This window comes from Sminthopsis crassicaudata, chromosome 3 (assembly GCF_048593235.1).
Source record: "Sminthopsis crassicaudata isolate SCR6 chromosome 3, ASM4859323v1, whole genome shotgun sequence".
In the NCBI taxonomy this organism is placed as follows: domain Eukaryota; kingdom Metazoa; phylum Chordata; class Mammalia; order Dasyuromorphia; family Dasyuridae; genus Sminthopsis; species Sminthopsis crassicaudata.
This window is the reverse complement of record NC_133619.1, coordinates 642,070,898-642,215,076: the sequence shown is the minus strand read 5'-3', so window position 1 is coordinate 642,215,076 and position 144,179 is coordinate 642,070,898. Positions and strand designations below refer to the sequence as shown.

Here is a 144,179-nt window from a genome sequence, read left to right as displayed (position 1 = left end):
TTACCATCTGGTATCTGTACCAGAAACTTATCTAGGAAGGTTGGCTTCTTTTACAGAAAACATATTGTCACCATGTGTTTTCTTCACACTAACTGTTTAGGATTCTACTCATTTTCTCCATCACCTATGGGGCCCAAGGCAATAACTACCTACTTTTAGTCAGTGGATGAAACCAACTGTTTGCAAGCCATAAATGGAGTAAATATGAATAGTAAAGGAGATGTAACTTTAAAGTCAATTTCCTGACAATCAGTTTCATAAGTGAATTTTTAATAGGGTTCTCAAAAATGGGCTACTCTGTTACTTAGCCTGCCAAGAAATAGAAAAGCCCATCCAGAACCTATAGTACCTTTCACCCAAGTATAACTCATTACTGAAAATAAGTATTAGGTCTCTAAATTCTGAAACAGTTGAAAATTATTTCTTAATATAACTCCTAATCAGGCTTTTTATTCATTCCTTGATTTTAGCCACATGGAAAATTTTGAAGTTTGGTTCTGTGGCTCCATGAAATTGTTCCATTTACTCTAATGGATTTCACTATGATGTCAGCTGAGAATGAACAAGTCCTCCAGCAAAAGTTCCATCCACCTTCTACTACTTGCTCACCATCTTTGCAAAGTAGCTTCTTCCAAACCCTGCTGTTCTATTTTTTGTCCTAGTTTTCAAAGTGCCAGCTTTGTTGGGCCAAAACTCCATGCTTCTGTGCTGAAATTAAGGCTTAACAAAGTAACTTGGCACTGGTATGAGTTTTCTAGATTTGGAGATGGGTATGGATGGATTTAAATTCTGGTTCTTTTTCTATCTACCTATTTGAAATTGGGTGAGTTAATTCTCCCTTTTCTCTCTTGTAAATAGAGGGACTTGGAATTGAAATTAGTCTGTTCCTTCTTCTACGCAACAATCCTTTATATATCTAAAAGCAGGCACAACATTTCTTCTGTGGATGGGATTTCATGGAGGACAGTTATCAGTGTCTCTTCCAATGCACCAAAGATTGCTGCTCTGGTCAAGATGGCCAATTTAATCTAACGACTTTAACTGTATTTGCTTAAGATAGGATAGATCTTAGTACCTCTTCTGCTCCTGTTTAGGAGCTAAGAAACAAACTGCTAAACAGAAGATCTCCTTGTTCTTTTAATTTCCATACTACTTTTAATAAATCCCTTTTAGCCTCCATTTAATATTTCTATGTTTTGGAAGTTTAAAGGCTTCTCTTTCGTATATCATCACATCATTCAAGTTAGACCAATTACCTTTGTCTATGGATACCCCTTCTCATTGCTCTAATAAAGATACAGTTCTTAAGAGTTACGATATCATCTTCCCATGTAGGGATATAAGCAGTTTGACTTTTGTATAATATTTTTTTTCCTTTCCTGTTTTTTAATGCTTCTTTTTAGTTTTGTATTTGAAGATAATTTTTTCAGCTCTAGTCTTTTCATCAGAAATGATTGAAAATCCCCTATTTCATTGAATATCCATCTTTCCCCCTGAAAGATTATGCTTAATTTTACTGGATAGTTGATTCCTGGTTCTCATCCAAATTTGTTTGCCTTCTGAAATATCATATTCTATTCTCATTGATTCTTTAATGCAAAAGATGCCAGATTTTATGTAATCCTGACTGTGACTTCTTGATTTTAAATTGTTTCTTTCTAACTTCTTGTAGTATTTTCTCCTTGACTTGATAATTCATAAATTTGGTTACAATTTCCCATGGAGTTTCCATTTTGAGATCTCTTTTAGGAGATGATCAATTAGTGGATTCTTTCAATTCCTATTTTACCTTCTTGTTCTAGTATACCAGAGCAGTTTTTGATCATGATTTTCAGGCAATCCAATAATTCATATCCATGAATCTATTTTGATTTTTTTTCCTATGAAAATTTATTTTTTTAAAGAAAGTATCATTTAATGGCTAAAGCAAATGGCTTTTTTTCAATCCTTATCCTTCTTGACCTCTCTGCAGGTTTTGATACAGTCAATCATTAACCAACAGTTTTTTGCATAGTTCTAGTCACTGTGTAACATCTCCTTCTCCTTAATATTCTTTTCTCTCTAGATGGCCATGATACTGTGAAAGCATAGATTTCTCCTACTGCTTGCTTTTTCTCAGTCTCCTTTGCTGATTCTTCATCTGGTCATTCCCATAAGCCATTTATATTTACTAAGGTTCTGACCTGGGCCTTCTTCCCTTCTGCTTAGTGATCCTTTAATTTCTATGCATATGATTCTCAGATCTTTTTATTTAGGCCTAATCTCTCTCTTGATCTCATCTCACATATTCAACTATCTCAGCTTTGATGTCTCTTAGTCTCAATAAATTTAATATATCTCTAGCAGAACTTATTATATTCTCTCTCCCTATCCCCAGGTCTCATCACTATGAAGATTTATATTATTGTTAATGGCACTACCATCCTCCCAGTCATATAGGTTTATCAGCTAGGTGATGTCCTATTTGGGGAATCTTCATTTATGTTACTGTATTCAAAAATAATATTTGTTCCTCCTTCTTCTCAGTAAGTTGGTCAAAAGTTTTTAAAAAGTTAGAATCACATGAATTCAATATATTGATATGAGATTACCACCTTTCCATCTGAGAAAATGGGTCAGTTACCTTAGAGCACTTGTATGAAAAAATAGAATAATACACAACAAAAATATTCACATAGACAAGTTTACTTTCTAAACAATGCAATTAGAAAAATCTTTATATCTTTTCATCAAATTTAATTGGCAACTTTATTTTGGAATAATCATCTTCAGAGTGCCAATATTTCATGCATTAATTACTTTTAAAAATGATTTTCTCTTTAATTCATGGCATTTCCACAACATAATAGAATAAAAAAGATGATTACACATAAACTTATAAACCAATTATTCACAGCTGCTATTCCTTTCAAATATACAACAAAATTATCATGTAAATTTCTTTTTAATTTTTTTTCCTCTCTCCATCCCCAACCTATGGATGGATATGATTAGCATCTTTATTCATTGTCCTTGATTGCTAATTTGAATATTTATAGTAGAAAAAATAACTTATTTGCTCAAAATGCTCCTTAAAATTATATTGCTATGTTTATATTGGTTCTATTCTCTTCATTATTTTGTGTACGTCTTTCCATATTTTTCTAAAATCATTGAGCTCATCCTTTCTTATAACACAATAGTATCCCACTCCAGTTACATGCCACAAGTTGTTTAGTCATTCCCCAATTTATGGGCATCCCTACAATTTCCAGTTCTTTGACATCCTAAACAGAGCTGGTATAAATATTTTAGAAAATATATGATCTTTTCCTTTCTCCATTATCATCTCTGGAAATAGACAAAGTAATGTTATTAAAGTTTCCTACCTTTATAGTACTACTTCAATGTATTGTCTCCAATGCCAATTTATTAAAATTTTATTTTAAAAATTTATATGCTAAAGTATTTTGTGTATATTGGATCAATATTGATATTGCTTCATTGTCTATTGTATCCATTATCAAAATATAGTTAGTCTTTTTATTTATCTATTTTAGTCATAACTTTGTTTGGGATCATAATTGCTATCCTTGCCTTAATTTTTTTTTTGTTTTTTTGCATCAGCTAAAACATAATAAATTGGGTATGTTATATTCTTTTTGAGCCAATTTGGATAAGAGCAAGGTTCAATCCTTATCTCCTCATTCTTTATATCTATTATAGCATCTTTTTCTTGCCTGTTTTGTGTGGCAATTTACCCCTTTCTACAACTTCTTTCCCTTCCTCCCACTACATTCTTTTCTCACTCCTTATTTTTCTGGGTAACTCTTTACCTTCAATTAACACTTGTGTCCTCTCTCTAATACACTTCTTCCAACTGCACTAATACTGACAAATTTGCTGAGTTACAAATATCATTTTCCCATGTAGGAATGAAAATAGTTTAACCTTATTAATACCCTTGTGATTTTCCTTTCCTGTATACCTTTTTATGTTTCTCTAGAGTTTTATATGTGAAAGTCAGATTTTCTGTTCAGCTCTAGTCTTTTCACTAAGAATGCTTGAAAGTCCTTTTTTTTAATTGAATCCCCATATTTCATCCTGAAGGATTATTCTTATGCTGAATAGGTGGTTTTGGGTTGTAATCCTAGCTCTTTTGCTCTCTTGAATATCATATCCAGGCCTTCCAATCCTTTAATGTAGAAGTTGCTAAATCTTGTGATATCCTGATTATAGCTCCATGATACTTGAATTCTTTCTGACTGCTTGCAATATTTCCTCCTTGACATGGGAACACAGGAATTTGGCTATAATCTTCTTGAGAGTTTGCATTTTGGGATCTTCTAGAAGGTAATTGGTAAATTCAATGTCTATCTTGCTCTCTGATTCTAGAAGATCAGGTCATTTTTCTTTGATGATATCTTGAAAGATGATTTTTAGACTATTTTATGATCATGACTTTCAGGTAGTTCAGGAATTTTTAAATCACCTCTTCTGGATCTATTCTTCAGACCACTTTTTTTTTTCCAATGAGATAGTTCATATGCCTTTTTCTATTTTTCATCCTTTTAGTTTAGTTTAGCTTGTTTTTTTAATTTTGTTCCTTGATTTTTCACAAAATTAGTAGCTTCCATTTGCTCAATTCTAATTTTTAATTATTGTTTTTGTAAATAATAGCGGTTTATTTTCAAACTATTTGCAAACACAGTTTTAACATTTGCCTTTGCAAAATTTTGTATTCCAAAAATTTTATCCTTTCCTTTTTCCTACCCCCTTCCCTAGACAACAAGTAATCCAATATATGTTAAACATGTGCATTTATTCTATACACATTTCCACAATTATCAGGCTGTGCCAGAAAAATCAGATTAAAAAGGAAAAAAATGAGAAAGAAAACAAAAAACAAGCAAACAAGAAGACAGGTGAAAATACTATGTTTCCATCTATGTTCAGTCCTTATGCCTTTTTTTCTGGATGCAGTTGGCTCTCTTCATAAATCTATTGGAATTGACCTGAATCATCTCATTGTTGGAAAGAACCACCTCCATCAGATCAGTTCTAATTTTTAAGGAATTATTTTCTTCATCAAGCCTTTGTATCTGTTCTTCCATTTATCTAATTCTACTTTTAAAAGTAGAATGTTTTCTTCAGTGGATTTTCCCCCTTTGGTTAATTCCACTCTTTAAGCAGTTTTTCTTCAGTGAATTTTTGTGCCCCTCTTTTTATTTAGCCAATTCTACTTTTTAATGTATCATGCTTTTTGTACCCCCTTTATCATTTGGCCTAATCGATATTTAAGATGTTATTTTATTTAGTATTTTTGTCTCCTTTACTATATTGCTGTTTTGCTTTCCATTATTTTGTTGCAGTATTCTAATTTCTCTTTCCAATTTTTTCTACTTCTTTTTCTTAGTTTTCAAAATCCTTTTTGAGTTCTTTCATGGCTTGAGACTAAGTCATATTTTTCTTGAATCTTTGGATCAATGAGCTTTGATTTTGTTATCTTCTGAGTGTATGTTTTGATTTTTCTTGTCATCATAGTAACTTTATGGTCAGGATCCTTTTTTGTTATTTGCTTATTTTACCAGTTCATTTTCATTTACTTGACTTTAAAGTTTTTGTTAAAGTAGAGCTCTTCTTCTAAGGTGAAGATTACCCTGGCCCAAGCTTCAGGGATTTTGTGCAGCTCTTTTCAGAGATAACTCTATGGAGCTATACGTTTTCAGTTCTTCCAAGGAGATATGATATAAGGAAATGTACATTTACTATTCTCCTGGTCTGTTGCCTGGGTATTTTGTGACTGACCACAAGTACTCTTTTCTGCACAGGAACTTTGAGAAAGGTCCCTGCTCTACTGTGGTTATAACCACTGAGGTGCTAGTTGTCCTCCATGCTTTGGAAATGGCAGCCAGAACTGTGACCCAGATCTGAGTAAAGGCAAAGAAACAGGGTCCTGCCTTAGTGCTACAAAGAGACACACCCCCTTCCATAATCTCCTTCTGACTAGTTTTTTTGATCACCTTACCATCTGTGGCCTGAGAGCTCTGGAAGCTTCTGCTGCTGGTGATTCAGTGGTCCTATGACCCATTCCTGTTTTTCTGTAGCCATAGCAGTGCTTGTGTGGCCTGTACTGGACTGTGCAGTTATTGGCATCTATGTCCTGAGAATCATGGAAATCAAAACTTCTGTCTCAGTTTTAATGACCCTGAGATTTAATGATTTGTTTCTGGTTTGCTAGGGTCAGGACTGTGCTGGTGGGGCCTGCACTGGTCTGTGGTCCATTTTCATCCTGGTGTGACAGACCTTTCCTGCTGACCTTCTAAGTTGTCTTGGGCTGGAAAATTGTTTTACCCTTTCTTTTTGTGGGTTCTACTGCTCTAGAATTAGTTTAGAGTCATTGTTTAAAGGTATTTGGAGGAGCTTGGAAGAGAGCTTACTTTTATTTCATCATCTTGGGTTTAGCTCCCAACTTAGGAGTTTTGGAACTTGGCTATGACATTCCTACAAGTTTTTTTTCCCCAGGATTTCTTACTGATGTTGATGGGTAGATTCTTTCTAATTCTAATTTTTCCTCTTCTTCTACAACTTCAGAGTATTTTTTTGAATAATTTCTTGTAATATTCTATTCAGATTCCATTTTTGGTCATAACTTTCAGATAATTTAACAATTTTTTAATAATCTCTTTATTTGTTCTCCAAATCAGTTAATTTTTTAATGAGATGTATCAAATTCCCTGTATTTTTTATTTTTAGTTTTATCATATCTTGCTATCTTATAATGAAATTTGATTGTTTGTCTAGTTCCAATTTTTTAAGGAGTATATTTTTTTCTGTAAGATTTTGCTTCTTTTTGTTTTAATTGGTTAAACTTTTTTTTTTCAATTGTTTTCTGGATGTTTCTAATTTAATTTTTTTCTAATTTTTTCCTGTTCTCTCTTATTTGATTTTTAAATTCCTTTTTAATTCCTTTCAGTATTTCTTTTTGGACATGTGAACACTTGATGTTACTTTTTGGGGAAGAATAACCTTTTTTTTTTTTTTTAACCTCTTCTGAATATGAATAGAGATCTTCTTTTACATCAAAATAGCTATCAATGATTGGGTGCTTTTTCTTTTCCTGACTCATTTTTATCTTTAATTTAATTTAATTTTAATAACTTGATATTATTACAATCTCAGTTGTAGGTAATGTTGTCTTAGGCTTAAGGTCTTTCTTATTGTGGTTTTTTGAATTCTGTAGTGGGGCTCAACATCAGGGACTCCTCTCTTCTGTCTCTAAGCCATTGACAAGATTTCTCCAAAATATTCTTGCTCTTTGTGGTACTGTAATCACCAGGTTTGTGCTCTTCCCACTCCTTCACAGCCATAGCCGGTATCATGTCTGGTCAGCACTCTGAGGCCTTATCTCCAGAAACAGCAGTGGGTCCTTCAATCATTCCTCACACAATTTGTAAAGTAAAAATTCCTGATGTAAAATTTCTTAAGTACTAGCATGTTTCTCTCAAGTCCTCCTGTTTGTTAATTCCATTGAACCTGGGATTGTTTACACTAAATTCAGACCAAATCTTACTTCCTGGAATCTTCTCTGAGATACTCTCAATATGTCCCAGGAAAATTGCTTTATCCTTTTAATTTTTCCTACTCTAAGTCATTTCATGGTGATTTTCTATTTTTGGGTAAAATCAGGAGAGCTTCATTATTCAGACATTTTGCCAGAATGTCACTCTCTATAAGAAAATATTTATATTTGCATTTATTATCTACATTAGCAAACATACTGTAAGAGGTTAGACTGCTTATCCAGTCTCTAAAGCTAGTGTGTTTGAGGGAATTGCTATAGATACAGTCATAGAGGCTGTCAGAAAATCGTATGTGATTTCTGCAAATATTGATTGATGAGCACATATTAGAATGTCAGACAGTCTTTTCACTTGGGTAGCTATGGGGAAACACATCTTTCTCCCCAAGACTAATCTCAAAGGAGATCCTAGGATTTCCCATTGCAGCCTGAACTGGATTAAAATATGATTATAATGATCAAAATAAGTAATAATACAATAAAACAAAGATGATATTAATTTGTGTTCTTTTTTCAATTTTTTTCCCAAAGGGGTAATTGGGATTAAATGACTGGCTCAAGGTAACATAGCCAGTAAGTTTCAAGTCTCTAATGCCTCAGTTAAATTCAGGTACTCCTTGTTAGCATAATTAGTTTTTACCTATTCTTTTCTTCCTTTTTGAGGTTACAAATAAGTGTCTAGATTTTCAGTAAACCTTTTGAAATATCACTTCTTTCATAAACATATATATACTGCGTGTATATATATGTTCACATTATACATACACACACACACACACACACATATATATATATACAAACACATGCATATTTTACATATATTTATCTATTTCTCTATTTCTGCTTCTCTCATCCCTTATACCACTGGATATAAAAAGACAATACAAATAAATCCTGGATGTAGACAAATGAATTAGATGATGAAAAGTATATTAAATTAAAAGAGAATTTTAACTTTCCCTTCACATAAGCCAGGCATTATGGGGAGAATAAAAGGAAAAACAAAAAGTGGGGTTGCTCAGTAACAAGTTGAAGAGGAAGATTGCACATGTTGTAGTTGAAGAAATGTAAAGGAAGCAGGTGTTCATGCAGATAGCATGGCAGAATTATCTCATTCTAAGATGGATTGAATAGGAAAAAGGAGAAATAAATATTTAATATGGTATTATCAGGTTCATGGAGTTGGGGGACCTCATGAAAGAGGTGCTTTAGCAGGTTTTGGAACAGTGTGGAACAGGCAAGAAGCTCTTCTTTAGCCAATGCAGATTTCTTATGGGTTTCATTGGGAAGCAAGATTAATTTGTGTTGTTTACAATCATGTTATTAGTGAGAATCATGCAAGGTATTTCAGAATGATTCTTGACTCAGGAGCTGGAATTATTCTTTAAAGTTTTCTTGGTGTTCCTGTGTGGGTGCAGAAGGATCACATAGCATTTGGGGATGAAGATGCAGCCTAGTAATTCAGTGCTGGAGCTTAAGATGCAGAAGATTTCCATAGCTGCCATCATCTTCCCTTTGGTGCTCTGGTATGTGGGGAGGAAGGAGACTCAGACACTGCAGAACACCAGCATGTTGAAGGTGCAATGAACTATTGATCGAGCTATGCATCGTTACTGTGCCCATCTGAACATAGTGTAGAATTATGAAACTAAAGTGACTAAAATGTTCCTACCTTTTGATTCAAATATTCCATAGCTAGGAACACATTGAAAAAGAGATCATCAACAAAAAGACAATTCTCTATGCATTAAAATATTTATGGCAGCATCTTTTCTCATAGAACATACAGTAGATACCCAAAGGCAGGACAAATCAAGATATATAAATAAGATAGAATATAATAGTGCTGAAAGAAATTAAATATTTATGGCAGCATCTTTTCATAGAACATACAGTAGATATCCAAAGGCAGGATAAATCAAGATATATAAATAAGACAGAATATAATAGTGATAAAAAATACAAAGAAGCATAGGAAGCTTTTATGTCAACTAAGAGAACTTAAAAAAACCAAATATAACTATAGCAACATAAATGAAAAGAACCATGACCAAAAATAAAAACTGAAAGTCATGAACGATAAAAACCAAAAGTATACCAAATGATTAAATAAAAAACTCTTCCCTCAGTTTTCTTTGAAGAGATGAGGATCCATAATAATTGGTGTTTTTCATGTAGTATTAGATTTTTGTATTGCTGAAAAATTTTCATGATTTCCCCCCCTTGCTTTCCTATTTAAAAATATTCTTTGTATAAGAGAGTTCTTTTCAAGGGGGAAGAGGAAAAAATATGGGGGGGGGGAAATCTAGCAACTGTCAAAACAAAAAATAACAGGAAAATATTTTTATTAATTCAATTTCATTTTGTTTTTATTATTCACCTATCCCCCTCTTTCCTTCCCTTCTCAAACTCACCACAAAGGCAAGAAAAACAAAACTAGGGGCATAAATTTTAACTAAGGAATAGATAAAGATGGTATAAAATGTAAAAGAAATAATTATTTTTGGTGATAAAATTATAAAGTTTTTGCAGAAATAATAAAATTAACAAAAGAAGGCAATTTTTTTTTTGTATCAAATGTTGTTAAATGTGATCTCCAAATATAAAATATATGAGAACACAAGACATATACAAATAGTATAAGGGATCAAATGATATAAACAATTCCCCCCCCCCAAGAAATATTTTCAAGTTTTAAAATATTATAATAAAAATATTCCCTAAAATAGAAGAATTACAAATTAAAACAAATTTCCCATTAAGTCCTCCCCCCAAATTCATACAAATTGTCATATATGACAAAAAAATGGAACCATCAATATTGGAGGGGTTCTGGAAAGCGATATATTGATAACACTTTTTTTTTTTGGAGCTGTGAACTGGTTCAACCATTTGGAAAAACAATTTGGTAGTATGTGAGAAAATGGCTTAACTGTTCTTACCCTCTAACCAAATTATGCTATTCCTAACCAAATTCTAAAATATGTTACGATAAAAAATATTAAACACTTACTGTGCTAAGAACTAAGCACTAAATGCTAAAATAAACAAAAGAGACCCTGCACTTAAGAAGCTCACAATGTAATGGGGAGACAGCATGCAAATAACTAAATTTAAAACAACTTCTGCTATTTTCAATAGGGTTTTTAAAAGTAGGAGTAAACATGAGAATTTCAGATTGGTGTCAATTCTATTTTCCATTACATCCTAATCATATTAGGGTCAACTTGCAAAAATACTATTCTTCTAATTGCCCCATTTGGGGTCTGTACCAGACACCTATTTTAAAAATTTATTTATAATTTTTTTTCACAGTATATATGCATGAGTAATTAAAATTTTTTTTTAAATAATATTATCCCTTGTATTCATTTTTCCAAATTATCCCCTCCCTCCCTCTACTCCCTCCCCTTGATGACAGGCAATCCCATACATTTTACATGTGTTACAGTATAACCTAGATACAATATATGTGTGTAAATACCATTTTCTTGTTGCATATTAAGTATTAGATTCTGAAGGTATAAGTAACCTGGGTAGATAGACAGTAGTGCTAACAATTTACATTCACTTCCCAGTGTTCCTTCTCTGGGTGTAGTTGTTTCTGTCCATCATTGATCAACTGGAAGTGAGTTGGATCTTCTCTATGTTGAAGATATCCACTTCCATCAGAATACACCCTCATACAGTATTGTTGTTGAAGTGTATAGTGATCTTCTGGTTCTGCTCATTTCACTCAGCATCAGTTGATGTAAGTCTCTCCAGGCCTCTCTGTATTCCTCCTGCTGGTCATTTCTTACAGAGCAATAATATTCCATAACATTCATATACCGTAATTTATCCAACCATTCATCTTCCAGTTTCTAGCCACTACAAAAAGAGCTGCCATAAATAACAGGCACCTATTTTGGAAGATTGGCTTCTATCCTAAATAATATCCTGCCTGGAATCTGTACTTGCTTTCTTTACACTGACTCTTTAGGACTCTGCTCAGTTTCCTCATCAACAATGGAGCCCAAGGCAATAAAAACCTAATTTTGGTCAGTGGCTGAAACCAACTATTTATAAGTCACAAATGTAGTAAATATGGATGACAAAGGTGATGTAACTTTTAAAGGTAATCTTTTGACCATCCGATTCACAACCCATTTTTCATACAGCTCTCAAAATTGGGCTTTTATGTTATTTAGTCTGCCAAGAAATGGAAAGGCCCATGTATAGCATATAATACCATCTTAGTGTAATTCATTACTGAAGATAATGGCGTTGAAACAGCTGAAAAATATTCCATGATAAATAAAAATATTCCACTCAGTCAGGCCCTTTTTATTCATTCCTGAACATTTATTCATTCTGAGCATTGATTCTGGGGCTTCATGAAACTCTTTCATTGGCTCCAGTGGCTGAGAACTGTAATGTTCAGGCTAGCTTTCTGGAGGATTTCTGGACGGGTCTTGGTCTTTAGGTAGAGAAGTGATAAAGGCAGGAGGGCCACCATAAAGCTGGTCCAAAATGGAGTCTGGAGTCTGGAATCTGAGTCTTGAATCTTGAGTCTTCTCTCTGTCTGTGACTGATTCTTCGAGGCTTGGTACTCTACTTAGTTCACCACCAAGCTAGGCATGATCACCTATTCTTGTCTGCTTTTTGGAGGCTATATATAAATGCCTAGATTTTCAGTAAGCTTTTTGAATAATTAACTTTTTCATATACAGATACAAGTACACACACACATATATATATATACACATAGTGTACATATATATGCATACACATATATTTACATATATTTATATCTCTGTCTCTTACTCTTTTACATCCCTTATATCAATGGATACAAAGACATTATACATCAGTCATGGGTATAAGACAAATGAATTATGTGTTGCAAAGTATATATTAAGTGCAAAGATATCTTTATTCTTTTTTTCACATAGGTGAGACATTATGGGGAGAATAAAAGCAAAAACAAAAAGTGGACTTCCTCAGTAACAAAGTACAATGAAGAGGAAGATTTCACATGTTGTGATTGAAGAAATATAAAGGAAGCAGGTGTTCATGCAGATATCATGGAAGAATTCTCTAACTCAAAGATGGATTGAATTGGAAAAAGATGAAATGAATATTAAATATGGTATTATCAGGTTCATGGAGTTGGGAACCTGATGAAAGAGGTGCTTTAGCAGGTTTTGGAACAGTGTGCAACAGGCAAGAAGTTATTTTTTAGTGAATGTAGCTTTCATATGAGTTCCATTGGGATATTTTTAGAAGAAAGACTAATTTGTGTTAGTTATTTATAATCTTCAGGCTATTAGAGAGAGTCATGTAGGACATTTCAGAATGATTATTGACTCAGGAGCTAGAATTATTCTTGAAAGATTTCTTGGTGTTCCTGTGGGGCTGCAGAAGGATCACATAGCATTTGGGGATGAAGATGCAGCCGAGTAATCCAGTGCTGGAGCTTAAGATGCAGAAAATCTCCACGGCCACCATCATCTTCCCTTTGGTACTCTGGTATGTAGGGAGGAAGGAGACCCAGACGCTGCAGAACACCAGCATGCTGAAGGTGATGAACTTGGCTTCATTGAAAGTGTCAGGGAGATTTCTGGCTAGAAAAGCCACAGTGAAGCTCCCCAGGGCCAAGACTCCCATGTAACCCAGGGCAAAATAGAAGGCAATGCGGGAGCCCTCATTGCACCCCAGGATGATGTGTTCATGATCAGAGTGTGTATCTGCCTCTGGGAATGGGGGAGAGAGCAGCAGCCAGATTGCACAGAGGAGAACCTGAATCAAGGTGCAAAAGAGAACAACAGAAATGGGGGTTCTGGATCCCATCCATTTCCTGCTCCTGCTGCCTGGTCTGGTGGCTCTGAAGGCCAGAACCACAGTGATCGTTTTGGCCAAAATAGAGGACACGGCCACCGTGAACATGACTCCAAATGTTGTTTGTCGGAGAAGGCAATTCATTGCAGTTGGGTGACCAATGAAGAGCAGAGAGCAGAGGAAGCAGAAGATAAGGGAGATGAGGAGGATATAGCTGAGATCCCGGTTATTGGCTCTGACTATGGGGGTGTTTTTGTGCTTCACAAAGACCCAGAGAATCAGAGCTGTGAGGAGAGACAAGCAAGCAGCTATAGAAGCTAAAGCCATCCCCAAGGGTTCTTCATAAGCCAGGAAGGTCACCACTTTGGGGAGGCACTGATTCTTCTCCTTATTGGGATATTGATCTCCAGGGCATTTCACACATTGATCTGCATCTAAAGAGAACAATCAGAGTCTCAATATTTCAGCCTCAGCAAACCTTCCCTTTCAGTGGGCCAATAATCATTGTAAAAATAATACAAATTGCTCCATCTGATTCCATGGGGATCAGAATCTACTGACAGTGGGTAGAACACTTGGACTTGGAAGACCTGATAGCTTCAGATAGCTCTGTGACTTTGTGATGCTGGCTTAATCAATCACCTTTTTTCTACTTCAATTTCATCATTTGTAAAAAGGGAAAAAGACTTGTGCTTATCTTACAGAGCTGTTATAAGGATCAAATCCTATAATTAATGGAAAGAGTTTTGCATATCTTATAGTACTACATAGATTTTAGCAATTTTGAGTTATTTCTAATTCTTTGTGACTCCAAGATTTTCTTGGCAAGGATATCGATGTTTAGTATTTTCTCCTCCAGCTCATTTTTTCCCAATGAGAAAGTTGAGGTAAATAGGGTTAAGTCACTTGCTCAGAATCCTACAACATATAAATGTCTGGGGACAGATTGAACTCAGGAAGATGAGTCTTCCTGAATGCAGAACCCATACAGATCCCTGTTCCATCTATCAAACAGCTGCTACATAAATGCTCATGAATAATATTGAAAGAGTACTTGTTTAATTTTGAAGTATTATTCCTACTAATAACAAAAATAGTAAAAACAAACATGGCAGCTCTATGTCACAACAAAGTGAAATCAATTTATTGCTCTGTTCATTTCCTTGACTTGGACTATACTTTTTTTTTTAAGGCTCTCTGTTCTTTGTAGTTTCTTTTCAGAGGAAAATGCTTCCGTTGTTCTGGATATATTAATCTTTCTAGACCTCTTCTGGAATGTGGGTAGAGATGCCTCTTCTACAATTTTGAAGATCTTGGTGTATTTTTCTTTCCTATTGATGGTTAGCCTCTCCATGATCTGTCCACATGCACGTATTTGCTGAGAGAATGATTTGTGAGCTTTTCCAATGTGATTCTTAAGTTTCTTTGCTGAAAATGCTCAAGCAATATGAATCAAAAGATCTGGGCATGGTTTGTCTGGAGAAGAGAAGCTTCTGAAGCTGTGATGAAGCACTTATAGATGGAGGAGGGACTAGACTTTGTCTGTTTGGTGCTAGAGGATAAAGCCCAAAGCAGCCTTCGAATTAAGATGAGACAATTGAGGTTCCACATAAGGGAAAATTCTTCAATAATGAGAGTGTTCTAGAAATGCCTTGGGCTCAATTGAGAGGAATGGGCATCTTTATGTAGACTCTGGATGCCCAATTTTAGGATGTGCACCACAGTAGACCTTTTGGCCATTAAGGGCCTTCTAATGGTCAAATGTAAAGATTCTCAAGGCCCATTAACTTATAAACATGCAGCCATAATTCCCTTCAAGGAGAGGCCACATTCTACTGAGAATTTTTTTTTACTAAAAGAATAATAAAGGAGGCTCAGGAGTGTGTTTAATTCTAAGGTCTAAACTTTCTTCCTAATGTGTAATAGGCTGGTTCTATATCCGATAAAGAGAAAAATGTACTGTATTCCTTTGAGAGAGGTTGAATAGATACCCTTCCTAAACTACCACTTTCACTGACTTCCTGCTGAGGATATCACATCCTCCTAAACACTTTGCTTTCTTGATCATTGACACTGCAAGAACTTCCTTCACTGAGATCTTGTTCCTAGAGTTATTACTCTAGATAGACTATTTCATCATCATGTATTATTTTCCTTTTCCTCATATTGGCAGTAATTTGCCAAATTTCTGCCTATTTACACAAATTTGTCAGTTCAAACTATCTGCAAAGTACATTTGCATTTCCCCCTGAATCATAGTTTTGTGTTGAGTAAGACAGGGCTTAAAACAGGTCACTGTCAAGCAGAATCCAAGGAATTTTCTGAGTCAAAGAAAAAGGTGGTAAGTTTGGATAGAGTGGTGCTTTCTTGGCACCCATTGTGCAACATATGGGTACACATCAATAAAGACAGGAAATGAATTGAAAAAATGAAATAGATTGCATTCTAGTATCCTGGCTGGAGTCTTAATTGTCTTTAATAGTTGTGTTATTGTAAATATTCAGTTCATCTTTCTCTTCTCTGAAACTAGTACAGAAATACTTGCATTCAGTCATTGCTGTCTTGATGAGAAAGATTACACGAAAACTCCTATGTCAATGGAAGAACCATAGAAAATAAGCAATTGAGCCACAGAGAAACTGATCAAAAAACCCCAGTTTTGTACATCTCAAACCCACAAACTCTCCCTGATATGGCTCACCCTGGGATTTTGGTCTATTTGACCTTTCTTCTAGTTTTTTTCTTGGTCTCTCAATACCATATTCCATTAGTAACATGTTTCCATTGCCTGATTGCCATCTGGGAAACTCATTCAGCTTTTTTGGTTATCCTGCGTCTGTGTTTCTTGAGGGAGATCAAAAATGTCCTCACAGACTTACCTGTCTGATTGGAAATGTGCCCCTCTGGGCAGGGGGCACAATCAAAACAGCATCTAGGCTTTCCCTCCTGGGCTTTCATTTGTAATCCAGGACCACAGATTATGCTGCATCTGGATTGAGGAGGCTACACAAGGAGACATCATCATTAAAGAATTAATAGGGGGCAGCTAGGTGGTGCAGTGGATAGAGCACCAGCCCTGAATTCAGGAGGACCGGAGTTCAAATCTGGTCTCAGACACTTAACACTTCCTAGCTGTGTGACCCTGGGCAAGTCACTTAACCCTAGCCTCAGGAAAAAAAAAAGAATTAATAGTTTGTTAGGCCATGCCTGGTTTGTTTGTAGCAATATATACACAATCTGATTAATCTGCAAAGTCTATCAATGCTATTTTAACATGAATATACAAAAAATTACTTCAAAGCTTAGATTAGATTCCTTACAAAAGGGTAAGGAATTTCATTTCTTCCCAGTTGGAGAAGTGAAGATGCTATTAGATAGCTACAGTTTTCTTAAATAAGCAATGCAAAGAAATAGAAGAATTTTTCTTCCTTAAAATTAGGAACATCAAGGGAATGTTTCATCAAAAAATGGGCATGAGAAAAGACAAAATGTTAATGATTTAATAGAAACAGAACATAATCTGAAGAGTTGGGAAGAAGACCAAAGGAGATATTCAAGAAAACTCTTAACATTACCAATATCTACAGTGGTATGATTACTTTCCAGAAGGCAGATATGCTAGAAGAATGAAATCAAGTATGCTTTAGAAAGCATTGCTAATGAGAAGGCTAGTGGAAGTAATGGCATTCCAGTTGAACTTATTAAAAATCTAGAAGATGGTGCTATTAAAATGCTGCCCTCAATATGCCAGCTAATTTGAAAAGCTAATAGTGGCCATTGGATTGGAAAGATCAGTTTATATGCCCATTTTAAAGAAGAACAATCCCAAGGAATGTTCAAATCACCGAGAAATTGCACTCATTTCACATGCCAGTAAGATTATATTTACAATTTTTAATCTATGCTTCAATAATAAGTGCACCCAGAATTATAAGAAAAGCATGTTGTGCTGTTTTTTCAAATATTTTCAAATATTTTTCAAATAATAGAGAGCAAATTGCCCACATTCACTGGATTATGGAGAATGAAAGGAAGTTCTAGGAAAGAAAAAAACTCTGCTTCATTGAATACATATTGACCCTGTGACTCACAACAAAACTTGCAAACATTTAAAAAAGATGGGAATACCAGATCATCTCATTTACTTCTTGAGAAACATGTGGACCAAGAAATTACAGAACTGAACATGGAACTGAACTTATTGGTTTCATATCTGAAAAGGAGTATGACAGGGCTATATATTATCTATTTATCTAAGTTAAATACAGAGTGCAGCATGAGAAATTCCAGGCTGGATGAAATAACAGCTGGACTTAAGTTTTCCAAAAGAAATATCAACATATCATCAACAGTCTCAGATATGCAGATAATACCTTTCTGATGGCAGAAAGAGAAGAAAAACTAAGAAGCTTCTTGATTAAATTGAAAAACTTGTCTTGAAACTTAACAGCAACAACAACGACAACAACAAAGCTAAAATCTGGACCATTGGTCTCATTAATTCCTGGCAAATAGGGGGAGAACAAATGGAAGCAATGTGATGTTTTATATTTTTTGGCTCAAAGATCACTGCAGATGGAGATTGCAACCATGAAATTAAAAGATGCTTGCTTCTTGGAAGGGAATCTAAGGAAAATCTAGACAGGACACTAAAAAGCAGAGATATTACTTTGTCAACAAAAGAATGTATAGGTAATGATGTGGTTTATCCAGTACCAACATATGGTTGTAAGAATTGGACTATAAAGAAAGCTGAACATTGCAGGATTAGCACTTTTGAATTGTGGTGCTGGGAAAGATTTCTGAGAGTCACTGAGACAGAAAAGAAGATCAAATTGGCCAATATTTAAAAATTAATTCAGGCTATTCATTTGGAAGGTCAAATAATGAAACTGAATCCTAAATACTTTGGCCACATAGTGAGAAGATTGTACTCATTGGAAAAGATTTGCAAAAGATTAAATACATTGCTGAGATGTATAGGTAATAACATGGAAAATAATCATAGAATTAGTCCAACTTCAAATGATAGGGGAGGATTGAAGGGTCTGATGTCACAAATATTTGGATAAGAATGAATGACTGAACAACAATAATAACAACGGAACTTGGAGCTTTTCCCCCACAGCAAGAGAATTTTAAAATCTTCTGGGGGAGGGAAAAATGTTAATTAAAATTTATTACCAATGGAAACTTTTTCTAAGATTCTTTAGTACAATACATTGGAAAAGAAGTCACTTAAAAACTATTTGAGTTTTGAGATTATATACTATATACAGAAATTAGTGTGAATAGTACATATCTCTTATCTACAATTATTGAAAGCCATCATTTGAGAGACTTGGTAATAACCAAAGAAATTTATATAAAAGGGAACAACTTTTTTTTTTTAGAAATAATGATTCAAAGGGTCTGAAAGTGGAGAAACTTGAGAGACAGAGCAAGCTTGATATTAGAGCATCCTTCTTAAGAACACAGTCAAGACTGAGCTGTGGCAGAGAAAGGAAAAATCAAGAGCATCATCCTTCACTTTTTAGAATAAAAGCCCTAGACACAGGGAAATCTTGAGAAAATGTCAATTCTTCCTCCAAATTCCCATAGCCCCTGTGTATTAAAGAGAATATAAATACATATGCTGTTTGATTACCCAAATGTTTCTGGAATCTGAATTTTGCCTGAACCATGAAAAGGCCAGTGAGGCAAAATAAAGTTAAGCAAAGAACCAAAATGAAGCATGAAATTTAAAATTTTCCTAACCATGACTTCAGAGCAGTTATACTCTGAACTTATGATTTTATGTCTAAAGCCAAGGAAAAGAAATCATATGTGAAGAATGTTAATGTTTATTCTTGTATCTCTCCAAACATTCCACCCAATACTTAACAAATTCTATTTGAATGAATACAATAAAAAGACGAATAAGAGAAAAAAGAATTGTGCTTTAAAACAAAAAAGATCAATATCTCTCAAATCCCTGTAGGTAATCTAATTTTTAGCTAAATTACATTTTCTGAATTGTATACATTCAACATAAACTGTGTATGTGATTAAGCTGTTTATACTGACTTGATTAGGTATTTTGGTCGATTCCATGTTATTAAAATTTTTAGATTGGTTAAATTTCATTTTGTTGACTGTGTCTTTTGTATTTTAATTAAGTTATTTCTTGTAGAAGGCAAGGGATCCACATACCAGATGGAGTTGGTATATTTATAATTTATAATTGACATGGTATGGCATAACATGGGAAAACATTATTTCTATGAATGGGGTCTGTAGCTAGATATTAGATAATCCAGGATTTTGTTTCAGTGTCCCAAAGTATTGAGAACCCAGATGTCAATCAGGCCACTGCAACAGCACAGCAATTTTACTGGGTTTAGCAACAAGTGACCATGAATCATTAGATCTAACAGCCAGTTCCTTCTCCTTTGGATGTCATGGATCAGAGATTTTCCTGCTTCCCTCAGCTGTGTAGTATGGAAATCTCATTATTTCTTGGGTTCTTCACCCAAATTTGCATGTGTTCTGGGCTTTTTGTCTTTATCTTTGCTCAACTGGATTGGACATAAAAATGTAATTTGCACATGGTTTCGCCAAGTAATTTTTGTGGCATTTGCCCCAAGTTTGAAAATGCTGCTGACTATTTTGACAGCCTATATTCTTATGTTTATATTTTCCATAAAACCAACATTTTAATCATACTTCACCTTTCTCTGCTCTGTGGACCACACTACTGCCTTCTCTTGGATGATGAACTCTTGGCCAAGTGGAGCCTGAGGAATAAACTCTCCCACTTTCACTAGGACTTCGGTATCATTACCAAAGGTCACATAGTTGAGAATATCATAGTTTGCCACAGACTTCCTCTTCTTATCCAAGACCACCAGATTCCCAGCACTATTGTTAAATTGAATGTTCTTCAGAAAGGAATTGAGCTGAAAGTGAAGAAAATTATTTGAAAGTTCACCATTAGATCCTCTCAGGCATGTTTTCTAGTTCCTTGGCTGTTTACATTTTCTTCAGTGTCTTGGAATGAGGAGGGATTGTACACTCCTAAGATTTTTCAATTGCCACAGAATTGGGATGGATTGCTAATAAACTGGATTTTAATTCAAGTTCTCGAGACTCCATATCTATTTTGCTATTTAGCATACAATGCACTCTGCTAAATACTTTCTAAAAACCAACATTATCTCATTGGATAAGAGAAATAAGGAAGTGTTTTTAAAGTGGCAGCCGCAAAGAACTTGAGCCTATAAAGAATCTAGAGATTTTAGGAGCCAAATATGAGGGAGCAATATGTCTTAGTCTTAAGTACCTGTGTATTTGGGTGTATAGTTGGGTCATGTAATCCTAACTCAGAATACATCCAGTAGGGTAGTTTTGTTGAAACATAAATTATGTTATACTATATAGTATGAAATTAACTTGGAAAGTTCAGGAATTTTAAATTCTGAGGACTTTTAATTTTCTTTTAGAGTTTTAGGGTGCCATTTATGGCTCCTGACAAAGTGTGGGTATGTCATCATATTGGGTCAGGATGTTCTAAAGGAAGATTATCTTGTTGATCTTGGTCTTATTTGACTCATGGATCTTGGATCTTTTGGTATTTTTAGTCCTGCATTATGTATTTCATACTTATTTTGTATATGTACATAAATATGATGAATGTATATAATATGTAAACCTATATAATATATAAAGTATATTACATATAACATATGATACAAATACATAATATTTAATATAAATATGTGAGCATTTTATATTAATTTTGTATCTATGTTCACAATAAATATAAATTTATGTAGCTATATCTATATCAGATACTCATATATTTATGTCTCCTCTCTCATTTTAAAATTCTTTTTTTTTTTTTTTTTTTTTTTTTGCTGAGGCAATTGGGGTTAAGTGACTTGTCCAGGGTGACATTCACGACAGTTGCAAAACCTTTTGTTCCAATTTTTCCCTTCCTTCCCCCTCCTCCCTCCTCCAGATGGCAGATAGATCAATACATGTTAAATAGATTAAAATATATATTAGATACAGTATATGTATACATGTCCATACAGTTATTTTAAGAGCTTATATTTTAGAAAAGACAATATATAAATTCTTGTTTTGAGATTTAACATCCCATGTTAAGATTGACATTGAAAGGAACCGCCATGTAGCAAAGTAGATAGAGTATTGCCCCTGGAATCTCGAAGACTTAAATTACAATCCGGCCTCAGACATTTGACACTTACTGATGTGTAAACCTAGAAAAGTCACTCAATTTGGATTGTCTTGCAAAAAAGAATAAAAGTTTGATCTAGAGCTAGAAGGGACCTCAAAAGCTATTTCATTTAACTTTATTCACAGGTGAAGCCCAGGAAAATTAAGTAACTTATTCAGTGGCAGTGAGGGGATAAGTTTCAGAGGAATGATTTGATCCCAGTTTTTGTGACATCAGAACAAGTACCATCTCCACTCTGCTATGCTGCAGTGGAGTAACTGAGATGCCAGGATAAGAAGGGATGCCTGATTCAGATTTCCTTAGCCCCTGGTGGGGTATAGTATCTATGCTCCTACCCTTCCCTAATATCCTCATCAAAGACCCTCAGGAACAAATTCATCTGAATTATCACTCCTACACTCTATCACAGGGGTCTGAAATGAACAGAACTCTGAAATAATCAGAAATGAGGTCTAATGCCATCAATCTGCTTGTACAGGCGTTACTCATTGCAAAAGAGGTAAGCTTAGATATTAATTCCTTAATTCTCTTAATAAGGCAGTTCTCACAATCAGAAATTTGGACATCATTGCTTAGGGGGAAGGTGATCTTACCTTCCAGGGCTGAACAACCTTTTTATTTCCATCTATATTGGATTCCATTTCTGATTTCACAAAGACCATTTCATGAAGGGCCCAGGCCACAGCATACACAGCTGTGTAGACACTATAACTTTGATCAGACATTATGATGTCCAAATAGTTCAGATGTAGTGTGTCTAAAGAAGCATTCCGTGAACAGACTCCTTCATCTGCCTCTCCATATTTATATGTACATCCAAAAGCTGAGTTCCAGAAGTTTTTAAGGAAAATATCCTCTGGGTATTTGGCAGGGTGAATGGTTTTCAGAAAATGTTTGAATCCAGGAATCTTACTTGTCTGATCGGAAAATATCAGAGCCCCATGGAAATTATCAAAATAAATATAACCAGGTTTTTTGGCAATATCCCAGTGACTGGTAGTGATCCACACTCTTCTTACAAGGATATAAGGACTCTTGGTAAACGTCAGGCTCAGAAGTGAATTTGTATCTCCAGAAATGACAATCACCTTAGCAGTAGAATATAATATTCTGATGACAAAATTTTGACATAAACCAATATCCAATGACTGACCAGTGATGATCTTTTCTATAAAGGCCACACAGACATCATTTCTGGTCATTTCTTCTTGAAGGTCCCTGAGGAATTTCTCACCTTTTGAATCACCTGAGGCAACAAGACCCACCCAGTTCCATTTGAAATGCAGCATTAACCTGACCATGCCAAGGGGAAGAGAGGTGTCACTGGGGGCCATCTGATAAACAGAAGAAAACTGAAGTGGGTCACTTAGGAGTGGATCAAAGAGACCATAGCTGATCTGAATAGAAAGCAAATATGAGCCTTTTTCAGTATAATGAATTTATTATAGTAACCCATTCCACCATTTTAAGTCTGAAATTATTCTCCATCAAGAATGGATTCATCTTTATCTCTGACTGGTAAAGCCTTTCTGATCATTGAGATCTCCACCCAGAGGGCTTCGCATCTCCTTCATATATCTGCATAACACATGTTAGTGATAGTGAAACACAGGGGTTTGCAAACAGATATTTAATAAATATTTGCAAGATTCAATTGTATAATTTCAAAAACTCTGTAGGTCAAAATATACTGCTTGTTATAAGAAAAGATGAAAGGATTTATTCTGATCTCAGATCTCTGTGTTTCCTTCTTTTTCTGTGAGGATCATTTGAAAGATAAATCAAGCATTAAAATTCTCCCCAAACTTTTTGAAGTTTATATTTCAAGTTGCAGAGCCTTGTAGATCCTATTCTACCTTCCAACTAGTATAGGCTAAATTGAGCCTATGCTTTCCTACCTGTGGGAACTTATAGAGCTCTAGTAGGCTTCCCATGGAGAATGTTAGTTCAGATGTGGCTCCTCCAATGACCGCCATAGACTTCCCCTTCTCACAGCTATAATTTGGAATGATCTGTCCCTGGCCTGACAGCAACATGACGGAGCTCTCCAAGGTCCTCTCATCACTGGGATAGGCATTGTAGATGTGGAATCCCAGAGTAATGTTGGGTAATAGACTAGGATTCCTATTGATCTCTTTTACAGCAAACATGAAGGCTAGAACCTGATAATAGTTTTTGGGCAGCCACCTGTAGTGGGAGAGAGATTGTCAGGGATAAGCAATATTTCTGGTTCTACCTAATCCTGAAGTGAAATGGAAACTTTCATTAGAAGAATTTCCTTAGCCATTTGAAGATACAATTGTAGGTCCACAATGTCTGGGCACACCTACTGTTAAAATTCTATTTTATAATGACACTGTTATACTCTGAATATTTTACACTATTACTAGTAATATTCTGGACACAAGAGATTTTATCATCTTACCAGTATCTGGCCTGAGGGCATTAGGGGCCATACCAGAGACTCAAAAAGTGGAGCAATGTAGTTCATTTATGAAAAAAAGAAAAAAAAGAAAACAAATATTGTTGAAAAAACAGGACATCAGTTTCCTCTCCTGAAAACATATCTCAATATAATCCTCAAATGCATACATAACTTAGGTACAAAAATAAGATGATTAAAAATTAGATGCATATGGAATAAATTACCATTAAAGATTGTGATTGGGGGAAGAATTTATGACCAGTGAAAGGATATAGTAAAAGAAGATTAATTAGGAATTTTTTTATTACATTTTTTTAAAAAAGCTTTTATGCCCCTGCAAAACTCAATTGAGAAAAGTCTACCTAAGAATCATGATAAAAAAGAAACAAACAAACTTGGACATCATTTTTTCAAGAAATTATCAAGGAAAAATGTCTTGATATTATAGAACTGGAGGGCAAAATAGAAATTGAAAGAATCCATTGATTACTTCCTGAAAGAGATCCTAAAATGAAAATTCCCAGGAATATTATAGCCAAATTCTGAAACACTCAGCTCAAGGAGAAAATATTTCAAACACCCAGAAAGAAACAATTCAAGTACAGTAGAGCAACAGTCAGTATAACACAAAATTTAGTACCTTTACTTTAAAGGACGAGAGGATTTGGAATATAATATTCTGGAGAGAAATAGAACTGGGATTACAACCAAGAATCATCTACCCAGCAAAACTGAATATAACCTTTCAGGGGAAAAGGTGGAAATTCAAAAAATTGAGGATTTTCAGGCATTTGTGATGAAAAAAAACTGGAACTGAATATAAAGTTTGATTTTCAAATACAGGACTCACGAGAAGCATATCAAGAGAAGTGATATTATAAAGTACTTGATAATAAGGTTTATCTGTTTATATTCCTAAATGGGCAGATGATTCTTGTAACTTATTAGAACTTTCTCATCATTATGGCAGTTAGCAAGAATATACATAGGCAGAGAGCACAGCTAAGTTGAATTTTAAAAGGATAATATCTAAAAAAAAAAAAGAAATTAAGGGGTGAGAGGAATGTACTCAGAGAAAGGGAGAGAAGTGCAATGGTATTAATTATCTGACATAAAAAGGCAAGATAAAGCCATAATAATATAATATAATATAATATAATATAATATAATATAATATAATATAATATAATATAATATAATATAATATAATATAATATAATATAATATAATATAATATAATATAATATAATATAATATAATATAATATAATATAATATAATATAATATAATATAATATAATATAATATAATACAATATAATATAATACAATATAATATAATGTAATGTAATGTAATATAATATAATGTAATGTAATATAATAATAGAGCTATATTTCCCTATAAAAGGGGAAAGAGGGGAAGGAGAGGGTGAGTGAACCTTATTCTTATCAAAATTGGCTCAAAGAGGGAATAACATATGCTCTCAGCCTAGGTATAGTAATTTATCTTACCTGCAGGAAAATAAGAGGGGAGTGGAACATGGGAAGGGGAGAGGGTGATAAAAGAGAGGGCATATTGAAGGATGGAGTGGTCACTAGGCAAAACTGGAATCACTTTTTTGAGGATGGCCAGAGTGAAAGGATAGAGAGAATAGAATAAATAAGGGAAATACAGTTAGCAATAACTATTGTAAAAAGAATTTTAAAGCAAGTTTCTCTGATATGGTCTCATTTCTCAAATAGAAGCAACTGAGTCAAATTTTACAAAATATAAGAGCCATTCCCAATTGATAAATGTTCAAAAGATATGATTTTTGCTAACAAATACCACTACTAGCCATGAATCTGAAAGAGATTTTTAAAAAGAAAAGGGACTTATATGTACAAAAATAAATATAGCAGTTCTCTTCTAAGAGCAAAAAAATTATGTAGAATTTGAGGGGATGCTCACTAATTGGAAAATGGTTGAATAAATTGTGGTAAGTAATTATGATGGAATATTATTATTCTATAGAAAATGATGATCAGGATGCTTTCAAAAAAGCTGGAAAGTCTTTCCTGAACTCAAGCAAAGTGAAATGTACTTTACACAAAGAATAGCAATGTTTTAGGATGATGAGCTGTAAATGTTTTTGCTATTCTCAGCAGTACAGTGATCCATGACTACTCTGAAGAACTTATGATAAAAAATCTTGTCCCAGAGAAGGAACTGATTATGTCTGAATACAGATTGAAGCATTAAAAAACTCCAAACAAAAAAAAAAGACATTCATTTCTTATTTAGCCAATATAAGAATATGTTTTGCTTGATTATCCTTAATTACTACAAGTTTTTTTTCCCCAGTGGGAATTTGGAAGTAATAGAGAAAAATATCTCTGATAAAAAATAAAACAGAAAAAGTACTTACTGATAGTCTTTAACATTGTATTGAGGGTGAAACCAAAACATTTTCCAATATTTAAATATGTTTACTTTATGAATAAGTAAAGGAAAAAACCCTCCAACAACAAGATCTCCATCTCTGTAATATGTTGGGCTGAAAGTCCTTTCTAGGCAGCATGGAGTCCCTTGCTTCCTGCCCACAGAAAATGGCAGCTGAAAAAGCAAAAAGAAGAAAAGCATGAAGAATATTAGGGAGACTGCTGTCCACCTCCCAACCAAAGTCCCATCAGCCTTCTAGCCAAGTTTGTGATGCGCTGTGGAGGAAGCAGGACAATAGCCACTATAGCAGCTTCAGGTTTCTTGGGAAGAGAAAACTCTCCTGCAAGTTAATGGTTTCTTTCTTGAACATTTGCTCAAGTTTTGCTCTTATTCTCAGACTTGTGGATATAGACCATAATATGTACGATGGCCCATAACCAAGGCAGAGCTATTACTGGATACTCCAGAGTGAATGTATAAGCACTTGCTCTACCTAAAAGATCATGAAAAATCCATGTTATTATATGTAGATAGGATCCTATGTTTGTATTTCCCTCCCACCCCTGAGAGATGGAGCTTAGTCCATGAGGGATTCTTGCTGCTTGTAGCTCTCCACCTGTGTTCCTGTATCTGAGTGAAAAAAAAAAAAAAAAAAAAACAAACTTGTTTTTCTCATCAAGTGAGTTGGAGCCCCAGTGACCTTTCCATAGACAAGGGAATTTCATACCATATGAGATTCTGTGTAGGAAACTGCATAATTCTGGTCTGATGCATCAGAGTAGAGTCTATGAGAAGTGACAAGGTCAAAAAGTGGGAGTAACTGGGTGACCAGGATTAAGATAATCTCAGCTTCCTGTTCCTCAGACACACAATTCAGGAAGCCTTGTAGACTGTAGGGTTATTCTCTAAATAAGACATGGGTCTTATTCCAAGTATCTCTTTACGAATTCTTCCATGAACACATAGAGATTTTTCCTGTACTTATTGCCTGACAAAGACCCCTAAGTGGTGATATGAGGCTTCTCTTTTTAGGGAAACCATAACCGAAAATAAATTCGACTCCATCTGTTTTTTCTCAAAGTTCCAATGAGAAAACAAAAGTAGTCTCTCTATTTCTTCTTTTTAGCAGTGTAGGAAGATTTCCTGTCTTTCACTGACCAATTACTGGCTACCAACAACTGACAGTACATAGAAAAGCATTGTAGAGGGCTAGAACTCTGGAGAAGTATACTTGGAACAAGGTGTTAACTCTGGAATTGATGAGATGATGGCTCTCTAGTTTACATATATACTTAGTATGGTGATGTAATGGTTCTCTAAGTTCACACATAATCAGTATGATATAATTATAATAAGGTATATAAGGGCTAAGAAGGACTGGAAGAGAGACATTCTATCTTTGACCAGCCTCGTGGTGGCCCTCTTGCCTCCTGCACTAAGATCAAGACTAGGCCAGAATAGAGAATCTAGATTCTATTCTTGTCCATCTTCGTGGTATCTACCAAGGCCTGTCGGAAGGACCTCCAGAAAGCTAGCCCGAACATTACAACGCATCGTTCAGAAATCTGGGTTAAAATCTTGATTGTCTTTCTAGATTCGTGAGAGTACTTTCTGTGAACAATTCTATTTTCCCTTATAGGTAGCAGACAAACTTATAATAAAAAGTGTTAGCATATAAATAGTCCTCTCAGGATTGCAAAGGCATTTATATGTTTCATCTTATTTTATCTTGACAACAGTTTTTAAGGGTGGGTGCAATTATCTCATTGTTTTTTAACAGTCAAGGAGACTGAGGCAGACAGAAATGAAGTGACTTGCTCAGAGTCATCTACCTAGGAAATGTCTGAGTACAGATTTGAATTCAGCTCTTCTCCATTATATAGCTAACACTCAAACCATTGTATTATCTAGCTACTCAAATTATACTTATTGCACAATCATATGAAAATTCTGGAGTTTATTTGGATTTTCCTAATTTTTAACCTAGAATTTCTCTAATTCTGCTTTCTCCATTCGCTCAGCATCTTGTCACATTTAAAAGAACAGCTGCTCTGAGTCAGACTTCACTTTTTATCATTCCAGATAGATGTGCCAGACAACTCAACTATCAAGGCTGACTCAATACAAAAGCATATTTATACATTTATACCATGGACACTAAGGATTTTAGGATTATACTACATTCAGTGCTTTCTTTCCTTTTTATTTTAAAAAATCCAACTCTTTGCAGTCTGGTTTTTAATCTCATCATTCAAATGAAACTACTTTTTTTTGTCTTTAGACGTTACCCTTGATTATCTGATGGCTGAATCTAAAGGCCTTTTCTCAATCCTTATTCTAGTTCTCTCTGCAGTTTTTGACACTCAGTTTTGACAATCAATCAACATTTTAAGTATCTACATTGTGATGTCACCGTGCATCATCTCTTTCTCCTGGAGATTCTCTTCTCTCTAGATGGCCATGACACTGATTCCTCCTGCCTGCTTGCTGATTTTCAGTGTCCTTTGCTGGTCCTTCATCTGGGTCAATCCCACCAACCATGAATATTTACCAATTTTCTGATTTAAGTCTTCTTCTCTTCTGCCTTTATACTGTGTATTTAGTGATTTCATCTATTCTCATGGATATAATAAATAATTATGTTTGTGCATATGATTTTTCAGAGCTCTTTGTTCAGGCCTAAGCTCTCTTTTCTCTAGTCTCACATCTATAACTGTCTACTGGATATCTCAAATTTGATGTCTCTTAGATATCTTAAATTCAGCCCAAACTGAACTCATCTTTTCGCCAAATCTCATTTCTGTGAAGTTATGAACTGTTTGAGAATGTACAGTATTGTTATTGTTGTCACAAGTGAAGTCAGACCCTTCTTCCCAGTCAGTTGTCAGAAGTTGAAAAAATTAGAATCAAGTGAATTGAATATATTTTTATGAGATTATCACTTTCCCAGCTGAATAAGTAAGTCAGTAACCTTAGATCATATGTATGAAAGAATAAGATAATATGGAAGAAGAACACTCACATAGACAAGTTACTTCCTAAAGCATGCAGAAAGTCTTTCTATCTTTTTATCAAATTTAATTTATAACTTTCTTCTGGAATGGTCTCTTTTTTAGAATACTAATGGTTCATGCAATAATAACTCTTAACATTTTTATTTTTAATCTCTGACACAAATGAAGCATTTCCATAACAGTAGAGTAAAACAAATGCTGGCATATAGAACTGAAAATTAACTTAACTTGCTATGCTTTTCAAATATGTAATAAAATCATCAGGTAAGCATTTTTTTTCTTTTTTTCTTCTTCCCCAGACTTCAACCTAGAAATGCTTACTATTCAATAGAAAATGTTACATATATTTAAATTATTCTGTACTTAACTGTTCTGTATCAGTTCATTCTCTGGATACAAGTAACATCTTTCTTTATAGGTTCTTTATGTTAAAATTTGATTTTATAATAGACAAAGTAACTTAGTCAAAGTTATTCTTATAACTGTATCAATGTGATTGTATACCATGTTTTCTAGGTTCTACTCATTTCACTATTATTTCTTGCAAATTTTCCGTGCTTATCTAAAATCATGTGGCTCCAATTGTATAATAGTACTCTAATTGATGGACGTCACTGCAATTTATCATCTTTGTAAACATAAAAACTGCTTTAAACAATGAGAACATGGAGATTCTTTTCCTTTTCCCCTCATCCTCTTTGGAAACAGAGTAAGTACTGGCATTCAATTTCCCTAGTTTTATCATACTTCTATTTATCTTCACTTGCAATTCATTTAACATTTCTTTAAAAATTTTAAGCACATGTCTTATTTGGTGAATATAGGTTCAGTACTGATATTATTTTATTGTCTATGGTGCCTTTTATCAACATGTAATAATCTTGTTCATCTCTTTTATCTCTTTTATCCATAATTTTGCTTGGCTCATAATTGTTACTCTGGTCTCTTTTTTCCATCTGTTAACTCATAACAAATTTTACTCTAGCTCTCCATTTACCTCTCATTTTTAAATGAATTTCTCATAAACAACATACTGTTGAATTCTGAGTTTTAATCCATTCTGATATCCATTTCTGTCTTATGAGTGAGTTCAATCAATTCATATTCAGTTATAAAAAGAATGTGCATTTTGTTCATTTCCTTTATTTAATTTTTTCTCACTATTCTTCTCACCATTTCATTTCATTTTGTGAGGCAATCAAGATTTAGCTTCTTTCCCAAGGTCAGCCAGCTAGTAAGTGTCAAGAATCTGATTATCATTTCAGTATCACTTCATTCATTGTGAACTCCTTTTGAGTTTTCTTGGCAAAGCTATTGGAGTAGTTTGCCATTTGCTCCTCTGGCTTATTTTACAGGTGAGGAAACTGAGGCAAACAGGGTTAAGTAATATGTCAAGGGTCATACAAAAGTGCATGTCTGAAAACAGACTTGAATTCATATCTATCCATTGTACCAGCTAGCTAGGCACCCTTACTGATTTACTTATGCTTGCCTTCCATTTTGGTAATACAAATAAATGTCTAGATAATATGAAAATCTTTTGAATAATTAACTTTTGCATACACTTATAATATAATTATATATTTAAATATATTTATCATTTGTATCTCTATGTCTGATGATTATTTCTCTGAACCGTGGCTACCACTGGGTACAATATATATATATCAATTATGGGTATAAGACAAATAAATTATTTGATACAAAGTATATTAAAAAGAATTCTTTAATCTTCCTTTCACATAGGTTAGAGATTGTGGGGGAAATAGAAGGGAAAATCAAAAGTACCATTTCTCAGGAACTAAGATTGGAAGATTACATGTTATGTTTGAAGAAATGGAAAGGAAGCTGCTGTTCATGCTGATGTTCATCAGCTTGAACAGCTGATATCATGGAAGAATTTGTTAACTCAAAAATGAATTGAATAGGAAAAAAATGAGAGATTAGTATAAAAGATAGCAGTATAGGACCCATGAAGTTTCTTGAAAATGTTGCCCCAAATGGTTTTGGAATAGGCAAGATGCATTTATTATAGTGAATGTAGATGTCATAAAAATTGCATTGGGAATTTTGGAGCAAAATTAATTTGTGTTAATTATTTTTAATATCATACTATCAGTGAAAGACACACAGAACATTTCAGGATCATTCTTGACTCAGGAACTGGAATTATCTTTTAAAGATTTCTTGATGTTCCTGTGGGGTTGCAGAAGGATCACATAGCATTTGGGGATGAAGATGCAGCCTAGCAAGCCAGTACTGAAGCTTAAGATGCAAAAGATCTCCACGGCCACCATCATCTTCCCCTTGGTGCTCTGGTATGTAGGGAGGAAGGAGACCCAGACACTGCAGAACACCAGCATGCTGAAGGTAATGAACTTGGCTTCATTGAAAGTGTCAGGGAGATTTCTGGCTAGAAAAGCCACAGTGAAGCTCCCCAGGGCCAAGACTCCCATGTAGCCCAGGACAAAGTAGAAGGCAATAAGGGAGCCCTCATTGCACCCCAGGATGATGTGTTCATGATCAGAGTGTGCATCTGCCTCTGGGAATGGGGGAGAGAGCAGCAGCCAGATTGCACAGAGGAGAACCTGAATCAAGGTGCAAAAGAGAACAACAGAAATGGGGGTTCTGGATCCCATCCATTTCCTGCTCCTGCTGCCTAATCTGGTGGCTCTGAAGGCCAGAACCACAGTGATCGTTTTGGCCAAAACTGAGGAGACAGCCACTGTGAACAGGACTGCAAATGTTGCTTGTCGAAGGAGGCAATTTATTGTAGTTGGGTGGCCAATGAAGAGCAAAGAGCAGAGGATAAGGGAGATGAGGAGGATGTAGCTGAGATCCAGGTTATTGGCTCTGACTATGGGGGTGCTTTTGTGTCTCACAAAGACCCAGAGAACCAGAGCTGTGAGGAGAGACAAGCAAGCAGCTAGAGAAGCTTCATAGGCCAGAAAGGTCATCAACTTTGGGGAGGCACTGATTCCTCTCCTCATTGGGATATTGATCTTCAGGGCATTTCACACATTGATCTGTGTCTGAAGAGAAAAAACAGTCTTAATATTTTAGCCTTAGAAAAACTTTCTTATCAGAGGTCCAGAGATAGTTTAAAAAATAATTCAAATTGCTCAATTTGGTTCCAGAATCTAGTTGTTATGGACAGAGGACTTGGAAGGTCTGCGTTTCATTTATGATTCAGATAGTTCTGTGACTTTATGTTGCTGGTTTAGTCAATTTTCTACTTTCTCCTTAAATTTCACTGCCTGGAAAATGGGGATAATAATTGTGCCAATCTGACAGAGTGTTATGAAGATCACATGACTTAATATATGGAAAGATCTTGGCAAATCTTAAGTACTATACCAGTTTCAGAAATTTTGATTTGTCTGACTCTTCATAACCTCATTTGAAGTTTTCTTGGCAAAGAAGCTGGTGTTTGTTCTTTTCTCCTCCAGCCCAATTTTCTGATGAGGCAGCTGAACAGGGTTAAGTGAGTTTCCCAGAATAACCTGGCTAGTAACTTTCTGAGGCTAGATTAGAATCTTCCTGACTCCAACCCCTATATAGGTCTTTCATACCCTTTAACAAATAGCTGTTACATAAATTATAGCTCTTATACGAATAATAGTGTCAGAATTCTTGTGAAATATGATGTATTCTTCTTAGTAATAACAACAACAATAACAATAAATGTGACAGCTATTTGTCAAAAGCAAAGAAATCAGCTTATTGCTGAATTCATTTCCTGGAATTGGACCATAATCTTTTTAATGTTTCATCTCCTCAGCTGAGAGCTCTCTATTCTTTATAGTGTTTTCTTACAGGAAAATAACTCCATTGTTCTGAAAACATTATTCTTTCTGGAATGTGAGTGAAGATAACTTTCTTACAACTTTTTAAGATCTTGATGTGTTTCTCTTTCCTGTTGATGCTTTGGATATCAATACCATGTCTGTATATTGCTACTTAGTGACATTTTCTTCTACATTTTACCCAGAAGACCCTTAGGTTGTTTTGATAGACATCAACTCTGATTATTCTAGGAATATGAATGGAAGGTAGTGAAGATGATTTGCCTGGAGAAGAGAAGCTTCTGAATAATCATGGCAACTGGTGGGATGTCTTTATTCAAAGAAAGCACTTATAGCTGGAGGAGGGAATGGACTTGCTTTGTTTGATGCTAGAGGACAAACTCTAAAGCACTCTGGGAATTGAGAAGAGGCAAATTAGATTCCGTGTCAGGGTAAATTTTTGTCATGGGAGTGATCTAGAAATGCTCTGGGATCCCCCCCTTGGGCAACTTCATGAAGATGCTGGATATTTCTTTTTGCCTATCTGACATGGTAGATTCTATGACTGCTGAGGACCTTCCAGTTCTGAAGTACAATGATTGTCAGAGCTCATGAACTTATAAATATACTGCCATACTTCCCTTCACAAAGAAGACATGTTCTAATGAGATGTTTTTACTAAAAGAACAATGGAAGAGAGAGAGAGAGAGAGGAGGTATATTTCAGTTCTAGGATGAAAAATTTCTTCCTGTTTTATTTTAGGCATTTCCCTGCTCTACTCCTCCTATATCAGCCAAGGAGGAAAATGTCTGATATATATTGAAGAGAGGTAGAGTAAGTCTACATAAGTTATCACTTTCACTGACCTGCTGAGGAGAGAACATGCTCCCACTTTCTCTTTTTTCAAAAAATTAATTAATTAATTAATTTTTTATTTATAATTTTTTTTCACAGTATATATGCATGAGTAATTATCTAAAAATAATATTATCCCTTGTATTCATTTTTCCAAATTATCCCCTCCCTCCCTCTACTTCCTCCCCTTGATACAGGCAATCCCATATATTTTACATGTGTTACAGTATAACCTAGATACAATATATGTGTGTAAATACCATTTTCTTGTTGCACATTAAGTATTAGATTCCGAAGGTATAAGTAACCTGGGTAGATAGACAGTAGTGCTAACAATTTACATTCACTTCCCAGTGTTCCTTCTCTGGGTGTAGTTGTTTCTGTCCATCATTGATCAACTGGAAGTGAGTTGGATCTTCTTTATGTTGAAGATTTCCACTTCCATCAGAATACATCCTCATACAGTATTGTTGTTGAAGTGTACAGTGATCTTCTGGTTCTATTCATTTCACTCAGCATCAGTTGATGTAAGTCTCTCCAAGCCTCTCTGTATTCCTCCTGCTGGTCATTTCTTACAGAGCAATAATATTCCACAACCTTCATATATCATAATTTACCCACCCATTCTCCAATTGATGGACATCCATTCATCTTCCAGTTTCTAGCCACTACAAAAAGAGCTGCCACAAACATTTTGGCACATACAGGTCCCTTTCCGCTCTTTAATATTTCTTTGGGATATAAGCCCAATAGCAGCAATGCTGGATCAGGGGGTATGCACAGTTTGATAACTTTTGGGGCATAGTTCCAAATTGCTCTCCAGAATGGCTGAATTCTTTCACAACTCCACCAACAATGCATCAGTGTCCCAGTTTTCCCACATCCCCTCCAACATTCATCATTATTTGTTCCTGTCATCTTAGCCAATCTGACAGGTGTGTACCCACTTTCTCTTAATGATCAAAGTTGACTGAAAAAACTTTCTTCCCAGAGGTCTTATGCCAGGAAGTATATTCCTCAGGTTAAATCATTTGCACACCATACATTATTTTCTTTGTTTTCATTTTGGCAGTAATTTGCCTTATGTCAGCCTACTTGCAAAGCCTGTTCTGCTTAAACTATCTTCAAAATATATTTGCATTTCCCCCCAAATCATAGTTTTGTATTGAATAAGTGAAAATTGGGGCTTAAAGAGGTTATTGTCGAGCAGAATCCAAGAAATTTTCTGAGTGACAATTGGTTTGGGGTTAGGTAAATTGGAGCCCTCCTGGCAGCCATTGCACATCAAATGAGTAAAAGTCAGGGGAGACAGCTGAGGTGAATTGCAAATTGCAATGGATTGCATTTCAGTACTCTTCCTTAGCTCTGCTACCATGAATGAACACTTCATCTTTCTTTACAACTAGTAAATCAGTATTTGCATTTTGTAATTGCTGTCTTGATGGAAACTCAAAAAACTTACATCTATGGAAAAATATGTAAATATGTATTTTTATCACTCTAACTCTGAACAATTTTTGAATTACAGAGATCCTAGGCAAGAAATTCCTACTTTGGCACACTTCAAACCCACAAACACTGCTGATATTGATCATATTGGTGTTTCAGTCTCTTTGATATTTCTGACTTTTTATCTAGCCTCTTCTTGGTCTCTGGACTAACTAGTTTCCATTGCCTGGTTGTCACCTGGGAGACTCATTCAGCTTTGTTTGGTCATCCTTCCTCTGTGTTTAGTGAAGGAGAGCAAGTATTCTCACAGACTCACCTGTTTGGTCGGAAATGTGCCTGTCTGCGCAGGGGACACAGTCATAACAGCAGACAGCCTTTCCCTCTTGGGGTTTCTTCTGGAATCCAGGACCCAACTACTGCATCTTGACTGAGGAGGCTACACAGGGAAATATCCAAAGGCTTTTGAAGCAATATGGTTCATTACTTAGCACAGTTTGTTGCCTTAGCTTAGTTTGCTTATAGCAATATATACACTATTTGACTATTTGAAAAAGTCTACTAATGCTATTTTAAATCAGTAAAATAGTCATTTTGCCAAAGATTGAATTAGTTTCCTTGCAAAAAGAACTCAGATTATTAAACATCCAAGAAGTTATATTTTTTCTCACTTGCAGCAGAGAGGATGATATTATAATTAGAACAAATAACTGACATTTTCTTAAGCAATACAAAGAAATAAAACAGCAGAATATGAAAGATAAGAGATTTCTTTCAGAAAATTAGAAACATCTGGGAAAATTTCATGCAAATATAAACATGATAAAAGACAAAATATTAGTGATTTATTAGAAGCATGACATAATCTGAAAAGTTAGGAAGAATACAAAATGTAACTATCCAAGGAAGGCCTTCACATCACACAGTATCAATAGGGAGATATCCTAGATAATGAAATGAAGTGTTCCTTAGGAAGCATTGCCATTGAGAAGATTGGTAGAAGAAATGAAATTCCACTGAGCCATGTAAAAATCTTTAAAAATGACACTGTTTTTAAGTGCTACACTCCAATGCCAGCCAATCTGGAAAACCTGACAGTGGTGACTGGATTGGAAAATCAGTTTACATGTTCATTCTAAAGAGTTACGATATCAAGGATTTCCAGATTACCACTGTTTGTGAGATTAGCTAATAAACAAAATAATTTATATAAAAAGCAGTAATTTTTTTTCTGAAGTAAAGATTCTGAGGGTCTGGAAGTGGAAAGATTGGAATAATCTTAGTATTTCAATAACTTTCAGGAACCAAAGGAAAGACTGAACTTTTGCAGAGAAGGAAGAAGCCAGGAGAATCAATAACACATTTTGGAGCAGAAGCCTTCCATTGAAGGAACTCCTGAAAAATAGTCAACTTTCCATACTGCCCTATATATTAACAGACAACATAAATACACATTCAGTTTGATTACCTGCATTTTTCTAGAAACTAAATTTTACTTCAAGAATAAAGAAGGCTGCAAGGGAAAGTAAAGTTGGACAGGGCTCCTAACTGCATATTGAAGTAGTCATGAGTTCAGCACAATTGTATTTGAACTCATAAGTTTTAGTCAAACACCAACCAGAAGGAGCCACTTGTGAAAGATATTGATGTTATCTCCCCAAATATTTACCAAGTCTTTAAGTTCTTTTGAATGAATACAAGATTATTGTATCTTGTATGCATTATTTTTATGAGAGAGAAAGGGATTACTTTACAACGAGCACGATCAAGTTCTTCTACAGGGATTCTACTGATTGTTCAATTTGAGTACAACTTAGATTCCTTGAATAGTATACCTTCATTCACTATAAAACCTGTAAACAACTAATATGTTTATGCTGACTTGATCAGGTAGTGTGATTTGTTTCACTATAGTTAAAATTTATATTTGTCAAATTTCTATTGCTGACTGTGTATTTTGGGTTTTAATTAGGTCATAGTACATTCAATAAGGTTTTTTGCTGAAACATAATATGTTGAGTCAAAGAGTAAAATGAATTTGTATAAGTGGAATCAGATAATGCAGGACTTTTAATTCCAAGCTGAGCAATTTTCTTCATTTTCTCTTAGAAGTTATAGTGAGCTGATTATAATTTCTGATGAAGAGTGTGTCATCATATTAGACTAAGAGAGGGACATGTTCAGATATTCTTTATTATGATGTTGTTGATTTTCCTTTCCCCCAATTTTTGTAATTATTGAGATTTATATGATTGTGTTATATATTTAAATTTATTTCATATACCTATATAAGCACTATATTCTTATGATATCTCTCTCTATTTTATCTTTATCATTTATATATTCATAATAAAGATATGTACATACACATATAATTATATACAACTATATATAGATGCATTTACACACATATTTATGTTGCCTTCTTCCCTTGTCAGGTCCTTTAAAGAATTTTTTTTAATCTCATAATTTATATCCTATTGTGTGTCATCTTTTAACTGAGAACCATTCTAAATGCATATTTCTTGACTATTTGGCAGCTCTTTCAGTGATGAGTTGAAGACAGGATTAATAAGAATCTAATAGTTAAGATGCTTTTTTATTCAACAAACACCTATCAAGTGCATCCAAAATCATGTAAGTATCCTGTTTGTACTGGAGAATGAAGACAAAGATAAGAAAAATTCCTATTTTTAAGAACCTAATATTAGAGAAATGATGATATATAAATTCTTGTATTGAGATGCAAAATCACATATTAAGATTTACATAAAAAGAATTAACCGAGTGACAAAGTAGATAGAGCACTCCTTTGGAGTCTGGAGGACTTGAATTTAAATCTGATTCAGACACTTGACATTTTCTAATGGGACCCTAGGTAAGTCACTTTAACTCTCATTGTCTTGCAAAAAAGAAAGAAATTAGATCTAGAGTTGGAAAGGACCTCTATGGCTATTTAATTCAATTTTTAAATTTACAGATTAAACTTAAGAAAATCAAGAAATATGTTCTTGAGTCAGGATTTGAATCCAGGTTCTCTGGCTTTAGAACAAAAGCTCTGTCCATTGTACTATGTTGTAGTGGAATGTACTAAGACTGCCAGGGTAGGGAGAAATGCCTGGTTCTCACTTAGCCTATGTTGGAGGCAGGACTTTGTAGTGTTGATGGTCCTACCCTTCCCTGACACCCTCCTCATCAAAGACCCTCAGGTACCATTTAATCTGGATTCTCACTCCTGCATTCTGTCGAAGGATCTGAAATGATCCTAATTCTGAAATGATTGGAAATGAGGTGACATTCTCAGTTTGTGGTGCAGAGGACACTCACTGAAAAAAGTTAATCCTTTATACCTTTTCTGTATGTGGCATTCCCACAATAAGAGATTTAAGAATTAGTGATTAGGTAGGGACAACCTTACCTTCCATGGATGAAAACCCCCCTTGTCTCCAAATATATTAGATTCCTTTTCTGATGTCACCAAGAACATTTTATGAAGGGCCCAGGCCACAGCATACACAGCAGTGTGGACAGTGTAACTCTGGTCAGACATAGTGATGTCTAAATAGCTCAAACGTAATGTGTCCAAAGAAGCATTTGGTGAACAGACCTCTACATTTCCCCCTCCATATTCATATATACACCTAAATGCAGTGTTCCAGAAGTTTTTAAGAAAGATATCCTCTGGGTATTTGGCAGGGTGAATGGTTTTCAGAAAATGTTTGAACCCAGAAATCTTACTTGTCTGGTCTGAGAATATCAGAGCTCCATGGAAATTATTGAAATAGATGTAACTGGGTCTTTTGGCAATATCCCAGTGACTGTTGGTGATCCATATTCTTGCTACAATGACACGAGGAATCTTTCTAGTCATCAAGCTCACGAATGAATTTGTATTTCCATAAATGACAATCACCTTGGCTATTGACAATAATATGTTTATTATAAAATAGTCATAAAAGCCAATATTCAATGACAGACCAGTGATGATCTTTTCTGTAAAGGCCACACAGACATTATTTATGGCCATTTCTTCTTGAAGATCTCTCAGGAATTTTTCACTTCTTGAATCATCTGAGGCAACAAGACCCACCCAGTTCCATTTGAAATGCAACATCAATCTGATCATGCCACGTACAAGAGAGGTGTCACTGGGGGCCATCTGATAAACAGAAGGAAACTGAAGCGGGTCACTTAGGAGTGGATCAAAGAGACCATAGTTGATCTAAATAAGAATCAAATAGGAGCCTTTTTCAGTTTAATGAGTTCATGGTAAGAAAAGATTTCAATGCTCTACCATTCCACCTCTGAACCTATTTTCTTTATCCTCCCTCTATGTAGAATTAACTACTTTCTTTATATGTGGTACAATACTTCTTATCATTCAGGCCTTCACCCAGCGGTCATCTCCTTCATAATAACTACAGTATGTCCAATAGCTATGATTTTTTATTGGTCTTTTTACTTCTTTTCCTAGCATTGAATCCAGGGACTTGGAAATATTGTATATTTAATAAATATTAACAATATTCAATTGCCTAATTTCAAATTCTTGGTAGGGGAAAATATGCTGGTTGCTATAAGACATGATTAAGGGAACAAGTATGATTTCCTCAAACTTTGTTTTCTATTTCTTCATTGAGAGTCACTTGAAAGATAAATTTGCCACTAGAATTCTTCAAATTTCTTTGAGAGCTGAATATATAGTGGTAAACCCTCAAAAACTTGCCTCTGTCCTTCAACTAAGATTGGATAAATTGAAGTTATAATTTCTTACCTGTGGGAACTTATAAAGCTCCAGTAGGCTTCCTATGGAGACAGTTAAATCAGAAATGGCTCCTCTAATGACCACCACAGACTTCCCCTTCTCACAGCTGTAATTTGGAATGGTCTGTCCCTGCCCTGACAGCCACATGAGGGAACTCTCCAAGGTCCTCTCCTCATTGGGATAGGCATTGTAGATGTGGAATCCCAGAGTAATGTTGGGTAACAGATGGGAGTTCCTGTTGATCTCTTCTACAGCAAACATATTCCAGGACTTGATAATAGTGTTTGAGCAGCCACCTGCATTGGGAGGAAAATTGTCAGGGAAAAGGAATATTTCTGGCTCTCCTCTCCTCTGAATTAGAACTGAAAAATTAAGAGAATTTCTTTAGATATATGAAGGTACAATTTTAGGTCCACAATGTGTGGTCTCCGTTAGCTTTTTATTCTCTCATGTAATGACATTGTTATATTCTGGACATTTTATTAGCAATGATTAAGGGCTTTTCCCATTTTACCTGTATCTGGCTTGAAGACATTAGGAACTGTACTAGAGATTCTCTCCAACTCTCATTCAAATTTACTATCACATTTAGAACATAGAAAAGCTCTTTACCAGTTACCAGCTCACTTCCAAAAATGACCAATTTGTTTGGATTACCAAACATTTTAGAAAATCGATTCTTACATTTTTAAAAAATGGAATAAATTAAATCAAGTATAAAGATAATAAAAAATTGTGGAGGACAATGGTCATCAATTTGGTAGAAATGAGGTCATCACCTGAAAACATATCTCATTATAATCTTCAAATCTTATATAATTTAGAAACAAAAACAAATAACATCTTAAAGAAAGAGAGGCACAAGGAAGCCTTTTTTCCAGTGTTATGAATTGGAGAAAATTCATAACTAAAATATTGTTATAGATAAAGTAGGTAACAGAAATTTTTGATTAATACTTTTAAAAAAGATTTTTTAAGAGCTTCAAAATTTTTTTAAGAAATCCAATGCAAGTAAGTTTAGAAGGGAAACAGTTAAATGGAAAAAAACTCAAGATTTATTACACTTCTAATATAATTGTTTTTATTTCTAAGATGTGTAAGGGATTGTTTCATGTTGGCAAAAGGCAGTGCTATTTTTCAATTGATGAATTGTTAATTTAAAATACATTCATCAGTGTTATTTATACAAATTACCCCTAGACATATTTAAATATGCTCCAAATGGCTAATAATTAGAGTAATGGAAGAAAAATTACTAAGGATTTTGACCTCACATCCATCATATTGATAAGATCAAGTATTATGTAAAGAGAGAAGTGTGTAAAAGGATGTCAGGTAATGCTATGGCCCAGAACTCTGAACTTGAAGCAAAGGATTCTTACAAGGTACTAAGTGGAATGGATGAGACAATGGTTATCTAGTTTAGCATGGTGCTTAATAGTTCTCCAAGTTCAGTATGATTGATTTAATCTTACAACAAATAATGGTTTCCTAGTGATATAATGATTGACTTATACTCAGTGTGGAGCATATAAGCAGGGACTGAGAGCCATAGAAGACAAACGCACTAGAAGCTCTCGGGGCCAAGGAAACAGAAATTCACTTCACCTTCAGTCAGGCTCCTGGTGGCAGGCTCTCTTCCTTCATTTTCTCCACTGAAACCAAGACTCTGGAAGGCCTCTAAGAAAGCTGCCTAAACCCCAAGCAAGGAGGCAATAGAGGTTTTGGGGTAATTACTGAACAGAAAAGAAGACTGCTCCCAAAGACCTTCAGAGACCTCCAGGAAAACAGACCCAAAGAACATTACAGGGTAATAATCACACTAATGAATTGTTGATGGAGTTGTTAATTAACTTTGACATTCTGGAAAGCAGTTTGTATTTATAGCCAAAGACTGCCTGAATTATACATATCTGTTGACTAAACAATCTTTCAAAGTGTTAAATATAGAGGCAAAAGGACCTCTATGAAATGAAATCCATGCAGCATTTCTTTTTGTAGTGACAAAAATCTGGATATGATATTGTTGACCACTGATTAGGAAATAGCTTAACAGTTATATATGATGTATTGAATACTATTATGCTGTTGAACATGAAGCATATGATTTTATACAATAGAAAATTTGTAGGAACTAATATAAAATGAAGATTGAATAACAATCAAACTTTATATATATATAAATATGCTGTAATGTAAATATATAAATATACTGTTATAAATAAAAATTTATACTTCAACAGCAATATTATTTTTAAAAACATGTCCAAAAACTCTTCAAAATTCTGAAAAATGTAATGATCCATAAGCAAAGCACTGATTGTGAGAATATATGTCCATTATTATCGAAAGCTGCTGGACTGATGTGTGAAATAAGACATTCCTGTTTAATTGTCCATCATGAGAATTTTCTTGTTTGATTATGTCTAATTATTACATGGCTTTTTTCTAATAGGAAATTGTAGGTAATATAGAAAAATGAATCACTGATAATTGAAAATATTAATTAAGAGTATAATGAAATAAGTACTTACTGAGACTCTTTAATGTTGTGTTGAGGATGAATCAAAAACCTTTTCCAAAATGGAAATTTGTTCAATTTATGGAGAACTAAAGGAAAAAATCCTCCAGCTATAAGATCCCCATCTCTATAGTATGTGGGGCTGGAAGTCCCTTCTAGGTAGCAGAGGGTCCCTTTCCCCCTACTCACTGATAAGAGCAGTGAGATCATGAAGAAGAATAGCAGGAAGAACATCAGGGAGACTACTCTCCAATTCCCAACCAAGGCCAACCTGTTTTCTAGTCACGTTTGTGATGTGCGGTGGAGGAAGTAGGACAAGAGCAGATATATTAACTTCTGTTTGGGAAGGATAAACCCTCCTGCAGGTGAACCGTCTCTTAATTCAAACTTTGTTCTGCTCCTCACTCTTGTGAAGATAGAATGTAATATGACTTTGGCACATGTCAGGAACAGAGGTATTGTTAGTTAGGCCAGAGTGTATTTATGAGGATTTTCCCTGTGGGAAAAAAATCATTGAAATGTCCTTGTTTGTCTATGTGGATAGGATCCTGTATTTGTGCCCTACCAGTAGTTAGAGGGAGCTTAGTCTATCAGGGACTCTTGGGAAACTTTGTTGCTTGGGGCTATGCACCTGTGTCCCTATGTCAAAGGCAAGAACTTGTTTTTCTCAGTTCTCCTTCCCAGCTCCTCTTTTTTTGTCTCTGTTAATTGACCTCAGTGATCTCTCCAGAGGCAGGGAAATATCATACCATGTGAAAATGGATTAGGAACCTGGGTAACTTTGATCTGGTGCATTAGTCTAGAGTGTATGAGAGGTGACAAGGTCAGCATATGATAGTGACCGAACAGCCAAGATTTAGATGTCATAAACTCCTGTTCTCTATATCCTCAAATCAGGAAGTCCTGCACCCAGGGGTTATTCTCTAAATAATGATCTCTTACATAGCTCCTTTCCCAAGTATATTTTCACTCATTCTTCTAGCAGCACATAGAAATGTTTCCTGCCATTATTGATTGACAAAGACCCTGGAAAAAGATTGCAGGGTGATTTCTAACAACTTTTGCTTCAGAAGAACCCTGCTTTTATTCATGTAGTCAGTCAATACTCAGCTCCTCAACTTAATGCATGCCTCATTTTGAACCAGGTGTGTCATATCTTAATTCTGTTCCTAAAACAGATTACTCCATTTTCTTAAATGCTATAAGTTCAGTTATGTAATTAAAATGAGTTATTTAAACATATGATAGCAATCAATAAACTAAAAAAAAATTAATGTCTTACTACTGCAATGGCAGATGGATTTTCCTTAATGGAGAGGACTTTATTCTAATGAATTCATGGATCTATTCTCTCTCTCTCTCTCTCTTTTTTTCTGAGGCTGGGGTTAAGTGACTTGCCCAGGATCACACAGCTAGGAAGTGTTAAGTGTCTGAGACCAGATTTGAACTCGGGTCGTCCTGAATTCGAGGCTGGTATTATATCCACTGCGTCACCTAGCTGCCCCGATGGATCTATTCTCTAATCCTAAACTGTATATTCAGTGGTCTAAGCATCCAAAGAGAAAATCTGAATTGTTAGCTCTTTCTATTAAGAAATTTTCAGTCTGACAAAGGTCTCATTTCCAAAATATATAGAGAACTGACCCTAATTTATAAGAAACCGAACCATTCTCCAATTGATAAATGGTCAAAGGATATGAACAGACAATTCTCAGATGAAGAAATTGAAACTATATCCACTCATATGAAAGAGTGTTCCAAATCACTACTGATCAGAGAAATGCAAATTAAGACAACTCTGAGATACCACTACATACCTGTCAGATTGGCTAAGATGGCAGGAACAAATAATGATGAATGTTGGAGGGGATGTGGGAAAACTGGGACACTGATACATTGTTGGTGGAGTTGTGAAAGAATCCAGCCATTCTGGAGAGCAATTTGGAACTATGCTCAAAAAGTTATCAAACTGTGCATACCCTTTGACCCAGCAATACTACTACTGGGCTTATATCCCAAAGAAATACTAAAGAGCAGAAAGAGACCTATATATGCCAAAATGTTTGTGGCAGCTCTTTTTGTTGTAGCTAGAAACTGGAAGATGAATGCATGTCCATCAGTTGGAGAATGGTTGGGTAAATTATGGTATATGAAGGTTATGGAATATTATTGCTCTGTAAGAAATGACCAGCAGGAGGAATACAGAGAGGCTTGGAGAGACTTACATCAACTGATACTAAGTGAAATGAGCAGAACCAGAAGATCACTGCACACTTTAACAACAATACTGTATGAGGATGTATTCTGATGGAAGTGGAAATCTTCAACATAAAGAAGAGCCAACTCACTTCCAGTTGATCAATGATGGACAGAAGTAGCTACACCCAGAGAAGAAACACTGGGAAGTGAATGTAAATTGTTAGCACTAATATCTGTCTGCCCAGGTTGCATGTACCTTCGGAATCTAATGCTTATTGTGCAACAAGAAAATGGTATTTACACACATGTATTGTATCTAGGTTATATTGTAACACATGTAAAATGTATGGGATTGCCTGTCATCAGGGGGAGGGAGTGGAGGGAAGGGGGGATAATTTGGAAAAATTAATACAAGGGATAATATTATAAAAAAAAAGAACTGTTAAGTAGAAGTATGTATAGAATGATTTTACATATACACACATATTTGTGTGTAATGATAGCCATCTGAGGAGAAAGGAAGGAAAAATGAAATTTACATGATAACATATATTTAAAAGGAAGAGATTTGAAATTTCATATGCAATCATCTTTTTAAAAAATTCTATGTTATGGAAATGCTTGTTTTATTTCTTAAATTAAAAATAAATTAATTAAAAAAATTTTCAGTCTAGTGAGAAATAATGACATAAGATGAAACAGATGCTTATTTTCTTGGATCTAGGATAATTATTTCAGCCCAATGCAATTGTGGTAACAAGGCCACATTGAGTTGTTTCTCCTCCACTCTAAGTTGGTCATTCTCTTCTACTAAATTTAAGATATGCTCATAATATTCAGACTTAGGGAATAATGTCACAGCCTAATTGCAGAGGAATATTCTGTTCCTTGTAGTCAGAAATACTTTTTACAATTCCAGATGGGATAACTAATATGATAACAAAAATGATGGGTAAGAGAAAAAATTGTGCAAAGTAAAGAAAAATGTGTAGAAATATACGGAAGAAAGAAAAGGAAATTTAGAGAATTAGAAAAAAAAGCAATAAATGAAGAAGAGTACAGGAAAAGAATAAAATAATGATGATTATGATGTGATTGGTAGTGTAGAAGAGAATAAAGATTTAGAAAAAAAGCAAGAAAGATGATATTAAATTAGAACAATAGGAAGAAAACATGATAAGAAATGAAATGCCATGTTTATATTGTATTTTTTATATATTGATTTTATTCTAAACAATTTTTAACCTAACTTGTTTAACATTACTCTTATTTTAAAAGCAGAAACCAAGGCACATATGGAAGAATGAATTTGCTCACGATCTCATAGTAATTATTTCAGAACAGAATTCAAATTTGTGTCTTGTTTACAAGTTCATAATTTCCCCCAGAATTCCACATTGCCTACTAATGTCATTCAGTTATTTAGAGTATTGAAAGACATTAAATCATGATTGATTCTCGTGTCCTTAGTTGTAACTCCCATCTTTGACACATTCTGAAGACATAATCTGAGACAACTCACTTTAGCTACATTTCTGTGGGAACTATATTTTGTTCTTGAAATATCATTGAATTCCTTTTCATTCCCAATGAGAGGTGAACTTTCTTAACTGTAATCTAGTTGAGAACTTTCTAAGGGGAATGGGAACTTTAACTTCCATCTTGAGAAAATTTGATATATTCGACTGTTTTTCTGTTGTTTTGAAATTCCTACAGTGTTAAGTACTTGATGAGAGAATTCTAGTTGAAAATGTCTTCATTTTCAAGAGCAGAGCATCAATCCATTCTTATAACCAATGTCTTGTTGAAATATTTATCTAAATCTTTGAAGCATTCTTTAGCCTGGACTGAGGATACTTCCGTATTCTACCTGGTCTCTTATTCAAACTCTCCCAGCTTATTAATGTTTAATCTGAATCGTTAAACTAAGAATAGACACAGTACAATATATTTAGTCACATAAAGGTAGTGTGCAATGGGACAATCCTTATTCCTCAATTATGCCTCTCTTATTATGGCTGAGAATCACAAGAGCTTTTTGTCTGCCATATCATCCCTTTTGAACTGCAATATATTGGAAGACCTAAGACTTTCGTTCACATTGCTTATATATTTCTTACTAGTGAAGAAGAGAGAAAGACAAAACTGTTGCAACAAGTCTGTATAATCAATCAAAACAAATCCCTCTATTTGCCATTTTTATTGCATTATGGTCTGAAAAGGAAGCATTTACTATTTAGCATTTACTATTTTTGCCTTTATACATTTGATTGTGAAATTATTATGCTCTACTACATGGTCAATTTTTTTGTAGGTGCCATGTAGTATTGTGAAAAAGGTGTATTCTTTTCTATCATTATTCAATTTTTTCCAGAGATCTATCATATCTAGCTTTTTAAAAAAGGATTCTTTTACCTCTTTAGTTTCTTTCTTGTTTATTTTGTGATTTGATTTCTCTGATTCTGAGGAGGAAAGGATAAAGTCCCCCACTAATATAGTTTTGCTTTCTATTTCTCCCAGTAACCATCTCAATATCTTCTCAAGGAAATCCCATGCTCTACCACTTGGTGCATATACATTTAATATTATTACTACTTCTCTGTTTGTGGTACCCTTTTTCAAGATGTACTTTTCTTCCTTATCTCTTTTCAGTAGATCGAGTTTTAGTTTTGCTTTATCTGAGATCAGAATTGCCACTCCTGCTTTTTCTTTTCTTCAACTGAAGCACAATGAATTATATTCCAGCCTTTTATCCTTACTCTATATGTTGGATGTGTTTCTTGTAAATAAAACATTCTAAGATTCTGTTTTTTTAATCTTCTCTGTTATTTGCTTCTCCATTATAGGAGTGTTCATTTGCATTCCCATTCAGTTATGATTACTAGCTCTGTGTTTCCCTCCATGTTATTTTTCAACCTCTATATACTTTTGTTCTCTCTTTCCACCCTGTCTTCAGTAGTGTTTTTTTTTTTTTTTTTTTGACCCACCCCATGGACTATCTTATCCATTATCATTCCATCCTTCTTCACTTAGTAGTGTTTTTTTTTTTTTTTTTTTTAATCTACTCTGGCTATTATCTTATCTTCCATCACCCTCCCCTATTCTCTTGTATTTTTTCCCTAGGGTTCATGCTTTCTCTTCTATCCAGTTCTCTCATTTTCTTTCCTCTTTCTCCTCCTACTTTTTTTTTTTTTTATAATATTAGATAAATTTCTATACCCACCTGAATAATTAAAATTTTCCTCTTAAGAGTCAAAACTGATGAGATTTAGCTTCAGAAAATGCTCACCCTCCCTTCCTTTCTTCCATGGATTGTAATGTCTTTGTCTCTTCAAGTGATCTAAATTGTCCCATTATACCTTTCCTTTCCCCTTTTGCTAGTACATGCCTTTTTCCACCCCTTAATGACTGTTTTCTTTGATTTCATTACATCAGAGTCAATTCCCAAACACACTCTCGGTCTATGTGATGGCCCACCTCTGTCTGCCTCAGTGGCAGATATAGTTCTCCAGAGTTACAGATATCATTTTTCCATATAGGGGCATAAACTGATTAACCTTTAAATAACATATATATCCCTGTGTAAAGGGCTAGAACTGAATGGATGTACTTGACCTAAATGCAAAGTAATCTAGCACTTAGGGCTAATTACCAATTGGACAATTCTCTATTAATATGTTTGGAGGATAACCCTACTCAACTGGATGCTGGCTGGATAGGTGGGTGTGGTGAGAGAAGGGAGGAGAGATCTGCGGGTGGAGTAGGAGAAGGAGGATTCATTCTTTTGTCCTTGAAGAGAGAGGAAGGAGGTGTAGAGATTGCTAGATCTAATCCCCTGACTCCAAAAGACCAAGAATAAAGACTTTTGTTTATCCTGACTCTGGCTGATTCTAAGATATCCAGGGTGACAACACCCCTATTTACTTTTCTATGCTTCTCTTCAGTCTTGCATTTGTAGATTAAATTTTCTGTGTAGAAAATTGTGTTGTTTTTTTTTTCAACAGAAATGTTTGAAAGTCTCTTACTTTATTGAAGCTTCATGGCTTCCTCTGAAAGATGATACTGAGTCTCACTATTTAATTAATTCTTGGTTGTAATCCCAGGTCCTTTGCTTTCTAGAATATGGTATTCTAGGATTTCTTTATTGTCTGCTTCATTGTAGAAACACCCAGATCCTGACTGTTTCTCCCTGATATTTGAGTTGCTTTTGCCTGGTAGCTTACAGTATTTTTTAAATTTGAGATTGTAGTTCTAGAGATTCACAACAATCTTCCTTGGGGTTTTCCTTGTGGGAACTCTTTCTGAAGGTGATCAATGGTTCTATCAAGGAGAATTTCCTCTTCTGTTTCTAGAATATTGGGACTATATTATACTATTCTAAAATAGGACAATATAATATCCTTCCAATTTCTTAAATTCTATAGTATTTATGCTTAACGACTAGTTACATAATTAAAATGAGCCATTTAAGCTTCTGATAGAATTCAATAAACTAAAAATAATTAAGAACTTACTACTAAATGGCAGATAGAGTTTTCTTAATGGAGAGGAATTTTTACCAATGAATTCATGGGTTTAGTCTCTAATCCTAACCTGTATATTCAGTGGTCTAGGGAACCAAAGACAAAAATCTGAGTCATTAATTCCTTGCATTAAGGAATTTTTAGTCTACTGAGCAATAAGATATAAGAAGGAACATTTGCTTCTTTGCTTGGATCTGTGATGATTTTTTAAGACTGATGCCAATGTGGAAGGAAGGGCTCACTGAGCTGTTTTGTTTCTTTACCCACTATTCTAATTTGGGCATTTAATCCTACTTAAATTGCAGATGGGCTTATAATATGCAGTCTTAGAGTAATGTTGGAGTATAGTTGCAGTGAGGAATATTTACTCTTTGTAGCCAGAAATACCTTTTACAATTCCATATGGGATAACAAGTATGATGATAAAGATCATGGTAAGAGGATAATTTGTATAAAGTAAAAAAATGAAATGAAAAGAAGAAAGAGGAAGAAAAAAGGAAAATTTGAGAAGTAGAGATCTTATAAAATAATATTGATGAAGATATTGTATTTGATAGTGATAGAGAAGAATAAAGATTTAGAAAGAAAGGGAGGATGAGATTAATATGGGGGAAGAGGAAGAAAAAAAGATAAAATGAAATGAAATGATTTGCATTTATACAGTACTTCTTTTATATATTGGTATTGTTCCAAACAATCTTGTAACTTAACTTGTGAAGCACAAATCTCATTTTAAAGGCAGAGATTGAGGCACATATGGAAGAAAGAACTTATCCTTATTACACAATCATATGAAAACATTGGAGCTCATTTGTATTTTCCCAGTTTTTAACTTAGAATTTCTCTCATTCTGCATTCACCTTTCACTTAACAGTATGTCACATTTAAAACAATAGCTGCTCCTTTAGAACTGTGTTAGACTTACCTTGAATAATTTCTTTTCAGCACTCTATGCAGCTAGATCTATGTATCAGGCTCTCCAAGTATCAAAGCTGACAAAATCAAAAGCATATTTGTATTCCAGACAAATGAATTATCTAGAGACACTGTTATGACATATAGTCATTATACTACATTCAGTGCTTTCTTTCCTTCTCACTTTTTTTAATTCTTTGCAGTCTGGTTTTTGATCTCATTATTCAAATGAAACTAATTTTTGGTTGTTCTTGTTGAAGTTACCCACGATCACCTGATGACCAATTTTTAAAAAAAGTAAATAAAGAAAATTCACTAAAAATCAGAACTGAACAAATGGAAATGAATGACTCAATGAAACACCAAGAATCAGTCAAGGAAAACCAAAAAAAAAAAAAGAAAGAAAGAAAAAAAATAGAAAAAAACATAAAATACCTACTTGGGAAAACAACTGACCTGGAAAATGGATCTAGAAAAGATAATCTAAGGATTCTTGGACTTCCTGAAAACCATGATGAAAAAAAGCGCCTAAACACAATTTTTTTCCAGGAAATGATCAAAGAGAACTGCCCAGATGTCATAGAATTAGTAGGTAAAAACATTATTGAAAGAAATCACTGAACACCTCCTTAAAGAGACCCCAAAATTAAAACTCCAAGCAACATTGTGGCTAAATTTTAGAAGTATCGGACTGTAGTGTTCTTGTTGATTTTCTGGAGGTCTTAGAGCAGGCTTTCTTTCAGAAGATTAATCACCACAAGAATAGCCAGGAGTTAAAGTCCAAATTCTTTATTGTCTCCTTGCGTAAGGCTTAGTTTGGCTTAGTTAGCTTAGTCTCAGTGGAGGAAATGCAGGAGGACAGACCAGCCACCATGGTGATGTGAGATGAAGTGAATCTCTCTTCTTGGTTCCAAGAGCTTGAGCTCCCACCTCCAGTCCTCTGTCTTCTCTGAGTCTGACCCTGGTTCAATTTGTCCCAGTTTATATGCTTTATTATAATTAGATGATTTACATATACTGAATGTAAACCAACAATTTTATCACTAGGGAACCATTATTTATTGTAAGATTAAATCATTCATAATGAACTAGAAAACTATTAATCACCATGCTAAACTAGATAACCATTGTATTATCAATTCCACTCAGTTAGCATCTTGTAAGAATCCTTGTTTCAAGTACAGAGTTCTGGCCTATAACATTGGACCAATGAAAAAATATTACAAGCAAGATTGAATTACAATTACTGAATTACAATACATTGAATTATAATGACAAATTATAATATTGAATTACAATTCAAATATTGAGGAGTCACATTAAGGATTACTCAGAACTTAGCAGCTTCCACCATAAAGGATTGAATGGCCTGTAATCAAATATTCCAAAAAGCAAAGGAATTTGGAATGTACCCCAGAATAAACTTTTCTGCTAAAGTGAGCATTTTCTTCCAGGGAAGAAGATGGGCATTCAATGAAACAGGTAAATTCTATTTATTTCTCATGAAAAGAGCTAAACAAAAAAATGTGACCTCCAAATATAGAAGTCAAGAGAAGAATAAAAAGGTAAAAATTAAAGAACTCTTGAGAAATGTATTTCTGTTATGAGTATTCATAGAGAGCACATGTATAATTTGATTTCACTGTTATAATATTAAAAAAATAGTTGTGGAAAGGGAATATTACCACAAAAAGGCAAAAGTGAAGATAAAATTAGGGAAATTACATCTTACGAAGGGGCAAAGGAAATCTAATATATTTGAGGGAAAGAAGGGAGGGGGTGAACATTGTGTGAATCTTACTCTCATCAGATTTGGCTCAAAGAGAAAATTTTAGATGTATTTGATTTATAGAGAAAAATTTCTTACCTTACACAAAAGTGGGAGGGGAAAGGGGAAAAGGGAAGAGAAAAGAATAATTTGGGGTTAATAGGATGGCAGGAAATACAGAATTAGAAGTTTTAACTCTAAATGTGAATGGGGTGACCTCTTCCATAAAGCAGAAGTGGATAGCAGACTGGATAAAATGCCAAAATCCTACAATATATTGTTTCCAAGAAACACATTTAAAGCAGAGTGATACATACAGAGTAAAGGTAAAAGGCTGGAGCAGAATCCATTATGCCTCAGGTGATGTAAAAAAGCAGGGGTAGTCATCCTGCTCTCAGATTAAGCAAAAGCAAAAATTGATCTGATTAAAAGAAATAAGGAAGGAAACTATATCTTGCTAAAGGGTACCATAGACAATGAAGCAAAATCAATACTAAACATATATCCAAATTCCTAGAGGAGAAGTTAATAGAGCTGCTAGAAGAAACAGAAAGCAAAATTATACTAATGGGGGATCTTAACCTTGCATTCTAGATAAATCAAACCACAAAATAAATAAAAAAGAAGTTAAGGAGGTAAAGAAAATGTTAGAAAAGTTAGGTATGATGGATCTTTGGAGAAAATTAAATGGAAACAGAAGGGAGTTTATTTTTTTCTTAGCAGTTCATGGAACTTGTACAAAAACTGACCATGGTTGTTAGGAAATAAAACCCTCAAAATCAAATGCAGAAGGGCAGAAATAGTAAATGCATTTTTTTCAGATCACAATGTAATAAAAATTACATTCAATAAAAGGCCAAGGGAAAATAAACCAAAAAGTAATTGGAAACTAAATAATTTCATCCTAAAGAATGAATGGGTGAAACAGCAAATCATAGACACAATCAATAAGAGAATGACAATAATGAGGCAACATAACAAAATTTGTCAGATGCAGCCAAAGTGGTAATAAGGGGAAATCTTATATCTCTAGATACTTACTTGCATAAAATCGAAAAAGAGAAGATTAATCAATTGGTTTTACAATTTAAAAAGCTAGAAAAAGAAAAAAATACCCCCCCCAATAAAATACCAAACTTGAAATTCTAAAAATAAAAGGAGAGATTAATAAAATTGAAAGTTAAAAGAACTATTTATTTAATAAATAAAACTAAGAGTTGGTTTTATGGAAAAGCAACAAAATAGATAAACCTTTAGTAGATTTGATGAGAAAAAGGAAAGAGGAAAATCAAATTGTTAGTCTCAGAAATGAAAAAGGAGAAATTCCCGCCAATGAAGAGGAAACTAGAGCAAAAATTAGGAGTTACTTTGCCCAACTTTATGCCCAGATTAACAGAAGAGGAAATAAATTACTTAAATAGTCCTATTATTAAAAAAAAAAAAAAAAAAAAAAAAAACAAAACAGCAAGCTATAAATCAACTCTGAAAAAAAAAATTCACAGGATTTACATGTGAATTCTACCAAAAATTTAAAGAACAATTAACTCTAATACTATATAACCTATTTTAAATGATAGGGAACAAAGGACTTCTGCCAAATTCCTTCTATGACACAGACATGGTGCTTATATCTAAACCAGGTAGGATGAAAACAGAGAAAGAAAATTATAGACCGATCTTCATAATGAATGTTGATGCAAAAGTCTTAAATAAAATATTAGCAAAGAGATTATAGAATATCACCCCCAGGATAATACATGACCAAGTAGGATTTATACTAGGAATGCAGGGCTGGTTCAACATAAGGAAAACCATTAGCATAATTGACCGTATCAGTAACCAAATGAACAAAAACCATATGATTATCCCAAAAGATGCAGGAAAAGCATTTGATAAAATCCAACATCCATTCCTATTAAAAACACCTGAGAATATAGGAATAAATGGACTTTTCCTTAAAATATCCATTAGCATATATTTAAAATGATGAGAAAGCATTATATGTAATCAGCATAAACCTGAACCATTCCCAATAAGATCAGGGGTGAAACAAGTTTCCTCACTATCACTATTACTATTCAATATTGTATAGAAATGCTGCCTTTGTCAATAAAAGAAGAAAAAGATACCAAAGGAATTAGAGTAGGTAATGAGGAAAACAAATTATCACTCTTTGCAGATGATATGATTGTATATTTAGAGGACTCCAGATATTCTACTAAAAAGCTATTAGAAATAATCCACAACTTTAGCAAAGTTTCAGGATACAAAATAAATCCACATGAATTTTAATGTTCTGGTTAGCTTCTAGAGGTCTCAGGACCATCCTTGGTTTCAGCAGAATAATCACCATGAGAATAGTCAGGAATAAAGTCCAAAGTCTTTATTATCTCCTTCATAGTCTGTCTCCTTCACTTGGGGTCCAGCTAGCTTTCTGGAGGCCCTCCAGAATGGGTCTTGGTTTCAATGGAGGTAATACAGGAGGCAGGAGAGCCACCAGAACATCCTCTATCTTGAAGTCTGTCTCCAGCCTCCAGTCTTCTGTCTTCTCTGTCTATATCTGAGTCTGTCTCCCAGTCTGAACCAATCTCTCCCAAAGTGCAGGAAGTAGGAGAGCCACCACAAAGCTGATCAAAGATGGAATGTCTGTGGCTGACTTTGTCCTCAGTTTATATATTCTATTACAATTACATCTTTACAGTATACTGAATATAAACCAGTCATTATATCACGAGAGAACCACTATTTGTTGTACAATTAAATAAATCATACTGAACTAGAGAACTCACTCGCTAAACTAGATAACCATTGTCTTATTAATTCCACTGAGTTAACACCTTTTTGTAGGATTAAATCAATCATACTGAGCCTTAAGTATATTTCTCCAGATTTCCAGCCCTTTACAATAAATCATTAGCATTTTTATACATCACTAACAAAATCCAATAGCAAGAGATACAAAGAGAAATTCCATTTGAAACATGTATTAATATAAAATATTTGGAAATCTTTCTGCCAAGAGAAATTCAGGAACTATAGGAGCAAAACCACAAGACACTTTCCAAACAAAGTCAGATATAAACAATTGGAAAAATATCAAGTGTTCTTGGACAGGTCAAGCGAATATAATAAAGATGACAAATACTACTAATCTATTTATTTAGTTCTATACCAATCAGACTCCTAAAGAACTATTTTAATGACCTAGAAAAAACCCAACAAAATTCATATGGAAGAACAAAAAGTTCAGGGGAACTAATGAAAAAAAAAAAATCAAATGAAGATGGCCTAGCTGTACCAGATCTAAAACTATATTATAAAGCAGCAGTCACCAAAACCATTTTGTATTGGCTAAGAAATAGATTAGTTGATCATTGGAATAGGTTAGGTTCACAGGACAAAATAGTCAATAACTAGAGCAATCTAGTGTTTGACAAATCCAAAGATCCCAACTTCTGGGATAAGAATTATCTATTTGATAAAACCTGCTGGGAATATTTGCTAGAACTCTGTCTTCCCAGAAATCAGCCCAAATCAGGATCACCAAACGTCTTTATTCTTGATCTTTTATGGTCAAGGTCAGGGGCTTAGGCCTAGCAATCTCACACACACCTTCCTCCCTCAAATGCCAGGAGAGACTGATTCAGCGTCCGAGTCTCAATTCCTCTTCCTCCTCCTCCCACACAGGTCACTTCCCCCTCTTTGTCCCACCAATCAAGTCAGCACAGAACAGCTGGGGAGGGTCAACCTTCAAACAAGTTAATAGGGAACTGTCCAATTGGCAATTAGTCTCACTTGCTTCATTATCCAAGTGCATTGCTCAGTTCTAGCCTTCTACAAATATTGGAAAATAATATAATAGAAATGAGGCATTGACCCACATCTAACATCATATACCAAGATAAGGTTGATATAAATTCATGATCTAGATTAAAGAATAATATTATAAACAAATTAGAAGAACATAGGATAGTTTACCTTTCAGATCTGTGGAGGAGGAAGGAATTTTTGACCAAAGAAGAACTAGACATCATTACTGATCACAAAATAGATAATTTTGACATATTATGTTGGGTCTAGACTAACTCTCTGGAAGATCTTAGTAGCAGCCTAAGTCCTTGGTTTTAATGGAGAAGTGATGAGGCGAGACTCATATGGATGGTCAAACATGGAGTCTGTTTATTCCAAATTCTCTCAGTTTTATATAACCTAATACCCTTATATAACCAAAGCAATACTGGGCATGGGGACCACATAAACAACTTGCTATTGTATGTAGATGACTCTTTGTCCCTTGGTATCACTCTGCTTCAACTACAACACAGGTTGTCACCACCTCCTGACTTCTCAGGAAGACCGAAAGTGCTTCCCTGGCAGCTTTTGGAATAGGCAAGAAGTATTTATGTAGTGAATGTAGATTTCATGAGGATTTCATTGGGAATTTTGAAGCTAAATTATTTTGTGTTAATTGTTTTAAATATCATACTATCAGTGAAAGACACACAGAATATTGCAGAATGATTCTTAACTCAGGAACCAGAATTTTCTTTTAAAGATTTCTTGGTGTTCCTGTGGGGCTGCAGAAGGATCACATAGCATTTGGGGATGAAGATGCAGCCGAGTAATCCAGTGCTGGAGCTTAAGATGCAGAAAATCTCCACAGCCACCATCATCTTCCCCTTGGTGCTCTGGTATGTGGGGAGGAAGGAGACCCAGACGCTGCAGAACACCAGCATGCTGAAGGTGATGAACTTGGCTTCATTGAAAGTGTCAGGGAGATTTCTGGCTAGAAAAGCCACAGTGAAGCTCCCCAGGGCCAAGACTCCCATGTAGCCCAGGACAAAATAGAAGGCAATGAGAGAGCCCTCATTGCATCCTAGAATAGTGTGCTCATGGTCAGAGTGCATGTCTGCTTCTGGGAATGGGGGAGAGAGCAGCAGCCAGATTACACAGAGGAGAACCTGAAACAAGGTGCAAAAGATAACAACAAAAATGGGTGCTCTGGATCCCATCCATTTCCTGCTTCTGCTGCCTGGTCTGGTGGCTCTGAAGGCCAGAACCACAATGATGGTTTTGGCCAAAACTGAGGAGACAGCCACTGTGAACATGACTGCAAATGTTGCTTGTCGAAAGAGGCAATTTATTGCAGTTGGGCAGCCAATGAAGAGCAGAGAGCAGAGGAAGCAGAAGATAAGGGAGATGAGGAGGATGTAGCTGAGATCCCGGTTATTGGCTCTGACTATGGGAGTGGTTTTGTGTCTCACAAAGACCCAGAGAACCAAAGCTGTGAGGAAAGACAAGCAAACAGCTATAGAAGCCAAGGCCATTCCCAAGGGCTCTTCATAGGCCAGGAAGGTCACTATTTTGGGGAGGCACTGATTCTTCTCCTTATTGGGATATTGATCTTCAGGGCATTTCATACATTGATTTGTGTCTGAAGAGGATAAACAAAGTCTTAATATTTTATTTTCAGAAAAATTTTTACTATCAGAGGGCCAGAAATAATTTAAAAAATAATTCAAATTCCTTAATTTGGTTCCAGAATCTGGTTGTTATGGACAGAGGACTTGGAAGGTCTGAGTTTGATTTCTGCTTCAGATAGTTCTGTGACTTTATGATGTTGATTTAGTCAATTTTCTTATTTCTACTTAAATTTCACTACCTGGAAAATGGGGATAATAATTATGCCAATCTCACAGAGTGTTATGAAGATCACATAACTTAACATATGGAAAGAGTTTGTTAAATTTTAAGTACTATATTTATTTTAGTAATTTTGATTTATGTGACTCTTCATATTCCCATTTGAGGTTTTCTTGGCAAAGAAACTGGCATTTGGTCTTTTCTCTTCCAGCTTGTTTTTCTGATGAGTAAGCTGAGGTCAACAGAGGCTAGATTTGAACCCGGAAAATGAATCTTCCTGACTGCAGGCCCTGTACAAGCCTTCTGAACTATTTAGCACATAGCTACTACATAAAGTATAGCTCTTATATGAAAAATATTGTCAGAATTCTTGTGAAATATGAGGTATTATTCTTAGTAATAACAATAATAACAATAAATGTGACAGCTATTTGTCAAAAAGCAAAGAAATCAAGTCACTGCTGAGTTCATTTCCTGGAATTGGACCATAATCTTTTTAATGGTTCTTCTCCTTAGCTTAGAGCTCTCTGTTCTTTATAGTGTTTTCTCACAGGAAAATGACTCCATTTTACTGAAAACATTATTCTTTTTGGAATGCTTGTGAAGATAACTTCCTTACAACTTTTTAAGATCTTGATGTGTTTCTCTTTCCTGATGATGCTTTGGATATCAATGACATGTTTGTATACAGCTACTTATTGACATTTTCTTCTGGACTTTACCCAAATCATCTTCAGGTTGTTTTGATGTACTTCAACTCTGATTGTTCTAGGTATATAAGTGGAAGGTACTGAGGATCGTTTGCCTGGAGAAGAGAAGCTTCTGAATGAACCTGGCAGCTGTTGGGATGTCTTTATTCAAAGAAAGTACTTACAGCTGGAGGAAGGAACAGAATTGATTTGTTTGATGCGAGAGGACAAACTCTGAAGCACTCTGGGAATTGAGTAGAAGCAATTTAGGTTCTGTGTCAGGGTAAATTTTTTTGTAATGTGAGTGATCTAGAAATGCCCTGAGATCCTCTCCTGGGGTATCTCCACGTTGGATGATTACTTTTTGGGTATCTAACATGGTGGACCTTATGACTGTTGAGGGCCTTCCAATTCTGAAGTACAATGATTGTCAGAGCCCATTATAAATAAATATGCAGCCATACTTCTCTCTATAAATAAGACACGTCCTAATGAGATGTTTTTATTAAAAGAACAATGGAGGAGATAGAGTTATATTTTAGTTCTAGGAGGAAAAATTTCTTCCTGCTTTGTCTTAGGCATTTCCCTGATCTACCCCTTCTATATCAGGCAAGGAGAAAAATGTCTGCTATATATTGGAAAGAGGTAGAATAAGTCCACATAAGCTATGACTTTCACTGATCTTTTAATGAACAAAGATGATTGCAAGATCTTTCTTCCCAGAGATCTTATGCCTGGAGGTAAGTGCTCTGGGTTAAATTATTTCTACAACATACATTATTTTCCTTTACTTCATTTTAGCAGTAATTTGCCTTATTTCAGCTTACTTGCAAAGCCTTTTCTGTTTAAGCTATCTTCAAATAATATTTGCATCTTCTCCAAAATCCTGGTTTTGTATTGAGTAAGTGAAAGTTGGGGCTGAAAGAGATTAGTGTGAAGCAGATTCCAAGAAATGTTCTGAGTGACAATTGATTTTGGATTAGGTAAATTTGTGTCTTCTTGGCAGCTATTGCACATCCAATGACTAACAGTCAGGTGAGACAACTGAGGTGAACTGAAAATTATGATGGTTTGCATTTCAGTATCCTGGCTAGTATTCCACATCTCTTCCTTAGCTGTGCTGCCATGAATGGTTACTTCATATTTCTCTACAACTAGTAAATCAATATTTACATTTTGTAATTGCTGTCCTGATGAAAAAGATTTGCTGAAAACTCTAAAGTCCTACATCAACGGGAAAAACATTTCAAATATGTATTTCTATCAAACTAACCCTGAACAATTGAATTACAGAGATTCTAGGCAAGAAATTCCTGCTTTGGTGGGCCTCAAACCCACAAAAACTCCTAGTATTGATCATTTTGGGCTTTCAGTCTCTTTGATCTTTCTTACCTTTCATTTAGCCTTTTCTTGGCCTCTGGAGTAACAAGTTTCCATTGCCTGGTTGTCACCTGGGAGACTCATTCAGTTTTATTTGGTTATCCTTCATCTGTGTTTAGTGAAGGAGAACAAAAGTATTCTCACAGACTCACCTGTCTGGTTGGAAATGTGCCTGTCTGTGCAGGGGACACAGTCAAAACAGCAGAAAGCCTTTCCCTCTTGGGATTTCTTCTGGAATCCAGGACCACAACTACTGCATCTTGACTGGGGAGGCTACACAGAGAAATATCCAATGGCTTTTGAAGCAGTATGGTTCATTACTTAGCACAATTTGTTACCTAAGCTTAGTAGCAATATATACAGTATTTTACTGTTTGATAAAGTCTACTTATGCTCAACAAAATAGTCATTCTGCCAAAGACTGATTCTGTTTTTTTGTTTGTTTGTTTGTTTGCAAAAAAGACGCAGATTACTAAACATTAAAGTAGTGATATTTCTTCCTACTTACTTCCTACTTAATATTAGGATCAGAACAAATAGCTGACATTTTCTTAAGCAATACAAAGAAATAAAACAGTAGAACGGGAAAGATAGGAAATTTCTTCCAGAAAATTAGAGATATCAGGGATAGAAACATGATGTAATCTGAAGAGTTTGGAAGAATACAAAATGTAACTATTTAAGGAAGGCCTTCACATCATCAATAATCGAAGTAGTGGGGGGGGGGGAAGGTTTGTTTCAAGAGAGAGAATAAAATCAAATGTTCCTTAGGAAGCATGCCATTGAGAAGACTGGTAAAAGAAATGGAATTCCAGCTGAGCTGTTTAAAAATCTTTAAAAATAGCACTGTTGTTAAGTGCTTCACTCCAATGCCAGCCAATTTGGAAAATTTGACAGCAGTGGCTGGATTGGAAAGATCAGTTTACATGTTTATTCCAAAGTGGTACAATACCAAGGAATATTCAGATTACGGAGCCATTGCACTCTTTTCATATCCCTGAAAGTTTATATTCAAGATGTTCAAAGCTAGGTTTTTATAATAAGGGAATCAGGAAGAGTCAGCTACTTTTAGGCAGAGGAATGAGGAATGAAATTGTCCATATTCCCTTGACTGTGGAAAATGGGAGTTTCAGAAAACAAACATGCAATCTTCTCTGCCTGCTTCATTGACTATATATGGATTGTGTTACCCATAACAAGTGTGTCTAGTCCTTAAAGAGGTGAAAGTAATAAATCACCTTTCCTGTCACTTAAGCAACCTGTATGCTGGTCAAGAAATATCAGATAGAATTAAATCAGAAAAAAACAAAACAACAACAACAACAAAAAAAAAACTAATGGTTTCAAAGTGCAGATTCTATATAACCAGGTTGCATATTATCCAGAATTAACTTTTCTGGGAGAAATACCAACAATCTCAAATAATAAGACAAAACTTTATGAGGAGAAATGGAGAGAAAACTCAAGAACCCTCTTGATTTGATTGAAAAATGTTTACATTTAAAGCTAGAAGTATACAATAAAAACAACAAAATAACAGCTAAGATCTTGCTGATTGGTTGCATCACTTCCTTGTTAACAAAGGGAGAAGGAATTGAAGCAGATAGATTTGGACAGCATAGAAAAAGCAGCAAAATTCTGTACAGACAAAGCTGTGGTTTTTCTGGTAACTATGGTTTTGAGATATGGACTTTGAGGAAACTGAACACTGCATAATCAACAATTTTGAATTGTGGTGCTGGAGAAGATTTTTGACACTGCCTAAAACAGCACAGAAATGAAACCAGTCAGTACTGACAAAAATGAATCTAGGCTAAACATTTACAAAGTCAAGCAGTGAAGCTGTAGCCTAAATACTTTGTCCCCATATTGAGAAAATGGAACCCACTAGAAAAGATCCTGATGTGACAAAAGGACAAATGAATCAGAGGAAGAGATAGATAGATACTATAAAAGAAACAAAACAATAGTAGTATTCATGAGATGTTGAGGAGAAAAGACCATGGTGTGGTATATTCCATGGTGTCACAAAGAGTTGGGAAAACGTAAATGTATAAAGAAAACAATATCGAAGGCTGAAATTGCAGTTTTTTCCTCACTATACAAGAATTAAAAAATCTCCTGGGAAGGGAAATAGCAGAATTTATCACCAGAAGAGGCTTTTGCTAATAGTATTTAGGACAGTGTATTGGAGAAGTATTTAAAAAGTTAATGGAGTTATTTTCCAAATCACTCAGAAGTATCAGAAGTTGGAGACTGCAGACTTTTTTCTGAATACACCCCCATGAATTTCCTCAGGAAAAAAAAAAAATTAAAACTCGTGTGTGTGTGTGTGTGTGTGTGTGTGTGTGTGTGTGTGTGTGTATAGAGTGTAAAGATAGTGCATCATTGATTATTCCTCCCACTTAAAAGTGATCACTTTATTAAATAAGAGCCATTATGCATTTGATTGTCAGAACTGAGTGCACCTATCCATTTCTTAGAAATCTATAAAGCTACTATATTGAGACTTGCTAATTAACAAAATAATTTATATAAAAAGCAGTATTTTTTTTTTGAAGTAAAGATTCTGAGGGTCTGGATGTGGAGGGACTGAATAATCTTAGTATTTCAATAACTTTCAGGAGCAAAGTAAAGACTGAACTTTTGTAGAGAAGGAAGAAGCCAGGAGTATCAATAGCTCTATACATATTTTGGAGTAGAAGCCCTACACTGCAAGAAATCCTGAGAAAAAGTCAGCTATTTCTTCAACTTTCCATATTGCCCTATATATTAACAGATAATATAAATACACATTCTTTTTGGTTGCCTGCATCTTTCTAGGAAAGTTAATTGTACCTCAAAAATAAAGAGGGTTGTAAGGGAAAGTGAAGTTGGATAGGGACTATATCTGAAGATTGAAATATCATGAGTTCAGCACAATTATATTTGAATCTATAAGTTTTAGTCAAATGTCAACCAGAAGGAGCCACTTATGAAGGACATTGATGTTATCTTTGCATTTCCCCAAATATTTACCGAGTCCTTAAGTTCTATTTGAATGAATACAAGATTATTGTATCATGTATATTGTATTTTTATGAGGGAGAAAGGGATTGTTTTATAACAAGCAAGATCAATCTCTTCTTCAACCCTACTGGCTATTCAATTTTAGCACAATTTAGATTCCTAGAATAGTATACCCTTATCATTATAAAACCTGAAAATGATTAATCTGTTTATACTGACTTGATCAGGTATTGTGATTTGTTTCACTATAGTAAAAATTTTAGATTTGTCAAATTTCATTTTTCCCTGTGCATTTTGTTCTTTAATTGTGTCAATGTCCAGATAAGGAAAGGGATCCCTCAGCAGAGAAATTAGTTTATAAATATTTGAGAAATTTATGTCTGTATGATATCATGTTTGAAATATATGATAAAAATTAGAAAATGTTTTCCCAATAAAGGGGTCTCGAGCTGGACATGAGAAAATGTAGGATATTATACTAGAGGTCTAGGGTACTTAGAGCTGAGATGTTAATCAGGCCACTGCAACTTCATAGCAACTTTACTAGGTTTAGGAGGAAATGGTCAAAAATCATGAGATCTCATAGGAAGGTTCTGAATATTCCTACTTCTCTTTTGGAATCCATGGACAGATGCATCTCCTTCTGCCTCAGCTATACGTTGGGAAATCTCACTATTTCTTGGGCTTTTCATCCAAAGAAATCCATGTTCTAGATTTTTTTCTTTGCCCTTTTTGGACTGAATTGTGCATGGAAACTTGATTTGTAAGCTGTTTCCTCCAAACCATTTTTGTAGCATTTGCTTTTAAAAAGGCTAGTGAATATTTTTATGGTTTATATTTTTATATTTATGTCTTTCACAAAGCTAACATCTTAATTATTCTTTACCGTTCTCTGCCTTGTGGTCCATACTATTGCCTTCTCTTGGATGGTGAATTCTTCACCATCTGTAGCCTGAGGAATAAACTCTCCCACTTTGACCAGGACTTCGGTATCATTCCTAAAGGTCAAATAGTTGAGAATATCATAATTTGCCACAGACTTCCTCTTTGTATCCAAGACCACCTGTTTTCCAGCACTATTGTTGAAGTGGATGTTCTTCAGAAAGGAATGGAGCTGAAAATGAAGAAAATAAAGAGTCATTCAGGGATATTTGGTAGAATCTATATTTTCTATTATTTCCCCCAATATTTTCTAATGAGCAAAGAAAATTGAATCCTACAATTTTTGAAATGTTATGGAATTGGATAACGAACAAGGATCCAAAAGTTCTCACAGGACTAGAGCTTTATCCAAATCTCAAGATTGAAGTACAAGTTTTTAAAGCAATGGAAAAGGCCAGAAATGTCTTTTCTCTGTTCAATGAGGGTGGAGTTGGAAAGAAGACAGTAAAAGGAAGCTTGCAATAGTGGTTTATTGTAGGTGGGGTGCAACAGAGCTTACCCATATAACTGTAATGATTTATTAAGTACCCATTATTTTCAAGTCCCTATACTGAGTGCTTAAGGTCTGATATGAAAAAAATAAGCATGTGCCTTCAAGGAAACTTTGTTCCTTTGGATGATATTTCATTGAACCTGAAGAATAACTACTGTGTGATTCAAGGAAAAGGAAATATCACAATGGAATGGAAAGGTTAAATATTTATATAGCATCTATTATATGTAATACACTGTGCTAAGTATTTTTTTTTTTTATCAATGTCATCTTATAAATGAAGAAATTCAAAAAGGATTTCTGGCAAAAAGCATTTGAGCCCACAAGGAAGGTAGAGTCAAGAGGTGAGTTTGCATTATGTCTTAGGTTCAAGTGACTGGGCAAACACTACAAACTTTTGTAGTTTGGTGATGCAATTCTAACTCATAGTACATTCAGTAAGGTTTTTTGCTGAAACATAATATGTTGATTGAAATGAGTTTGTAGAAGTGGAATCAGACAATGCAGGACTTTTAATTCCAAGCTGAGCATTTTTTTCATTTTCTCTTAGAGGTTATAGTGAGCTGATTATAATTTCTGACCAAGAGTGTGATCAAGAGAGGGACATATTCAGATATTCTTTATTATGATCTTGTTGATCTTCTTTTCCCAAAAATCTTGTAATAATTGGGTTTTATATTACTGTGTTCTATATTTAAATTTATTTTATATACCTATGTAAGCACTAGGTTCCTATGTCTCTCTAAATTTTATCTTTATTATTTATATATTCATAATAAATATACATATATATAACTATATACAACTATATATAAGATGTATTTACACAGTTATATTTATGTTGCCTTTTTCCCTTGTCAGATTCTTTAGAGAAATTTTTAAAAATCTCTGTTTCTATCCTATTGTATATCATCTTTCCCTTAGAACCATTCTAAATGCTTATTTCTTGACTGATTGACAGACAGCTCTGTAAGTGAGGAGTTGGAGATAGGATTAATAAGAATCTAATAGTTAAGATGCTTTTTCATTCGACAAGCACCTATCAAGTGCCTCCCAAATCATGTAAGTATCTTGCTTATACTGGAGACTGAAGAAAAATATAAGAGAATTTTCTTTTTTTAAGAAGCTAATATTTTAGAAATGGTGTTATGTAAAGGGCTAGAACTGAGCAATGCACTTGGATAATGAAGCACGTGAGACTAATTGCCAATTGGACAGTTCCCTATTAACTTGTTTGAAGGTTGACCCTCCCCAGCTGTTCTGTGCTGACTTGATTGGTGGGACAAAGGGGGGAAGTGGCATGTGTGGGAGGAGTAGGAGGAGGAAGAAGAGGAATTGAGACTCAGACGCTGAGTCAGTCTCTCCTGGCATTTGAGGGAGGAAGGTGTGTGTGAGATTGCTAGGTTTAAGCCCCTGACTTTGACTGTAAAAGATCAAAAATAAAGACGTTTAGTGATCCTGATTCCGGCTGATTTCTGGGAAGACAGAGTTCCAGCATTTTGGTGTCCAAACGTGGGGCTGGAACCCTAGTTCCACTTAAGTCCTCCGGTGACCAGGAGATTAGTGAATATTCTAACAGAAATAAGGAATTTACCTTGTTAAGGACTAAATCAGCAATCTCTAATAGCTGAGATGGGGCAGGTGTTAGGTACAAACATTCCCTCGGCCTCAGCCGACCCAGATACAGCCCCTGCTCCTGCTCCAGCCTCCCCTAGTAGTAATCCTATAGAGGATATAATTGAGATAATTGACGAGAAGAGTTTACTTGTAACCAGCCCACAAATGGATAGTCTTTTAGACTCATTGAATCACACATCCCCTTGGTTCTTAAAGGAAGAAAAACTAAGTGTAGATAACTGGAAGCTAGTGGGACTTGAAATGAAATAATTTTACACAAAAAATGGGCCTTATTCAATTTCTGCAGAGGTATTTTATATATACAATGTGATTCAATTAGACTTAAGCTATCAAGCAAGTTATAGGAGAAGGAAAAGTTCTAAAACTGAACAGAGGAGGAAGTGTGAGGAACAAAAGATAAAAGATAAGCAAACTCAAGACCTTGTGAGAGGGCAAGGGGATATGAATGAGGAATTAGGGTGTGTTGACTCTGATTATCCTGAAGAAATTTCAACCCCTCCTACAGAGCAGATTATTGATCAGCCCACATCAACTCCACCTTCAGGGATGGAGGGAGGAGGAGTAGTGGGAGGGGCAGTGATATCATCAGCACCTCCCCCCGCCCCCCAGCAATCACCAACACGCATAACTAGATTACAAAAAGGGCTTATTGAAGCCATTCAAAATTGAAAAGAAATAGATAATGACTTCAAACTTCAAATTTTTCCCGTGATTCAACAGCATAATTCTACAGGTCAAGAAAGTAGAAGATATGCTCCTTTTAATATGGATGTCCTTAAAGACCTGAAAAAAGCTTGCACTCTCTTTGGGGCTACATCAAATTATGTTAAGATGTTAATACACAATTTGGCTTATGAAACTTTAACCCCTAGTGACTGGAAAAATCATTGCAAAGATGTGCTTAGAACCTGGACAAAACTTGTTGTGGCTTTCTGAATATAGGAGGAGTGTTTTAATATCTCTGTTTCTTCTCTCTACTATTACCTGCCCTTGAGGATTAAAGGGTATGCCCGTGGTATGTAAAATCTTATACTGTGCACAAAAGTGTGCAAAATATTTAGATGTATATGTAGGTCCATTGTCTGTTTTTATTGCTTGTGGCACACCCATAATTGCAAATGCTTGCATAAGGAATTCAGTGACCACTCAGGCTGTCTCTTTTGCTGCTGGTATTGCAAATGTGAATCCTGAAAAGGTGTCTACCACAACGTGGATAAAAGATAGATGACCAAAAGATTTATATTGGGTCACATCCATTTGCCAAATTTCATTAGGTCTCAAACCACGAGGGTTCTTCCTGGAGGGAGTGTAGGAAGGCAAGCTGTACAGGCTTTTACTATGCTCCTAGCTTCTTCTCTTGTTATTCCAAATTGTAAATATAAAGCTCAGGCAGCCTAATGATATTTAGAATGAGATTCTTGTGCTTCTTGAAATAAAGGAGTACTGGCTAACATGGTTAGAAGGCTATCTGCCTTTGAATTACCATCAAAAATAGGACCTGGAAGTTCACTATGAGAGTGGACATGCAAAATATAAATCTTACTTGGATGCTTTCTCACTCGCTCTTGAAGTTCCTTAAAGAGCTGATATATATTGGAGGCTACAAATTTTATTTGGGCTGTGGCAATTCTTTGTACTACACCTACTGAATAAGCTGAATCAGATATTATATTTATGTCTCCCACATAATAAGCAAGAGCTAGAATGACTGTATACAATTCATTCTGCTGAGTGGACTGAAAAGGAGTTCTGATTACTCTATAGTTAAGTCATGAGAGTATACAGCACAAATATTATGTTTGGATGCATCTGTAAAAATAGTTGGTCCTTTAAGAGGAACTTTAGAAACCTTTTCTTCAAGAATCCATTGCCAATTATGTAACAATCTGGTTATCTGTAATAGAGACCCGTGTGTAAAATTTGGAGCCATGGCTAATAAAATTTGCCACTCTGGGATGGTTTCACAGCACAGTTAACTTGTGCATTAGTATAAAAGGTGTATATCTTGTCAGGTCTTATTCCAGATAATTGTACTGCTCATTTAATGGCCTTTAATAAAATTCTAGCCACAAGCACTGGGTAAGGAATATTCTGGTTTTGTTCTGGTTGTGCTGGGAGGTTCAACCATCTATCACACTGTCTCCTTGATGAAGGACTGCTGTGGGTGCCTCTTTTGTAGCAAAAACTGATATTTCCAAGGGTTTTTGAGTGACTCTTTCAACCACATTGGATAAATCCAGTTCAACTTGTCTCAAAGCCTCAAAGCTCAAGAGCTTCTTTTATAAGCTGGCATGGTGAATTTAAAGCACTGTCTCCCCTTAAAATGTCATATAATGGTTGCAATTGACAGGTAGTCAAACCTAGCATGGGACGCATCCATTGGATATCTCCTATCAATTTATGAAAGTCATTTAAGGTGTTTAGCTTCTCTGTTCTTAAGGAGAGTTTTTGTACTGTAAGCACTTAGGATATACTTCATATCCTAAATATTGAAAAGGAGCATATCTTTGAATATTTTCTGAAGCTATGTGCAATTTATAATTCCTTAGTGTTTCTATGGTTTTTTGTAGACATGCTTCTAACATTTGTTCCTCAGGTGCACATCCCAATATATGATCCATGTAATGTAACAATATTATTTTTGGAAATGCTTTTCTTACTGAAGTAAGAGCAGCAGCAACATACATTTGACACATAGTAGGGCTGTTTTTCATTCCCTGTGGCAAAACTGTCCATTCATATCTTTTATAAGGCTGAGCTAAGTTAATGCTGGGCACTGAAAAGGCAGATGTTTTCATATCCTCCTTATCTAGAGGGATAGAATAGAAACAATCCTTAATGTCTATAACCCACAGAGGCCATTCTCTAGGCAACTGAGTAGGAGATGGAAGTCCAGGCTGAAGAGTTCCCATAGTTTCCATCTGTTCATTTACTCTTCTTAGATCAGTTAACATCCTCCATTTTCCAGATTTCTTTTTCACCACAAATACTGGGGAATTCCAAGGACTTAGAGAAGGTTGTAATTGTCCTTGGTCAAGTTGTTCCTGTACTATGTCTAGTAAGGCCTGAATTTTATCACTACCTAAGGGCCACTGTTCTATCCACACTGGTGTATAAGTTTTCCATTGGATAGGAACAGGTGAAAGTGGTGGCAGGCCTTCAACAGCAGCCCTGCCTAAAAACCCGAAGTCCTCATTTTTAACCCTAATTGTTGTAAAATGCCTTTTCCCCATAGATTGATAGGGATTTTTTCAACTATAAAAGGAGTAAAAACTCCTGTTTCACCTTTAAATATCCATCTTTAAGGGGTAGCACTAACTTCAGCTGCTATTGATCCTCCTACCCCAGACATGTAGGTGTCTGCCTTAGTCTTTGGCCAGTGACTGGGCCAGTTGGCACCTCTAATGACTGTGCGATTTGCACATGTGTCCACCAGTCCTTCTAATGCTATGCCATTTATATAGATGGTGAGCATAGGTCGGTCAGCTGTCACAGCTGCTGTCCAGTATATTCCTGGGTTTTTCTGCTTGGAGTCAGAACGTGGGTAACTGTTACCAGATTAATTATTAGGGATCTTTTATCAATAAACTTGATGCTGCTACTTCCCCTGGTTGATAAGTCACACATTGTCTACCTTTGTTAGTGACTGGGATATTATCTACACATTCCCCAGTTTCCTACATCAGTATATGAATGAACACTGTCTTGTAAGTACTCTCAGGAGGTGAAATGGTCAAGCCTACTGTCCCTGGAGGCAAGGGATCCATAGGTTGGAGAGGAACAGATTTCACCTCTCCAGGGGGTATCTCAGTTGTCCCAGCTGCATACAACTCTATCCTCCCTAATTGTTGTCCCTTTCTCCCATCATGTTGCTTCCTGGCTGACTGATTGTGTAATCCCTTTCTCCCCTCAGATGGCTTCCTGGCTGATTGGTCATGTCTGGGTATTGGACTTGGAGGCACTCTCTGGGTGTGGCATCGGCTGCCATCATGCCCCAAGTGTTTTTTGCCTGGGGCCCTGGAGCTGGGCCCCTCGTTCCATTTCCCTGAATCAGTCTACTCTCTGAGGCCCCATGGAGTCCTCTGTTGCATTTTGGACATGGGGTTTGGGGTCTTGTTCTCCCAGCCTGTTTTCTCACTCTGTCTCTATGCCAACATTGAGCTTTCAGATGGCCTACTTTACCGCGTTGACGAATCTCTCTGGAAGTCCCTTGCCAAAAGGGACCCTGTCTTCCTATGTTGGGATCTTGGGAAGTCTGCACAATAGCCTGGGTATAAAAGGTATTTGTGCCCACTGTGGCAGTGTCTTATGATCTCCTCTAAAGGAGCATCCTTACGTAGTCCTAGTATAATCCTTCTACAAACTTCATTGGCATTGTCTCTAGCAAGTTGCCTTACCAAAGTGTCTGTTACTTCATTTTCACCATTAGTCCGTGTGACAGCTGTCTACAAACATGCCACAAAATCAGCAAAGGGTTCATTAGGTCCTTGTACAATTTTTGTGTAGGTCTCACCCTTGTAGTTTTTACTGGGGAGAGAAGCCCATGCTTTGATAGCAGCAGCAACAATTTGCTCAAATGCTTTTATGGAGTAATTAATCTGTACTGAAGCATCTGCATAAGAACCTACAGTGTTATATAAATTCTTTTACTGAGATTCAAAATCCCATGTTAATATTTACATAAAAAGGATTAACTAGGCAGCAAATAAGATAGAGCACTCCCCTGGAGTCTGAGGACTTGGATTTAAATCTTACTTTAGACACTTGATATTTTCTAACTGTGGGACCCTGGGTAAGTCACTTTAACTCTCATTGTCTTATAAAAAAGGAAAGAAATTAGATCTAAAGCTGGAAAGACCTCTGTGACTATTTAATTCAATTTTTAAATTTACAGATTAAACTTAGGAAAATCAAGAAATATGTTCTTGAGTCAGGATTTGAATCCAGGTTCTCTGGCTTTAGAACAAAAGCTCTGTCCATTGTACTATGTTGTACTGGAATGTACTAAGACTGCCAGAGTAGGGAGAGATGCCTGGTTCTCACTAGTCCATGGTGGAGGCAGGACTTTGTAGTGTTGATGGTCCTACCCTTCCCTGACACCCTTCTCATCAAAGACCCTCAGGTACCATTTAATCTGGATTCTCATTCCTGCATTCTGTCAAAGGATCTGAAACGATCCAAATTCTGAAATGATTAGAAATGAAGGGACATTTTCAGTTTGTGGTGCAGAGGGCACTCACTGAAAAAAGTGGGAAGCTGATTTCCTAATCGTGTATATCTTTTCTGTATATAACATTCCCACAACAAGAGATTTAAGAATTAGTGATTAGGTAGGGACAACCTTACCTTCCATGGATGAAAAACCCCCTTGTCTCCAAATATATTAGATTCCTTTTCTGATGTCACCAAGAACATTTTATGAAGGGCCCAGGCCACAGCATACACAGCAGTGTGGACAGTGTAACTCTGGTCAGACATAGTGATGTCTAAATAGCTCAAACGTAATGTGTCCAAAGAAGCATTTGGTGAACAGACCTCTACATTTTCCCCTCCATGTTCATATGTACACCTAAATGCAGTGTTCCAGAAGTTTTTAAGAAAGATATCCTCTGGGTATTTGGCAGGGTGAATGGTTTTCAGAAAATGTTTGAACCCAGGAATCTTACTTGTCTGGTCTGAGAATATCAGAGCTCCATGGAAATTATTGAAATAGATGTAACTGGGTCTTTTGGCAATATCCCAGTGACTGCTGGTGATCCATATTCTTGTTACAATGATATGAGGAATGTTGCCAAACATCCAGCTCAAGAGTGAATTTGTATTTCCATAAATGACAATCACCTTGGCTGTTGACAATAATATGTTTGCTAAAAATTTCTGATAAAAGTTAATGTCCCGTGACTGACCAGTGATGATCTTTTCTGTAAAGGCCACACAGACATCATTTCTGGTCATTTCTTCTTGAAGATCTCTCAGGAATTTTTCACTTCTTGAATCATCTGAGGCAACAAGACCCACCCAGTTCCATTTGAAATGCAGCATTAATCGGACCATACCACGTATAAGATAGATGTCCGTGGGGGCCATCTGATAAACAGAAGGAAACTGAAGTGGGTCACTTACGAGTGGATCAAAGACACCATAGCTGATCTAAATAGGAATCAAACAGGAGCCTTTTTCAGTTTAATGAGTTCATGGTAAGAAAAGATTTCTCTGCTCCACCATTCTGAACCTATTTTCTTTATCCTCCCTCTATGTAGAATTAACTCCTTCATTTCTATCTGGTATAATACTTCTTATTATTCATGGCTTCAGCCAGGAGTTCTCTCCTTTATAATAACTGCTCTAGGTTCAATAGATATGTGGGGTTTTTTTTGTTTGTTTTTGTACTTCTTTCCCTAACATTGAATCCAAGGATTTGGAAATATTTAATATATATTAACAGCATTCAATTGCCTAATTTCAAAATCTTAGCAGGGCAAAACATGCTGCTTGTTACAAGACACGATGAAGGAAACAAGTCTGATTTCCTCAAAATTTTTGTTTTCTATTTCTTCTTTGAGAGGCACTTGAAAGATAAATTTGCCACTAGAATGCTCCAAAACTGTTTGGGAGCAGAATATAAATTGGTAAACTTTCAAAAACTTGCCTCTGTCCTCCAACCAAGATAGGCTAAATTGAACTTATAATTTCTTACCTGTGGGAACTTATAAAGCTCCAGTAGGCTTCCCATAGAGAACGTCATTTCAGAAGTGGCTCCTCCAATGACCCCTGCAGATTTGCCCTCCTTCTCACAACTGTAATTTGGAATGGTCTGTCCCTGCCCTGACAGCCACATGAGGGAACTCTCCAAGGCCCTCTCATCATTGGGATAGGCATTGTAGATGTGGAATCCCAGAGTAATGTTGGGTAACAGATTGGGGTTCTTGTTGATCTCTTCTACAGCAAACATTAATGCCAGGACTTGATAATAGTGTTTCGGCAGCCACCTGCAGTGGGAAGGAGATATAACCCAGCTATAAGGGTTTTCCCCCTCTTAACTTTATCTGGCTTGAAGACATTAGGGACTGTACTAGAAATTCTCTCTGATTCTCATTTAAATTTACTATCACATTTAAAACATAAAATGGCTCTCTACCAGTTACTAGCTCATCTCCAAAATTACCCATTTCTTTGGTTTGCCAAACTTTTTAGAAACTCAATTCTTAAATTAAAAAAAAAAAGGATACTCAGCATATAGAGAATTAAAAAAAATTTGTTGGGGAAAATGGTCATCAGTTTGTATATATGAGGTCTCTCACCTGAAAACATTATAATCTTCAAATCTTACATAAATTAGAAACAATAACCAATTACATCTTAAATAAAGAGAGGTACAAGAAAGACATTTTTCCCAGGGTTAGGAACTGGACAAAAATTCATGATCAAAATGGTCATGAATAAAACTCTATTTATTACACTTCTAATTTAAATGTTCTTATTTCTAAGATATATAAGTAATTTTTCCATGTTTGTAAATACCACTGCCATTTTCCAATTGATGAATTTTTAAAGGTTTTAAACACAACTATCAATACAAGGAATCTTACCTATCCCTATCTATAAAGAAAAATGCTCTAAAAGGCTAATAATTACAATAATGAAAATAAAACCCAATCTGAATCTTGACCTCACATATATCATAATGATAAGATTAACTCTTAAAGAGAGAAATTTGTATAAAAATGTTGGGTAACAATCACACTAATGTATTGTTGATAGAGGTATTAATAAACTTTGCCATTCTGGAAAGCAATTTGTATTTATGGTGAACAATTGACTGACTTTTGATTATCTCTTGAGTAAATAATCTCTCAAAATGGTGAAAATAGAGAAATATGACCTCTATGAAATGAAGTACTTCCTTTTGAAGTGACAAAAATATGGACTTGAAAGTGTTGCCTACTGATTAGGGAATAGCTGAACAATTACATATGAGTGTATTGAATACTCTGTTGTTGAAAATGAAGCAATATGATTTCATAGAATCAGTATAAAATTTGTAGGAACAAATATAGTATGAATAATGATGATTGTTCAAAAATTTAAGCTATGTATATGTATGTATGTATATTCTTTTATGTAAATGTATTGTTACAAATAACAACTTATACTTTAACAGCAATATTGTAAAAATAACATGTCTAAAGATTTCAGAACTCTGCAAAAAGTAAAGATCCACAAATGATTGTTAAGAAATGATTAGGAAGAATATACATCCATCATTACAGAAAACTGATGGACTGATGTGCAAAATAAGACACTTATTGTTGATTGTCCACTAAGAAAATATTCTTGTTTGATTATGCTTGTTATATGGCTTTTTCTTTTCTTTCTTTTTTTCTAAAGATAAATTGAAGGTGATACAGAAAAATTAATCTTTGCTAATTCAAATTATTAGTTAAAATATAAGGCAATAAGTACTTACTCATATTCCTTAGTATTGTTTTGAGGGTTCAACCAAAACATTTTCCAAAATGGAAATTTGCTCAATTTATGAAGAACTAAAGGAAAAAATCCTCCAATAACAAGATCACCATCTCTGTAGTATGTGGAACTGAAAGTCCTTTTTAGGCAGCAGAGGGTCCCTTCCTCCTTAAACTCCGAAAATGACATTTTTGAGATCAGGAAGAAGAAGAACAGGGAATACATCAGGGAGACTGCTGTCCAATTCCCAGCCAAAGTCAACCTGCCTTTTAGCCAGATTTGTGATATGTGGTGGAGAAAGCAGGGCAATAACAGATTTGTCAACTTCTGGTGCTTTAGGAAGGGAAAACTTTCCTGCAGGCAAACAGTCTCTTAGATATCTTCTCAAGCTTAATTCTGCTCCTCATTCTTGTGGAGATAGAATGTAATATGACTCTGGCACATGTCAAATATAAGCATTGCAAGTTAGATCAGAATTTATTTATGAGGATTGTCCCTGACTAAAATATCATTGATGTTCTTGTTTGTCTCTATTGATAAGATCCTGTGTTTGTATCCCTCCAGCACAGAGAGGAAGCTTAGTCCATCGGGGACTCTTGGGAACTTTGTTGCTTGAGGCTATGCACCTGTGTCCCTGTGTCTGAGTAAAAAACTTGTTTTTCTCAATCCTCCTTCCCAGTTCCTCTGTTCTCCTCACTACTAATTGGCATCAAGTGGGTTGGAGCCCCAGTGACCTCCCCAGAGGCAGAGGAATATCATGCCATGTGAGAATGTATGTCGGAACTTGGGTAATTCTGGTCTGGTGCATCAGCATAGAGTGTATGAGAGGTGACAAGGTCATATGCCTTTGTAATGATTATAGCTTTAAGATTACTGTTACTGTCAGTATTAAGTGATTGCTAATATTATTAACATTTTTATATACCAAAATAAACAGTTGAATTTAATCATTGCCTTCTAATTGGTTTTTATTAATTTCCTCTATTTCTCCTGGATCTCTTAAATCATTTTCATTGAGCTCTGGTCTTTTCTTTTAGAAATACCTCATACTCCTTTACTTAAGCAAATATCCATATTTTTTTTTTAATCAAGATTACACTTCATTTTGCTAGATAAGTAATTTTTATTTGCACCACAGGTTTTGTCCTACAAATAAAATGTTCCAAGGCCCATGGTCCTTAAGGGTAGAAGCTAGTAGGTCTTGGAAAATCCTGATTGTTTTCCCACAGTATTTAAATTGTTTTTGCTATTGTTGTCTGTTGCTGTTTTCAGTCTTTTGACTTTTACCTCTGAGTTTTGAAAATTGGTTATGACATTTTTATAAGGTTTATCTTTCATATGGTGATGGTTGGATTTATCCTTTTAGTACTTTTCCTTCTTAGAATTTCAGGAAAGTTTTTCTTAATTATTTCTAATAAAGTAGTGTCCAGATTTTTTTGTTCATAACTTTCAAGTAGTCTGAGTATTCTTATATTTGATGTATTTTCCAGATAAGTTTTTTTCTCTAATGAGGTATTTCAACTTCTCTGAATTTTTATAGATATTATAATATTTTAGGAATGTCATTGATTCCATTTGCTGATTCTAATTTTCAAGGAATTATTTTTTCCCTTAAGATTGTATTTTATCTTTCTCATTGGATAATTTTCCTTCCAGAATTTTCTTGGATGACTTTTCTTGTCTAATTTTCCTTTCTCTCTTTTGTTTTTTTAATTCCTTTTTAAATTATCCAGAGATTTTTGCCTATGTCTAGGTAGAATATTCTTTGGGTGTAGAAGTGGCGTTTTTCACCGCACTATCATTGTCTGGATATGTATCCATAGCTTCTTTCACACCAAAATTGCTATCAAAAATCAGTTTTTCTTTTTTTTTTTTGCTTACTCATTTTTATTTTTCATTTGTTTTATTTTTATCAGCTTACTATTATTATTAACAAGTTTTAATCCTTTTTTGTGGCTAATGATTCCCTAGTTCTTAGGTGTTTTTTTTTTTTTCCTGAATTCTATCTGTGGACTTATAACTCAAGGACTACTGCTTACCTGTCCCAAAGTACAGCCCTTCTTTCTCCAAAATGTTCTTGTTATCTGTGGCCCTGCCATCATTGACCCAGTACTTACTCCTTCCTTGCCCACACTCACAGCCTGGAATCACTTCTGGTTAGCAGTTCTAGGCTTAGCTCCCAGAAATAGTAGGGGGTCCTTCAAACTTTCCTCTCCTCATTTTCTTTCCATCTTTTTAAAAATGAAAATTAGTGAATATTCCTGAGCTTAAATTTCAGGAGGCCATAAATGATTTAAAAATTGAGGTGAAATTTCTCAAGGCCTAGTAGGCTTCCTTCAGGGGCTACCAGGAGGTGTTTTCACTGCAGTCAGATCAAATCTAAGCCCCAAAAGTTTTCTCTGAGATTTTCTCAAAATGTCTGATGAGGACAATTGTTAAAACCCTTTAGTTTTTGCTGTAATAAGTTCAATTTTGGCTATTTTCTTTCTGTTTATGCAGGAAATCTTAGAGAGCTAGAAATTTCTGATCTATTCTAGAATCTCAGAATGCTCCCTTTATTAAAATGAAAATTGTAAAAATAATTGTTGCTGCATAAATACTGTGCTTTCATGTTTGGAAGGAGTTATCATATTTCATTTGATATTCACAATGATTTTGATGAAAACTTTATTTTGTTGTTTGTCTTGTACAGAGGTGCCAAATAGCCAAATAGAAGCATGGCTGACAGCAAGCCCCACTGTAGATTAAATTAGATTAAAACGTAATGGGGAAATAAATTATAACATGATATTATTATAATCATATATAATATAATAATATTATACTAATAAATAAATTGTAATAAATAAATCATAATAAACAATTATAATAAATAATAATAAAATAAAATTAAGAGAATGTTAATTAACCATTCTTTTTTTTTTTTCTTTTTTTTTATGAGGCAATCAGGATTTAGCTTTTTTTTTCCCAAGGTCAGGCCGCTAGTAATTGTCAAGAGTTTCACTTTTTCTATCATTCCAATCATGGCTGATTCCTTATAAATGCCTTTGGGGTTTTCTTGATGAAGATATTGGAGTGGTTTGTAATTTCTTTCTTTGGCTTATTTTACAGGTGGAGAAACTGAGGCAAACAGAGTTAAGTGACATTCAAAGGGTCATGGTGAATGTAGGAAACCAGATTTGAATTCACACCTTACTCCAGACCTGGTATTCTATTGCTAGTCAATGTACCAGCTAGCTAGGCACCCTTAATGATTTACTTAGGCTTGCCTTCCATTTTGAGACTATAAATAAATGCCTAGACTTTGTAAGTCATTTGAATAATTAACTCTTACATGTACAGTCACATTAATATTTATATCTATCTCTCTATATGTATTTAAACATTTATCATTTGTATCTGTTCTGACTCTCTATCTCTCTGATCCTTGGATACTACTACATACAAAAAAGGCAATATACATCGATCATGATATAATACAAATAAATTATGTGATACAAAGAATTTTAAAAGAAGTCTTTAATCTTTCTTTCACATAGGCTAAAGATTATGGGGAAAATAAAGGTAAAAACAAAAAGTGGGGTTTCTCAGTAACCAAGTGTAGAAGATTACACATTTTATGGATGATGAAATGGAAGAGAAGCTGGCATTCTTGCAGATGTCATGGAAGAAGTTTTATTTTTTTTTTTTAACTCAAAGATAGTTCAAATGGGAAAAAGGAAAGATTAGTATGAAAGCTGGCATTGGGACCATGAAATTGGATGACAGTGTTGCGCTGCCTGGTTTTGGAATAGGCAAGAAGGTCTTGTTTAAGGAATATAGACTTCAAATGTCATATGAATTTCATTGGGAGTTTAGTAGCAATATTAATTTGTATTAATTATTTTCAATCTCATGTTATTAGTGAAACATAGAGAACATTTCAGGATCATTCTTGATTCAGGAACTGGAATTATCTTTTAAAGATTTCTTGGTGTTCCTGTGGGGCTGTAGAAGGATCACATAGCATTTGGGGATGAAGATGCAGCCTAGCAATCCAGTACTGGAGCTTAAGATGCAGAAGATCTCCACGGCCACCATCATCTTCCCTTTGGTGCTCTGGTAGGTGGGGAGGAAGGAGACCCAGACGCTGCAGAACACCAGCATGCTGAAGGTGATGAACTTGGCTTCATTGAAAGTGTCGGGGAGATTTCTGGCTAGAAAAGCCACAGTGAAGCTCCCCAGGGCCAAGACTCCCATGTAGCCCAGGACAAAATAGAAGGCAATGAGAGAGCCCTCATTGCACCCCAGGAGGATGTGCTCTCGGTCAGAGTGCATGTCTGCTTCTGGGAATGGGGGAGAGAGCAGCAGCCAGATTACACAGAGGAGAACCTGAAACAAGGTGCAAAAGATAACAACAAAAATGGGTGCTCTGGATCCCATCCATTTCCTGCTCCTGCTGCCTGGTCTGGTGGCTCTGAAGGCCAGAACCACAATGATGGTTTTGGCCAAAACTGAGGAGACGGCCACTGTGAACATGACTCCAAATGTTGCTTGTCGAAGGAGGCAATTTATTGCAGTTGGGCAGCCAATGAAGAGCAGAGAGCAGAAGAAACAGAAGATAAGGGAGATGAGGAGGATGTAGCTGAGATCCCGATTATTGGCTCTGACTATGGGGGTGCTTTTGTGCTTCACAAAGACCCAGAGAATCAGAGCTGTGAGAAGAGACAAGCAAGCAGCTAGAGAAGCCAAAGCCATCCCCAAGGGTTCTTCATAGGTCAGGAAGATCACCATTTTGGGGAGGCACTGATTCTTCTCCTTATTGGGATATTGATCTTCAGGGCATTTCACACATTGATCTGCATCTGAAAAGAATAAATGAAGTGTCAATATTTTAGCCTTAGAAAAACTTTCTATCAGAGGATAGTCATAGTTAAAAAAATAATATAAATTGCTCAATTTACTTGCATGGGCGTCAGAATCTGATGGTAGTGGATAAAATAGAAGACTTGGAAGACTCAAGTTTTAATTCTGCTTTAGATAGCTCTGTGACTTTGTGATGCTGGCCTAGTCAATTACCTTCTCGTTACTTCAATTTCACCATCTGTAGAATGGGGATAATTATGCAATCTTCTAGAATATAATGAAGATTACATGATTTTACATATGGAAAGAGTTGAGCAAATCTTAAAGTATATATAAATTATATGAATTTTGTTTTGTGCATGACTCTTCATAACCCCATTTGGAGTTTTCTTGTCAAAGAATATGGTTTTGTTTGGTATTTCTTTCTCAGGTCCATTTTTCTGGTGAGGAAGCTGAGGTCAATAGGATTAAGTGAATTTCTCACAGCCATATGGCTAGTATGTTTCTGAGGCTAGATTTAAACTCAGGAAGATGACATCAGGTCCTGTATAGGCCTTCTGATCCATCTTCCAAACAGCTGCCACATAATTGCTAGCTCTTATACGAATAATATTCTCAGAGTACTGGTGAAATATGAGGTATTATTCTTAGTAATGACAACAACAATAACCATAAATGTGGCAGTTATTTGTCACTAAATGAAGAAATCAAATTATTGCTGTATTCATTTCCTGGATTTGTACCATAAGCTTTTAAATGGTTCATCTCCTTAGCTTAGAAGTCTCTGTTCTTTGTATTTTCTTCTCACAGGAAAAATTACTCTATTCTTCTGAATATATGATTCTTTCTAAAATGTGTGTGAAGATAACTACAGCTTTTCAAGATCTTGGTGTGTTACTCTTTCCTGTTGACATTTTGGACATACAAGGACATGTCTTTATATGGCTATTTATTGACATATTTCCTTTTGGACTTTACCAACATGACCCTTAAGTTATTTTGATGGTCATCAACTCTGAATGCTGTAGGAATATGAATTGAAGGAATTGAGTATGGTTTGCCTGGAGAAGAGACACTTCTGAATGAACATAATAGCTGGTGGGATGTATTTGTTCAAAGCACTTATAGCTGGAGGAGGAACTTGACTTACTTTACTTACAAATCTTAAAGCAGACTAGGAATGAGAAGAGGAAATTTAAATTTGATGAGTCCTTGAACTTATAAATTTGCAGCTGTACTTCCCTTCATAGAGAAGATATGTTCTAATGAGATGTTTTTTACTAAAAGATCAATGGAAGAGGTAGAGATATATCTTAGTTTTATGCTGAAAAGTTTCTTCCTGCTGTGTTTTAGGCATATCTCTGTTCTACTCCTTCTTTATCAGGCAAGTTGAATAACTCTTCCTAAGCTAGTACTTTCATTTTCCTTTAATGATCAATGATAGTTGCATGAATTTCCTTCCCAGAGATCTTATTCCTGGAGACATTGCTCTAGGTTAAATTATTTCTACATCATGAATTATTTTCCTTTTCTTCATATTGGTAATAATTTGTCATATTTTGGCCTACTTGAAAAAAGTTTTTAGCTGAAGCTATCTTTCAAATATATCTGGATCTTCACCAGAATCATAGTTTTGCATTGAGTAAGTGGAAATTGGGCTTAAAAAGATAATCGTCAAGAGAGATCCAAGAAATTTTCTGATTTGGTTTTGGGTTATGTAGATTTGTGCCTTCTTAGCCCCCATTATGCATCAAATGGGTAAAAATCAGGACAGTTGAAATGAATTTAAAATTGCAATAGATTGCATTTCAGTACCCTGGCTAGTGTCCTCTCTTTCTTAATTAGCTATACTCCTATGAATAGTCCCTTCATCTTTCTTTAAAACTGTTTCAGCAGTATTTGCATTTTGTAATTGATGTCTTGATGAGAAAGACTTGCTGGAAATTCTCAATCCCTACATCAATGGGAGACAACTTAGTAAATAAATATTTCTATCAAACTAATTCTGAGCAATTGAATTACTCAGATATTGGGCAAGAAATTTCTACTTTGGTGGACTTGAAATCCAGAAGCACTCATGATATTAATCATTTTGGGTTTTCTGTCTCTTTGACCTTTCTGATACTTCTTCTAGGCTTTTCTTGGTCTCGACACTATATTCCATAGATAACAAGTTTCCATTGCCTTGTTGTCACCTGGAAGACTCATTCAGCTTTGTTTGATCACCTTTGCCTGTGTTTGCTGAAGGAAAACAAAACTGTTTTCACAGACTTACCTATCTTGGAGGAAATGTGCCCCTCTGTGCAGGGGACACAGTCAAAACAGCAGACAGGCTTTCCCTCTTGGGATTTCTTCTGGAATCCAGGACCACAACTACTGCACCTTGACTGAGGAAATAAATATCCAAAGGCCTTTGAAACAATATTGTTCATAACTTACCAAAATTTATTACTTTTGCTTAGTTTGTTTGTAATTGTATTGCAGAGTCTATCAATGGTATTTTCCATCAGTAAAATAGTTATGCTGCCAAAGATTGGATCAGTTTCCTTTCAAAAGAGACCAGATGTTAAGCATCCAAAAATTGTATTTCTTTCTACTTGCAGAAAACAGGATGATATTAGGATCAGAACAAATAGCTGAAATTTTCTTAAGTTAGTAATACAAAGAAATAAAACAGTAGAATGGAAAAGGTAAGAGATGTCTTCCAGAAAATTAGAGATATTAGAAAATGTCATGCAAATAGAAACATGATAAAAGACAAAATGTTAGTGATTTCTTGAAAGCATAACATAATCTGAAGAGTTGAAAAGAATACAAAGCATAATTATCCAAAGGAAGTTCTTCACATCACCAATAACCAGTGTGGATAGCCTCAAGAAGGAGATATCCTGGAGAAGGAAATCAAGTGTTCCTTAGGAAGCATTGCCAATGAGAAGGCTGGTAGGAAAAAAAATGGAATTCCAGCTGAACTATTAAAAAATCTGAAAAATAGAATCATTTAAATACTGCACTGAAATAGCAGCCAGTTTGGGAAACCTGACACTGATAACTGGATTAGAAATCACCTTACGTGTGAATTCTAAATAAGTACAATACCAAGGAACATTCAAATTACTGAGCAATCACACTCATTATATATATCTGCAAGGTTATATTCAAGATTTTAAAGCTAGCATTCTATAATAAGTGAATCAAGAAGAGGAGGCTGGTTTTCAGATAGGTAGAGGAACTAGAGATGAAATTATCAATATTGACTGGATTATGGAAAAAGGAAGGTAGTTCCAAAAATAACAAAAAAACCCTCTATATCTGCTTCATTGATTACACATTGATTGTGTGACCCATAACAAATATGTCAAGTCTTTAATGAGGTTGGAATAACAGATCATCTTATTTGTCTCTGGAGGAATCTGTATGTAAGCCAAGAAATAACGGATGGGATTAAAGCTGGAAAAATTTAGTGGTTTTGAAATGGACATTAAGTATGTCTAGGTTGTATATTATCTGAAATTAAGTTTTCTGGGAGAAATACCAACAATCTCAGATATTAAGACTCTTTTTTTGAGGACAAAGCAGGGAAGAAGAATCAAGAAACCTTCTTGAGAGAGTGAAAAAAGTTTACAATTGAAGCTAGAAATTTACAACAAAAACAAGAACAAAGCAACATTTTTACTCTTGTTGACTGGTCCCATCACTTCCTTGTTAATAGTGGGGGAAGAAATGGAAGTAGATAAATCTAAACATCATATTAAAAATGGCAAAAATCTGTACAGGTAAAAATTATGGTTTTTCAAGTAGAAATGCATGATTTTGAGATTTAGACTATGAGGAAAGGTTAACATAGCATAATCAACAATTTTGAATTGTGATGCTGGAAATTATTGACAATCCATAAAACAACACAAATATGAAACCAATTAATACTTAAAAAATGATTCCAGGCTATTATTTGGAAGACCAAATAATGAAGCAATAGCCTAAATAATTTGGCCCCATACTGGAAACTGGAAAATACACCAACGTGGCAAAGAGTTAAAGACAAAAAGAAAACAAAATTACAGAGAAAGAGATGGATAGGTATTACCACAGAAATTAAACAACTGTACTAACTTCATCAGATGGTGAGAAGAGAACTGCATGGTGGCAATATTCCATGGTGTCCCATGGATATAAATAAGTGGATGAACACCAATAATATCAGTATGGAATTGTAGGTTTTCCACCACATAAGAATTTTAAGATCTCCTGGGGAGGAAACATTAATTAGCAAATTTGTTACCAACAGACATTTTTGCTAAGACCATTTAGTACAATGTATTGAAGAAGTATTTTAAAAAGATAATGGAATCACTTTCCAAGTGACTTAAAATGTATCAGGAGTTGGAGACTACAAACTTTTCTGAATACCTTTCAGTGGATTTCCTCAGTACAATAAACATTTGTGTGTGTGTGTGTGTGTGTGAAGTGTAAAGGTAGTGCTTCATTGCTTATTTCTCCCACTTAATAGTGATCACTTTTATTAAGCAAGAGCATTATGCATTTGATTCTATCCTATCCATTTCCTAGAATTATTTAAAACCATTATATGAGAGACTTGCTAATAACCAAATGAATTTATATAAAAAGTAGTAATTTTTTCTGAAGTAAAGCTAAATTCTCCAATAACTCTCTCAGGAGCAAACAAAACAAAACAAAACAAAACAAACAAAAAAACAAAAAACAAACAAACAAACAAAAACAAAAAACAAAAAACAAAAAACAAAAAAACAAACTATTGCAGAGAAGGGAGAAGCCAGGAGGATCAATAACTCTATTTTTAATTTTTTTATTTTTGCTGAGGCAATTGGGATTAAGTGACTCATCTAGGGTTACACAGCTAGGAAGTGTTAAGTGTCTGAGACCAGATTTGAACTTAGGTCCTCCTGACTTCAGGTCTGGTACTCTATCCACTGTATCACCTAACTGCCCCCAATAACTCTATTTTAGAAAATTTTTAGAAAAGAAACCCTACACTGAAGGAAATCGTAAGAAAAATTCAGTTATTTCTTCAACTTCCTTCCTGTACCTCATCTATTAACAGTATAAATACATATTGTGTTTGGTTACCACATGATTCTAAGAAACTAAAATTTGCCTCAACTATAAAGAGAGCAATGAACAAAAGTCGTTAGACAGGGAGAATAATTGCATTTGTAATTTGTAATTTTCCTACCTATAGTTCAGAGCAATTGTATCTGAACACATAACTTTTAGTCAAATGCCAAGAAGGAGCCACATGTGAAGGATATTGATTCTATCTTTTTATCTCCCCATTTACCCAGTCCTGAAATTATACTTGAATGTATATAAGAATAAATGTATTAGAGAGAAAGGAATTGTTTTATAACAAGAAAGATCTATTCAATTTTTGCAGAATTTAGGTTCCTTGAATAGTTTAGCCTTATACCCATAATTTGTACTGACTTGATCAGGTATTGTGGTTCATTTCATTATATTAAATTTTTAGATTTCTCAAATTCCCTTTATTGAGTCTATATTTTGTCTTTTAATTTTGTCATTACTCATATAAGGAAGGGGATCCCCTTAGCAGAGCAATTAGTATATTTATAAATGTGTGACATGATTGACAAAAATGGGGGAAAAAACGTTATTATTAATGGGGTCTTGAGTTAGACATGAGAAAATCTAGGATTTGATTCAAGAGTTGCAGTGTATTTAGAGCCCAGATGTCAATCAGGCCACTGCAAGCTTCATGCAATTTTATTGGGTTTAGCAGCAAATGGTCAAAAAATTTTTCCCATTTCTCCTTTGGATTCCATGGACTAGATGATTCTCCTACCACCTCAGCTATACAGTTGGAAAATCTCATGATTTCTTGGGCTCTTTATCTAAAGATTTCTCCCCCCCCCCGCCCCAGGCTGGGGTTAAGTGACTTGCCCAGGGTCACACAGCTAGGAAGTGTTTTAAGTGTCTGAGATCACATTTGAACTCAGGTCCTCTTGAATTCAGGGCTGGTGCTCTATCCACTGCGCCACCTAGCTGCCTCATAAAGATATTTTGATGTTTTTTTCTTTGCCTTTTCTTGACTGAATTGTGTATAAAATTTGATTTGTAAGTTGTTTTCTCCAAATAGCTTTTGTGGCATTTGCCTCATTTAAAAATGCAAGTGACTAGTGTAATGCCTATATTCTTATGTTTCTATCTTTGAAAAGCCAGCATTTTAATTATTATTCACCTTTTTCTGCCTTATGGCCCATACTACTGCCTTCTCTTGGATGGTGAATTCTTCACCATCTGTAGCCTGAGGAATAAACTCTCCCACTTTGACCAGGACTTCGGTATCATTCCTAAAGGTCACATAGTTGAGAATATCATAGTTTGCCACAGACTTCCTCTTTGTATCCAAGACCACCTGTTTTCCAGCACTATTGTTGAAGTGGATGTTCTTCAGAAAGGAATGGAGCTGAAAGTGAAGAAAATTAATTGGAAGTTCGTTACTCGAGTCTCCCAGGAATATTTGATAGAGTCCCCAGTATCTTCTAATAAGCAAGGATAGTACAATCCTAAGATTTTTCAAGTGTCACAGAACTGGGATGGACTGCTAATAAATTGGATAAGAGAACCGGAATGCCAAATGTTCTTATCTGTCTAGAAATTGAGCCAAATCTCAAGACTGAAGCAAAAAAAATGTCAATCCCATGGAAAAGACCAGGAAGGTCTTTTCTGTTTTTGATGAGAGTGAAATTTTGGAAAGAAGATAGAAAAAGAGTGCTTGCAATATAGATTTAGAGTACGTGGGATGCTACAGTTCTCACTGCTACAGTTAATCAGACTGCTTCTAATGTAATTCATCAAGCATTTGATGAATTTAAAACTTTAATTAATACCCACTATTTTCAAGTCCTTATACTTGATGCTTTAAGGTATAATATGAAAATCACAACTATGTGCCTTCAAGGAGTCTACATTCTTTTGGATGATATATCAGCAAACTAGAAGAACAAATATTGTATGTTTTATGGAGAAAGTAAATATTACCAAATTAGAATTGAAAGGGTAAATATTTATATAGCACCTACTATGTGCAATATATTTTTTTAACCAATATTATCTTATTTGACGAGGGAATTCAAACAAAATTTCTTAAGTGATAGCAAAAAAATCTAAGCCTATAAGGAAGTTAGAGATTCTAGGAGCCAGAAGTGAGGTAGTAGTATGTCTCAGACTTAAGTGACTGTGCAAAAGTTTGTAGTTCGTTGATGTAATTCTAACTCATAGTACATCCAGTGAGGTAGTTTTGCTGAAACATATAATATATTTAAGAGTCAAAGAGTGAAATAAGCTTGGAAAAGTGAAATCAGAGAAGTAAAGGATTTTAATTCCAAACTGAGCATTTTTTCATTTTCTATTAGAGGCGATAGTGAGAGGAATTATGTTTTTTGAGTGTGTTATCATATTATGCCAAGAGACATGATCATGTATTTTTAGGATGTTATTTTGTTGGTCTTCCTTTCTCCAAAGTCTTGTAATGTATTTATATTTTTGTATTATATATTTAAATTTATTTTACATACCTATATAACTACTGTGTACCTGTAATCTTTCTATACATTACCTTCATTATTTACATATTCATAATACACACAATAATTTTATACAACTATATATAAATATAGATGTATTTACACACATATGTTTATGTTGCCTTTAAAGGAAAGTTTTTTAAATTCTGTGTTCATATCCTATTGTATCTCATTTTTCACTTAGAACCATTCTGAATGCATATTTCTTGATTGCTTGTCAGTTCTGTAAAGGATGATTTGCAGAAAGGAGAAACAAGAAATGAATAGGCCAATTAAAATGCTTTTCCATTCAACAAGTACCCATCAATGCCTCCTAAATAGTATAGATATTTTGCTAGTACTGGAGACTAAAGACAAAGATAAGAGAAATCCCTATTTTAAAGAAGCTAATTGTTTAGAAAAGTGATGTATAAATTTTTGTATTGAGATTTAACACCCCATATTAAGGTGTAAGATAAAGGATTAGTCAGAGAGCAAAATAGATGGAGCCCTGCCCTGGAGTCTGGAGGAACTGAATGTAAATCTGGCTTCATACACTTGACACTTCCTAGCTGTGAGATCCTAGGTAAGTCACTTAACTGTCATTGTCTTGTAAAAAGAAAAGAAATTATATCTAAAGTTAAAAGGAACCTCACTAGATACTTAATTCACCTTAATTTGTTAACAGATAAATCCTAGGAAAATCAAGTACTATGTTCTAGAGCCAGGATTTGAATCCAGACTCTAGAACATAGTATTTGATTTTCCAGGATTTGAATCCAGGTTTTTTTGACTTTAGCACAAGAGCTCTCTCCATTGTACTATGGTATAGTGGAGCAGCTAAGACATCCAGGGTAAGAAGAAATGCTTGGTCCTGATTTCACCCAAGGAACCTCTAGGGTTGATGATCTTACTCTTTCCTGATATCCTCCTCATCAAAGACCCCCAGGAACCACTTGATCTGGATTCTCACTTCTGCATCTTTTACAAGGATCTGAAATGATCCTATTTCTGAAATGACTAGAATTGACATTCTAAGTTTGTTGTGCAGGGGTTACTCAATGAAAAAAGTGGAAGCTGAGTTACTAATCCCTTATCTCTCTTCTGGATATGGCAGTTCTCACAATCAGAGATTTAGGTATTGGTGCTTATAAAGGGGACCTTACCTTCCAGGGGTGAAAAACCCTCTTGTCTCCATCTATATCGGATTCCTTTTCTGATTTCACCAAGAACATTTTATGAAGGGCCCAGGCCACAGCATACACAGCAGTGTAGACAGTGTAACTCTGGTCAGACATAGTGATGTCTAAATAGCTCAAACGTAATGTGTCCAAAGAAGCATTTGGTGAACAGACCTCTACATTTTCCTCTCCATGTTTATATGTACACCCAAATGCTGTTTCCCAGAAATTTTTAAGAAAGATATCCTCTGGGTATTGGGTTGGATGAATGGTTTTCAGGAAATGTTTGAACCCAGGAATCTTACTTGTCTTGTCTGAAAATATCAGAGCTCCATGGAAATTATTGAAATAGATGTAACTGGGTCTTTTGGCAATATCCCAGTGACTGCTGGTGATCCATATTCTTGTTAAAAAGACATAAGCATTCTTGGTAAACATCCAGCTCAAGAGTGAATTTGTATTTCCATAAATGACAATCACCTTGGCTGTTGACTTTAATATGTGCATTATAAATTTTTCATAAAAGTTAATATCCCGTGACTGACCAGTGATGATCTTTTCTGTAAAGGCCACACAGACATCATTTCTGGTCATTTCTTCTTGAAGATCTCTCAGGAATTTTTCACTTCTTGAATCATCTGAGGCAACAAGACCCACCCAGTTCCATTTGAAATGCAGCATTAATCGGACCATACCACGTATAAGATAGATGTCCGTGGGGGCCATCTGATAAACAGAAGGAAACTGAAGTGGGTCACTTAGGAGTGGATCAAAGACACCATAGGTGATCTAAATAGGAATCAAACATGAGTCTTATTCAATTTAATGAATTAATGATAAATGAAAGATTCTCCCATTCCACCATTCCACATCTGAAACTGCTCTCTTCATCCCCTTCTCCTTCATTTCTGATACAGTACTTCTTGTGATCTAGGCCTTCACAGAGGGGTCATCTCCTTCATAATAACTGCTGTAGCTGCAACAGATATGTGTTTTTCCTCTTTTTACTTCTTTGTTTCCCTAGCATTGAATAAGGGACTTGCAAATAGTAGATACTTAATCAATATTAGCAGCCTTCAATTGCATAATCTCAAAATCTTGGTAGGTCAAAATATGCTGCTTGCTACAAGACATGATAAAGGGAACAAGCCTGATTTCCTCAAACTCTGTGATTTCTTTTATTTCTCTGATAATCACTTGAAAGTGAAATTAGACACTAGAAATCTTCAGAGCTCTTTAGTAGTTGAATATCAAGTGGCAGACCCTCAAAAACTTGCCTCTGCCCTCCAACCAGCATAGGCTAAATTGAACTTATAATTTCTTACCTGTGGGGACTTATAGAGTTCCAGTAGGCTTCCCATGGAGATAGTTAAATCAGCAGTGGCTCCTCCAATAACCACCACAGACTTCCCCTTCTCACAGCTGTAATTTGGAATGGTCTGTCCTTGGCCTGAAAGCCACATGAGGGAACTCTCCAAGGTCCTCTCATCATTGTGATAAGCATTGTAGATGTGGAATCCCAGAGTAATGTTGGGTAACAGATTGGGGTCCTTGTTGATTTCTTCTATAGCAAACATTAATGCCAGGACTTGGTAATAGTGTTTGATCAGCCACCTGTAGTGGGAGGGAGATTGTCAGGGAAAAAGAATATTTCTGGATCTACTTTCCTCTGAATTAGAACTGAAAAATTTAGAAGAATTTACTCATCCTATGAAATTATAATTTTATTCTCTTTTGTAATGACATTGTTATATTCTGAATACTTTACTCTGTTACTAGTAATAACCCAGATACAAGAGTTTTTTACCCTCTTCCCTTATCTGACCTGATAGCAACACAGATTGTACTATCCCTATTCAATTTTAGTGTTATATTTAGAACATCAGAGCAGCTCTCTATCAGTTATCAATTCATCTCCAAAAATCACAACCAATTTCTTTACCAAATTCTTTACCAAATGAATTCTTAAATTTTTTTAAAAAGTGGAGCAAATTAAGACAAGTATAAAAAATAAGGTAAAAATTGGTGGGGAAAATGGCCATTAATTTGGTAGATAAGATATCTCCCACCTGAATACGTATCTCAATATAATCTTCAAATCTTACTTAACTTAAAAATAAAAACAAATAATATTTAAAAAATTGGAGGCACAATGAAGAAATTATTTTTCAGGATTATGATTGGAGAAGGATTCATGATCAAAAAGTTATAAAGTATGTAACAGAAAATTTTGATTACATATATCTATATCTATATCAATAGCTATCTATCTATACATATACATATATACGCATATATATGTATACATATGTATATATTTACTGAAGCTATTGGGGTTGTGACTTGCCTAGGATTACACAGTTAGGAAGTGTTAAGTATCTGATCCAGATTTTAACTCAGGTCTTCCTGACTTCAGGGCTGGCTCTCTATCCACTGCATCACCTAGCGGCCCATATAATTTTTTTTTATAAAAAGCTTTTTTTTCCCCTCCACAAAAACCCGATGCAAGTAAATTTAGTCAGTCTTTTAAAAAATTACAATACTAATTTAAATGTTCTTATATCCAAGATACATTAAGAATTGTTTCACATTTGTAAAAAACAATGCCATTTTCTAATTGACAGATTTTTAAAGAATTTAAATATAGTTATCAATGTAAGAAATTCAGACTATCTCTAGACATATGAAAAGATGCTCCAAATGGTTAATAATAGTCACAACAATAAAACCAACTTTGAATCATGATCTCACATTCACCATATTTACAAAATTTACTGTTAAATAGAGAAATGTTATAAGAATATAGTGTAATAGTCCCATTAATGTACTATTGATGGGACTATTAATTCATTTAGACTTTTTGGAAAGCAATTTGTATCTATGGCTCAAAATTGACTGAATTGTAGGTATTTTTGATCAATCTTTCAAAGTGTTTAAAAATAGAGAAAAATATGAAGTGAAATATATTTAATATTTCTTTTTGTTGTGGCAAAAATCTGGACATGAAAGTGTTGCCCACTGATTAGGAAATGGCTGAATAATTACATATGAATATATTGAATACTATTATGCTCTTGAAAATTAAGCAGTATGACTTTATAAAATCAACAGAAAACTTGTAGGAACTAATATAGTATGAAGAATGAATATAAATTTATATATATGTACTGTTTTATATTTACACACACACACATATATACTGTTAAATAAATATATAAATTTGCTGTCATAAATACCAATTTATACAATTATTTACAATTTATTTATGCAATTTTCTTGCTTGATTCTGCTTAATTGTTACATATTTTTCTTTTCATTTTTGTAAGATGATATAAAAATGAATCATTAATAATTGAAAATATTAATTAAAAGCATAATGGAATAAGTACTTACTGACAGTCTTCAGCATTGTGTTGAGGATGAATGAAAAATCTTTTCCAATATGGAAGTTTGTTCAATTTATGGAGAACTAAAGGAAAAAATCCTCCAATAACAAGATCCCCATCTCGGTAGTATGTGGGGCTAAAAGTTCTTTCCAGACAGCAGAGGGTCCCTTTCTCCCTACTCAAAGAGAATGGCAGTTGTGAGATCAGGAAGAATAGGAGGGAGAACATCAAGGAGACTGCTGTTCAGCTCCCAGCCAAGGCCAACCTGTCTTCTAGCCAAGTTTGTGATGGACTATGAAGGAAGCAGGGCAACAACAGCTGTAGCAGTTTCAGGTGCCTCAGGATGGGAAAACACTCCTACAGGTGAATGTCACTTGAACAGCTTCTCAAGCTTAATTCTGCTTCTCACTCTTGTGGAAACAGAATGAAATATGACTTTGGCACATGACAGAGATGGAGGCATTGCTAGTTAGACCAGAGTGTATTTATGAGGATTTGCCCTGGCTTAAAGATCATTGAAACACCCTGGTTTGTCTATGTGGATAGGATTCTGTGTTTTCATCCCTCAAGCAGAAAGAGGGAGTTTAGTCCATCAGGGACCCTTGGGACCTTTGCTGCCTGGGGCTCTGCACCTGTGTCCCTGTCTGAGTAAAAAACTTGTTTTTCTCAATCCTCCTTCCCAGCTCCTCTGTCGTCCTCTCTGCTAATTGGTGTCAAGTGGATCGGAGCCCCAGTGACCTCTCCAGAGGCAGAGGAATTTCATTCTATGTGAGAACCTGTGTAGGAACCTGGACAACTCTGGTCAGGTGTATCAGAGTAGAGTATATGAGAGGTGACAAGGTCAGAAAGTGGTATTGACTGAATGGCCAAGATTTAGATCATCTTAAATTTCTCTTACCCATATCCTCAAATCAGGAAGCCCTGCCTCCCAGAGTTTTTTTGTTTTTGTTTTTGTTTTGTTTTGTTTTTTTTAATAATGATCTCTTAGATAGGTCCTGTTCCAAGTATCTTTTCATTTATTCTTCCAGCAGCACATAGAAGTTTTTCCTACCATTATTGGTTGACAAAGACTCTAAAAGATGATTTCAAGATGATTTCTAACAACTTTTGCTGTAGAAGAACCCTCCTTTTGATGAGAGAAAGGAAAGGGGGAACCCTGTTTGTCGGCACAAAGATCCCATGAGGCACAGTGTCCCCTATAAATGAATTTACAGGCCTGAAAACTTAGATTGATAAATAAAAGGTTTATTGTAGAAATTTGGAAGTAAAATTCAGTTAGAAAGACGCCAGGGCCAGAGGTGGCCGCTGGGCAGGCAGGAACCCTCACATGGCCGGAAGGATACCATGTTTTTTTTTGGGGGAGGGCTCCTGCAAAGAGAGAGTCCAGTTTGGCCCTTTTATACCTAAAAGGAGATTGTGGGTGGTACTCCAAGTTCTTGGTGGGCTTTTCAGTTAGCTCAGATCCTGTGGGGGCTAGGAGAAGCTGAGCAGATAGTGGGGGCTGGGCCCGGATATTCAAAAGGGTGCTTTTTGATCAGGATTTGTGAATCAAGGTCAGCCATGGGGGTTGGGCAATCAGATAGGAATCTTAAAGGGACCTCAACCCCCATCACTTTTATTCCTGTAGTCAGTCAATACTCAGATCTTCAGCTTAAAGCATGCCTAATTTTGAACTAAACATGTCATATTTCAGTTTTTTCCTAAAATAGGACCATATAATCTTGCTACATTTTCTTAAATGCTATAAAGATTTATACTTTGAGGATCAGTTATATAATTAAATGAGTCATTTAAAATTTAAGACAGAATTCAATAATCTAAAATAAATATTAACAATTTACTCCTTCAGTGACAGAATTTTCTTAATGCAGAGGACTTTACGTCCATGGATTTATGTCCATAAATTCATGGGTATAGTCTCTAATCCCAAACTGTATATTCAGTGGGCTTGGGTTCCAAAGACAAAAATCCAAATAGTCCCTTCTATAAAGGAATTTTTAGTCTACTAAGAAAAACAGATATAAGGTGAAACAGTTGCTTCTTTGCTTGAATCTATGATGATGCTTTAAATCTGATACTACTGTAGTAGCAAGCCCACAATGAGTTGTTTTGTGCTTTTCCCCACCACACTAAGTCAGGCATTCTCTTCTCTAAAATTGTAGATGTACTCATAATATTCAGACAAGGGAATAATGTCACAGCATAGTTGCAATGAGGAATATTGTGCTCCTTGTAGTCAGAAATACTTTTTCAATTCCAGATGGGATAACTAGTATGGCGATAAAAATTATGGGTAAGAGAATAATCTATGCAAAGTAAAGAAAATAAGAAGAAAGGAGGACAAAAGGAAGGGAAGTAGAGAGAATAAAGAGAAATAATGGGAGAAGAAAAACAACAGGAAAAGGATAAAATAATAATGATGATGATGATGATATTGATGATGATAATGATGGGATTGATATTCTAAAGAAGAACAAAGATTTAGAAAGAAAAGGAGAAGGATGAGACTAGAATAGAGAAAAGGAAGAAAAAATGTGATGAAATGAAATGACTTGCATTCATACAATATTTCTTTTGTATATTGACATTGTTTCAAACAATTCCTTAATTTAACTTGTGTGACATTATTCTCATTGTAAAGGCAGAGACTAAGGCACATATGGAAGAAAGAACTTGCTCATGATCTCATAGTAATTATTTCATGCCTGTAAATAAGGTCATTCAGTTCTTTAAAGTATATAAAAAACAGTTTAACTTTGATCAATTTGATCATGATTCTAGTTTCCTTAGTGGTAACTACCATCTTTGAGGTACTCTAGAGAGAATGAGACCACTCAAGCTATATTTCTTTCAGAACTGTATTTTATTACTAAAATGTCATTAAATCCTTTTTCATTTCCAGAGATGAATTTTTATTCACTGTAATTTAATTGTGAACTTTCTGAGGAAAATTCTTGAAGAATATGAAAAACTTAACTTTCATCTCGAGAAAATATGAAATATGGGCTATTGTTCCTTTTTTTAGATGGGTCCAACAGTATTCCCATTTTTTTGGTGAGAGAATTCTACTTTTTTTTCCCTTCATTTTTTTTTCAAGAGCAAATGATCAATCTTTTCTTATAACTAATGTCTTGAAATATTTGTCTATATCTTTGCATCATTCTTTGGCCTGGATGCTTCAATTTTCTATGTAAAATTGACATTTTTCTATGTCTCTTATTTAAACTTTCCCAACTTGTCAATGTTTAATTTAGATGATGGCATTAAGAATGAATACAGTGCAACAAATTTTGCTGAAGGGCAAAATTTTGCTGAAGGGCAGTGTTTTTCAATTTATGTCCTCTAATTATGGCTTAGAATCACAAGAACTTTTTTCTGCCATGTCACTCTTTTGACCCATTTCTTTCTTTCTTTCTTTCTTTCTTTTTTTTTTTTTTTTTTTTTTTTTTTTTTGAGGCTGGGGTTAGGTGACTTGCCCAGGGTCACACAGCTAAGAAGTGTTAAGTGTCTGAGACCAGATTTGAACTCAAGTCCTCCTGAATTCAGGGCTGGTTCTCTATCCACTGCGCCACCTAGCTGCCCCCTTGACCCATTTTCAATTTCAGTCTATTGGATAACCTAAACCTTTCATTCATATTGCTGGTATATTTCTTTACAAAATTTTTGTAAGAAGTCTGAATAGTCAAGCAAAAGAAATCCCTCTATTTGCTATTTCCAAAAATAATATATTTGAGTTTTAACATTGAGTCTATCAGTTCTCTGTCAGGAAGTTGTGCAGCCAGTTTCACCACAAACTATTTTGAATAATCTTTTTTTTTTTTTTTTCTGGATATGCAGAAAAAAAAATTTCTAATCACTCATTACAGAATATTCCTCAGAGATTTGAGTAAATTTCAATGACTTTTATATCCTGCTCCAGTCTTGTATCTGTGAAATGGAATTTTTGAACTTGTCTAAGGGTTTACATATATTTTTATTGAATTCCATGTTCTTAGATTGACATCCTTGTTTACAATTTTTAAGATCTTTTTTCTTTGGCAAGAATGACAATTATAGCTTCTTTTCATTCACTTATATATGCAACATCTATGTCAAAATATAGATCCATGAGAAATTTTTTTTCCAAATTGATTTTGATTATTAATGATTTCTTTTTGACTATCCATTCAAACAACTTCAATTCCATTTCCATGTATCACATTCTTTCCCACACATTAATATTTTTATAAAATAATAGTATTATATACTTTATCCATTTGTTAATTTTAAAATTTATTTTCTTAAAAAAAAACAGAATAGAAAAACAGAAACAGAAGTCAACAATAAAACAAAACAGAACATTGTCAGGTACCCAGCACAACATCAGAGAAGATTCAAAATATATAACAATAAATCACCAGTTCAAGAAAAGATATATAACAGTAGAAGAAATATATTCATGAATGTCGGATCTTTTTTTTTTTTTTTCCAATTGTAGGTTGTTCTTTTGTTCTCTGCTGCACATTAAAAGAAACAAACAAACAAAACTGTATTCTTTTTTTTCTCTTTTATTCCCTTTTACCTCCCTTAGTCAGGTTATAGTAGAGCAAGGATGTATTTATGCATATGTAAAGGGCTGAAACTCTGAATAGGTGCACTTGAATTAGACAACTGAGCACTTAAGGCTGATTACCTATTTAGACAATGACTCTATTAGCATATGTTTGGAATTGCTCTTCTCTTAGTTAATGCTGGCTCTATGTTTGGGGTTAAGAGATTTATAGGTAAGGATTAGGGGGTAGGATGAGAGAGGTGAGAACTTCACTTTGCAGCAGGACCAGGAAAAGGGAGGTTGGTGGGGAGCTTGTGTCAGTTTGTCTGTCTCCTTCACTTCTCCCCCTAAAGACCAAGGACTTTACTTATCCTGACTCTCGGCTGTTCCTGAGGCTTCCAGGGAGCTAGTCCTTTGCTTTACGTGCATACATATATAGAAATACACATACACAAACCTCCCTGCTAAACCACACACACACACACACAGACACACACACACACACAGACACACACACACACACACACACACACACACACACACACACACACCCCTCTTTCCTATCCTTGCTAATTCTTTGCTTTAATTCTGTTCTTTAACAAGTCTTGCTATTACTTAACCTCCCCCCCAATCCATGTATCCCTCTCTTGTCTTTTTCTCCCATTCTTTGTTTCCTGCTTCTCCCATTGCTCCCCCCTTATTTCTTTATAAATTTGGCTATACTGTTCATGGCATATATATAGTGTCTCCTATTTAAGTCATTCCCAGTGTAAGGTTTCAAAACTATGAGCACTTCTCCTCCTTTCTAATGCCTTTATGCATATTAATCTTCACCTCATTTGTATAAAATAATTATTATTTTATCTTAACTTTGCCACAATATTTCTTTTGAGCTGATAGCTGATGTTAACATTAAACATATGGTTTACATTTCCATGTTTTTCACATAGAAAAACAGAAACAAGTTGTCCATGTTAAATTCCTTGAAATTAATTCTTGATTTTGATTCTTATATGTTAAATTTTTTATTGAGTTCAGATTTTGTTGAAAAAAAAAAGTCCTGGAAATCTACAAGTTTATTGAATATCAGCTTCTTAGTGTACTCAAAGGGGAACATTCAATAAGCATTTTGTAGCTGTTCCCATTTGCCTTTCAGGATGATTTATAAGAAACTTTTGTTTAGAGAGTGCTTAATATCTTGTCTTACCAATATTATACAGCAAGAATTAAATAAATTGACTCCAGGATTAGTTGTGACTACTATAAAATATATAAATATTTCATTGTATCAGGCAAGTTAAGAATCATTGTATTATCTTGTGTTCCGTAAAAACACTCAAGGTCTTTGAAGGGGAATGTCCTGGCAGCACAAGACCTAACTGGGCCTGGGCCAAAGATCAGTTCTCTAGCCAGAATATCAGAGTGAGAAATTTTAACAGAATTGACTTAAATTTAGTCCAGCACACTAATAGGGGATGTGAATTAAAATTAGTAAAGCCTTATATGCATCTGTTAGTTGTATTAATGTATTATCAAGTGCATGTTTATATTTAAAGTTATGTGATTCAATATCCCATTGTTCCCAGTCCTGTTTAATTATTAGTGTTGGGAGAAGTGTAGTAGCTGATCTTGATGCCAGTTTGGTCTTCATTAAAAAGTCTTTGACAACGTTGCTGAAAACATCATGAAAAAATGAATGGAAGCAAACACACAGTCTTGCTTTTCCTGATTGGTAACAAAAGCATCATCCATTATCTAGGATGTGGGCAAGCATGCCATCATGAAATTTATATATAATATTGATAAACTTCTCTGCTCAACCAAATTTTGATCTAATTTTTCACAAGTTCTCTCAAATGATAGTATCAAAAACCTTAGTCATATTGATGAGCATTAGGAACAAATCTCTGTCCTGCTTCTGCTATTTCTCCTAGAATTTTTTTACATTAAGTACCATATTGACCACAGGACTCTGAGATAGGTAAAAAGAGGTAAAATGGTACAGATAACTAACTTTGCTTCTTTATTGATTTTCTTTTGTTCTCTGCTGTACACTTTTTACTTTATCCTTTTTTCTTCATTTTTGTCCACCCCCCAATTAAGTATGTGAGTCTGGAGTCTTCCTGTCTCTGTGGCTGAGTACTGTGACTGAGAGAGTCTTCTATCTCTGAGACTCTCTTAAATACCTCAGTACGATTACATCACTACAGCACACTGAGCACATGAAACCATCACATCATCATAGAGAACCATTATCTTACACTGAGTAGGTGATCAACCACAAGTACCATGCAGTCCTTGATTCAAGTATACTTCTTCAGAGTTCTGGTCCTTTACACCTAATGAAAATCTTAGACTTATGGCTTACATTTCCAAAATATAGCATAAACATAAAGATAAACAATGTTTTTATTGAGTCCCTTATAATTAGTACATAATGCTTACTTTATATTTATCTCAAATGTCAGATTTTCTTTTTTAAAAAACATTTTATTTATTTTTTCTGATTATGCATGTATATTAACTTTTTAATATACATTTCATTATGATTCATGTTAAGAGAAAAATCAGAACAAAAGGAAAAAAAACACAGGAGAGGGGAAAAAACAAACAAACAGAAAAAAGAAATAAACATAGCTTATTTTGATTTACATTCAGTCTCCATAGTTTTCTTTCTGGATACAGATGGTATTTTCTTTCCAAAGTTTATTGGGATTGCTTTGGATCACTGAATCACATAGAAGAACCAAGTCTTTCATAGTTGATTATCTCACAATCTTGCTTTTACTGTATACAATGTATTATGGTTCTGCTTTTTTCACTCAGCATCAGTTAACATAAAATTTACAGGCTTTTAAAAACTAGCTTGTTCATCATTTTTACAGAATAACAATATTCCATTACCTTCTTATGCCACCTTCATATTCAGCCATTCCTCAATTAATAAACATCTACCCAATTGTCCAATTTTCTGCTACAACAAAAAGAGCTGCTACAATATTTTTGCACATGTGAGTCCTTTTCCCTCCTTGATGATTTCCTTGTTATCCAGACTCAGTATTGCCACTACTGGATCAAAATATATGCACAGTTTTATAGCCCTTTAGGAAGAGTTTCAAATTGCTCTCCAGAATGGTCAGATCAGTTTACAACTCTACCAACAATGCATTAATGTCCCAGTTTTTTTTCACATCCCTTCAATATATATCAAATTTTCTTTTAAGTTTAGATCTTTTTGCAAAAAAATACTGAAAGTATGACAATTCATTGAATGGTGTTTTCTGTAATGTGCTGTTGTCTCCAGAAGCTTCAGATCACTCTCTGGGAGGAGATCTGCTGTGCCAACTCAAATCTCTTGGACAGGTTCTTCTTCCTGTAGAGAACCATTGTCTCCAGACAGTTGCCATTAACTCTGGTCCAGAGTAGTGACTTCCCTCTTTTATCCTCCCAGAGAATGGGCATGGGATAATGCAAGGGCTTCTGGGAAAAATTACTTCAACCAATGAACTTGCTTCTCCTAAGCATGCAAGCTCTTCCCCAGGAATTCACAAGTAAACTCCCAGTAAAGGCCGGAACTAGAGAATTGTCAAGTACCAACTTAGCACTTAGTAAAAACCTAATATCTCATTATCTCATTAGTACTTAGTAAGAACCTAACATCTCCCCCTTTCTTTTGATTTAGAACATAGGGTGGTCATGACCTTGAAATATAAATCCATCAACATGGGAGGCATTACACATAATTACATAGATTACATAAACACATAGTAACATAGCAACATAATACATGCTAGAAGTATATAACAAATAACATGATCAAATAATCATAAATTGAGAATTTATGCAATTTAGCAACAGAATCATAGGCCACTGTGCTTCTTTTGTAAGCTGGCATGGTGAATTTAAAGCACTGTCTCCCCTTAAAATGTCATATAATGGTTGTAGTTGATTGGTAGTTAAGCCTAACATTGGACGAATCCATTGGATATCTTCTATTAATTTTTGGAAATCATTTAAGGTGTTCAACTTCCCTGTTCTGTGAGTGTCTTAGGATATACTTCATATCCTAAATATTGAAAAGGAGCATGTCTTTGACTTTTTTCTGCAGCTATATGCAGTTTGTAGTACTTTAGTGTTTCCATGGTCTTTTGTAGACATGCTTCTAACATTTGTTCCTCAGGTGCACATCCCAAAATATCATCCATATAATGTAACAATATTACTTTTGGAAAGGCTTTTCTTACTGGAGCAAGAGCAGCAGCAACATACATTTGGCACATAGTAGGTCTGTTTTTCATTCCCTGTGGCAAAACTGTCTATTCATATCTTTTATAAGGCTCAGCCAAATCAACAATAGGCACTAAAAAAGCAAATCTTTTCATAGCCTCCTTATCTAGAAGGATAGAATAGAAACAATCCTTAATGTCTATAACCCCACGAGGCCATTCTCTTGGCAACTGAGTAGGAGATGGAAGTCCAGGCTGAAGAGTTCCCATAGTTTCCATCTGTTCATTTACTCTTCTTAGATCAGTCAACATTCTCCATTTTCCAGATTTCTTTTTCACCACAAATACTGGGGAATTCCAAGGACTTAGAGAAGGGCGCAAGTGTCCTTGGTCAAGTTGTTCGTTCACTATGTCTAATAAGGCCTGAATTTTATCACTTCTTAAGGGCCACTGTTCTACCCACACTGACGGTGAAAGTGCAGGTAGGCCTTCAACAGCAGCTCTGCCTAAAAAGCCGAAGTGCTTATTTGTAATCCTATCTGCTGTAAAATGTCTCTTCCCCACAGATTGATGGGGATATTTTTAACCACAAAAGGAGTAAAAACTCCTGTTTCACCTTCAAATATTCATCTCAAAAGCCTAGCACTAACTTCTGCTGCTATTGATCCTCCTACCCCAGACATGTAGATGTCTGCCTTAATCTTTGACCAGTGATTGGGCCAATTGGCACCTCTAATAACTGTACGTTCTGCACCTGTGTCTACCAATCCTTCAAATGGTATTCCATTTATATAAATAGTAAGCATAGGTCAGTCAGCTGTCACAGCTGCTGTCCAATATATTCCTGGATTTTGTTCATTGGAGTCAGAATCTAGGCGACTATCACCAGGTTGCTTATTAGGGGTATGTAACAATAAGCCTGATGCTACTACTTCTCCTGGTTGATAAATCACACGTTGTCTACCTGTGTTAGTGACTGGGATATTAGCTACACGTTCTCCAGTTTCCCATACCAGTGTATGGATGGACACTGTTTTGTAGGCACTCTCAGAAGGTCAAGAAATAGTCAAGCCTACTGTGCCTGGAGGCAAAGGATCCATAGGCTCAACAGGAACAGATTTCACTTTTCCAGAGAGTATCTCAGTAGTCTCTTCTGCACACAACTCTATTTTTCCTAATTCAATCCCTTTCTTCCATCTGATTGCCTTTTGGCTGATTGATCATGTCTTAAAATTCTCTGGATGTAACCTCGGCTGCCATCATGCCCCACTTGGGGGGCTGAATCTGGGCCCCGCCTCTCATTTCCCTGGGTCAATCTACATTCAGAGGCCCAGTGGAGACCCTTGTGACATTTTGGACATGGAGTGTTAGGTCTTCTCTCACCCTGTCTTCTCACTGTATCTCCATAACTACACTGAGCTCTTAGATGTCCAATTTTTCCACATTGAAAACATTGCCGAGTTTCTCTAGAAATCCCTTGCCAGGAGGGACCCTGTCTTTCCACGTTCATCATAGTTTGGGTGTAAAAAGCATTTGTTCCCACTGTAGCACAGCATCTTATGATCTTTATTAATCATATTATTATATCAGGATCCCTTTTTTATCAGAGCTTTCAGGTGGTTAGATTATTGTTATGTTTTGACTTTTGCTATTTTTTTTTTTTAGATCAGATGTTTTCCTTTGTGAGATGTCTCAAATTCTCTTCTATATTTCATTCTTTACACTTTATTATTTCTTGCTCATAACTTTGCTGGATTCTCTTTGCCCACTTCTAGTTTTCAAGGAATCATTTTCCTTCTTAACATTCTGGATCTATTTTTCAAGTTGTTTGACTTTTATGAACTTTTTGTTTTTCTTTTATTGCTCTTATTTAAATTTGTTTTTCATCAACCTCTTCTCATTTGATTTTAATCATTTTTTAGCTTTTCTATGCACTCTTTTGGGAAGGTGATAATTTTTTATAAGGTAGGAATGGCTCTTTTACTTTAATATCCTCCTCTGAAGATGAATCCCAGTTTTCTCTATTACTATACCAATGTTCTATGGTTAGGTTATTTCTGTTTTGCTTGTTCATTAAAAATATTTGTAGCAGCTTCTTAGTGTAATATATTCTAGTCCTGGGATGTGGGGGATGATGTGTTTGGCTTCAGGTCTTTCATCAGTTCTCCCCTCTCCCTTGGAACCAAACCCAAGAAATACCTACATCAATCTCAAGCTATTATCTTCATTCCCCTGTTTCTAGAATGGGTTCAATCTTCATCTCTGTTAATGTACTTCTGATCATTTAGGCCTCCATTCAGGTGTCATATATTTAATAAAATTTGCTTACACGGAAACAGATGTAAATGTTTTTTGACTTTTTATTTCTTTGTATCCCTAGCATTGAATACAGAGACTTGCGAATATTAGATAGTTAATAAATATTTTCATGATTCAATTACATAATTTCAAAAGGCCTGTGTAGAGGGCTGGAACTCTGGAAAAGTATACTTGAATCAAGTAGTTGGTATTATAGTTAAGCACCTACTCAGTGTGATTGATAGGATAATGGTTCTCTAATTAAACATATACTTAATGTGATCTAATGATGTAATCACTCTAGTTGGCACATACTTAGTGTAATATGGTGATGTAATGGCTACAGTTGGCACATGCTCAGTTGCTATAGTGATTTAATCGTACTGAGGTATTTAAGGGCTGAGAGGACTGGGATCAGGGAGAGTCTCAGCCACAGACACAGAGAAGACTTCAGACTCCAGAATCCAGACTCCAAACTCCAAACTCCATCTTTGATCAGCCTCATGGTGGCTTTCCTGCCTTCATCAATTCTCCATCTAAAGACCAAGGCCTGTCTAAAGATCCTCCAGAAAGTTAGCCCAGACTTTACAGACCTGTAGTTCACAATATGCTTTTTATTACAAAACATGTTGTAGGGAAGAACTCATCTTCTCGATCTATATGTTTTCTTTTTCTACTCAGAAAATCATTTGAAAAGTAAATTAGAGACTAGAATTTCCCAAATATATTTGGGGGCTTCATTTTAAGCAAAAGCTAATTAAATGTTTGAAAAAACCTCCAATCAATAAAGACTAAATTGAACCTATGATTTCTTACCTATGAGAATTTATAAAGTTCTATTAGGATTTCCATGGATATAATCAATTCAAAAGTGACTCCAGTTATCACTACAGACTGACTCTTCCTTTCTCAGTTGTAATTTCTTACGTTTTTGAACCTGGCCTGATAACCAGATGAGGAACTCTCCAAAGTCCTTTCCTTGGGAAAGGGACCCATATGCACAAAAATGTTTGTGGCAGCTCTTTTTGTAGTGGCAAGAAATTGGAAACTGAGTGGATGCCCATCAGTTGGAGAATGAATGAGTGAGTTATGGTATATGAATATTATGGAATGTTATTGTTCTGTAAGAAATGATCAGCAGGATGATTTCAGAAAGGCCTGGAGAGACTTATAAGAACTGATGCTAATTGAAATGAGCAGACCAGTACATGGCAACAAGAAAATTATATGATATTTAATTCTGATGAACATGGCTCTTTTCGACAATGAGGTGATTGAGGTCAGTTCCAATAGTGTTGTGATGAGGAGAGCCATCTACATTCAGAGGGAGTACTGTGGGAACTGAGGTGGTTTACGACAGCATTTTTACTCTTTTTGTTGTTGTTTGCTTGCATTTTATTTTCTTTCTAATTTTCCCTTTTCTATCTGATCTTACAATTAACGTGCTGGACTTGATGTGTCAGCCAATTTGGAAAGCACAACATTTGCCACTGGCTTGGAAAGATCAGTTTACATGTCAATTTCTAAAGAAGGACAATGCTAAGGAATGTTCAAATAGATGACTAATTGTACTCATTTTACATGTCAGCAAGGTTATATTTAACATTTTTTTTTCAAGGAAATCCCCAATAGTAAGTACACTAAGAATTACCAGAAGAGTAGGCTGGCTTTCAGAAGGCAGAAAAACTAGAGATCAAGTTGCTAACATTTGCTGGAATATGAAGAATGCAAGGGAGTTCCACAAAAACCATCTCTGTCTGCTTCAGTGACTTCACATTGACCAGGTGACTTACAACAAATGTAGCGAGTTCTCAAAGAGATGGAATACCAGATCATCTTACTTGGCATCTGAGTAACATGAATGTGGGTTAAGAAATAACAGCTAGCATTAAAATGCAACAACTGGTTCTTTTCATATAGGAAAAGAAGTATGACAATGTTGTATACTGTCTCCTTATTTATTTAAATTATGAACAGAGTTCATCATACGAAAAGCCTGGCTGGATGAAAGAAATAAAAACTGGGATTGAGTTTCTCAGGAGAAATATTAACAATCCCAGATATGAAGACACACTTTTAAGATAGCATAAAGAGAAGATGAATAAAGAAACCTCATGATTAAGGAGAAAAAGTATTTTAAAGCTTAAAACTAAAAGCAAAAAACAAAGAGCTTGACAACTAGTTACATTATTTTTTAAAAAATATGGGCAGACAGAGAAAGAACACTGGGAAATGAATATGGACAAATTGCGTTTTTGTTTTGCTTCCCAGGTTATTTTTACCTTTCTGAATCTGATTTTCTTGTGCAACATGAGAATTGTATGGATGTGTATACATATATTGCATTTAAGATATACTTTAACATGTTTAACATGTATGAGACTGTTAGGATTACTAGGTGAGAACTCAGGTTGTCTGGACAGTGACAAGGTGAGAATTCAGGTTGTCTGGACAATTACAAGGTGAGAACTCAGGTTGACCTGACAGTTCTCTGGCTCAGATTTGTAAAAGGGAGTTTACACCTTAGGAATCCTAGAAGGAGCAAGCTCATTGGTTGAAGTGGTTCTTCCCAGAAGCCCTTGCATTATCCCACGCCCATTCTCTGGGAGGATAAAAAGAGCAACATTGGGCCTGGAGAGCAGTCTGCCTGGGGAAGGATAAGAGCTGGAGGAAATTCAGAGCCAGGATTCAAGAAGAAGTCTCTGCATTACATCAGGCCTGATGGGGCTCTCTGCAGGAAGGGAAGTCACTTCTCTGGACAAGAGTTAACAGCAACTACCAGGAAGAAGAATCTGTCTGAGAGATTTGAGTAGACACAGCAGATCTCTTCCCAGAGAGCGATCCGGCAGCTTCTGGAGACGACAGCTCGCTACATGAGACTGCCTGCCATCTGGGGGAGGAGGTGGAGGGAGGGAAGGGAAAAGTTGGAACAGAAGTGATTGCAAGGGACAATCTTGAAAAATTACCCATGCATATGTTCTGTCAATAAAAAGCTATAATAAAAAAAAGAAAAAAAAGAACATATGGGTGGAAGATGGAAGCAAAACATTTAATATTATTTGACTCAAAGATTAGTGCAGATGGTTATTGCAACCATGAAATTAAAAGATAATTCTTCCTTGGAAGGAAAACAATGACAAATCTAGACAGAAGAGACATCACCTTGTCAATAAACATCTAGGTAAAACTGTAATTTTGCCAGTAATAATCTCTGTGAGAGTTGTACAATAAAGAAAGCTGAACACTGCAGAAACAATATTTTTGAATTGTGATACTGAAGAAGATTTTGAGAGAGCAAAAAAGATCACATTGGTCAATGCTTACATAAATTTATTCAGGCTAGTCACCTGGAAGTTCAAATAGTGAAGTTGAAACTTAAATATTTTGACTACATATTGACAAGACTCATTGGAAAAGCCAAATATTGTGAAAGATTAAACAAAAAGGATAAGGGAATTACAAAGAATAAGATTTGTAAGTAATATATTATAGTAATATCATAAAAGACATAAAATTGACTCAACTTTGAGAGGTTGGGGAGGATGGAGGGGCCTTTGTGCTACATTCTATAGGATCATAGTTGCTGGACACATTGAGCAACTTCAACAAGCAAGGATCAAGTTGTACTTTTTTCTATTACAGGGAGATTTTAAAGGAGAAAGGGTTGAACTGTACTTTTTTCTACTACAACAGAATTTTAAGGGAGGAAAATATAAGTTATTAGAATTTGTTATTGATACCTTCTCTAAGACTCTTTAATACAATACTTATTTGAGAAGTGTTAAAAATGATAATGAGATAACTGCTTAACTTGCTTAAAAATCTTCTGAGTTTTGAGATTATAGAATTTGCTAAATATACTCACAGCAACACTTTCCTATAAGCCACTACAAAAAGAGCTGCCACAGTTTTGCACATCTGATTTGTTTCCCTCTTTGTATTATCTCTTTGGGATATAGACTGCTGGATCAAAGGGTATGCACAGTTTGATAGCCCTTTGGGCATAGTTCCAAATTAATCTACAAAGTGGTTGGATCATTTCACACAATAATAATAATTTCTAACAAGTTCTGCAGAAGAATCCATTTTATTCCTGTAGTCACTCAATTCTTGGTCCCTCAGTCCAATGCCTAATTTTGAACCAAGTATATCGTATCTCAATTCTGACCCTGAAAACAAAGTACCATAAAATGTCATTCCAGTTACACAAATGGCAAAAATGTTATACTTTTAAAATGAATGATATAGGGAAATAAATCATTTGAATTTACGACAAAATTTAATAAACTAAAAATGTGTTAACTTATTTCCACATTGGCAGAATTTTCTCAATGGAAAATAATTCATACCAATAAAATTATGGACATAGTTTCCAATCTTCTGCTGTCTATATGGGGTATGGACATCCAAAAGTAACAATATAAATACTCTGCCTTAAATGAGCTTTTATTCTACTGTGAACAAAGTTGTAAGAAGAAACAAGTAATTCTCTGTTTAGATAAGGGTTAATGCTTAAATTTGATGTTTATGGTAGCAAGGCCACAATGTGTTTTTCCATGTATTTTTTCACCACACCAAGTTGGACATTTTCTTTTACTAAAGTCCTGGATGTACTCATAAAATGAAGTCATATCTCTGCATATTTTTAAATAATTAATCTTATAACCAGAAATGCCTTTCAAAATAGCAGGTAGGATAACTCATAGATGATAAAGATGATGGTAAGACAATAATTTGTGCAAAGTGAAGAAAAATGAGAAGAGAGAGGAATACAATAAAGAAAGAGAACTAAGTAAAGAGAAAAGGAGAAAGTATAGGGGAATAGGAAAAACAGGAAAAGAATGAATGAATGATGATGATGATGATGGTGATGATGATGATGACGACGACGATGACATTAATAAGATAAAAAAATAAAATGTATAAGGAATGGGAGAAAGATGAGCTTAAAATAGAGGAAAAGGAATAAAAAGATATTATGAAACAAAATACATTTTTTTTTTAAATTTTTTTTATTATATATATATATATATATTTTATAATATTATCCCTTGTATTCATTTTTCCAAATTACCCCCCCTCCCTTATTCCCTCCCCCCGACGACAGGCAATACCATACATTTTACATGTGTTACAATATAGTCTAAGTACAATACATGTGTGTGAATATCATTTTCTTGTTGCACAATAAACATTAGAATCCGAAGGTACATGCAACCTGGGCAGACAGATATTAGTGCTAACAATTTACATTCCCCTCCCAGTGTTTCTTCTCTGGGTGTATCTACCTCTGTCCATCATTGATCAACTGGAAGTGAGTTGGATCTTCTTTATGTTGAAGATTTCCACTTCCATCAGAATACATCCTCATACAGTATCGTTGTTGAAGTATACAGTGATCTTCTGGTTCTGCTCATTTCACTCAGCATCAGTTGATTTAAGTCTCTCCAACCCTCTCTGTATTCCTCCTGCTGGTCATTTCTTACTGAGCAATAATATTCCATAACTTTCATATACCACAATTTACCCAACCATTCTCCAACTGATGGACATCCATTCATCTTCCAGTTTCTAGCTACAACAAAAAGAGCTGCCACAAACATTTTGGCACATATATGTCTCTTTCCGCTCTTTAGTATTTCTTTGGGATATAATCCCAGTAGTAGCGCTGCTGGGTCAAAGGGTATGCACAGTTTGATAACTTTTTGGGCATAATTCCAGATTGCCCTCCAGAATGGCTGGATTCTTTCACAACTCCACCAGCAATGTATTAGTGTCCCAATTTCCCCACATCCCCTCCAACATTTGTCATTATTTGTTCCTGTCATCTTAGCCAATCTGACAGGTGTGTAGTGGTATCTCAGAGTGGTCTTAACCTGCATTTCTCTGATCAGTAGTGATTTGGAACACTCTTTCATGTGAGTGGATATAGTTTCAATTTCTTCCTCTGAGAATTGTCTGTTCATATCCTTTGACCATTTATCAATTGGAGAATGGTTTGGTTTCTTATAAATTATGGTCAGTTCTCTATATATTTTGGAAATGAGACCTTTGTCAGAACCTTTGTTTTTAAAAATATTTTCCCAATTTGTTACTTCCCTTCTAATCTTGTTTGCATTAGTATTATTTGTACAGAAACTTTTTAGTTTGATGTAATCAAAATCTTCTATTTTGTGATCAATAATGATCTCTAGTTCTCCTCTGGTCATAAATTCCTTCCTCCTCCACAAGTCTGAGAGGTAGATTATCCTCTGTTCCTCTAATCTATTTATTATCTCCCTCTTTATGCCTAAATCATGGACCCATTTTGATCTTATCTTGGTATATGGTGTTAAGTGTGGATCCATATCTAATTTCTGCCATACTAATTTCCAGTTTTCCCAACAGTTTTTTCCGAATAATGAATTTTTATCCCTAATGTTGGAATCTTTGGGTTTGTCAAAGATTAGATTGCTATAGATGTACCCTTTTTTGTCCTTTGTATCTAATCTGTTCCACTGATCTACCGGTCTATTTCGTAGCCAATACCAAATGGTTTTGGTGACCGCTGCTATATAATATAGCTTTAGATCAGGTACACTTAGACCACCTTCCTCTGAGTTTTTTTTCATTAGTTCCCTTGCAATTCTTGACCTTTTATTCTTCCATATGAATTTTGTTGTTATTTTTTCTAGGTCATTAAAATAGTTTCTTGGGAGTCTGATTGGTATAGCACTAAATAAATAGATTAGTTTGGGGAGTATTGTCATCTTTATTATATTCGCTCGGCCTATCCAAGAGCACTGAATGTCTTTCCAATTATTTAAATACAAAATACATTTTTTACAGTAATTCTTTTGTGTCTTGCAATGTTCTATATAATCCTGTAACTGTTAAGGACCATGCCTAAGTGTGAAGGGCAGGTCAATTCTCCAAAAGCCCTCACAGATGTGAATCATAACACATTTGAAGGAATTAGAAATTGGCCTTTTCTGAAGCAGATGTTGCTTGTGAATTGGGAATGAAAGAAATTGGAGGCAAGAGAGAAGAGGAAAGAGGTCAGAGAATGTAATTGCCTCTCAGTCTCCTTGTATCATTATCATCCTGTCACATGAAAGGATCTTTTCTGCTGATGAGAATTAGATCCCCAGCACCTGGCAGGTGGCTCCTTAACTTTATCATTATTCTCATTTTATTTTTAAAATTTTTTTGTTATTTTTTTGTGGGGAATTTCATCCAATTTTTAAAATTAATTTTTATAATTATAACATTTTCTTTGACAGTACATATGCATAGGTAAAATTTTTTTTTAACAACATTATCCCTTGTACTCCCTTCTGTTCAGAATTTTTCCCCTCCTTCCCTCCACCCCCTCCACTAGATGGCAGGCATTCCCATACATATTAAATATCTTATAGTATATCCTAGTATATCCTAGGTACAATATATATGGGCAGAACCGAATTTTGTTGTTGTTGTTGTTGTTGTTGCAAAAGAAGGATTGGATTCGGAAGGTATAAATAATCTGGGAAGAAAAACAAAACAAAACAAAACAAAAAAACAATGCTCACAGTTTACACTCATTTCCCAGTGTTCCTTTTCTGGATGTAGCTGATTCTGTCCATCACTGATCAATTGGAATTGGATTAGCTCTTCTCTATGTTGAAGATATCCACTTCCATCAGAATACATCCTCATACAGTATCAAATGTTGAAGTGTACAATGATCTCCTAGTTCTGCTCATTTCACTCAGCATCAATTGATGTCTCTCCAAGCCTCTCTGTATTCCTCCTGTTGGTCATTTCTTACAGAACAATAATATTCCATAACATTCATATACCATAATTTACCCAACCATTCTCCAATTGATGGACATCCATTCATTTTCCAGTTTCTAGCCACTACAAAAAGGGCTGCCACAAATATTTTGGCACAGACAGGTCCCTTTCCCTTCTTTAGTATTTCCTTGGGATATAAGCCCAGCAGTAGCACTGCTGGATCAAAGAGTATGCACAGTTTGGTAACTTTTTGGGCATAATTCCAGATTGCTCTCCAGAATGGTTGGATTCTTTCACAACTCCACCAACAATGCATCAGTGTCCCAGTTTTCCCACATCCCCTCCAACATTCATCATTATTTGTTCCTGTCATTTTAGCCAATCTGACAGGTGTGTAGTGGTATCTCTGAGTTGTCTTATTTTGCATTTCTCTGATCAATAGTGATTTGGAACACTCTTTCATATGTGTGGATATAGTTTCAATTTCATCATCTGAGAATTGTCTGTTCATATCCTTTGACCATTTATCAATTGGAGAATGGCTTGATTTCTTATAAATTAGAGTCAATTTTCTGTATATTTTGGAGATGAGGCCTTTATCAGAACCTTTAACTGTAAAAATGTTTTCCCAATTTGTTACTTCCCTTCTAATCTTGTTTGCATTAGTTTTCTTTGTGCAGAAACTTTTTAATTTGGTATAATCAAAATTTTCTATTCTGTGATCAGTAATGGTCTCTAGTTCTCCCTTAGACACAAACTCCTTCCTCCTCCACAAGTCCGAGAGGTAAACTGTAACGTGCTGTCGTCTCCAGAAACTGCCGATCACTCTCTGGTCTGGAGGAGAGACTTCTTCCTCCAGAGAGCCTCCTCAAGTCTGGCCTAGAGCAGATACTCCCTATCTCTGGAGTGCCACCTCTTTTATCCTCCCAGAAAATGGGCATGGGATAATGCAAGGGCTTCTGGGAAAAATTACTTCAACCAATGAACTTGCTCCTCCTAAGCATGCAAGCTCCTCCCCAGGAATTCAAAGGGGTTGAATTCCTAGTAAAGACCAGAACTAGAGCATTAAGTACTGACTTAGCACTTAGTAAGAACCTAATATCTCATTATCCCATTATCACTTAGTAAGAACCTAACAGTAAACCATCCCATGTTCCTCCAATTTATTTATGATTTCGTTCTTTATGCCTAAATCTTGGACCCATTTTGATCTTATCTTAGTATGTGGTGTTAAATGTGGGTCCATGCCCAGTTTCTGCCATCATTATTCTCATTTTAAAGACAAGGAAACTAGTGCAATATGGAAGAAAGAACTTGCCTATGTTCCCAAAGTAATTTTTCCAGGATAGAATACAAATCTAGATGACTTGATTACAAATTCAGTACTATCTTGCCTTTCATTTGGGTAAGTCATCTCTTTAGAGCATATAAAAACAGTTCAGCTTTGATCAACTCAAAGACTAAACAAGATTCCAAAGGCCTTAGTTTTTTTAACTAACAATTTTGAGATACTCACAAGAGAGACTTTGAGACAACCTAATTTAGCTACCCTTCTATGGAGAACTGTATTTCATTCCAGAAATATCATTGATTGTATTTTATTTCCATTGAAAGCTGAACTTTGTGAGTTAGTTGAGCATTTTTAAAGGACAATTCCTGAGAAAATGGAAAAATTTAATCTTGAGAGAACTGAATTGTTGGGCTATCGTCCCATTATTTTGTATGGTTTAACAGTAGATCATGATCAGAGAATTCTAGTTGACAATGTCTTCATTTTCATTCTTTTGAAGAGTATAGCATCAACCTGTTCTTTTAAGCAATGCTTTGTTGAAAGATTTTTCTCTGCCTTTACATTGTTCTTTGGCCTGCACTCAGGAAGCTTCAACATCCTAGATGCTTCTTATTGATTCTCCAAATTTTCAAAGCCCAATTTTAACTGGGGCCTTAAGATTAAAGAGAGTGCTATAAATTTTCTTCTGAAAAGAGTAGTATACTATGAAGCTATCATCTTATTCCTCAGTTATTACCCTTTTACTAAGACCCAGAATCACATAAGCTTTTTGGCCATCATATCATCTTATTGACCCATATTGAATGGGAATCTATTTGAATACTTAAATCTTTCATTCAGATTGCTGAAGTCTGTTTCTCCTGAGTGGGAAATAATCAAAACAAAACTTTTGTAATTAGTCTGTAGAGAGAAGCAAAATAAACCTACTGATTTGCCATTTCCAACCATAATTTGTCTGAGTTTTTAGTTCTGGGTCCATCACTTCACTGTCAAGAGGGTATACAGCATTTTCCATCCTGAGCCTTTTGGAGTAATTATTTCCTTTTCTAGATGTTTGGGAAATATATCTAAGTATCCTTCTCCTTATTTTATTGTTGTTCTCAGTTAATTTGCTTCAGGTGAGATAGATCATTCAGATACATAGTTTCCTATATATATACTGCCTCTATTTTTTTTATTTGAATAAATAGATTTATTATTTATCTGTTATGAACTTTGTAACTGACATTTGGTAGGACCGGAATCCAGTGTTGCATAAATAACTTGAAACAGTCTTTTTTTTTTTTTTTTAAGGGATAACAATCAGAATAACAATTTGAACCTAAAAATTACTTCCCCTAGACCAGTGGTCCTCAAACTTTTTAAATAGGGGGCCAGTTCACTGTCCCTCAGACTGTTGGAGGGCAGACTACAGTAAAAACAAAAACTCACACTCTGTCTCCGCCTCTCAGCCCATTTGCCATAACCCCTCTGGCCACATAAACATCCTCAGCTGGCCGCATCTGGCCGGCAGGCTGTAGTTTGAGAACCCCTGCCCTAGACTAATTATATTTAAGGAGAAAATAGATGTAATATTAACTCAGTGTTCCCTTTTTCTGAGCAGAACAGAATGACCAAACTTTGGCCTCAACCTCTTATTTCCCTTCAGCAAGGGGATCAGTTTGCTTAGAGAAGTATGGAGGAAGGTGTCTCTAGATATACGATTCTTTCTTTTCCTGCAAACCACATTTTGATTCATATCTCATATGGCAATATAATTCAAACCAGTTCAAACTGCACACACACACACACATACGCATACAGAGAGATGAAATGGTAACAAAAAATCCTCAACTTCATTATTCAATTAAATTATAATGTCTTTAAGAAATGAAAACTTTAACAGAGTTTGAAAAAAAAATCCTTATTTGTTGTGGATAATTTTCCCTTTTCAATAAAGTCCCTTTTTTGATTTTTGAGCATTATTAGAAGAGGAAAGGTAAGTTATCAGATCATAGGAATTGGACAGAATAAGACATAAAGACATATAAATCACCACAACCATACTTAGGATGTAGGTAGATTATTTATTTATCATATTTAGAGATTGACTTGGGAAACTGGGGACTTAAATGAAAAAGGATGTAAATACAAAAACTGGAATCCCTCAAAAATCACTCAAAATCCAGTATGTGCCAATGTTACTATTCTGTTAAGGACCATGCTTAAGTGCACTGTGAGGGGCAGGTCAATTCTCCAAGAGCTTCCACAGCTGTGAACATCTGGAGGTGTTGTAAGCAGCCTTTACTGATGCAGGTGTTGCTTGTGGACTGGGAAAATAAGTTGAAAGCAGAGGGGGGAAAAGGAGAGAGGTCAGACAACACAACGGATTCTCAGTGGGGAGGTCAGCAAACAGCAACCGCCTCTCAGTCTCCTTGAATCTCCAAGAAGAGAAAAAAAGGTCTCCCAGAGGTAAAGCAAAGTTAGATATTGTGTTCCCCACACTAATCTAAGTACTCCAAATGAGTTATAAGTTTTCCTTCCTCTGCATATGACATCGTGTTTGACAGCTGTGCATCTGGTCTCTTGAAGCCTAGGAAAGTGTTTTTCTATTTTGTGATTAGTTGATGACTTGGCTAGTTATTATTAATTAGTAATTTCAGATAGAGAATTCTGAAGCAGTAGGAATCCTTGAAGACATTTTCATGTGGGATAAAAGTTCAGACTTCTAGACACATCCCTTTTTCCCTTAGAAGATTAATGTCACTGGTCCTGTCTGTGACATGATAATCACAGCTCTAGAGGCAGATCGATTTAGACAATCCTGTGGATATAACTAGGACCTGCCTGTGCCATCACACACACACACACACACACACACACACACACACACACACACAGACATATTCTGTTTGGTGCAACCTCCTTTCCATTCTAGAAGCACAGAACAAAAAGGTGAGCATATCATATATGTTTTACATCTATGAGTTTTGAAGCAGAAAACTCTTCCAGGAAATATAATAAGAATAGATTGTCATTCAGTTCCTCTCTGCCTAGGGACAGTCAAGGGACTTTGATAAGGCAATGGAAAATGTCTTAGATTTTTTTCTTGATATGTTAATACATTACTATCATTTTTGAGAGTTTCTCTTACTCCATGACACCCCCTCATCAGTGACATTTCAACTAAGCTTTTTTTTTTTCAACTTAACTTTTGTCCCTGACTTGAGAACTCTTACCATGTTTATTCAGCATATATGGTCAGGGGTATTTTTCCAAACTCTATTCTCCTGACATCACTTCACTGGTCGTTTTGGTTTGACAGTCTGTTCCTATCTACTCCAGATTCTGATTAGTATGTCAACAGCTTCCTCCCTTTCACCTCTGATAGACAGATTGAACATTTTATTTTTTTCTGCTCCTCCTTCTCCTCCTTTTTGAGCCTTTCTGTCATGGCAATTTATTCAGACCCAAAATTGTATTATTGTAAAATTGAGATAAATTTTCATTCTATCTATTTCCAATTTTTTTCATCATTAAGGTAAACAGACAGGAGATACAAGGCAGAATACTGGGTATAAAATTAGGAATGCATAAGTTCAAATCTAGCCAGATACACTTACTAGTAATGTTACTCTGAGCAAGTCATTTAGCCTATTTGCTTCAATTTCTCCATCTGTAAAATAATGATAAAATAGCCCAAGATTGTTGTGGGATCAAATGAAATAAAAAGGCACTATATAAATGTTAGCTGTAATAATTATTATTATTATTAAGGTGCTGAGATTAGTTTGCATTTCCTGTATTTTGCACATGTGCAAATCAAAAACAATCACCAAAGGGAAAGCACCAGAATCAAAGGGAATGTGGAAAGGAAACAGGTATAGGAAATGCAAACTAATCTCAGTGGTGCACTCCACTCATTTGCAAAAACAAAACAAAACAAAACATTGTTTTTGAGTGTACCAACATAGTCATGTGTGCATCATTTTCCCCCTTAGACTATGAGCTGCTTGAACACAAGGACTATATTAGTTTTTCTTTGCAACCCTAGCTCTTAGCACAGTGTCTAGTAGATAATTCATGCTGAATTAATGTTTATTGAATGACTGACTGACTAAATGGCTTCTGTTCTGTTTCCCATATAAATTTAGTTAGTCTTGATAACTAATGTAAAAGTTCCAATTGCTTTATTGTGATCTTACTATTTTGTGAGTACTCACATGATGATTACATGTGCCACGATATATTACTTGTTCCTGGATACATTTACTTAATTGATATCTTCATGGAGAACCTTTGAATCAGTGTTTCATTTAGCTCCAATTTCCCTTTTTCTTTTGGTTTAAGTTATAGTAAGAATATGAAAATTGGAACAATCCCTTTCCACCAGTACTGAAATCCTTTTCTAAATAATTGCCATGAGCACTTCACATTTAAAGTAAAAAGATGAAATGATTCCAGATTTTCTAAAACATCAATAATATTTTAAAACATATTTAGCCCCATTGTCCCTCACATTTTTTGTTGACCCATAGAAATGGAAATCATTGCACAGTAATGAGGATATTTTGTTTTTCCTTTATTTTCTGGGTTGTCATGACCAAACAAAAGATTATGTTTTCAAAACCCTATTTAAAGTTTGGTCACAGCTGTGGAATCAGCAATATGTGTCCCACCTTCAAAGAGAAAAAGCCAGAAATACTTCTTCACCAGAATCATAATGAGCAATTTAAAAATAATTATATGGAGAAAAATAATAAAATTTTTATTATATACACCTACACACATATCCACACTTTTCATTTGTTCAGTGTTAAGATATTATTTGTAAAACACTTAATATAGTGATTGACAAATGATTGGCATTGTTTAAATGCTTCATATGATTGTTGTACTTATTTTTTGTTTCTATTCTTTTATTATTGTATTTATTATTACTTTTTCCATATTTTCCTCCCTTCTATTTCTGTTTTTTTAAATAGACAAAGCATATACTGTTTTGATTTTCATTTATTTCACTTTCATAAAATCTTGTATTCTTGGTAGAACTAAAGTTAATTGAAGATAGGAATTATCTCTATTTCAACGCATTCATAGCATCTTGGAATTACCTGGAATATAATTTGATAGATAGTTATTTATTAAGTATCTGATTCTTAATATTTGTCTCTTTTATAGAACTATGCAATTCTTTTATATTAATGTACAAAAATTTAGAAATTCTGATTTTTTTAGCTTTATGATTTAATTAAGATAAATCATATTTCTGAGTGTACCAACATCTTCCTGGTCATATAGGCTCATAACTAAGTTTCTTCCTTTTTTACTTATAGTCTCTTACCCTTCCTATTTGATCTATTGCCAAGATTTGTCCATTTTAGTTTTATCACATCTTTATCATATCACATGTTCTATGCATCTCCTTATATTTTGGCAGTAGGCAGGAATATTTTTATATTTAAATATATTTTATTCGTTTAACTGGCTGGAAGAGTTTTGCGATTCCTAAAACATTTTCTGCATAGGATTCCAAATAATTCTCATGATCTTTATTGCAACATCCTTTCCCTTAGATCTAAGCTGTCAAATATCATCCTTTCCCCAAGTTAAGTAGTAGAATTGTAATTAATAAAAATATACTCAATGATAATAATAAAAAATTTATACTTTTTAATGATGCCTTAAAGTTTGCAATCCATTTGCTATATTATCTCATTTGATCCCTACAAAAACCTTGTTAAGTAGCTACTTTTATGTCATTTAATGTGACAGGAAATTGAGAATGAGAGAAGTTGATTGCTCAGAGTCACATGATTTTCTGTGATGATTTCTCATATAAAATTATTATTTTTATGATTAATCATATCTTAATGTATTATGAAAACATTCCTACCTTAGACCTTTAGGACTGAACTTGTGAATTCATTCTTCCAGGAGTTGTGTCAAAATAACTAAAAGAAAAAAAGATTCCATATTGGCAGGTAAACTTCTGGTTTACCAGAAAGAACTGTGTTCTTTCCTTCAATTTGACTAATTTTCACATTCTGGTAACCAAGAAAAATATAAGAAATGAAAATTAGTCTCAGTGGTACACCCCACTCATTTCCGCTCAATTATATCAGAATCATGCTCAGCATACAAGTTACACCAGTGTTCCCCACATAAAACCTTATTTTCATCTGTAATATCCTTTAGAAATTTAACATGTATCTCTTTTTTTCCCCCTAAGATTTGTCAGCATTGGCCATACTTCTTCCCAAGACTTGGGGAAAATGATGTTTAGTGATCTGCTGTTGGGCATTCTCTTCCTTATTCAGATGGGAGTTGGTATGCTTGGGAATTTCTTCCTCCTGGGTCTATACACTTCCTCTTTACTCAATGGGCACAAGCTGAGGCCCAAAGAGTGTATTTTTATCCACTTAGCCTTAGCCAACTCAAAAGTGCTTCTCTCCAAGGGAATCCCTCAGACAATTGTCTGTTTGGGAATCAAAAATTTCTTCGATCATTTTGAGTGTAAACTTATACTTTACCTTCATAGCATGGCTCGAAGTGTTTCCCTGAGTATCACTTGCCTCTTGAGTGGTTTTCAGGTCATCACTATCAGTCCCCCTAACTCCAGGTGGGCAGAACTCAAAATCCAAGCCCCAAGGTGCACTGTCCCTTTCTGTTTCCTCTGCTGGTTCTTCCACCTGCTGATAAATTTTACTTTGTTTGGTACTATGCATAACTCAAGGTACGTTACTAATCATACAAAGACGTGGCATTTGGGATATTGTTTAATTACAGCTCCTGCCTCTTTTAATGCTGCACTTTTTGCAATTGTCTTTTCTATTCCTGATATTATGTGTGTAGTATTCATGATCTGGTCCAGTGCCTACTTAGTGCTTCTTCTACACAGACACCATCAGCGAGTACAACATATTCACAGTCCTCATATTTCTCCCAGAACTTTTCCTGAGAAAAGAGCCACCCAGGCTATTCTTCTACTCATGAGCACATATGTATTCTTTTATTCCATTAATTCTAGCTTATCATTTTATCTCTTTAAGATAGACAAATATCAGCCTTGGCTTGGGGCTATGTCTGACCTCCTAGCCGCATGGTTTCCAGCCATCAGCCCTTTTGTGCTGATCTGCTGTGACTCCCAACTCCTCAAATATTGGTACACTCTGTGGCATAGGCAATATTGCTATCTCCTATGCCATGCTGTACTGAACCAAATCTCCATCAGCACTCTGCCCTAACACTATGAGAAACAAATATCTTTTAGAAATAGATGGGAGAGGGTCAAGAATACTGGAATCTAACTATTTTAAGACCTAATACTAGGAAAGACCTCTACGATCATGTATGCAAATCCTTTTATCTTTTAGAACAGAGAATCATATTCCAGATATTGTGTGACATAATTAACAAGTGACATTTTTTAAACTCATATCTAGTGATTTCCAATCTACTTTCTTTCCATTAGACCAGTAAAGTCAAACAACAATAGAAATAGAGAACACCGAGCTATACATAATGGTTCTTCCTTAATGTTAACATTATTGGTGATTTATTGTATGTCCATTAATTTTGTTAACTACTTAAAATTACATTTTAATACTATTCAAATCACACTTAGAAGTATTTGATACCTATGCATTAGACCATACTAGTTCTCATGTTTTGTGGAAAATATCTTGCATTTCTTTCTCCCCACCTTGAGTTCTGTAACTTGTAAAGGTCTCCAAATAGTTTGTGAAGAAAAATAGTGCAAAAAAAAAAAAGATCCTGATTTTAGATATAAGAATGTTTAGAAATCCTGCCTCTGTAATTTAGGAGCATTATAACATTTGTAACATCTTGAACTTTCTTGAATTTGTTCTCTTATATGTAGAACTGTTATAAAAAGACTTGTGAAATCTTTACAAGGGCTTTCTACATAAAAATGTTAAATATGCTTTTTATATAAAAATATTAAATATTTATTTAGCAACAATAAGTTTAGTTTGCTGTTACATCATAATTTGTTTTAGACTCACTCTCTAGTCTGATATAATTTTAACCACATGCCATTGATAAGCAAGTATCATGTTCCCTACATTTTGAAATATTTATGATATTTATCTATTTTGAAAAGATCAAAATTAAGATTACCAGTGATTTTTCTATTTTGATATATTGTTGATTTAATCTTCTATTAATTTTATAACTGGGTCTTCAACCACTGGACTTAAGTTAATTTTAGAGAGGTCTGCATCCATCTGGATTAAGTGGAACTCAAAAATCCAGATGAGCTAATAAAAAGATAGTTTAAATTAAAAGAAAGATTGCTATCTCCCATTCTAATATGTCCTAAGATACTTCACAAATCTCTATTTTGTTAGCCTTACAAAATTACTATGCCAAAAAGATGGGTTATTTGTCCTTTCCTTTTTCTGTGTAATTAAAGGATTTTTATCTCTTCCAAGAAGAGAGCAACTGTGTTGGTTGCAATTCCCAAGTTGATAATCTCAAGTTTTAAGATTTGCTGAGTCTTGTTATCATTTAGTGAAGTACAGAACCAAAGTCCATTTTTATAAAAGCAGGAGTTAGTGGAGTGGAAATAGGAGTGAAGTATCTGATCCAGTGGGGATGTATATTCCAGGTATCAAAGCTAGCCAATGCCTGCTTGTAAGCAGAAAAAGGTGCAGGTCAAGAATGTAGGCAGAATAAACAACAGCATATGCTTGAATCAGAACCGTGGTGATAGTGCAAATAATTATATATCCACAAATTTGATAGCTGTGGGAATAGTTAGAATGACCTGTTAGGACTCTTTAAAACAATGACTTATTGTCAGTTTTCAGATAAGATATGAGTTGCTTGAGAGGCCAATTGTTCACATAGATGATCCAGTTCTCCAGCCATATAACCTTTGATTCTAACTATGTTTTTTGCAACAACTCCCCTAATTTCATAATTGCATTAAATTGGGTTCAAATCAAACTACTTAGAGAGCTCACAATGAACTGATTCTGAAAAAAGATTTACATGTCAGCATTGTCAGCATGAAAGCTTAAACAAAAGCATCTTGAAACAAACAAACATAAAAACAAAGAAGTAAAATAGTTATCTACAATGTTTACTAATATCAAGTCTCCTAGTAACCTATTATAAATATTCGTGATTTTAAATCTTAGGTGTTGCATGTAATTATCTGGTTCCTCCATATCTTTTCTTGGATAATAGGCTTTATTCTCAGAACATCTCAAAAAGTGGCTTTGCTTCTTTGCTTCTAAATCTAAAAGTACTCAGCATAATCTCATACATTCACTTGATTTTGGCTCTTCAATTTTGAAACTTCAAAGAATTGTAGTTTATATATTATTTGTTGTTTCTATCATTACCTAAATCCTGTATCTATTGAATCTTTTGTTTTAACTTATGAGTTATTTTCTATTTCTTAGCAATCACTAGATAGTTTTGGTAATCTTTGGCTTGCCATTGATTGAATTTCTAATGCAATATGAATAATATTGGCAACAGTGGGCATCCTTGTTTCACATTGGCTCATACTAGTTTCTAGTTTATCCCCATTAAAAATGATGCTTCCTTATGGTTCTGGATAAACATGATTTTTATCAGTTTAATAAAAAAAAACCTATTTGTGCTGCCATTTTCAATTTTTTAAAAATAGAAATAAGTGATGTTCTTTATCAAAAGCCTTTTCTGCATGTATTTTCTGCATCTCATAAGATCACTTATGTACCTTGTTTTCTTTATGTTAAATTATCACTGTATCCCTGGTATAAATCACTTGGTCAGAATGTACAATTTTTATTATCTGTATTCATTAATGAAATTGATTTACAATTTTCTTTTTCTATTTTTAATTTTCCTGATTATGAATCACTGTCATATTTGTTTCATAAAAGACGTTTGATAGAAACCCTTCTTTGCCTATTTATTCCAAATAATTTATTCAATATTGTAATCAGTTGATCTTTAAATGTTTGATGTAATTTACTTGCAAATCTATCTGATCCTTGTGATTTTTTTTTTCCTCCCCTTAGGAAACTCATTTGCAGCCTGTTCTTCTAAAGCCATTAGACATTTACTTTAAAAATGGGGAAATAATCTTACTTTCTTTGCCATTATCAAAAACAGTTTGTGTAAAGTCCTTGCTCCTAAACTAATAAATCCTTAACCCAATTCTGAGAAGTTATTATTAAAATATACTCAAAGCATGAATTTCTATGATAGATATTTTAAAGAATTCAATTATATATATATTTTCTTTTTAGAAGTAGATATATAAGTAAAGAGAGATATATTTGAGAAAAAATAGTTTAATTCTATAGCTTTTCTCAAAATTTACTATTTCATTGGAGAGCTTTAATATTACATCTTATTACTTTTCTAATCATTTTCCACTTAGGAAGATCTAATCAAATTATAATTTATATAGTTTAAAATTATAAGATGTTCATACTTGTATTATAGTAACTCTGAGATATTTCAGTATTACCATAGTATTTAATAGATTTAGTATTGTACTTACAAAACTTCTTGTTTATAGAAATTTTCTATAAAAAAAGAGGAACATAGTTATAACAATGTCATATCAATATATCATAACAAGGGGGGAAATAAACTTTCTTTCTTAGAGGAAAAAGTTCCCTTAGTTTTGTTCTAGGCATGAGTAATATCTGACAGCCAAGCATATAGTCACAAAGTGTTAAAGGCAAAACTTTAGAGTATCTGCAGGAGGGGAAATTTTCCTTTACAGCAAGAAAATGATGCAATGTGGAAAGACAGACAGGAGGATCCTACTAAGACCAGGTCTAAGATCATCCCCAAACCCTTTTCCAGGTACAGTTATTTAGCATTTCCTAAACTACAGGACATGACACTTTCTACTGTTGGCTTCATGACAATCCATATAATTATTCCCATAATCAAAGATCTAAAGAATAGTGAATTACAGTACCAGGAATATTTATTTTAAACAGCAAAATTTCACTAATCTCAATTTAGGGTTTGAATATCTTTCCTGATGTTTCCCAAACAGTTAACATTTGTTTTATCTTGTACTTATAAATTAAAATGACCCATTTTGAGAATACCTGATAGTTGACTCTTCATTAAGATGTAGTAGCCACATTTTTTTTTTCCCCCTGAGGCTGGGGTTAAGTGACTTGCCCAGGGTCACACATCTAGGAAGTGTTAAATGTCTGAGATCAGATTTGAACTCTGGTCCTCCTGAATTCAAGGCTGGTGCTCTATCCACTGTACCACCTAGCTGCCCCAAGTAGCCATATTTTTAAACAACCTTATATATTTTCATAAGTCAATATTTTATTTCTTTTCTTTTTAAAAATAGTTTTCAATCTTTAATGAGATTATGATTTCCATTTTTTTCTCCATTTATTTTCAGTCCTCTCATAATAATGAATGTCCTTCTCTGCACGTATTTTAGCTTGCAAATCTCATTTTTTTTTTTTTCATAAAGTACCCGGAATATCATAGTATACTCCAAATGTGGTCTGTTCAGGACAGTGAATGGTGGGAAACAACTGTGTCAAACAAGGCAATGAGTCTATTAGATTTTGGTTGCCCTGTTAACATTTCTCAACTGCATTTCCTTGAAGTGCAAGTCAAACTATATTAAATAAATATCTTTTACATTTTTATTTCTTAATTATTCAAACTTAATCAAGTCCTTGTGTTAGGATTCTTACAAGGTGCTAAGTCGGTTGTCTAATTTAGCATGGGACTTAACAGTTCTCTAATTCAGAGTTCACACTTTTCACACCTTTAAGAGTTGACACGTTTAAAAGGGCATATAAAAGGACAAGCTTCAAGAAGCTTCAGGAGATTCAAGCCAGGATTCAGTGGGGAGATTCACAAGTCCAGGAAATTCACAATTAGGATTGACTTCTGGGAGATTCACAAATCCACAGAAACCCACAATCCCACCCTCTTGGAGGCAGAGTGAGATTCATTCCAACTTCCACCTTTGTGCTGACTGGAGACTTTGGGAGGACTAGAGGCTGAAGGACTAGTGACAAGAGCTCTCAGGGAACCAAGGAGAGAGATAGACCTCTAAAAAAGCTAACCGGACCCAAGGAAGGAGACAAGATTTGAAGGACACAATAAAAGATTTGGACTTTAACTCTTGGCCACATTTGGGATTATTGAACTGAATTGAAACTAAGGCTGCTTGCAGAAGCTCCCCAAGAAACCTGCTCCCAGAGAACAATTACAATTTAGAGTACAGAACATTATATCCTTGTCTAGTTAATATTTAGTTTCCAGAATTGGTATTGTGGTTGTTAAATTAGGAGAACTTCTAGCAGAATAATTCGGAGGTTCTTATACTTTCTAGGGTCTGATGACCTGAGTTTGAATAAGATCTAAAACACTAGCTGATGACCTTGGGCAAGTAACTAAATCTCACTTTGGTTTAGTTTTCTTATTTATAAAACGGAAGTTAAAATAGCACTTGTCTCCCGGTGTTGTTATGAGGACCAAATAAGAAAATGAATCTAAAGTGCTCAGTCCAGTGCTTGACACATTATATACAGGTAAATTATCCTCATTTTTAATTCTAATATTGTCATACCTGAACACTTAATTAACTGTTTTTTTAAAAATAAAAGTGGCAAAGAACATTGGTGAGCATATATGTTTCTGTTTTATACCACACTAGATTAATGATCAGAGGTCATCACAGAAGATGATTTATGACATTCAATGACAATTTATTTATTTATTTTTTTCCATACGATTGATTGTTTTTTTTTTAATTTTTTATTAATTTTTATAATTATAACATTTTCTTTGACAGTACATATTCATAGGTAATTTTTTTTTTACAACATTATCTGTTGTACTCCCTTCTGTTCCAAATTTTTCCCCTCCTTCCCTCCACCCTCTCCCCTAGATGGCAGGCATTCCCATACATATTAAATATCTTATAGTATATCCTAGGTACAATATATATGTGCAGAACTGAATTTTGTTGTTGTTGTTGTTGCAAATGAAGAATTGTATTCGGAAGCTAAAAATAATCTGGGAAGAAAAACAAAACAAAACAAAACAGTGCTCACAGTTTATACTCATTTCCCAGTGTTCCTATTCAATGACAATTTTAAAATAGGCATGAGAAACATTTATGGCAGTGTTTGGCTCTATAGAATTAAAAAAAAATCTAAGGAACAAATGATCAGAATAAAATCTATTCTCAATATATTTCAGTAAACTATCATAGTAACAATGTTATCTAACGTGAAATTGTTGCTTGTAAAAGCCTATGTATATCCTTCAGTCATCAAGGATTTCCTGAACAGGTAGAGACTATTCTTAAAAATCATTCAACATAGGTGGAGAAAATAGCAATATGGATTAACAAAGACTGATATTTTCTACATTGTCTTTTTGATAAACAAGAATTGAGATTTTCAAAGTTTTACATTTTTTCCTTCTTCAGGTAACTTGAAAACTGACCTCACCACTCCTTTAAAATGTGTTAGCTGTTACACTTTCTCCATAAATATGTACATTGTTGAAGCACAGAACTAAAGAGTTGGAGAGTTTACACTATTAGACATTTACATAGAGCCTTGCCAAAATAAGTCTCCAGTATAATATAACTGGTAATTGGTCATCTAGCTGCTGCTTGAAGGATGCCAACATGCAGGAAACCATTTTGGAATTAAGTAACTCTTCCTGGTAGAGCATTCCAACTTTTGAACAATCCTACCACCACTACAATCATCATCATCATCATCATCATCATCATCATCATCATCATCATCATATTGAGCCTTCTTTCTGGGACTAAATAGAATGTCTGTTTTCCTTTAATGTGATAAATTTATAAGTAATTATAACCAAACTATATGCCCAATTTGTATCTGTACTGCTCAAATTTACAATTTCAGGTTTCATCAAACAATTCTAACATGATAGACTATACAATCATCTCCATTTTTTCATAATTTCTTATCACTCATTTCCTTGCCTTCTTTTTTTCTTATAATGTTACTTTGCTTCCTTGACCTTGTCATAATTGAGGCGAAATTCAGGTTCCTAGAAACATTTTGGTACCAAAAAAGCATGTTTTTTTAATGATCTCTGTAAATAGCCAGGGGATAGGAATGGGAATTAGAAAAGGAGCTAAAATTTCTTCAGAACTTCCCTTACTCTAGGGTTTTTGCTGTGAAATGTTTTGTGTAGAGTTGATGATCCTCATTTGTCATAACTCACTTTTCATTTTGCTCCTGAGAGGAGTGTTGAAATACCAAGCTTGTTCCTCTCCACCTTCAAACCCTCAGAAATTTCAGTTCTGAAAAAAAAATTACTGACTTTTATATAAATTCCTTTGTTTATGACCAAGTCTCTCAAATGATAGCTTTAGGGGGACTTCTGGCCAAGATGGCGGCGTGGAGGCAGACAGCTGCTTGAGCTCCTCGTTTTCTCTCAGAACTTACTTCATGACAAGCCTCTGACTTAATGCTTGACCCAGAAAGAAATCCACAAATTATCACCAAGAGAAGACATCCTTGAAAGTCGCCAGAAAAGGTCTGTGTTTGTTCGGGGGAGGGTCAATCAGACTGGGCGCAGACTGAGGGCAGACAGCCAGAGCAAGACAGGCAGCTCACACAGCTCAGACCGGACGGGGAGGGGTGTGATCTCTGCCGTTTCTGCGAAAGGGCTTTTGCCCCAGTGTGGATGCTCCGTCTTGGCAGCAAGCCAGGAGCAGCAGAGAGGGTGTAAACACCGGAGGTGAAGATTAAAACCCCAGAAAGCCAGCGTCTCTCAGAGCCCGGCCACCCCCAACCCCCACCTGGACTGACTCGGTGCGTTCTCAGAGCCCCAGAGCGCAGACTCAGTACAGTCATTGCTGTTCTGTTAGTGGCTCTCTGCTTCCCTACCCCCAGTCTGTAGAGGAAGCCCATTAATACCATCCAGCCCCATCCCTGGCAAAACAGACCAATTGTTTCTCTTGTCAGTTTGTTTTCTTTGATTCCTACTCTGACAAAATGAACAAAAAATTCAAAAGGGCTCTAACCATTGACAGCTTCTGTGTGGAGAGGGAGCAGACTTCAAATGCTGAGGAGACTAGGAACAGAATGTCCCCAGATGTATCCCCTGGGAGGTATATAAGCTGCTCCTCAATACAAAAGAACCTCATAGAGGAAATCAAAAAGGCTCTCACAAGAGAGCTGGAAGAGAAATGGGAAAAGGAAAGGGAAGCTTGGCAAGAGAGCCTGGAGAAGTCATCCCATGCATTCAAAGACAGAATGGATAAAGAAATCAAATCATTGAGAAACAAGATTAGTGAGCTGGAAAAGGTAAACAACTCCAAGGAAAACAGGATTAGTGAGCTGGAAAAGGTAAACAACTCCAAGGAAAACAGGATTAGAGAGCTGGAAAAAGAAATCAGCTCTCTAAAAAATAAAATGGATAAAATGGAAAAAAATTCCATAGAAGATAAAAACTCAATTGGACAATTACAAAGAGATATAAAAAAAGTGAGTGAAGAAAATACATCATTGAAAATTAGACTGGAACAAGTAGAAATGAATGACTCAAGGAGAAACCAAGAGGGAGTCAAGCAAAACCAGAGAAATGAAACAATTGAAAAGACTGTCAAGTACCTTACCAGAAAGACAACAGACCTGGAAAACAGATCCAGGAGAGACAATTTGAGAATAATCGGACTCCCTGAAAAATGGGAGGAAAAAAAGAGCTTGGACACCATTTTCGAGGAAATTATCAAAGAGAACTGCCCAGACGTTTTGGAAACAGAGGGTAAAATAGACATTGAGAAAATTCATCGATCACCTACTGAAAGGGACCCTAAAATCAAAACGCCAAGAAATATAGTGGCCAAGTTCAAGAACCATCAGACAAAGGAAAAGATATTGGAAGCTGCTAGAAAAAAACAATTCAGATATGGAGGATCCACAATAAGGATAACACAGGATCTAGCAGCCTCCACATTAAAAGAACGCAGGGCCTGGAACATGATATTCCGAAAGGCTAAGGAACTGGGTATGCAGCCAAGAATAACTTACCCAGCAAGAATGAGCATCGTTTTCCAGGGAAGAAGATGGACATTTAACGAAATAAATGAATTCCATCTATTTTTGATGAAAAAACCAGACCTACATAAGAGGTTTGATCTTCAAATACAGAACTCAAGAGACTTCTAAAAAAGGTAAAAAGAAATCTTGAGAACTATACTTCTGTCAAAAAAATATGTAAAGAACATATGTACAATTTGTCTTAGAAACTAGAGGTGGAAAGGAGATTATATCATAAAAAAGTGTAAAGTGGTGGTACTACATCTCATGAAGAGGCAAAGGTAACCTATTATATCTGAGAGAAAGAAAGGAGGGAGATGAACATAGCGTGTATCAATAGACATATTCGATTTATGGTGAAACTTCTTCCACTTCATTGAAAAGTGAAAGGGAAGGAGTAAGCTAAGGGGAAGGGAATACAGTAATTTCAAGGAAAAGGGGTAAAATAAGGGGAGGATCTTTAAGGTGGGGGAGGGATCCTAAAAAGGGAGGGCTGTGAAAAGCAAGTGGTGTTTACCAGTTTAATACTGGATTTGAGGGTAAAAGGGAAGGAAAGGGGAAAAGCATAAGCAGGGGTTAATAGGATGGCAAGCAATATAGAATTAGTCCTTCTAACCATAAATGTGAATGGGGCAAACTGCCTCATAAAGAGGAAGCAGTTAGCAGACTGGATTAAAAGTCAGAATCCTACTATATGTTGTTTACAGGAAACACACCTGAAACAGGATGAGACATTCAAACTAAAAGTAAAAGGGTGGAGCAGAATCTATTATGCTTCAGGCAAAACCAAAAAAGCAGGAGTAGCCATCCTCATCTCAGATCAAGCAAAAACAAAAATTGATCTAATTAAAAGAGATAAGGAAGGGCATTATATCCTGCTAAAGGGAAGCATCAATAGTGAAGCAGTATCAATATTAAACATGTATGCACCAAGTGGTGCAGCATCTAAATTCTTAAAAGAGAAATTAAGAGAGCTGCAAGAGAAAATAGATAGCAAAACTATAATAGCGGGAGATCTCAACCTTGCACTCTCAGAATTAGATAAATCAAACCACAAAATAAATAAGAAAGAAGTCAAAGAGGTAAATAGAATACTAGAAAAGTTTGATATGATAGATCTTTGGCGAAAGCTAAATGGAGACAGAAAGGAATATACTTTCTTCTCAGCAGTTCATGGAACCTATACAAAAATTGATCATATACTAGGGCATAAAAACCTCAAAATCAAATGCAGTAAGGCAGAAATAGTAAATGCATCCTTTTCAGACCATAATGCAATCAAAATAACATTTAATAAAAAGCCAGGGGAAAATAGACCAAAAAATAATTGGAAACTAAATAATCTTATACTAAAGAATGATTGGGTAAAACAGCAAATCATAGACATAATTAATAACTTCACCCAAGAAAATGACAATAATGAGACATCATACCAAAATGTGTGGGCTACAGCCAAAGCAGTAATTAGGGGAAGTTTTATATCTCTACAGGCCTACCTGCATAAAATAGAGAAAGAGAGGACCAACGAATTGGGTTTACAACTAAAATTGCTAGAAAAGGAACAAATTAAAAACCCCCAGACAAACACAAAACTTGAAATTCAAAAAATAAAAGGTGAGATTAATAAAATTGAAAGTAAAAAAACTATTGAATTAATTAATAAAACTAAGAGTTGGTTTTATGAAAAAACCAACAAAATAGACAAACCCTTAGTAAACCTGATTAAAAAAAGGAAAGAGAAAAAGCAAATTGATAGTCTTGAAAATGAAAAGGGTGAACTCACCACTAATGAAGAGGAAATTAGAACAATAGTTACGAGCTACTTGGCTCAACTTTATGCCGATAAATTCGATAACTTAAATGAAATGGAAGAATACCTTCAAAAATATAGATTGCCCAGATTAACAGAGGAAGAAGTAAGTAGTCTAAATAGTCCCATCTCAGAAAAAGAAATAGACCAAGCTATTAACCAACTTCCTAAGAAAAAGTCCCCAGGACCAGATGGATTTACAGGTGAATTCTACCAAACATTTAAAGAACAACTAACTCCAATGCTATGTAAACTATTTGAAAAAATAGGGATTGAAGGAGTCCTACCAAATTCCTTCTATGACACAGACATGGTACTGATACCTAAACCAGGTAGATCGAAAACTGAGAAAGAAAACTATAGACCAATTTCCTTAATGAATATTGATGCTAAAATCTTAAATAAGATATTAGCAAATAGACTTCAGAAAATCATCCCCAGGATAATACACTATGACCAAGTGGGATTTATACCAGGAATGCAGGGCTGGTTTAATATTAGGAAAACTATTAGTATAATTGACCACATTAATAATCAAATTAATAAAAACCATATGATCATCTCAATAGATGCAGAAAAGGCATTTGATAAAATCCAACATCCATTCCTACTAAAAACGCTTGAGAGTATAGGAATAAATGGACTATTCCTTAAAATAATAAGGAGCATATATTTAAAACCTTCAGTAAACATCATATGTAATGGTGATAAACTAGAACCTTTCCCTGTAAGATCAGGAGTGAAACAAGGTTGCCCACTATCACCATTACTATTCAATATAGTACTAGAAACTCTAGCCTTGGCAATAAGAGCCGAGAAAGAGATCCAAGGAATTAGAGTAGGAAATGAAGAAATCAAATTGTCACTTTTCGCAGATGACATGATGGTATACTTAGAGAACCCCAAAGACTCTGCTAAAAAGCTATTAGAAATAATTCAGAATTTTAGCAAAGTCGCAGGATACAAAATAAATCCACATAAATCCTCAGGATTTTTATACATTACCAACACAATCCAACAGCAAGAGATACAAAGAGAAATTCCATTCAAAATAACAGTCGATAGTATCAAATATTTGGGAATATATCTACCAAAGGAGAGTCAGGAATTATATGAGCAAAATTACAAAACACTTGCCACAAAAATAAAGTCAGATTTAAATAATTGGAAAGACATTCAATGTTCTTGGATAGGCCGAGCGAATATAATAAAGATGACAATACTCCCCAAACTAATCTATTTATTTAGTGCTATACCAATCAGACTCCCAAGAAACTATTTTAATGACCTAGAAAAAATAACAACAAAATTCATATGGAAGAATAAAAGGTCGAGAATTGCAAGGGAACTAATGAAAAAAAAGTCAGAGGAAGGTGGTCTAAGTGTACCTGATTTAAAGCTATATTATAAAGCAACAGTCACCAAAACCATTTGGTATTGGCTAAGAAATAGACTAGTTGATCAGTGGCATAGGTTAGGTTCACAGGACAAGATAGTGAATAAAAATAGCAATCTAATCTTTGACAAACCCAAAGATCCCAAATTTTGGGATAAGAATTCATTATTTGACAAAAACTGCTGGGAAAACTGGAAATTAGTATGGCAGAAACTAGGCATGGACCCACATTTAACACCACATACTAAGATTAGATCAAAATGGGTCCAAGATTTAGGCATAAAGAACGAAATCATAAATAAATTGGAGGAACATGGGATGGTTTACCTCTCAGACTTGTGGAGGAGGAAGGAGTTTGTGTCCAAGGGAGAACTAGAGACCATTATTGATCACAAAATAGAACATTTTGATTACACTAAATTAAAAAGTTTCTGCACAAACAAAACTAATACAAACAAGATTAGAAGGGAAGTAACAAATTGGGAAAAAATTTTTACAGTTAAAGGTTCTGATAAAGGCCTCATCTCCAAAATATACAGAGAATTGACTTTAATTTATAAGAAATCAAGCCATTCTCCAATTGATAAATGGTCAAAGGATATGAACAGACAATTTTCAGATGATGAAATTAAAACTATTTCCACTCATATGAAAGAGTGTTCCAAATCACTATTGATCAGAGAAATGCAAATTAAGACAACTCTGAGGTATCATTACACACCTGTCAGATTGGCTAAGATGACAGGAACAAATAACGATGAATGTTGGAGGGGCTGTGGGAAAACTGGGACACTGATGCATTGTTGGTGGAGTTGTGAAAGAATCCAACCATTCTGGAGAGCAATCTGGAATTATGCCCAAAAAGTTATCAAAATGTGCATACCCTTTGACCCAGCCATACTACTACTAGGCTTATACCCCAAGGAACTACTAGAGAAGGGAAAGGGTCCTGTATGTGCCAAAATGTTTGTGGCAGCCCTTTTCATAGTGGCTAGAAGCTGGAAGATGAATGGATGTCCATCAATTGGAGAATGGTTGGGTAAACTATGGTATATGAATGTTATGGAATATTATTGTTCTATAAGAAATGACCAACAGGAGAAATACAGAGAGGCTTGGAGAGACTTACATCAACTGATGCTGAGTGAAACGAGCAGAACCAGAAGATCATTATACACTTCAACAATGATACTGTACGAGGATGTATGCTGATGGAAGTGGATTTCTTCAACATAGAGAAGAACTAATCCAATTCCAATTGATTAATGATGGACAGAACCAGCTACATCCAGAAAAGGAACACTGGGAAATGAATGTAAACTGTTATTTTTACCTTCTGAATCCAATTCTTCCTGTGCAACAAAAAATTCGGTTCTACACACATATATTGTATCTAAATTATACTGTAATATATTTAACATATATAAGACTGCTTGCTATCTGGGGGAGGGGGTTGGGGGAGGAAGGGAAAAAATCTGAATAGAAGTAAGTGCAAGGGATAATGTTGTAAAAAATTACCCATGCATATGTACTGTCAAAAAATGTTATAATTATAAAATAAAATAAAAAATTAAAAAAAAAATGATAGCTTTAAAATGACTCAAAGAAATGGATAGCTACTTTTCACACTCTATTCAGACAGAATCATTTGCACGGTGTTACTTAATAATGGTGATCACTTATATGTGGAAAGAATAATCAATGATGATACTGTTTCATTCTGCATATACCAAGATACATGAATGAGCGCATACACACATGTATAAAAAGGGATTTTAGTATTTGCTGTTGTGAAGACATTCACTGGAGTATATTTAACAGAGCTTAAACTCTCAAACCTCAGATTTTTTTTATAACTTATGAAATCTTTATTATCCTTTTAAAAATACTTTATACCTAAAGAGTCTTGGGAAAAGTCATCATTGGTAATAAATAGTGGTGATTAACATTTTCTCCTTCCCAGGAGATTTAATATCTCCCAATACTGGGGGAAAATGCAGCACCACCTCCTGTTGTTATTCTTCTGTCACTCAATCTTATCCAACTATTTGTGACCCCATGGAATGTAGTAAACCAGGCCTTCAAGAAGTTATTCCAAATCTGATTTTTTCCCCTATAATTTCATCACATAACTCATCCTCTGCAATAACTCTTTGCTTTTGTCTTTAATCTTTCACAACTTCAAAGTATTTTCCAGTAAGTCCCTTCTTATTATGTGGCTGAAGTACTGAGGCCTCAACATTATTATTTGATCCTTCAATTGAATACTCTGTATTACTTTTTGTAAATATTGATGGATTCAATCATTTTGCTAATGCAGGAACTTTCAAAAATCTATTAACACCACAATTTGAAAATGTTGATTCCATAGAATTCAGCTTTCCTGCTATTCCTATTCTCATAGCCATATATTGCTAATAGGAAAAACTAGCTGTACCTGTACAAATTTTCATTGACAAAGTGATGTCTCTGATTTTAATATGCTTTCTAGACTTGCCATGGCTTTTCTTCCAAAGAGCAAGTGTCTTTATTTTATGGTTGAGTCACTATCTACAGTGATCTTTGAGGCAAAGAAAATAAAAAGCCACAGTTTCCATTCATTTTCCCTCTGTTGACAACAAAGTGATGAAACCAGTGCCCAAGGTCTTATTTTTCTTTATTTAATTTTCACCTTGAAGCCAAATGTTTCATTTTAACTAAGAGACTTTTTAATTCTTCTTCCTTTTCCCCCTAAGAAAGATGCTATCCACATATCGAGATTGCTTATACTTCTGGAAAATTTAATTTCAGTTTTTCTTTCATCAAGCCTGATGTTTCTCATGATGTATCCTGCATATAAATTAAATAAATACGTTGACAATATACAGCCTTCTCATATTTCTTTTAATTTTCAACCAATCAGTTGTTTTATCATTAGTTCTAACTGTTGTCTCCCAAGGAATTTGCACATGGGCCAAGAAGCAAGTAAGATGATCTGTTCTCCCATTTCTTTGGGCACTTGCCACATTTGTGGTGAGTCACAAGGTCAATGTGTAGTCAATGCAGCAGACAGATTTTTTTCACTAAACCTCCCTTGCATTCTGAAAAATCCAGTAAATGTTGGCTTTTTGATCTCTAGTTCTTCTGCTTCTTTGAAAACCAGCCTGTTCTTTGGGTAACATACGTTTCACATATTGTTGAAGCCTAGGTTAAAAAATCATAAATACCAGCTTGCTGGCTTGTGAAATAATGCAATTGCTCAAGAATTTGAAAATTCCTTGGGATTTTCCTTCTTTAGAATGGGTATATAAACTAATCTTACCAATTCACTGGCCACTGCCGGGCTTTTCAAACTGACTGACATATTGAGTCCAACATTTTAAAAACATTGTTTAGAGTTTTAAAAAGCATAGGCAGAATTCTATTATTTCCACTAGAATTATTATTAGCAATACTTAAGCCACACTTGATTTTATTCTTTAAGGTGTTTAACTCATGGTTATTGGTGATGTGAAGACCTCTTTGTTTTCTTCCCAGCTGTTCCGATTATATTCTGCTTCTGTTGAATCCTTACCATTTGTGCCTTTTGTCATGCCCATTATTAAATAGGATTTAATTAATTAAATGGAATTAAATGAGTTTCTTTTAATATTTATATTTTTTTCCAACAGCTCTCTTATCTTTCCCATTCTGTTATTTTTTCTATTTATTTACATTGCTTAATTATAACTATTTTTTCTGACCCTAAAAGCAAGATCCCTTCTGCAACAGGGGAAGGAATACAACTTCTAGGACCTTTAATTGTCTGAGACATTTTTTTTTTTTTTTTAATTGTCTGAGACATTTTGCAAGAAAAGTAATCCAAGCTTTGTCAGAATAACTGGTATATTCACATAAAAACAGAACATTTGTGGCATCGCTTTTGGTAGTTGCAAGAAGTTGGAAACTGAGGGGATGCCCAACATTTGGAGAATGGCTAAATAAGTTATGGGATATAAATGTTTGGGAATATTATTATTCTATAAGAAACAATTAGCAGGATGATGTCAGGCTTGGAGAAACATACGTGAATTGATGCTAAGTGAAATGGGCAGAACCAGATCAATGTACACAGCAACAAGAAGATTATAGGATAATCAGTTCTGATGGGCATGGTTCTTTTCAACAATGAGATGATTCATACATGTTCCCATGATCTTGTGATGAAGAGTCATGTACATACAGAGAGGATTGTGGGAACTAAGTTTGGATCACAATATGGCATTTTCACTCTTTTTGTCATTTTTTTCACATTTTTTCTCATATTTTTCCTTTTTGAGTTTTCTTGTGCAACAAGATAATTGTATAAATATTTAAGCATATATTGGATTTAACATATATTTTTACCATGTTTAACATATATTGGATTAATTGCCATCTAGGACAAGGATGCATATATATATATTTAATTTTAATAAAAAGCTAAATCTTCACTGCTAAAAAAAAAAAAAGGAACTAGATTTGGCAAACATTGAACATTACCACAAAGAAGTCAAATTGCTTATATTTCTAAGAGGAAATAGCTAGTTGTTAATGTGGACTTGCTACATCAACTATTTGTATCTAGGCAAATCCTCAAATAAAATAGAAATTAAAATAAAAAAACAGAATTGGGAGTTTTTGTAGAACAGCCAGTTTGTGTATGTTGCTAACACAAACTAAGCATTGCTAATTCATGAATCAATGCTGCCTCAAAAGCCTTTGGATCCTCTCTTGTGTACCTCCTTACTCCAGTGGCATTAGAAGCTGTGGTCCTGGATTCCAGATGAAAGCCCAGGAAGGAAAGTCTGTATACTGTTTTGATTGAGCCCTCTATCCAGAAGGACAGGTAAGTCTGTGAGGATACTTCTATTACTCCTCAGCAAATCTGGATCTAGAGTAGCAAAACAAAGCTGAATAAGTCTTCCTGGTTACAATCAGACATTGGAAAATTTCAGCTCAAAAATTTAATTTAGCCCTTACTGAATCTTCCCACTTGCCTATTTTTATAGTTACCCGATTTCTGGGTCAGCAGGACTTTTCCACTGAACTCAGCAATCGCGTCAATCGAGCTGCTGAGTGTAGGTCCTCATGTCTAGGGCCTTATGTTTAGGTGCCAAAATGTAGTGTGCTTTCTAGAGCCCCCAAATTGGGGTGCCAAAATATGCTCTCTGGAGGCTCCCAGGACAGCCCAACTCCTTGGTCTTAGTGGGGGAGTAATGGAGGAAGGAGACTCAGGAGGATGGTGAAAAATGGAGTTCCTTTATTTCAAGTCCTTTTAGCTCTTAAATACCTTAATATGATTACATCATCACAACACACTAAGCCTGTGCCAATTAGAGAACCATTACATCATCACATCACACTGAACAAGTGCTATTGATATGTAAATATCTCTCTTCCCTGTTAAGTATCCCTTGCTTCTAGAAGAACACAGGTGGTCTGCCCTTCTTGAGTTCTCAGGAAGCCTGAGACCCCTTAAAGGAGATGGGGAACCAAACCAGACATGGTCAGCAAGTTCCCTCTGGGCTGAAGAGTTTTCTGCCTTGCCCAGAGTTCCCCGATTATCTACCGCCATCTACAGAACATAATGTCCAGAGCTTCAGAGAAAGTGTGGAAGAAAAGCCAAATGAATTGAAAGTCCACAGTGATCAATATTATTGAGAGTTTATGGATTCAAGGTCCATTAAATTAGCATTTTCTTGGCCACTTTTTCTGTAGCTCAATTGTTCAGTGAGATTGCTGGAAGAAATACCTATTTACAATGATCTCTTACATTTTGTATGGGTTAAGTTCTTTTTTTAATCAATTCTATCCTATCCAGACGAGGGCAAAATAAAAATACATTTATATATGTTTTACAGAAGAGTAAATGAAGTGACCATTCAAGTCAGACAGATATTAAAGACTGCTGGGATCCTAGCCAGGGCACAGGACTGTAATGTATCACATTTTTCAATTCATCTCCAGTTTCTTTCCTGGATGTTTATTCATGTGCTACATGATGCATGCCAAGAAGGCACCAATCTACCTATCCTGATCTCATCTGTCCCCCAGAGAATTCCTTGTCTTTCTACTTGACAGTGTATTCTTTTGAGCCTCGAATTCAGCTCTTTGAACATAAAAATCTGATTTGTGTGAAGATGCATACATCCTTTGAACATTGTTTAAGCTGACAAAATGAATAAATAGGCAGAAATTTGGGGAATTACTGCCAGTGTGAGGGGGAAAAAGGGGGAAAAACTGCATAATGATGAACCCCTCTGACCTAGAACAATGCCTCAAAGAAAATATGAAGAAAGTTATTGCAATAGTCCCTGATTAGTAAAGGAACCATGTTAAGTGCAATAGAATCATATTTGGTTGAGAAGAAACTTCAAAGAACAGAGAGCACCAAGCTAAGGAAATGAACAATTAAAGAGATGAGGATGGCCCAAATCCAGGAAATGTAGTTATCCATAAGCCTGCTTTTTTTGATTTTATGATATACTGCTTTCACATTTATTCTTTTTATTATTGTCATTATTACTAAGAATAACATCTTATATTTTAAAAGCACTTTGTTAATGTTATTTGTAAAAAAGTTAGCATTTATATAGTTATCTGGTTCCCTCATTGCCTTCTACTTTGTCCTGAGGTAATGGGAGTCTTGGCCATGGTAAGCTTCACTGTGGCTTTTCTAGCCAGAAATCTCCCTGTCACTTTCAAGGAAGCTAAGTTCCTCACTTTCAGCATGCTGGTGATCTGCAGTGTCTGGATCTCCTTCTCCATATACCAGAGCATCAAGGAGAAGATGATGGTGGTCATGGAGATCTCCATCTTAAGCTCCAGCACTGGCTTGTTAGGCTGCATCTTCATCCCCAAATGCTATGTGATCCTTCTGCCCACAGGAACACCAGGAAAACTTTAAAGAAAAACTCTAGTTCCTAAATCAAGAATTATTCTGATTTTTACTTATAACTTAATACCTACCATATCTACATTATGTATTAGCATGTTAAAAATGAACTTTGATGGGAAATGAGTGTAAACTGTTATTTTTGCCTTCTGAATCCAATTCTTCCTGTGCAACAAGAAATTCGGTTCTACACACATATATTGTATCTAGAATATATTGTAATATATTTAACATGTATAAGACTGCTTGCCATCTGGGGGAGGGGGTTGGGGGAGGAAGGGAAAAAATCTGAATAGAAGTAAGTGCAAGGGGTAATGTTGTAAAAAATTACCCATGCATATGTACTGTCAAAAAATGTTATAATTATAAAATAAAATAAAAATTAAATTAAAAAAAAAAAGAAAAATCAGGAAGAACTATTTAAAAACTTTGAGGCTGCATGTTCTGACTCTAATCTCAAATTTTCCCTACTAGGTCTCAGTTTCCTCATTACAAGTTGAAGACATTGGTCTATTAGGGTCTAAAGACCTTCTAATTTTCTGTATATAATTCTGTGATTCTTAGATATCTGTAGGATGCTCTTATGCATTGTTTTAGAAAACTTTTATCCTTCAAGTCTAATATGCTTATGCCCAATTTCTCAGGCAAGCTGCAGTCTAAAAGTATTTTTGTTCATTAAATCATTTGGTCTTGTAAAAAAAAAAATGAACTTTGAGAGCATGTTAACAGCATTCACTTATTCTCTTCGAAGTAAGAGGTGAAGGATTATGTCATTGCTAATTCATGATACTAGATTTAAAGGTCTTTCAGCACTCCATTTTATGTTAATTTCCACAAGCTTTGACAACATATTTGGAAGAAAGACCCAGCACCACTTGTGGTGGGAACAGTAACGAAAATGTACATTCCCCCATAAGACACTCTCCAGTTGATGAGCTTAGGTGACTGGGAGGATAGTGATGACACTGACAATAATAGGAACATTCAGAGGGACGAAACTTGGGAGTAGAGAGGGAGATGAAAATGAGTTCTGTTTGGCTTATGTTGAGTTTAATCAAATTAGACTAAGTATATAATATGAAAGTAAAATGGAAGAAGGCCCAGGTCAGAGATCCAAGGCTGTTGGGAATGACCTAAATGAATAACTAGCAATGGAGAATGGGAATAAGCAAACTGGTCGAAGGAAATCTAGGCTTTCACAGTTTAATGGCCACCAGAGAGTATTAAGGAGAAGGGGTGATGCACAGTGCCTGGCCCAATGTAAACACTTGACAAACGTCAGTTGATTGACAGTGTTGAAACCTGCAAAGAAGTCAAAGACAAAAACTGAGAAAATGTGATTAAATTTGACCATCAGGTGATCATGGGTAACTTCTAAAAAAAAAGTTTCATTTGAATAATGTCAAACACCAGACTGAAAAGAGTTAAAAGTACAAACATTGTGTCTAGACTAGCTCTCTGAAGGATATTGATATCAATCTGAGTCCTTGGTCTTAGAAAAGGAATGAAGAGGTGGGACTCACATGGATGGTCAAACACAAAGTCTGTTTATTGCAAATTCTCTAGCCTTATATACCCTAATACTTCTATACAACCGTAGCACACTTTGCATGTACTAACTATATACTGCCCATGCAGGACCACATAAACAACTTGCTATTGTGTGTAAATGTCTCTTATCCACCTGGTATCACTCTGATTTAATTACAACACATGTTGTCACTGCCCTCTGACTTCTCAGGAAGGTGGAGAGCCCTTAGGGGAGATGAGGAGTTGAACCAGACTCTATCAATAGGTTCTCCCTGGGCTGCAGGGTCTTACATCTCACCTAGAGTTCCCACACTATTTGTGGCCTTCTACATGGAAAAAAGAAAACACTAATTATACTGTAAATACCAAATTGTTGCTAGATTAAGGGAGTGAGACTTTAAGGAAATGTCTCTGGAGTATATATCTGCTTTTGAATTGAATCAGTCTTGTCAGTTAACTTTTCTGGTGCATAAATCCATTTGCTCAGTTTGCTGAAAAGACTAAAGTTACTGAAGTCTGACTCAGACTGCTGAAAGAACAAGTATTTATTTAAACATGACAAGCTATATAGTGACTGGACAATGCAGAATTAGAGACCTTTTAGGTTGAAAATTGGGAACATCAGAACTTTGGTATGATTGTGCAATCAGTTTAGTCTGAGCAGCTATATTGTGTAGTAGCTAAAGTGCTGGATATTAATCAGGAAATCCTGAATTCAAATCTGGCCTTAGATATTCCCTGCCTACATAACCCTGGACAAGTCAGTGAATTTATTTGCCTTAGTTTCCACAGCTATAAAAATGGGAATAATAATTGAAACTACCCATTAGAATTATCAGGATGAAATGAAATAAAACTTATAAGGCCATTGGTAACACTGAAAGTGTTATAAATTGCTAGTTTTTGTTATCATAAATTTGGTTACTAACTGTAAGCTAAGATTGACTTGTTCACAAAAGAACTCTGATTAACGAATCCAGAAATATGAGAGATTTTTAACGAAAGTGTGGTAAAAAAAAATCACAATTTTCTGCATATTGTCAGGTGTTTCTAAGAGCAATGGTTGGCTATGGAAAGAGAAGAGTTCTTACATTCACTGGCTTCTGAGAAGAAAAAAATATTCTATATTTGTCTTTCTATTAGGGCTTTTTCTGAAAAGAATCAGATGGAGAAGTTACTTTTTGTTATAGTTTCCTAGTGAGAGGAGAAAACAAAAGTTTGTAATATCAGCCATTGTTGCTAAGAGGTAAAGCAAGAGAATTCTAACAAGAAGTAGAATTGAAGAGACTTATTGACTTTAAGATAAAATTCATGGATTATTCCTTTAAGAAAAGAAGCAAAAAAGAAGCTCATGCCTTTTTGGGGTGATACTTAACAGATTAACAAGTTTGGTGGAAACATTATGGCCATTGAGGGGTTGGTCAAACACAGTGGGAATCCATTCAGCTTTGAATAACAAGTGTTTGTTCAATAAGTAAGCTACTTTTATCAAGGAACCTTTACAGCTGTCAAAAATTTACTCCCTACCAAAAGCCCTTTCATTTTGTTGCTAAATCAGAATATTATAAAAGTCAAATGAACAGAAGTCATTTTTGATTTTCATTTACAGATCCTTATTTTTGGTCTTTTAAAAATCACAATAATTGATATTTATATATGATTTTAAATATGACAAAACTAGTTCCCTCTTTGGGATAGTATTTTCAGTATTTGGAAGCAGCAATCATTTTTCCTGGTAGTTTTCTAAACCAAATTTTCATTGACCAGAGTTTGTAATGCCAGAGAAACTGAGTCAAGGCATTAATTGGGTTTTTAATATTTCAATAGTGGAGAATTTGGGTTAGCTGATACTAGACAGCTGAATGGGACTCTTGTCTCAAAGCATCCAGTAGGGAGCAATTGATTCCAGAGACTTTTGTAGGGCTCAAGCTATCAGGGAAACAAAGGCAAGTGGGGGAGAAGGAGGCAGAACACTGTGTAAGTCATACTTTCAGAAAAGGATCATAACTTAGTCCTGGCAGATTGGGAGTCAAGATAAGGAGGTCTAGGGCAGAATACAGGCGTCTGAGGGACAAATCCCAGCAGGCATTTGAGATAAGCCTCCTGGAATTTTATGACTCACTGGGATATGAGAGTGACCAGAGTTTAATTGGGGGGGGGGGTCACCATAATAGTATAGTACCGGGAAACAGGTATTACAATTCAGGGAAACTGAGCTATTATAATTCAGGAAAAACACCTGAGAATTTCTGAGTAAATAATAAGTAATAATTAATTAGGCTAGCTAATAATTAGTAAATTAATACTCAGGAGTTTTTTCCCCCCAAACCAAGACAAAATCTTAGCATACTTTTGGAAGAGATTGCCCTAGCCAATAAAGACAATAAAATTAGCCCTGATTGATGGATTTTTAATGCAGTGGGCCAGGGCTAGAAGATTTCAGTTTCTCTGGCTATTGATCCTGAAACTCATCCAAATTCAACAATCTGGATAGGGAACTTCATCTCCATCCAGACCATTCTGATAAATTTTTTTTCTTATACGCTAGATTACTTTAAATATTTAGGGAATGTCAGGATTAGAGACTAGACCAATAATTTTATTGGTATAGTCATCTCCACTGAGAAGAATTTGTTAGCAACCACCATGTGATCACTAGTTGTGGATCTTTGTCAGACAATAATGGCTGGGAATATTTCTATGCATTCCAGGAAGTACACGTAGGTCCAGGAATCACATCAAAGAGCATAATTTAGAGAATATCTTCAGGCTTCAGAGCTTCCTGGTTTGAGAACATAGAGAAGAGGAGGTTGAAATCATCTTAATCTTGCTCACTCACTCACTAGTTTCTAACCCCATCACCTTTCATAGGATCTAATGTGATGCATAGACCAGAGGTACCCAGGTTACTACCCAGGTTTTCACATTTTAAATTCCTCTGCCTCAGAAGAAGTCACTGGGGCTCCTACCCACTTTATGCCAATCATCTGTGTTGAGGACACAGGTGTTGGGAAGGAGGGATGAGGAAACAATTTTTTTACTCAGACACAGGGACACAGGTGTAGAGCCTCAAGCAACAATGGTCCCAAGAGTAACTTGTAGATTAAACTCCTTCTCTTAGGGTTCAATATTGCAAAAACAGAATTCTATCTCCATATACTACAAAGGACATTTCAATGATACTTTAGGCAGAGCAAATGCTCTTAAATACACCCTCTCATACCCAGCAATATTTCTACCTTGGACATGTGCCCAAGGTATATTACATCCTGTATCCATAGGTGTGAAAGATAGAGCAAAGCTTAAGCAGCTGCTCAAGAAAGAGACGGTTTCCTCCAGGAGTGTTCTTCCTTCCCAAGGCACCTGAAGCTGCTCTGCTTCCTCCACAGCACCTCAAAAATTTGGCTAGAAGGAATAGCCTTAGCTGGGAGCTGGAGAACCCTCAATCTGATGTCCTGCCTGCTTTTCTTCTTCCTGTTCCTAAAACTGCCATCTTCTGTGGGCAAAGAGGAAGGGACTTTCTGCCACCTAAAAAGGACTTTCAGTCCCACAGATTACAGAGATGGGGATCTTATTATTGGAGGATTTTTCCCTTTAATTATATATAAGTTGATTGAATTAAAGTATTGGAAAATGTTTTGGTTTCACCCTCAATATAATCCTAAAGACTATCAGTAAGTGTTTATTCTATTTTATTTTTAATTAATTTTTAAAATTATCAAGGATAATTAAACAAAACATTTCTACAATAGACAAATCAAAAACAAATGCCTAATTTTGCACATTAGCCTCTTAACTTTAAATGTAGATGCATTCTTCATAATCAATCCTTTGTGATCCTTGTAAATCACTGTGTTCCTAAGAATTTCTCAGGTGGTTTTTTTTTTTTTTGGCATTTTTCACTTTTATAATATTGCTGCTACAGTTTAAATTATCCTCTTCTATCTTCATATTATATCAGTTCATGCAAGTTTCCTCATGTCTATATAAAAGTATATTGCTTCATTGTGAACAGCATTATAGTATTCAATTATATTAAGATGCTCATATTTATTCAGTCATTCTGTAGTCACTAGGAACATTCTTCATGTCCAGATCTTTGTTACTACAAAAAGGAAATGCTTTATATATTTTATTACATGGTTCCTTTTCTTCTTCTTCTTCTTTTTGTTTTTTTTTTTTTTTGTTTTTGTTTTTTTTTACTTCTCTGAGGGATCTCTTAGTCAAAAGATATCTACAATTTAGTCATACATTTTAGTCATGGATGCAAATTCCCTTCCAGAATGTTAAACCTAGTAACTATTTCATGAACAGCACAAGATGAGTGGTACCTTCCATCTCTGTACATTTTTCTTTTTTTCTGGTTAACATTGCCAATCTGAAGGATGTGAGGTTATAATGTAGAGAGCTAACGTGGATTTCTTATCTTGATAATTATCTAGTTACATTGTCAATTCCCTTGACAATTCCTCAATTAGAAAATTTCACTTGTTGTTACAAATATAAATCCTTATATATTATGGAAATAAAAGAGGAAGAAATGGGAAATGTAATAAAAATATTTTTTCTCATTTAACTGCTTCCTTTCCAACCTTAGTTACATTGGATTTATATGAAAGTTTTAATTTATGTAATCAAAAAAGTCTATATTACCTTCTTTTTCTGTATTCCTTTTTTTGATCATGATTCTCTAATTTAATTCTCTAATTTAAAATGCTGAAAATAATTTTTTCCTTATTTCTCTAATTGTAATGATTTTTTATTTCTAAATTATTTCTAAATTATTCATCAGTTTGGAGTTATTCATCTATTCATCTACAATTAAAATGTTTTTAGGTAAGGGACCAATTTTCTTTCTTTTTTTTTTTCTTTTCCTTTTTTATTATAGCTTTTATTTACAAGACAAATGTA

The 144,179-nt window shown here is 35.0% G+C and overlaps 3 protein-coding genes and 1 pseudogene across 3 annotated transcripts; all 4 read right to left on the bottom strand.

Moving 5' to 3' along the window:
- Positions 1 to 12,910: 12,910 nt before the first annotated feature.
- Positions 12,911 to 28,022, bottom strand: LOC141562617 (vomeronasal type-2 receptor 26-like). Its single transcript, XM_074302619.1, has 7 exons — positions 27,971 to 28,022; positions 27,196 to 27,253; positions 23,522 to 23,810; positions 22,217 to 23,020; positions 20,092 to 20,319; positions 16,261 to 16,384; positions 12,911 to 13,815 (listed from the first exon to the last, which is right to left on the bottom strand). The coding sequence occupies exons 1-7, from the start codon at positions 28,020 to 28,022 to the stop codon at positions 12,911 to 12,913; spliced, it is 2,460 nt and encodes an 819-aa protein (XP_074158720.1).
- A 3,616-nt stretch (positions 28,023 to 31,638) lies between these two features.
- LOC141562616 (vomeronasal type-2 receptor 26-like) lies at positions 31,639 to 33,314 on the bottom strand (annotated as a pseudogene).
- A 23,474-nt stretch (positions 33,315 to 56,788) lies between these two features.
- Positions 56,789 to 75,567, bottom strand: LOC141562614 (vomeronasal type-2 receptor 26-like). Its single transcript, XM_074302618.1, has 6 exons — positions 75,563 to 75,567; positions 72,751 to 73,042; positions 71,400 to 72,203; positions 63,867 to 64,094; positions 60,124 to 60,244; positions 56,789 to 57,693 (listed from the first exon to the last, which is right to left on the bottom strand). Exons 1-6 carry the CDS (start codon positions 75,565 to 75,567, stop codon positions 56,789 to 56,791), a joined length of 2,355 nt encoding a protein of 784 aa, XP_074158719.1.
- Positions 75,568 to 78,458: 2,891 nt separating this feature from the next.
- LOC141562613 (vomeronasal type-2 receptor 26-like) lies at positions 78,459 to 137,692 on the bottom strand. The gene is made up of 7 exons (XM_074302617.1): positions 137,567 to 137,692; positions 136,342 to 136,418; positions 89,433 to 89,721; positions 88,093 to 88,896; positions 85,600 to 85,827; positions 81,640 to 81,751; positions 78,459 to 79,363 (listed from the first exon to the last, which is right to left on the bottom strand). Exons 1-7 carry the CDS (start codon positions 137,690 to 137,692, stop codon positions 78,459 to 78,461), a joined length of 2,541 nt encoding a protein of 846 aa, XP_074158718.1.
- Positions 137,693 to 144,179: the final 6,487 nt, after the last annotated feature.

Excerpts from the sequence above, each read along its gene's own strand:
- LOC141562617 (XM_074302619.1), bottom strand. The coding sequence starts at position 28,022 with ATGCGTTGTAATGTTCGGGCTAGCTTTCTGGAGGTCCTTCCGACAGGC. Across the intron at positions 20,320-22,216 it reads AGGTTGTTCAGCCCTGGAAG|CTCAATTCCTTTCTGAAGAA; the intron begins GTAAGATCACCT and ends CTTCACTTTCAG. Across the intron at positions 16,385-20,091 it reads GGTCCACAGAGCAGAGAAAG|CCTCCTCAATCCAGATGCAG; the intron begins GTGAAGTATGAT and ends CTCCTTGTGTAG.
- LOC141562614 (XM_074302618.1), bottom strand. Across the intron at positions 72,204-72,750 it reads AGCTTTATAAGTTCCCACAG|ATCAGCTATGGTGTCTTTGA; the intron begins GTAAGAAATTAT and ends ATTCCTATTTAG. Across the intron at positions 57,694-60,123 it reads GCACATTTCCAACCAGACAG|ACACAAATCAATGTATGAAA; the intron begins GTGAGTCTGTGA and ends TATCCTCTTCAG.
- LOC141562613 (XM_074302617.1), bottom strand. The coding sequence starts at position 137,692 with ATGCAGCCTAACAAGCCAGTGCTGGAGCTTAAGATGGAGATCTCCATG. Across the intron at positions 81,752-85,599 it reads GGGCCATAAGGCAGAAAAAG|TCAAGGTGCAGTAGTTGTGG; the intron begins GTGAATAATAAT and ends TTATTTCCTCAG. Across the intron at positions 79,364-81,639 it reads GCACATTTCCTCCAAGATAG|ATGCAGATCAATGTGTGAAA; the intron begins GTAAGTCTGTGA and ends TATTCTTTTCAG.